Raw genomic sequence first — 144,179 nt, 5'->3', positions numbered from 1 at the left:
AAGGATCAAAGCCAGTAAGAGCAGGATGCAGAAGACTGAAATGAGACCTTTCTTCCACCCAGCCATCTTCACTGCAGAATACATAAAATACATGGATTGATATGAATTATATTATAATTTAATGTTAAAACACAGCATGTTACGTTCAAAATGTTCTCAAAGAACCACAAACTTTTCTGCTTTATGTAGTTTATCTTGCACTTCTAGGTATACATAGTACATCATATTTAATACTTCTTAAATAAAAATGTCCTCAGGTTCTATAGTTATATAAATCAGATACAAGCATCTACAAATCAAGACAATGGTCATTTTTAGCATTTTTTGTCAGTGGATCGTTTTTAATTTTTGCAAGGGAGGAATGATACAAGAAGGAACAGCCACAGTGAGCTATACACCTCCAACTCAGCAAGTGACCAACTCCTATTACTGTGCCCTGCTGGAAAATTACTCATGCTATGTACAACATGAAATGAGATTGCAGTTGCTCATGGTATTAACGGTAAAGGGCTAATTATTAACTGACTTATTTATTAAAACAACATGAGTTTGTTTGGCTGTACTGTAAACAGACACGCGATTGGCCCTTCTGTTGTATTTCTGGCAAAGTAGCTGTTTGCTGCAGTGTTACAATGCATTTGCTGTTACCACCTGTTGAAAGTTCCACTATATGTGGCTGAGACAAACTCTACTCAAGCCTACTTCAAACTATTTTATTTAATTTTAATTGGTGACAAATTAAACATAATTTAATGTCTTGCACCATTTCTGGGGTATTTACACAACCTGTGGAAAGTGTTCTGAACTAGATCTGAACCATCAAGAAACTTAGGCAACCGTGTGAGGCAAAGGAGAAGCTGTGGTCATGTAACATCAGAATGAAACTGACAGATGTCCTGCAGATAGACAATATGTCATAATACAAATAAGTCAAGCAAATAAAAGCCAAGAGAGGCTCAAAGTTCGGTTCCTTTTTCTTTTTGCAGGACCTTCTTTTTCCTTAGGGCTTAAAAAACCCTAAGGAGAGAGATCTCTTTGAGACTAAATTTGTTAAGGATAATCTTGTAGTGTTTATTGAATAACAGGAAGGTAATGGTTTAGATTTAATGGCTGAGGTCAACATGCTCCTAAACTTTTGATAGATGTATGATTTCAGAATACAATTAGGTTGAGAGATATATTATTAGGGGTTTAATTGGCTACATTGTTAAGGCAAGGGCTCTGAAGCTGCTCTATAAAACCGGGCGAGTGCTCTCGACCATCGGAGTGGGCCTCCTCCAGAGATGTCCTGTTGGTAGGCCATCTTGGAGTACTTTCAAACCTCTAACACCTATTTGCACCAATACACTTTGTTGTGACCCAGGCTGTCAGGACATACTTGACTAAATAGGCCCATTGGTAGTGGTTCAACAACAACTGGTGATTATAGAAGCCAGGCTGAATTTGGTTCCCTAAGCAAGGCTTGGATGGTCATGCGTGTAGATTTTGGGAACTACGTTCGATACCTAGGTCAGAGGTAGAGGACAGCCATCTGTCGGTGCCTTATCCACACCGGCAGGGGGTATTGGTTATCTGTAGGCAGAAACCATTTCACACCTGTAACTATAGATGTCACCAAATCAACCAGGACTAAAATCTTAAGGTTTATAACTTGGAAGACTTCAGAATGCTTCAAACAAAGCGCTTGTCACATTGTCTGAAACCGCTCCCTGAACACCTTTCTGATGTCGTCTTCACACACACACGCACATTACACATGCTATTAGTGAAGATAAAACGCACCTTCAATCACGACAGGGCGACTCCGTTTGGTTTCGTTGGCCTGGTTGGTGCTCATACAGTAGTATGTCCCTTTGTGCTCTCCTTTGACATTGTGGATGCGGTAGGTTCCTTTCAGTTTCTCGGAGTTCTGGAAAGCAAGCGCGTGCTCTGTCTCAGTGTGGTGCCAGGTGAAAGTGATGGGAGGAGTGCCTCTCTGAACAGTGCAGACAAGAGTCATGTCCTGCCCTTCAGAGATATCTCCCATGTTGGGCTGCATGGTCAAAAATGGTTCTGACACAGGCTCTGCAAAGAATAAAATGTATGTTAAACCTGCAGTCCACAATGTTTACATCAGTTTAATTGAATGCGTTGTCATCGTTCCTGCATCCAACACACCTATGATTTTGGTTGAATTTTGCAGCTGTTGTCCCTGTCCTACCATGGGAGGCCTGTTGCCATTATTTTGTGCATGGCACATAAATTCGTCAATGTCGGAGCTCTTGTAGATGGCTGAGGTGTTGAAGATGGCTTGTTGCCCTGGCTTCCTCACTATCCTGACCTCACGCTCCCTGTTTGGGCCGTGCAGGGTGTACTTGATGGGAAGGGTGCCACTATCACTGCGACAGATCAGCTGAAAGCTTTTCCCCAACACCAGCGTCCCCCCCACCACCCTCATCATGGGCTTTGAAACAGGAACTGAGAAAAAATATAATTAGCCACTTATTCAATGCAGCAGCAAAAAACAGAATACAGACATAAAAACATCATCTTTATTGTGGTAATATAATGATTTTTTTGCTTCTGTTCTTGTTGTTCTATGCACTTGATGACTTACTTTTGGCTTTAAGAACAACTGTTTGGCTTTCTTTTACAAAACTGTGTGAAACAGAAGCAGCCTGGGCTTTACAGGTGTAGTTGCCATTTTCTTTAGGCTGTGCCACAGCAGTGTATGTGTTTCCATTGATGAGTTTGGTATTATCTTTGTAGATGGATAACTGAATAGTTTCATTGCTGATCTTCTCAGGAACGTAAATGAAGACAGTGCAGGTCAGTATGAAATTGTCTCCCTCAAATAGGTCAATGGGCTTCACAGTCAGGTGTGGCTTTGAAAACAGCTCTGTTGGGGAGCAAAAACCAAGCATTATACAATCTTTATACAGTACATATTTATTTTGAAAACAAAAAATGGATTTAAACTTGAGATTGTATTCAATGTTATATTAGATAATTGATAATAAGGAGAATATTCGATACTTGCCTTTGACTGTGATGGTTTTACTGGTTTCTTTCTGCACATTGCCCCACTCTGCCTTGCACACAAGGTCTCCAGAGTCACCTTCTAGTACTTTGAATCGATGACTGAAGCTGACTTTCGCTTTCTGGAGGATCCTCCTGTCCCTAGTCAGGAATACCTCAGTGTTCATCGGTGGATTCACCACTTTACAGACCACCTCAATCACGTCACCCTCATAGACATTTAAGGAGGGCAGCACATTCATGATGGGGGAAATGTAGAGGACTGCAAGACACAACTCAGAATAGTCAATTACAAACTCCTGTTGAAGCAATGTGATCTTTTCTTGGTGACATAACTGCTGCTGATATAATCACCTTTGACTGTAACTTGAATCTCGTTGCTGCGGTTGGAGGATCCGGCATCAGGAACCAAAGCGATAACATAGTCACAGTACAGGTGGCTGTCTCCAACCTGGTGCAGGACCAGCTTGGCCTCTGATGAGTTCTGAGTGGACGCTGTCTGCTTTATCAGCCGATGCTTTCCGGTCCTAAATTTCTGGTGAAACCGGAAGGTGAGGTCTCCTTTCTCCTCTGGAGCACTGCAGGTGGCCATGAAGTCTTCATTCTCATAGAGTTCATTCTTACTCAGCAGAAGAGTGGGGGTCTGCAGGCCTGGGGAGAGACAAACCCAATATGACGGTGGAATTGTTGTTCATCCACATGTAACAGTACTCTGGGTGTGAGAAACATACCACTGTTGGGTGTGTTTTGCCAAAATGTAATCTAATCAGTAACTAAGACAGCCAGTGTTATTTGTAGCTGGGTAATTAATGTTTTAGTTCTCATGTTTTAAGACATTTCAAAAACCCAAGAGCCACTTTACATCCCTGACATTGATTTTCCAAAGTTTACTATAAGTCATAAGACTTATTCCTCATGCATTATGACATTTTAAAACAGGTTGTCTATGTTGAAAAAACTGTTAAAGTAAGTTTTTTTGGTCACTTGGTGGCAGTGGAAAGAAGTTGTGAACGCAACACTGACATTTAAAGTTTTAAGGTGATATGTTTAACATGTTAGCAAATAGTTGCTTATTTACAAGTCCAGCAGTTACTGAGAAACATTATAATTCATTTGGAGTTGTGGCTTTGTCCACTGGGTGAATGTAAGTCCAATATTCACTCTTCTTTAACTCTGTTTTTGGTCTCTAACACCTCCTGGGGGAAATATTTGGCTGTTTAGGTGCTTAATGCTCTGCTATGTTCATCAGCTAGCCATGAGCTGTGTCTGCTTAGCCGGTAGTGTACAGTGGTTTTATTTTTAGAGCTTTTTCTCTGAAAACAGCTGCCAACTGCAGCTGAAAACAATGCAAAATTGTAACACCCCTTAAATTGAAATGTCAGGAGCTATACATACAGAAAACTCACATATTCTTTTTACAGCATCATTGTTTGGTTTTTGTTTGTCCTCTGGGTTGCATTGAATGCAATGTATTTCAGCAGCTCCTTATCAAATGTCTGATGGTGGAGCTTCCTGGAGCACCGAAGACACATTTTCAAAATCATTCTAACTCATGACTGCATTACTAACTTTACAAAATAATAACACAGACAAAATGTTAACAGTGATGGATTTCCAACTCAAAAAAGTTTTTGTTGTCTGAAAATTCATCCTCACCCTGTGCTGGTATGATTTGAAACTAAGGACAGGAAATTAGTCTAAAAACTACTAATATGGCCTTATTAGTTTACATAGACTTTCCCCAACAGTGCTACAATGCTATGGGAAGCATTTTAGATTCAAGTATTTTTCTTGTTATCCTACCCTGGACTTTCAAACACAATAACAACAACAACAAAAAGAATAAATTAAAACCAAATAACCCCTATTATACAAATATAAAATATATATTGTACCAAGTTGTCCTCTTCAGCCCTACCTGTGACGGTGAGTCTTTGGCTGGAGCTTCTTCTGCTCTTGTCCTTGACTGTGACCTGACATTCATAATTTCCAGAGTCGGCTGCCCTGGCCGGGTTGAGCTCATATAGGACTGTATCTTTTGAGGTGGTATAGGAGTGGATCGGAATGTCGTCCCGTGTAAACTGGAAAGTGTTTGTCAGGTGAAGGGAGTTGTCGTGACTGACGATGACAAGGCAGCGAAGGGTCACTGGTGTTCCACTCTGAACTGTTCCGCTGGATACGATTGTCAGGTTGACGACATCTATAATATATGCTGTGGGTTCCACTGTCACACAAACATGCACACATAGTGGAGAGAAATAATGTAATTAGGACTGTATGTCTGGATTATATAAAACCAACATCTGGGACTGATACAATACAGAGTCAGAGTCTATTATTCTCTCCACAATAAAGGTGAAGTCTGGAGGAAGGCACTCCCTGGCAATCTACTGCACAGTAAGCAGGAGCTGCTAAAGGAAGGAAAAGCTTCAACAAACAGTGTCTGACCCTCTCCTTCCCCCTGGGAGAGCTGTGTTGATGTATCCCAGCTTCTGCTCCCCGTCAGTAACAACAACTCGGTGCAACCTGCCTCAACAGCTATGAAACAATCACTTTATCCTCAGAGTACTGTTTTTAGTATGGGCACTGGGCTGAGTAATGTAGAGAAAGCTGAGGCTGGGAATGACTTTGTTAACTCAGCCACTATAGAAGAAATTAATTTAGGGCTGTAACTAACGATTATTTTCATTATTGATTAATCTGCTGATTATTTCTATTGATTAATTGGTGAAAAATTATATTATATTGTCCGACCAACAGTCCAAAAACCAAGAATATTCAGTTTACTATCATGTGCTACAAGAAGCATCAAATCCTCAACTTTGAGAGGCTGGACCCAGCAAATATTTGGGATTTTTGCTTGAAAAATTACAAAAACAATTATTTGATCATCAAAATAGATGCCAATTAATTTTCTGTTGATTGACTAATCAATTAATCAAATAACTGTTGCGGCTCTAAATTCTTTCTTGACCTTGGGAATAGTACTGACACAATGATCTTTTTAAAGAAATATCTGACTTTTTTGGATATATGTTAATTCACTTTCAGATTACTCTCACCAAGAGAACACCGATACCATGCTCATACTGAGGAGTGGTATCAATCTTCTCATCTAACTCTTGGCATGAAAGCGAATGTCAAACTATTATTGTCTAATTTTGACCATTATTATTGACTACTGACTGCCTCTATAACCAGCTAGCAGAGAGCTCCACATAAATCTCAAAGCAAAAAGATAACAACAATCAAATTAACATTTTGATTCACATTCCTGTTATTTGAAAGCTACTCAAAATTTGAGAAGTTCATTCATACTCAAACTGATGTGAAAGATTACCCAGCTTCACCCGTGACAAATAAATATAACTTCAATGAATCTCACTAAAGACTTGAAAATATCAAGGAGGCCAGGAGTGCATAAAACAATGCCCAGTTCCTGCAAAAAATAACTCTTTTTGGTGTATGAGCTAAAAATAGCCTCCTTGTCTAATACAGCAAGGACTAGGTTACCACAAACTGTTTCAATGCTGGAGAAACTACAACCCTGCGGACCAATTATTAGGTCAAATATACAGTATATAAGGCAGTTATACTTACGTGACTTTCCTCTTGCACATTGCCCTGTGTTTGAAGAAAAGTAGAGAAACAGGAAGAGAAAACAGGAGACAACAAGTGAGAATCAGGTATAACTGAAGGAACATCCTTTATCCTTGAAGCAGTGCAACAGTGGGTCCTTACAGATGTGTAGGAGGCTGATGAGAAGCAGCAGCAGCAGCAGTGGGTTAGGGGGTCTGTAGTCCATCCTGAATGATGGTAGTTCACCGCTGTAAGATTAAGATACAGCTACAGAGGGCTGACGAGAAAGAGGCCAGAAGGGCAGGGGAGGGCCTTTTTTTGTTTGTGTGTTTTAGTCAATAGTGGTGGTAAGGGGGTGTTGCTCTTCTTATCATACACACTCCTTGTGCTGCTAAACGGACCAGGAAATGGCTGTTCCTTCCTCAGGAATATAGCATTTACTTGTTTTTAACAGTGTGTGAGAGGAGAGAGATTTCAACAATAAAGCAGGGGACCCATGAAGAAACTTTGAATGGATCCAGTTCAGGAGTTTCGTACATAATTTATACCAAAACAACTTAATATGAATGACAGCCATTCGCATATTATATGACTACATATGGTGTTATTAGAAACTAGAGGATTAGACAAATCAAAACAACAAACACATGAGAAATTATGCAAGAACTGAGAGGCTGTGCTCCACTTTGCTCGGCCCACCAGCTCACCTCGTAAATTGTTAATGCCATCTGCTGTTCTCTACTGAACTGCAGGGATTCCTACTGGGTCATCCAATCTCTAATGGAATCTATTAAGCATAATAAAAACATACAGTGTTTTGACATCTACTACCTTATACCCCATACTGAATCCTCTCTCCAGTGCGCTTGTCTAAAACTGTGGGATAAAACTATGATGGAGCTACTGAATCATTGATAGGATACAAACTAAGATCTTAGCAACTGCCAAGCTTTAACTGCAGAGTAGTGATGATTTATATATGATGGACATGTACAAAAAAATCATCAAGTGTCTGGGTGATTTAGGGAGACATACGCAGCATGAGGGAATGTTATATTAAATGATGATGTCTACATTTTGGGTTATCAATCATTCAGTTTATCTACTAACCAGACAATGAGAAAATTAGACTTGAGGAGGCAACAAACAAATATTTCCTCATGGATGTGTTTCACCATCAAATAAGATGTCTTGGGCTACGGGACTCCACTTGGGGGCCATCCCTCCACTCCAACACTGTAAACTTCCCACAGCATCACTGGTAATATGTTGAATGCTAATATCACAGATTGCAATTGTAATTTCATGCACATGCCTGTAAATATTTTAATAACAAGAAGTTGGTCGAATTTTTAAATTTGTTGCCACATCTTGTGCGGCATCTTGCAATACATATCTATGTCCACTGAGAGGTGCTGAAGATTAACAGAAAAAAAGGTGCTTGAAAACCCCACACCTTCTGCTCTGCAGCTTTATCTGCATAATACTCCCAGTCATTTTTATTTGTGCCATATTTTTAAAAAACCCAACTAAAATCCCTAATGTTTTCAAGCTTTACAGTGGTTCAGTTTATCTTCTACAGAGCTGATACAGATGTGCTGCAGAGGTGACCTTGCTGTGAGACTATGTCATTTCAGCACAAAATGTCCTATCTGACTTATGCTGTTAACACTGTAAACAATGAATGGTACCACTCTGCATCAGTTAAGAGTCTGCTTAGGCTGTTTCCTATCTGGTTAGTGATTTCATCTCCAGAGCCACTGTTGAAACAAGGACTGTAAAATGTCTGAATGATTGCTAATATACACCACACATCTCCAAATGCTTCTGTTGGTTATAGCAGCACAAAAAAGTGCCACAGATTTGTGAACACTGCTGTTGATCAAAACAGAATTACCTAGCCTTGCTGGCAAGATACTGAAGGTAAGGACGGGGGCATTTGGAAATAGGTTTTCTAATAAGGATTTGAAAACCAAGAGCACAAACAGGGTGATGCTCTTAAATTTGGAGCATCATACTGTTACTGCATGCAGAGCTCTTGATGGACGCTCCAAATGAAAAGGCAGTTTGTCCACCACCCCAACCATTCAGGGCTAAGTGTGACTTTTGCAATATTATAGGTAGTTTTGATTTTACCCAACACGGCACTGTCCAACAGAATTGCTTTATTTTCTATTAGCCTACTGCTTTAGCTCTATGCTGCAGGGTAGATGTTCATTTAGAGTAAGCTAACATGCTGTTTTGCTCATCAGCTTGTTATCTTTACCCAACAGGGTAAAATTATCTCCATTCAGACAGTTAGGCATCCTTGAGCGCTCTCCGTGCAGATCATCAGAGATTGCTCTAATGTGCTTGTATACTTACAGTTTATACATTTATATTACTTTGCTACACTTTGACCACAACTGCCATTTTATCTTAATTGTAAACAGAAATGTAGACTCCAGCATGTCAGTGGTCCAACAGTCAGTGTCAGATATGGCTGTGATAATTTTCTACAAATAACCCATTGCAGGAAATAACCTAACCATGGAAGCATGTTGTACAGTAATCAAGCTCACTGCTGTGGACGGCTCTGCCATAATCTGCTCGACCCCTCATTTCCACTGAATTAGCATTGGTAAAGGGTTAGAGTTTAATTGTGCAGTGAGTTACTCATAATTTTATAGAAATTTTACAAAAATACTCAAATCATACTCAAACAAATGTTTATGAGGCTGGTTGGGCTGTGTACAGGCGAGCTGGATATTGGTAATGACTTGATAACTTGACATTTTGACCTGCAATTATTTAGTCTACTTGATATTTCAGCTTTGTTTCTCCTCCTTTCAAATAAATGCCACTTGCCTGTAAAATGGACTAATCCTGCTGGATGTGCATGGCGTAGGTAGCCCTTGAATGCGTTTACTATGTTTTCATGATTGTAAGGAGTGTGTTACACTGAAAGGAGTGATTGATGGTGGCCACAGTAGTACCGTTGACACCGTCAATTCTCCAGTGGGTCCAGGGTCGGCAGTGTGATTGATGTCTTTGCCCTGGGCTCTATACTGGCAGCGCTTCTCTCAGTCTGCCAAACAGGAAGTGGCTCTGCTGCACACTGTAATATGCATCCCAGCCTGTTAGGATTCAACCACTGCAACGTCATGTATGTGGTTTTGTTTTTGAGAGATATCATGAGGGTAGATCCCACAAACATCTCCATCACACAGGCAGCACACAAGCCCTAACTTAGGACTACCCTCAACCAATTTACTGTATTTATGAGGTGTACCCTTCAAACTGAGCTGCGCTGATGTTGCTCTGAATTACACAAGGACGTCCCCCCGTAAAACATGTTAGACTGAGGAGGGAGAGAAAATGGAGAGATGAGTAAAAAACTAATTTAGACTGCTACTTTATTTAGGCCTAAGGGAAATGTTGCCGGATAATAAAACACTCCATTGAAAGACATGAAGATAGGAAATGTGTGTCTGCTCTGAGGCAAAACTCTTCAGGGCCTAATTACAAGTAATCAATTCAACCTTGGTAAGAAATCTAGCCTGTACATTCAGGCAATCATGGTTTTAGGGGACACATATTGGAGCAAATGGTTTAATACAACAAACGGAAAGCGAGGAATTCATGTGGAACAATGGCATTATAGTGTATAAAAAGACATTCATCTGTAGAGTGTTTGATGTCTCACTGACTCTGCCACCCACAGTCAAATGTTGACTTTCCATAAATGCCACTTTCCATCTCCTCCTCCCTGGCATGGTGTGTTTTGACAGAGTGCAGCCAGCTGCATCCCCAGAGAGCTCCAGCACCTCATACCAGACTGGGTGACCCAAGAATGGGGACAACATGGAGATGTTTCTGCCTCTGGTGCAACAGCCTGCAGGAGGCAGGGAGCATGTTGCTACAAGGCAAAGCACTGAGGCTACCCGCCCCAAACAACCTCACCTCCATCTTTCTTTTACCAACTGTCTGTTTGTTCCTGTATCAGGACTGTTCTATTTCACTAATTTATTTAAAAACACTCTTTTAAAAAAATAATAAAAAATTGCTAAATAGGTCTTATGTCTGACTTTCTCTCACTTTGTCTCTTTCTTTCCTCCTTGCTCCACCTGCCTTATGTCTGGTGAATCAAAAATAAATGATCAGAGAGGCTTGGCTGTGACAGCGCTCTCTCTGCACCGACTCTCCCGGGCGTTACTGGGGAGAATCAAGACATTGCTCCAGGTCCTGGTACATCAGCAGGTTTACAGTAGCACAATGAAACAAAGGGGACACAGAGAAGTCATGCTCATTGTTCCGTGCTGCAGAACATTAACAGTGAGCTTTCACGGATGTGTGCATCACAGCACAGCCTTCAAACCTCCACTTGTCGCTCCTCAACGTGGCACATATATCCATGGTGTGCAGTATGTGGACAGCTCCATCTGAAACTCTACAGGGGGCTATTGCTCTGAGATGCCTGCTGGTTAGTTGCAGATTGTGGAGAGATAAAAAGATGCAGAGAGAGAGGATCACATCTGTTTGACTATTATTATCTATTATGCAGGAATCAAAGAATGTAAAAACAAATTGCCACCTGTTTATTTTTTTGTTTTTTTTTCTCATCTGAGGTGTGATAGGGCCTTCGAGATTGATATGTCCAAAACTGTGTTTACATTATAAAGCATTAAGGCCCCATTTGCATCTGGTATTAACATGTGATCCATGGTGTGTCCCAGGTCAAAGGAATCAATGACACAGATAGACATCATTCACTTTGAAAGGGGACATATCATGCACATTTCCAGGTGTATATTTTTATTCTGGGGCTCTACTGGTATGTCTTTGCATGATTTGCAGTAAAAAAAGAAAACAAAACCTGATTTAACTTATACTAGCCCTTTATGCAGTCCCTTAGTTCAGCCTCTGTCTGAAACAGGCTGTTTTAGCTCCTTTCTCTTTAAGGCGTCCCTCTTGATGAGCCCACTCTGTCCTGATTGGTTAATTCCCGGAAGCTGCTTCCTCGGCAGAGCTCCAGAAACTATGTAAACAAACAATGGTAGTAAGATTTCAATTTTTGTCTCATTCTTTACTACAAAATGGCAACTTCTCAAGTACATCCGTACATGTTTGAGTCTGAATCTGAGCCTGAAGATAAAAACGTGTGAGTGGACAACATGAAAAACTTCAGCATCAAAGATTAAAGAACGGATGGCTGTTTATGGACAAGAGCTGACATCATCTCGTCTGGAAAGGAAAAGAACATTGCAAAGGAAGTGTTTGGTACTGGCTGAAACTTTGACTATGTTTAACATGGACATCCAACATCATAACAGTATATAAATTAAACTTTAAGTGACTTTTTGGGTTCTCAGATTGGAAGCAGTACGGTGTTGAGAAAAGTGTCTAAATGAGATGTTAGAACACTGCACAACGGTTTATAATACTACCAGAAGGAACCTGACAACTCTGTTTATAGTTGCCCTATGAAGTCATAATTTTGTCTTCCGTTTGGTTGATTGTGAGGTAAACTGTAGAACAATGCAATGCATTGTCGAATAACTCCCATTGTGTTGCAATAAGTTTGTTTTTTCCTCTGCTGATGAAGGTAGGGCTACAGTATGGGTTTCATGCAATCAAGCCAATATCCACTCACAACCACCGGCCTTTCTGTACCACAGTTGGAACCAAAAATTAGAGAGTCTAGTTTGACACAGATTTGGAAAGCAATGCAGACCAGGAGCCTCAGGTAACAGCTGTGTGAGCGTGGATGGAGTGAGGAGAAAAGCTCTAAATAGCCTCCTCAGAACAGAGGCTCTCCAGGGAGGTGAGGCTTTCTTTGGGTTCTCATACCGTACATTATGAGATGGATGCTGGTTCATCTTAATAGACCTGCATGATGGATCGTCTCCTCCTTCCCTCATCGCTGTGCAGAATCTTCTTGACTTTAGTGTGTCAGCACTTTACTCTGATCAGTGCTCCAACTTAAGAGGCCGATAAAAGAAGATGTTTTTGCATCCAGTGTTTAAATGTCTATTTGGATTGTAGCTGTTCCTGGTAAAAACTGAGTTAAAACACACACAGACACACACAGTTTGGCCTGTCACTGTAGTGTAAGCCAGTGAAGTTATCAACCCCCACAAGAGCAGAGGGCTACCTCGGTTAATTATGATAGTTCTGATTAAAGTGTGCATTTAACCTCAGTGCTTAGCTTTGTTAAAACTCTGTGGTTGGAAGGGCATCTGGGAGGACCCACTCACAATCAATATGAGCATTATGTTCATTCATCGGATAAAAACAAAAGAACAGCTCCTCTGTGCAATCACATTGCTCCTCCAGTTTTGTTCAGGACTTGTTAAGTTATAGAAACTGTAAATGTGTGTGTGTGTGTGTGTGTGTGTGTGTGTGTATGAGTGAGGGGAAAAATGAGCCTGTCTCAGCATGACAGAGGACTTTCTAAACTGTTACTGTCTGCCTGCCACTACTGGCAACAGGATAACTGAAATGTTTCAATCTGCAAATGCAAATTTTATAAAGTTCTGAGCTTTTTTGCACTGTTGAAACATGAAACTGCTTTGCAAATACAGATAGGAATACAGCTGGGGGTGCAAGGCTTGACATTTTTACTTATTTTCTCAGTAAATGTCAATAACAGCCCATTTTAAAAAGGTAAATATCAGCACACAGGAGAGTAGCAGTTGGAGAGATGTGTTTTTACGGTGAAAGGGAAGAGGGGAGTAAGTCATTTATTACAGTAAGTTAGCAAGAAACATTACATAACTCCCAGCCTTTGTTGGTGTTGGCCTTTGTAGCAGAACAATGTGTCTCATTTGGGAGGAACACTAATTAGCTGGAAAAAACTGACAAAATTAAGTTAAAATGGATGTTCAAGACTTACAGTTAACCTATGCCGCCTCTTGATGAGCAAAATGCTGAAAAAATTACAACATGCTTTTTAAGTGTCTGTAGTTTTTCAGTGGAGCAGAAATTGTCGCAGTCTTAGTGCCACTCTTTTCTTTAGAAAGCCGGTCAAACAAAAAGTCGTATTTTCTGCTGTTGTATATGTGGAAACTAATGACATTTTGTATGGTGTGCGGTTCTGAACTACTGAAAAAGGATTTAAAACTGCTGATGGACATAAAGTCTTCTTTTATGTATCAAACATTCATGAACTGTAGGACTGAAAAATGTTTGAAAAATGTGTAGCTTGCTCAGGTGGTAGCTGGGCTGATAGAGGAATGGATTCTAACGGTGACCCAGTTAATTAAAAAAACAAATTAAAACAAAAAACTTTGATATTTTCCAAATTAAATGACAAAATATGTTGTTTCTAATGGCCTGCCAGACTGACACATATAAAAATTTTCTGATCTGACCCCGCTATCAGCAGGACACTATGGTTAAAGGTACCCCATAGAGTTTTTGACCACAAATAACACTTTTCAGCAATATTTTCACGAGTGGGTCCTCATTTTGTTTGTGTCACACATGCACAAACTCACAGGTGACAAAGATTCATAAAAAAATAAATAAATAAAATTGGCTTTACAAATGTTTCATGACTTTCATGTTTAATTTTCTATACCTCAAAGATACACACAATGCATTTTGGTGAGTAACACTGAATGGTAACATGACTTATGTTTGATTTTGCAAGAAAACTCCACAGGGCATCTTTAAGGTTTCTTTAGGTTTAAGCACAAAAACAATGTTGACTGTCGCCAGGAAACAGGAAGCAAACAGCAGCTCTCCATAATTCTGATATTTTGTTGACTCACACATCCACCTCACCCCCCTCCTTCTTTTGACTTTGTGGCTCTACAACAACGCCACACTATTTCCTCCTCTGCTTCTCTGACAGACAAGAGTCATAATGATTGACGCACCTTCCTCCTGCGCCTCCATTGGTCAGAACTGCTCTGTCCTCGCTCACTCTAATGAATGATTGGCTCCCAGTCACGCAATGCTTAAAGTTACTTCCATTAAACTAGCCTCAAGAAACCATCTAAGTTAATTTTGTTCACTTTTCTAAATCTTCTCAAAAATTTGTGACTGTAAATTTGTATCAAACTTATACTCAACTGCGCTACGCTTTGTTTAAAGGAATTACAGCATCAGGTTCCCCAGTAATTAAGCCAGGACAGAGAAGTTATTCATATTTCCACTACAGTCTTACAGGAGAGACCCAGCATGAGTAAAACCGGATTTGATTTAAGAATCATCTATCTCTCAGGATACCTACAGTATGTTAAGAATATTTGTTCAATTTCACAATGTTTACTTTTTATTTCATCACCAAAAGTGCACACTATATTTGCTCAACTCAAACTTCAAGCTCAGGATGATATGCAAAGACCGCCCACCCCACACACACAACATATGTCTTAATTCAGTTATTGATGACTTTAAATAAAATCTTTGCTCTATTTTAAAATCCAATTAATGTGACTGCACAGCCCAAGGCCTTTATCAATACTGAGAGGACTCACTGGGAGGAAGGAATAAATGAAAGGGAGAGAAAAGAAAGAATAGGTGGTGGAGAGAGAACACATGAACTGCAGCACTTGACTGTCTGTTCAGCCTGAGGAGACTGATTACAGTGCTAAGTGGAGGTGAATGTCTCTCAGCCCCAACATGGAAATGAGACACAACAGAGGATGCAGACGGATTGGACAGATGGAGAAAAAAGGGATAGTGGAGGAGGACGAAGAGCAGGTAAAAAACAGCTTAACAGGGACATTTCTTTCCTTGACCTTGACCTTTTTTTTCTTTCTCTTAAATAATTAGTGAGCAGATAATAGGACAGACCTGACTACTGACACTACCGAGTAGTCTGAACATGTTGTTACGCATTAAAACATCAGACAATAGGAATTCTCCAGGCCTTGGCAGTGTTGGTATTCAGGCATAAAACATGTTATATAAACTATTGGTTTTGAAACTTTATTCCAGCCATTCAAATTTGACTTAATTGGGTGTTGCATTCCTTCTTTTCATTTCCTGTCTGCCAGGAACATTTACAGTAAAAAAAAAAAAAAAAAAGAAAAGAAAAATACAGACAAAGAGGTATGTGAAAAGGTGACCTTGGTGCTGCTTTCTAGCACATCCAAGCACAGAAACTATTCTGTGAATGACAGTGATTTTGTTTAAGAATAATTAGAGACATTTTTGACCGGAATATAATGAAATGGTAACCATAGTAACGGCTCTGCTGATAATGAGTAGCTGTCAGAGGGCCTGTCTACCTTTGTCTGCAAACGTCAAGAGGATGAAAAGATGGGGATGAATTCCTTTGATTTCAGCAGTTTAATAGGACCAACCACAGGAAAAGGATGAACTGATGTTAGATGAGGTAAAAAAGAAAGGCGACGAGGGGGGCTGGGCCCCTGGTGCATAAGAGAGCATTAGGGGGCATCACATGCTGTGTTACCTATTTGGTATCCAGCCACCTCTCCATCACACACACAGCCACAGAGGTAGTTTGTTTTCAGTCTTAGTGATGTCTTTCAGTTTGAAGTTTGCTGCCGGTCTAATGTTCTGACCATTAAAGGATGGGTTCACAATTTTTCAAGTTTGTCTTAAACAGTATTCAAGTGCCCAAATGAACATTGAAACAGATTTTGCTAATTCCTCCTGCTCATACTGATGATTAGAAGCCCCCCTCCAAATGCGCTTACAATGTAAGTGATGGAGGACAAAATTCATAGTCCTTGTTTTGAGCAAAAATGTATTTAAAAATTTATTTGAAGATAGTATGAGGCTTTAGCTGTCTGAGTTAGTCAAATAAAGTGGATATCTTCCACAGTAACAGCCTTTTTAGTAAAAAAAATTCCCTATTTGTGTCTTGAGGGGCAGTTTTCTCCTGTTCAGCTGCAGTGGAAGGATTGTAGTAGAAAGTGGGAATTCGGCACTAAAAAGACAGTAACGTTGAAAGATATCTACTTGATTTGAATAATTTGGACAGCTGAAGCTTCATATTAGTTCCAAATAAACCTTTGAACATATTTTTGTACTGAAGGAGGTCTGTGGCTTTGTCCCATCACTTACATTGAATTACATTAGGAAGGATCTCTTAATGGCCAGTATGAACAGGAGGAACGCAACAAAAATGTGTCAATGTTAATTTGGACAACTCACTATTGTTTTAAGATAGACTTGAAAATTGTGAACCTATCCTTTAATGTTAGGATATGTGAACATGGACCTGATAAAATAGATAGTATTTTGTATTTTGCATTTTGCATTTATCTTGCATGGCTCCTCTTAGGTGACCTTATGCTCACACTATAGGCATAACCTCTATCAAGGTAGTCAGCACAATTTACAGAAAAAACAGCATACCATGACCTCTGTGCACAAGTGTACAAGCATCCAGGGTGCATATGGAAGTGGAGTGATTTAAAGAAGAAACTTTTATCATGCTTGTATCAGCCATAACCAACATTTGTTGTTATGCCAATAAAGTTAACTCAACCACACTCAACTTAATCACATTGATCTTAAAAAGCAGTCTCTTTGCATCAAGATGCAGTGACTGTTGGGTAAAATGGGGAGTTTGGAGCAACCTCACCAGAAATAATTGCAAAGCTTATTGTCTCTTGTCTCTTTTTAAGTTGAAATCAACTGGACATAATTGGAAATACTTGCCTTAGGTACTATCTGTACCTGTACCTAGAACAAGATCCAGATCTGGGGAAGGTACTTTTGGCTACTTGTTTGTTCTCTGGAACAAACTGAACTGAAGATGACCTGAAATCACAACTGGGTGCACATTCAAAAGTGAACTCAAAAGTTTTCTGGTTTCTCAGGCCTGTGATTAGTTATTATGTGTGTGTGTTTTTTTGTCTGTGAGATGGGTTAGTGGTTTGTTAGTGTCTTTTGGAGGGTGGCTGGTTGCCAGTGTTGTATGTTCTTATATTTTATTTACTATAATCTTTTGTCACTTGTTGCTGTATACACTTTAAAGGACCACTTTGCATAACCACACTTGTTTTTCTCTGTGTCTCTAGGGCGCAGCTGCAAAATCTGCTGTTCTTCCAGTATCAGTGCTGTCATTTGACACGTAAAGTGATGTAGTTGGGGGCAAGGAAGAACTACAGGCTATGTCAGTAGTGGTGCCTTCAAGGACAGTCAAATGTGGGTCTCCTGAAACACAGACCTATCATGCTACGCTAGTGATAGGGAAAAGCAGACACTAAAATATCTAACTAATAAATACTTTAAAATATCAGTATATTTGAAAGAAAACTAGTTTCATGATATGAAACCGAAAATTGTGCTGTGGAATATAACTCAACACAGTGTGGAGCAAGAAGCGACCACCGGGCTGGAGCTTCGTTACAGCAGCAGCTGAGAGAGAGGCGCCTGCAGCTGGACAGGTGGCTGCATCGACTGGTGCCTGGTGCAGAGAGAATAGAGACAGAACAGAAAACTCTGCTCTGCCACAAACTTTGCAATCTTTGGAGACGGCAGACTCAGAGGCTTTTGACTATCCACCGGCAGCTCTGGCAGCATTCAGGCTTGTGTAACGTTAAAGCTCTTGGTAAGTTTGCATTGATCAACATAACTAACTCCAGTGCGCCGTTTGTTTTATAATCCTTTGTAAATTAAAATTAGCCCCTGTTAAGATATATAACTGCTCACTAACTTAGTCTTTGCTAAATGGCTGCTCTGCTGGCTGTAAACACACCATCAGAAGAGTCAGTTAGCTGATTGGATGGGAAGCATGCAATGCATTCTGGTTGTTGTAGGATTCCCCCTTAAGAGCGGTTTGGGGAATCTACAGCTTTTTTTCTCAGTTTTCTTCAGTCATAAGGCACCAATTTCAAAAAATAATTGCACATTCCTACTTCATAGGTGACCTAGTTTTAAGAAATCATCATATTCAAAACAGTGAATTTTCCCTTTAATGTAAATCACAGAGTTTTCCTGTAATGAAACATGCTGGATAAATAAGGTATCTTGTCTTGTTTTCCAAGTGTAACTATAACCAATTTGGTATCACAGTGATCCACACAATGACAACATTTCCATTATAAATAAAGTAAGGGGTATTATGAAAGTCTAATTAGTGTATTTTCAAATAACTGGCCCTGGTGGGCTCACAATGAAAGCACAAGGAGAAATGTGAAGAGAAAGTAAGAAAAATTTGGAAAAACTGACACCAGAAAGTAATCTTCAATCTCTCAGATACTCCATGTGAAAACCCATGCTGACTTCCCCCAGGGGCTCAAGGGAAAAGCCTTCACTCAGGGTCTTTCAACTCCAGCAAAGCACAGAGACCCTTGCAAGTGGCTCAGATTTAGTTTCCACAAAGAGGCCTGGTGGTGCAGGAGACCATGTGGGAGGGAGGCAGAACAAGGCAGGGACATGCTGCGTCGGCTTCCAATTAACTTGAAAAAAAATCTCATTGTTTTAAACCATTGACACTTCCCTCCATGTCGTCCTAAAGCACCCCCCACACACATTATGGTTTCATCTTACCCTTTTTAATATCTGATGTGTGTGTGCGTGTGTGTGTAGTTGTGTGTCACACACTCTACTTTCTACCACACACACCTGTTGTAACAGCCATAATGTTCTTTTTACTTTTTTTTGTTACATTTGTGTGTATGGTTTATATAAACTAACTGAAACTTTGATGAAACTGAAGGTTGGATTCAGCTGCTTGCCCTGTTTGTTAAATGAAATAAAGAAAAGATAAATCGAAAATAAATAAATAAATAGAAATAGAAGATAAATAGTTTGCACAAGTGATTTACACACTCGTACCTATGGTGTTATCTTCCATACAAAAACGGAGAAGGTTCAGGTTCTCAAATGTGTCTGTAAGGCTTTTCCAACTACTGAACATGTTGAATAATGATGATAAGAGTGTATGCCATTGTCCTATTTTTCCCGCTTGTCACTTCATGAAATCATCACAGCATGTTACTAGAAAATAAAATGTACTATGAATGTGTGTGTGTGTGTATCTGAGGAGGTAGGCAGTCATCTTAACATCCCAAGTATTTTGGGATACAGTGTTGGAACAAGAGGGAGATTTGCACCTGAGGATCTCAGGTTGCACACAGACTCGTAAAGCATTCAAAGTTCAGAAGGAAGGCAAGGAAGGCCAGGCAATGCAAGGCCAGGCAAGTATAATAAGTCACCTCTAAAACAACTGACATCCAGTGACAAAATGTGAAAATAGGAGAGCTATGGTGCCTGCTCTTAGTTTAACCTCTTTTTGATAAAAGCTGCAGGAGCTAAGGTGAAAAGAAATTAAGGATGGATCTAAATTTTTGCTTTCGGAGACAGTCAAAAAGCATGACTGAACAAGCTTTTTAGTATGCAAGCAACTATATTCCAGTGTTGCAATGCAGCAGCCCTGTCATTCATGCTAATCATCACCAGTGACTATAAGATGGAAAAAGCATTTCCATTACTCTACTCATTCCATCTCAAGCATAACTCCATCCTACCCTATTCCTGTCCTCTCTTGCCCATCCCAGCTCTGCAACAGTTAACAAGCTCTGCCCTTTGGGCTGCAAGAGCAGCTGGAGTTGTGTGAGAGAGAGAGAGAGAGAGAGAGAGAAAGTGAGCAGTGGTAGACAGCTCTGGTAATAGTTTAGTGGCTATCAGGAGTAGGCCCGCTGCACCTGCATCAAACCAACCTCCTCTGTGCAACATAAAGAATGCTCCTACTGCGGCTGGCTGAGAACATTCACTTTGGAGGAGATTACAGCGCTCACAGCTTCTAATTAATCCAGTGTGATTCCTGTTCCTCATGCATGAACATACAGTGTGCATCACCATAGGCAAAGGATATATGCAAAGAAATAATGAGTAAGGAGTTGCGGGCAAGAGAGAAGGTCGCCATCAAAGGGAGGAAGAGGGAGCATGTGGGGGGAAATGGCTGCTGTTTTCCATCACATTATGGTTCTTAATGCTTTAGACATTATGCAGAGCACGCACATGAAACTGAGAAACACACAACTCTGACGTACTTTTATTTACCTGCCCTCCACCTGACCTGCCAGGGAACAATAAACAGCTGCATGTGCACACCTGCCACAGACAGTGGCAGAATTGACAGCAGCTTTGATGACGGGAGGCTGAAAAGGCTCTTTGGGCGTCTGGGGAAAATGGCCCAAGCCTCGTGACTGATGCATGAACATAATAACCCGGATAAAAACTGCAGTGCACTCATCTGCACTCAATATTTCAGATGGACTTTACAGGCACTGCTGAGGCTGTTGCCACACCAGCCTTATTATTTGTGATACTGCAGTGCTTCATGGAGTAAAAAAAGTAGATGAAAAACAGAGAAAAACAGCTGAAAGTGAAGGCAGATTCATCCAGCTGAGAGAAGACAAGCTGACACAGATATTTCTGCGATAAAGACAAAGATGTTAAAGGAGGACAAACCTCTGGCTGTGCAGCTGGTAATTACTGTATGAGATACTATACGAGGTGTGTGTGCGGCTCAAACCCCCCACCTGGGCTGTTGCAGAGAGACGGGGGACAAAGCGAAGCGTTTACCCACAGGTCTGCCATCCCGACATTAGCGCAGCCTCACACTCAGTGTAATGAAAAGAACATGACAATCATATTCAGGGATGACGTATAGCAGCGAATAGTGATTAGAGTGCAGAACAAAAACATATAATCCCTCAGGTTTCAATTATGGGATTTAATTATAGCAACAGCTAAGCAGACTTTATTCATGTCTGCTGTGTGGTATCAAGCCAAATACATGTATATAGAATGACTCAAGGGAAAATGTATGCAAAGTAATGCAGAGATGGGAGCAATAGGCCAGTGTTTGCAGTGATACGCACAAGGAAGTGTGAGTTAGATCATGTGTACATTTTTGCATCCTGTCCTTTGATCTGTGTGTTCTCCTTTAGGTGACTGTCGTCTCATGCCATATGTTTGCATTTAATAACAGCATGTTTTATAGGCATTAAAACTATTTTTTGCACATTAATTAAAAAAATTCAGTTTGTGAAGTTTTTCCAAGATTGCTCTGTGAATGCAAAATTCATACTCTGTAGTCTGGGAAAGCAATTGCACACAGTCTGACAGACCAATGTACCGTTTGACAGTCTGGATTTCAGAGTCTTTTGATCACAATTTAATTTAGCAGAATTTATTAAAAGAATAATTCATGATGTGCAGCCAATTCCACCCTGATAGTCACATGATGAAGTCAAAACGGTGTTGAGGAGAGTAGAAATCAGGACCCACACGCAGAAACCAGAGAGCTCACAGGTATGATTTAGTACAAAATTAGGCCAAATTAAGCTGTACATCTGTGTAAAACAACAAAGTAAGATAAAAAAAAAAATCATATACATGCACAAAAAGAGACTGTCTTTAGGGAACATAGAGATTATTTGCATATTTGACTTTCATTAATTTAGGGACTCTGTCTATTGCATGTAATACTGCACTATACATGAACTTGCATAAACTCTGGGATTCAATCAAGGCTCAAAGAGACAGAAATGAAGTTTTTCTGTGACAATTTTAGACAAAACACATCAGTTGCAAATCTTAACACTTGATGGATGGACAGAAAATGTTAATAAGTTTCTTCTTACACAGGACAAAGACTACTTACACAAGATGGGGCATCAATAAACCGACTGACACCATTTACAATCTTCCTCTACTACTTCACCTTCAGAATAGCGCTCTCTGTCCCTGATTCCCTATTTGAGATACAGAACAAAGATTGAGGGTTTAAGCAGTGCTTCTCACTCACTAAGAGGACAAAGCTCTGCATCTGATAATAAAGTGGCTCCTGTGCTGAATTATTAATAATAAGTGCTTTTCTTCCAAAGAACAGGGATCAGTGCCCAACAGGGGGTACTATGTGCTGCCAGGTGCCTGTAAAATCCTAACTGCACTACTTTGTTCAGCTTTAAGTCTGATATCCCAGACTGGCTTTGTAAAGCACCATTGCAGTCTTGTCCAGTGGAAACTTGATCCAATATAATGATGCTTAAAAGCTCCTTCTATGGATCGCTATGCTGTAAAGTCAACCTTTACAGTGCCTTTTATGTGTGTGTGTGTGTGTGGGGGCGATATTGGGATACAATGGCAGTGATGGTTCTCATCCGTCTCGCTGGACTAGAGACTGAAGTGCAGATCTACTTTTGATTCAACTTATCTAAAGAGGAAGAGGTTTTGATTTTGGGTCTGTCAGTTCAACCGTTTCACCAGACAAGACTGGCGCTATTTAAAGATTCTTCAAAACCCCAGATTGTGTTCAAGGTTCAACGTTTTTTAACGTACATTGCCAACATATTTAAAGGGGACATATAAGGCTTTTTGTGATTTTCTGTTGGTTTTATACCATTATGATGTCGGATGTCTATGTTAAACATGGTCAAAGTTCCAAAACTTGATGTGAACATATGTAAAAATTAAAAGTTAAAAGCCCAGGATTCAGCCTGCTCTGAATGCTTCATTTGCACTGTTACCTCTAAATCCTCCTCGTGATGACCTCAGATCACATGTCCCCCACGAAGGCCATCTGTTCTCTAGTCATTGTTGCTAAGGTTTTTGCTAAGGTTGTTCCATGAGTTGTTTGTGTTGTCTTGCATATTTTGGGTCAAGTTTGGGCTTGAACATGTACGAATCTATTTGAGAAGTTTCCATTTCGAGTAAATGATGAGAAAAAGTGGTGGAATCCTACTACTACTGTTTGTTTATGTAGCCTCCCGAGCTGCTAACCAATCAGAGCAGAGCGGGCTCATTGGAGGGGGGCCTTGAATAGACAGGAACTAAAACTGCCTGTTTCAGACAGAGGCTGAACTGAGGGGCTGCATAAAGAAGATAAATAAGCAGCTGTGCCTTGTATTGGTTACTTTTGACAAATATGAGAAAACTCATTCGGACAATTGTTTTAATTTACGATAAGGCTTTTTGTTGGAGGCCAGAAAATCTTGCCATGAGTACAACAGAAAAAAGTTAACATCAGTTATATACAATCCCCATAGAAAGAAGAAAGTGCAACACTTGAAAGCACTACCTTTCTGTAACTTCTGTGTCAGCTTTTCTGCACTCGTTCTCTTGATGATTGATCTCATATCTAGGTATCAAATGTAATATACTGAATAATATACGAGCAAGCATGTTTTTTCTGCAGGTAGTGACAAAATCTGTGGTCTTTGGGAACTTTTCCAGAAAATTGAGTTTAGAATTATTGTTTTCCAACATAGATATGGTGCATTTGTTTCTTTTTTTAACCTATGGGGAGTTGTGGGAGTGTTATGAGGTTATGAAAATGTAATAACTCTAATATTATTGTCATCCCCTTGGAAAGTCTTCCAAACTCTGAAGCCCTTTGGTAGCTGTGCTGACATTAGCTCTCACTTTCCTCTGTACTCCTAACAGACTCAAGATTTATGTGCTGATGTGAGCTGTCAGAGTGATAATTCCCCTTTACTTTGAAGAAGAGGATTTACTTAAGTATGTGAGAGAATTCTGTAAACAGCCTTGTGTTTTTCCCCTTCTCTCATCCATCTTAAAATGCATGAAGTGATGTGAACTGAACTGAAACAAGGATGGTGGATGCCTACTTTTCCCATTCCCCCTCCACACCTGGAGAGCCACAACTCCAGCCAGGAACAGAAATGAAAAGCGTATTACCCATACGACAGTAAACAAGCCCCCGCCAGCTTCGGCTCAGGTGTGATTTGAAAAGATAACAGAGTGTTCTGGCATGTATCCGAGAAGGCTTTGAGAAAGAAGCAGGCCTCCCTTGGTCCAGTGCAGGGAGGCATGGAGCAACCTGAGGAGAAGCAGCAACCATCCGCCTCACCCTGACATGCACCTTCCTCTGGGAGATCCTGACAGGACTCCCATCAAATGAGACACATGGAGTTTCCAAACTTTGTTGTACCTTTCATGTCTTTGTTCTCTTTTTTTATTCCTAGGTTGTCTGTCCTGTGCAAGACAACACTGCTTTTAGGGAGGAAGGAGAGTTTTCCATCCTGCCCCTGTTAGATCAAAATAGACAGGTAGTGTGTGATAACTGGTTATGAAAAAAAAGCTTCACTGTAAATGCAGACAAATTATTGTCATCTGCTTCCCTGCCTTTTGTGAGCACCCTGTTGACTTTTGCTACACCCCATCCTGTACTCCTCTCCTGTCAGCTTTGGGACGAGGATGTTTTTTTTTTTGGAATATTTTGTTTTTATTTTCAGATTTATTTTCAACTATTATGTAGAACACAGAACATCAAAGAAACCCCAATTCCCCGCTCTTCCTGTATAAACCCCGTTACAAAAACAGAAAAAAAGAAAGAAAAAGGTCAGTGCATTGAATGAAACACAAAGAGACACTGCACCAACACGGTGTCGTATCCTTTAAAGAGGCCTTCTGGCTAACCAGAAATAATCACATCCCTATGGTGGTGTCAGTGATGTGCCTATATACTCTAGGTAAGGCTGCCAAATTTTCAGACAGGTAATGCATCTTTTCATAAGACTTTATGTGATCTTTTAAAGAGGAATACAATTGTTCAGGACAAGTCTGCTTTATGAATCAATCATAATCATGATGTGATGATGTGGGGTCAAGTGATAAATAACCCCTGCATCATTACATCATTATTCACATCCAACATTTTTCCATGCAGGAATTTAAAAAGTGTTTTGCTGAGGCACATAAGGACAAATCATCAGATCAACCTGATTAAATCCCACCGGTCCTGCTTTGAACTTGCCACTAAGCCTGCAGGAACAACCAGTAGAGAGAGTGAGTGGCAGATTAGAGATTCACCTCAACTCAGGTGACACCCACCTGTTGGCATAATCATATCTACAGTATTTGCTTTAGTTAATGATTTATGGTGCTTCTTCAGGCACAGATCTTCAAGCAAACTGAACCTTTCCCTCCTCTGCTTGCCATTTCAAACTTGAAAGCAGAACAGACGTCCCCATCGGTACAATCCATTATGGGATTTTAGTGCAGAGTCTCTTGAGTGCAAACCCTGAGGAAAGATCCCACCCTCTCCTCCCTTTGCTCTTCTCTCTCTAGCACTTAGGTCATATGTGAGTGAAAAAGCAGGAGAAAGATGCTTAGTAAAACTGCAGGTACATTAGTCCTATAAATACAAAAGGGATTAGGGGAGAAACTGTAGGCACTGACACTTTGCAGACACAGCAGGACAACAAACCATCATCACAGGAAAAAAATGAGGTTCTTTTAACCCTTACGTACTGTTCATATCCTGACCCCTCATATTATGAAGTGGGTCATTTTTGATGCGGCTCAAGAATCTCTTTAAAGTGAGTTCCTATACCAAATTGTGAACCACAAATGTATATTTCATCTATATATCGTATCAGTCATTAGTAAATGGGTGATTTATCCTTCATTAATGTTTCAGAGACCAGAGGAAGTGTTTTCTTTAGCACTGACACTATTCGTTTATAGAGAAAATACATTCGCAATCACACTATTATGACACATTATGATCTCATGTTATCGAAAACAGGAGAACAAAATCACCATAATTATTTCTGTGAATTTTATTGAAAGTGAAGGATGCAACAACATTTTTGAATAGTAGATTTCATTATAACAATTAAAACAACCCTCAATCAACACTCCCCACAAACCACATGTCCTCTTTTTCTGTCAATTGCACACAATCAACTCTGCACCGAGTGTATTAGTCACAAAACAAAACAACACACTTTTTGCAAATTTCAAACAAACAAAACTGCAAAAGTTTTTTTGTTGTCCCTCTCTTTTGTCCCCTTGTGACAATTGACTGTGGGACTGCAGACTGATCAGATCAAGACTAATGTGCTGCTGTGGCTGGCATGTGAGGAAGATGGTGTTGCTTTTGTATGAGAGAAGTCACAAGGGCCTTTCTTCCATTTCTCCCATGTTGTCCCCATGTTGCCACTGTCTCCTTTTTCATCTTGGATTAACAGATCTTCCAAATCACTCTTTCCACTTCACCAAACCAGTCAAATAGGGGCTCAGGTACTTTTTATAGTCCTACAAAAGCTGCCTTTCACTATAGGGAGGACTATTTTGGGCAATCACTATGTTGGTTGCCTGGTAATTGATGGGATTGATTTGTTACTTTGTATAGGCTTGTTTGCAGGTGCAGATGCCCATCTGGGTGGGAACACTGGCATGTGTAGCAAGGGACACATTGGCAAGGGAACATGGACACTTCTTGACAGTGTCAATGTCAGCTTTGAGCTCTGTCCTGACCGTCCCAATGACAAAAATACACAGACATGCCAATCTATAGTTTCACCGTTTCAAGATTATGCAAAACCAGCCTTTGAACCTTTAGCCTCTGAACTTCTATCCACCAGAGCCTGCAATTTGCCTCATTCTTCACTGACAAAATTCTGAAAATTAGACAAGCAGTCAGTGCTTCCATATCAGGTACGGGATATGTGTTGTCCCTGTCTCCACTTAAAATCAGTTCAAATACCATGACACAATTTTATCTGATCAACTATAAAAACCTGGAGGATATTATACTGCATCTGAAATCCTCCTCGTGCTGCCTTGACAGCCTGCCAACAAGCTTTTTCAAAAATGTTTCAAACTGCCTTGCCTCAGATCTTCTACAAATTGTAAACATGTCTCTTCTCTCAGGTTTCTTCCCACTGGCCCTAAAATCTGCAACCATTAAGCCACTCTTAAAATTATAAATTATAGGCCCATATCAAACCTCCCTTCTTAAAGTAAAATCATTGAAAAAGCTTTTTGGAAAAGCTGTTGAAAAAAATGTTCAACAGCTGAACAACTTCTTGGCACTAAACAACTGTTTTGATGTCTTTCAGTCAGGATTTCAACCACACCACAGCACTGAGACTGCTCTTGCTAAAGTCTTCAACAACATCCACTTAAACACAGACAGTGGCAGAATTTCAGTCTTAGTATTACTGGATCTCTGTATTACTGGAAAACTGGGTGGGATTCTGGCACAGTACTAAATTGGTTTGAATCCTACTTAATGGACAGGGACTACTTTGTGTCTTTAGGTAATTACACATCTGAGTGGACAAAAATGACGTGGTTCCCCAAGGCTTGATTCTGGGGCCTCTTCTGTTCAACATCTACATGCTTCCACTAGCTCAGACTATGGGAAACAACAAAATATGTTACCATAATTGTGCAGATGACACACAAATTTACATAACCATATCATCAGGGAACTATGGTCCAGAATAAGCACTGAGTAAGTGCATTCAACAAATCAACAATTGAATGTGCCAGAACTTTTTCAATTAAACAAAGATAAAACTGAAGTAATTGTTTTTGGAGCCAGTGAAGAAAAATGAAGTCAGTAGTCAGTACTCAGCTTCAATCAGCAATGTTAAAAACCACAAACCAAGCCAGAAATCTTGGTGTAGTCATGGACTCAGACCTGAATTTCAAGAGCCACATTAAGACAATTACAAAGTCAGCCCACTTCACCTGAAGAATATATCAAGAATTAAAGGACTTATGTCTCAGCAGGATTTAGAAAAACTTGTCCATACATTTATCCTCAGCAGACTCGACTACTGTAACGGTATCTTCACAGGTCTCCCTAAAAAAATCGATCGGACAGCTGCAGCTGATTCAGAACGCTGCTGCTCGTGTCTTCACTAAGACCACGAAAATGGATCATATCACTCCTTTTCTCAGATCTTTACACTGGCTTCAGGTCTGTCAAAGAACTGATTTCAAAATACTACTGTTGGTTTATAAAGCACTGAATGGTTTAGGGCCCCAGAGCCACATATCTGGAACAAACTCCCAGAAAACTGCAGGTCTGCTGGAACTCTCAGTTCTTTTAAATCAAGACTGAAGATCTTTATGTTTGCTGCCATTTATTAAAACAAATAATTATTCATTTCTTACACTGTACTGTAACTTTTGTTCTTGTATTTATACCAGTCTTATTCTATTTTAGCTTGTTTTTGTTTTCTATTCTTTTAAAATTGTATTTAAATGTCCTTTTATAGTGCGTTTCTTTTGCACTTTGTCTCAATGCTTCTAATATTTTATGTAAAGCACCTTGAATTGCCTTGTTGCTGAAATGCTGAAAATGATGGCCCACTTCAGGAAAAGTCATACATTTCAGGTATTTCAGTTATTTAGGGTGTCTTTACTGCTTTCAAACTCAAAACGGGTCAAATTACAACAGTATGTAAGGGTTAAATCTTCTTGGGTCTTGAAACCTGCAGAGCTACAGTACCATGTCCATGCTTGTGCTGTGCCTAAAGATAGGTGTGTGTGTACGAATAGCAAGGATATAGACAGGGCTTGTCTGATGTTACATAAGGCCTGCAGGGGTTTGGTGTGAGATGAGGACAGGTAAGACAGACAAAGAAAGACACTGAAGAGGAAAAAAAGATAAACAAAGAAACAAAGAAGCTCAAAACTGTCAGCTAAAAGAGGTGCATCTGTAACATCTAACCAGTTGGTTTGTTATTGAAGTATAGCAGTGACATTGGCTACCATCTGATGTCCATTGTTTTGCAGATGTGTTTCTCTTCTGCAGCTAGACACAATCTACAGTAACATGCCAGGATTCATAATTAAGAGCAAGTTAAGAAAATGAAACCCAAAGCTTTATCTAAACAGTTAATTATAAAACCCAACATGCTCCAGCCACTATGCACTTTACAGAGATATGCCCAGATTTTCTTTCCATTGTAATAGAATTAGATGAGAAAATTGAGAGTGGTATCAATCTTCTTCTGCGAAAAAGCAAATAAGTGTATTTCCCAAAATGTCAAACTATTGCTTTTGGATAGATGGACCCAGTTGTGTGTGGCTCGTGGTAGAGGTAAAAGTTGTTGTAGATATTGGTATAAGATGGAGATTGGTGGACCATTAGCTGCATCATAGTATCAATGTTACTGTGCTGTGCACACAAACAAAGATGTTTGCCCAACCACATTTGATTAACATAATGTGGTGACACTCTGGCTGGGAACATGATGAATAATTATCAGTAGCTGTTAATCAAAATTATCAAGTTCAATGATAAAGGTTATGGATTATCTTAAATTGATGTAACAGGTGATAAAACAAAATGAAGAAACTATAAAATGTCATCAATGGTGCATCAACAAGTGAGTCAGATGTTACATATCTCTGTTCTGCTCTAGCTGACAAGGACAGCAACATTTTTTCTCGCTCAAAGGCTGCTGGTCTGTTTGTGTTGGAGAATATTTAAACTCTCTTCAACACTCGGGGGAGGTGCATGCTCCACTGCTGTGGTTCCATGTCAGCCAACACTGCAGGCATGGTTAAGCTTTGAGTTTCAGGTGTCTGTAAATGTGGATGTAGGCAGCTTTGGGATTGCTGGAGGAATGTATTAGTTACATAACAACAAAGGTTGTGTTGCCTGCAGAGTCAGATCCATGAAGGATCAATGACACAGGACTCCCTTTCAGTTTCTCTTTCCTGTACTTGAGGCCAAAAGATGCAAATAGGCAGGCTCTCATTCTAGGCTTTCATTACAACAACACAAACAATGGACAGAGTACCTGAAAAACAACAATACAAACTCATAAAAGTAGTCTGGGCAAAAGGGATTTAGAGCATAGTACATGAGTCGGTGGGAGTGCGGTCAGGGCTTTGAACGTGAACATGTCCTTGGGATAAGAGATGACTCTGTCTTCATCATGACTCTCCACATCCAATAATGCTGTGCCAGCGGAAACCCTGCTCTCCTTCACCCTTCTATCACAACAAAACGCAGGGAATTCTCCAACGGCTCAATAAGCCCAATCAGGGATTCTCAGCTTATATCTTAGGGGCTGAATTCCATTAAAAGCAAAATAAAAACTGCATACAAGTACTGTTCATCTCTTATTTAACATGAATACATTACAGTTAAATTGTGGTTAGATGAAACAATCATGTATTTAGGATTAAACACAATGTGTATAAAAATGCAATCTGACAATAAAATGCTTTTATCCCTAATTTCCGAGTCACACTGATAAAAGAACATGCATAGAAAAATCATATTATTCTACTGGATTACTATGAATAGATGTATGAGTGTAAGGCCTAATCGTTATACCACATGCTGGGCCTACTCAAATAGGACATCTATATTAAAGGATAGGTTAAAAAATGTGTGTCCTAAATCAATAGTCAGGTACCCAAACAAACATTGACACATTTTGTTTTTTGTTTTTTTTGCTGTTATCATTTCTCCTATTCATACTGGCCATTATGAGATCCCCTTGAAATGTGCGTTCAATGTAAGTGATGGGGGACAAATCCACAGCCCTTCTCTCATGCAAAAATGCATTTAAAATTTTATCTGAAGCTAATATGGGGCTTAAGCTGTCCAAATTAGTCAAATCAAGGCAATATCTTCAAAGGTACTGTCTTTTCAACATGTCATCATACGGAAATGACAGAATGGGTCTATTTCCAATGACTCCCAAAACGAGATATATGAGTGTTTTCATTTATTGCACCAAGGTGACGTTTCGAGCACACCTACTCTTCATCAGACTCAAGTGACAATAGCATGATGCCATCTTAGATATATACAGGAATACATACAGGAATATATACAGGAAAGACACATGATGGTCAAGTGACCCTAAACTCCGATGTGACCCAAATACATAATAATAATACAATTTATGTCAGCTAACTATTGAAAAAGAACATCATCTTTTTTATTTTCTGTGTTCAAAGCAAAACTGTGGAGGGCAAAACCCACCTTTAATTTCTTAAGGTTGGACATCAGATATAAATCTGCAGCTTTGTGCTCAGAACTGGAAAGGTTTCAACTTTGGGTGCTTGGAGCACTTCTCTAGTAATTGCAAGGCGTGCTGGATGGATAAAAGTGAGGCGCCTGGAGATCAAAGCAGTGCCCAAAATTCTTCAAAACAATTATAAAAAGGCTCCTAAAACTGCTAAAAATGCACCCTGCCATCTCTATTTTGTGGGAATCAAGAGTAACATCAGTGGTATAGACAAGCCAGAGGCCAAACAAAATGTCACTGAAAGGAATCTGACGCATAGTGCATAGTCCAGTATAAATACTTTCTCTTATATATCTTTCAGTTTGTGAAAGAGAGAGTAGTGTTTTGATTACATACACTTAACATAATTAATGTACCACAAATATATTCATCTTACAAATTAAGCCTTGAAATAGACTTCCATTAGTCAGAACTTGAACGAAATATTTTAGAAATTGTAAAAAGAAAAAGTGAAATATGTATCACTACCACAAGCAGCAGTAGCAGGGACGCCTGATCTTGCAGCTGAAGCAGGGTCTGACACTACAACTATGTAAGTTCATGAGAAATGGCCTGGTAGCTTGAAAGAGTCATAAATGGTAATTGTGAACAGGGAGCTGCAGGGAGTCGTGTTGGAAACACATCTTGTAATGTTAAAGCCACAGACTTGAGTTATTGTACGATGGTTTGGTTCACAGGCTCAGTGACTGAAGGAGAAAACCCTTCAAGCAATCCCAAGCAAGGGCAACCTCCTCAACAATCTAATACAGACTGCAGTAATATTCCCCCGCATGCATAATGCAATAGCTAAATTTAATAACAGGAGAAATAGAATGACAAGTAAAGATCCAGCTTCATAACGGTAATGGTCCACTATTATAAAAGCAAGGGAAGGTGCAACTGGGAATTATGAGGTTGCTGCACTGTGGTTGACTCTGACCCCACAATCACCTTCCTCTAATCCCCACATTACCATTACGAAATCTGTGAAAAACACCTACAGTGTATGTCCACAAATCCAAAACTTGACACGCCTCTCACTCTAATAAAAATGATTGGTTGGTTGCTGTATCATATTTTTGAAATGGATTTGTTTGAAGTTTTGTAGAATCAAATCAAGTCCAGTTACAACATCAGAAAAGTGTGAAATAAATATAGTAAATATTTAGAAATGTACATTTGGAGACCATAAAGAGCATTTCAGTTCTGATATTGATTAAATATATTAAATATTAGAATTAACATTCTGAAAGCTGAAATGATCTTTTAAATGATCTTTGTTTATATTATATTTTATATCTTTATATTATTCAGTTTTATAGCTTGAGCCTCTAACAATACATTTTTTGTAATGGCTAACTGAATACAGGCCCATGTGTCCATTTCTATGTAGCCATTGCATTTAGATTGTCCTCTTTAAGCTGAGTTATTGAGACATCTGAACATTTTAGGGCCAAAACAATAGTTATAGTCTTTATGTGTCTTTTGTCAAAAATATATATGTGGAATAAAATGTTGATGTTCTCTTAACTTTCTCTATTGTTCAGTGATTGTGATGAACTCAGATGTATGCTTGTAACTTGTTGATGATGTCACTGATTATGAATTAGTACAAGGTGCTTGTATTGAAATTGCCTTGAGAAAAACAAGGTGTGGACGAAACGCTGGTTATATAATAAAATAATTGGAGCTTAGTGTGTGGTCATCTTCCTTTTATATATATTCCATTATCATGACCACCACTAAGTTTTTTGTGAGTATTCAGACAGATAATTCTTGCGAGATAGATACCACTCTCATATCTGTTTGTTAATTATAAGGCTACAGCTAGGAAATGATTAGCTTAGCTTAGCATAAACAACTGAAAATAGCTAGCCTGGCTCTATCCAACAGTAACAAAAATCTGCCTACCAACATCTCTTAAGTTCACTAATTAACACCTTATGTCTCAATTCTTTAATCTGTAAGTGTAATAATGTAACGCTGTGGTTTTACAGGAGGTTATGCTAACCTGGCAACCTCACTGTGATGACAAGATTGCCTAAAGGCACTGTGTTTATAAAACCACAACTTTTCAATTTTACAAATAGATTTTTTACGGATTAAACAAATGACATATATAGTCTTCATTAGTGAGCCTGAGAGGTGCTGGTAGGTGGATTTTGTTACCTTTTGTATAGAGCCGGGCAAACCGTTTCTAGCATTTGTGCTAAGCTAAGCTAATCTAACCCACTACTGGCTGTAGCTTCATACTGAATTCAATTATGTTAAACTTTTTCTTTAGAATTCATACTAGGCGTATATTCATGTGGAATGATGAATCTGTAGCTGAATAAGGTTGCAAAGAAAGAAAAAAAAGAAAAAGAAAAAATAGGAGATGATACTGTGGATAGGTAGTGGCTGCCTGTTAATACCACTGGAAGTGAAATCATTGTAAAATGGTGTGAAGCAGAGAGAAATATCTCTCTCTAATAGGATGTTACTGAAGGTATCAAATTCTGACAGATGGTGAGGGAAATCTGAATGTGAGAAAATACTTGGTTGGCACAATTCAGGACCAGAGAAAAACAGAAGTAAATGCAAATGAATGGATGGACTCCATTGACCTCAAAGTTGTCTTCCACAAATGACTGCCTAAATCATCTCATTTGCTGCCTGAGGCGATTACTGGATCCAATTTACACAACGGAAAAAACAGGAAAGATGAGACTTTCCGAAGCCAGAATGCCATTATGCTGTATCCTCTGGACATTATGTTTGCATCTACCATAACATTTAATGTAGGACCAAAGGAAAACAATATTGCAATATGTATCATTATATCCTTACATGAAAAATACAGATACAATATATGATAATACATGTGAAATGTGATATATTGCATGGGGATTATGTTTATGATCCCTCTCTTTGCCTCTTTCAACTCGATTGTGACTATTGTTAGAGATAGGTCAGACATGTAAATTTACAAAGCACGTAGTTGATGTTCAATCCTGTGGGTTATATTTTACTGCTCTGTTTCTTGTGTTCTCTGTACTGGGACCAGGATCAATGGATCTGAAAAAAGGGGGAAACTATTCTTAGTTAGAACAAGATAAAGTGAGTTTTCTGAAAACACATGGATTTCTTCAGAGAGAAAATAATGTTACTGATTAAAGAGAGACTAGAAATGGAAATTATGCATTACTATGCTGGTTTCATTCATTTCATTCAGTTGAGTTCATAGTTTCCTAGTCCCTGACTATGTGGTTTGTTCATTTTTTTCCTAAGCAGACAGATTGCATCACTATTCAAATGCATTTTACTATGTACATCAGTAAGCAAATGCATCAACATTCATACTGCTGCAAAATTTGGAGCTGATTGTGACGTATGGCCAGTACACATAGAAAGCATCTTTAGAAGCGACTCCAAGACACGTGTCAGATGTGTGTCATCCAAGAACCCCCTGCGTTCCCTCTCAGCTCCCCAGGAGCTGCTGCTGACAGGCAGTTGCTGTACAATCGGAGGAGAAATCTGATCTGGGACCTTGGTTGGTGCCAATGTTTGGCCCAGATTATTTGGTAATGTGAGGGGTTTACAGATCCAATCTCAAACCTCCAGAACTGCTCACAGACTCAGCAGGGCTGCCTTGATAATTTCAAACATGGTTGATATTTAGCAGTTAAAATCTGAATGATTACATCACTACTTTCTTATTGTTAGGGGAAGATCATGGTTTGGGTTAAAATGATCACTTGAAATGTGGTTTCTACTTCCTTAAAATAATGCAACCTTCGTCATCATGGCAACAGTAAACACCACAACAATCAAAAATCAATCAAAAAAATGTTCCGACTTATGGTTAAAAACATGACACTTGCGGTAACATGACACTGGTCTCCTGCTGCTAAGTCCACTTTTTGTCATCTAACTATCTTTTGTCACCTTATATTGACGTCATCTGAACTACGTCACCTCCCTGGGTCATAGTTACTATGGCCGCTAGACGGCATAAATGTAACTATAGGTCATTTTTGCCAGCTGAATTTTAGACCTATACCGTCATTTATCTTGTGAGGATGGGCTGATCTCGCATGTGTTATCTTACTCTTTCTGGTGCTTAACATTAGCTTCTGTATCGGATAATTCAATATTTTCTAATCAAATACAGACTCAGATCTTGGTGAGCTTTGCTTTTTATAATGTAGATTTCTACTAATAATATTCACACTCATTAACAGACAGTCAACAACACTGTTTTCATTGCATTTTTGATGCCTAAAGGTGGGAGTATAATTGGTAAAAAATAAAGGCAGAAGATTCCAAATCAAATATCCAATTTTACTTTCACCCCATTTTTAAACTTCACACGCAGCTTTAATTGCCCATTAACACTACAACATGTCACTGTTGCTGAACTTTCTCCTGCATCAGAGGAATAAGAAGTCAAATCCATCTGGTACTTGACCCCTGAGGCAATTAAACAAACATGACCTCAATCTCTCTCCTGCTAGCTCCTTGATATCTGCTGGCAAGCCACCTGTTAAGCTTACTGCTAATTTGACACTCTCAGGGGAGATGATGGATGTGTGTTTGAAAGCCAGTTGACAAGAGGCTCCTCTGTGTTTCACTGTGCGCTATTGCTATGCAAAACCCCCTCATGGCCTCCAGCTATATTCAGAAAAATATTCACACTGAGTTGCATGTGAAGGCACTTGAATACAGTGAGGGAACTGTTGTGTCAGTGGGGGGTTTATTCTGTATGAGTGTCTACTGGGGAAACATACTGATATTATGTGCTATACATCATTGGATGAAGTATAAAAACCCGGCATCAACCTGCATCTAACTGAATCTAACAGTCTTCTGATCAGATGCCTTTGTCTTGCTGCTCCATTTGCTTTGATCTTCACCCCATCCCAGCTTTTTCTCTTTTCCCTCTCCTCCTTTTAGCCTTGCCTTCCTCAGCCGCGATGGAAGGTCATGGATATGCCGATCTGATCACACTTTGTATGTCAGAGAGCCTGCGAATTGTTGTTATTCATGAATTCATAGCAGTGAGAATCAGGCCTCTGGGCTCCACATGCATCAGGAGGAGGACAGAGAAGATCCCTGAGTTCAAAGTCATATCAACTGCCCCGGCCAAGACCACAACAGAGATTTCTTATCTGCTTTCCAGGGAAACTACAGCACACGTGTCTGTGTGTGCATGTGCGCCATGTGTCAGTAATGTTTCATGAGGATAAAGCCATGAAAGGGGGCAAAATTGCATCATGGCCTATAACTTTAGGATTTTTGATCCTACTGTTTTAAGATGTTATTTTTCATACTGCTGTATGTCTGTGATGCACTGTCTTGCAGGGGCACACGTGAAAATGGTAAATATGAAACTACAAGCCAGTAGCTGGTTAGCTTAGCTTAGCACAAAGACTGGAAACAGAGGGAAACCACTAGCCTGGCTCCGTCCAAAGGTAACAAAGTTTACCTACCAACACCTCTTAGGCTTATCTCTTGTTTGTTTAATCTGTGTGAAAACCAAAATGAAAAAATTACATGTTGTGGTTTTTACAAGGTTATAAGGGTTGCCAGGCAACAAGCAGAGACACCAGGAACTGACTGACTTATCCAGCTGAGAAATAGCCCAGCACATAGCCCCCTAAAACCACAAGGCCCCATCCAACTCTTGACAAAACCAGTATTGACTGTCGAAATGGGAAACATTTAGTAATCTCCACACACTTTGTCACAATAACATCACACTATCACCATATTTGCTTCTGACAGACAACAGTCACAATTTTCGCAGCAACAGGAAGTCAGCTAAATGTAAACTGAGGTCGTATTAGGTGCTTTATGGTGATGATGGTCTCTACAAAACACTACCATACTACAGGTACAGTAGGTGCAGAATAACTCTAGCAGAACCTCATATGAGGCACATTCAGACCAACAACATTACTGCAGCCAAAAGACGCAAGTGGCTTTGTTGGTGTGGTTGTGTTACTGTAAGTTTCTGTTGAAAAGATAGCAAACCAGGAAGTCCTGTTTAAAGCTTACAGTACCAGACGGTCTTCTTTTGTTCCTCCTCCTCTGAATTTTGTCCTCTTGCTACCTGAGTAGTACCACACTGTGTTGACCAAAGTGTTTAAAAGAGCAATTTAAAATACAATTGAATAATTAAAATGAAAATAACAGATTAACAACTGTACCAGACAATATTAAATTGTTTTCCAATGCAGCAAGACAGACACCGGAAGATTCCTGTTCACTAATCATTTAAGTTTTGGTTCGGGCACGATCTGTCTCTATTTATCCTTCCAATACTACTTGGTACAGATAGAGAGAGAGAGCACACAAGAGAGTGAGACAGTGTGTATGAGAAAAAGAAGGTGGCTTGACATGACAGAGGGTGATGAGAAAAAAAGTGAAAGTTTAAGGTATTTACTCCAAATATAGCCTAAGAAGTTATATAAGAAGTTATATAATTATTACTCAGCTTTTTTTTGCTGAATTGTATGGTTTCCTTGTGGCCATGTAGCAAATGTTCCAAGGCCTGGTACTAGTCCACAGCCCAGGGGTTGGAAACTCCTGATTAAGACAATTTAAAAACAACTGAAGATCATGTGTGTCATGTGTGAGAGGATATATAGCTGTATGTCTTCAGTGCAGCAATGATAAGGGATGTTATAGTTTCTAAGAACAGAACCCAGCGGAAGCATAATGTAAACAAAAAAGGGCCTAAAATGGACCCGTGAGGTACACCACAAAAGAGGTTGTAGCAGAGGAGGAGGAAAAATTATTGATCAAAACTGAAACTGATTTATGCTGCAGAAAACAATCAAACCACTCCAAGGCCTTAATCTGAAAACCTACTAAAACAGAGAAACCTCTATTTTAGTGATGCACATTTTCACACATTTATTGTAAGAAAATATGAGGAAAACCACAAAGAAGTGCAAGATAGAAGAAGTGGACAGGGGCACAAAACAGAAAACGCATGTAAAGCCCCAAATAATATAAGGTTGGCCATTGAGCCTGCTTACGACACTTTGTGACTTTCAGTAAAGAAAGTGACTTAACCAAATATTTAACTTGATTTCCTTACATTGCCTGACAAATCCGCTACACACTCACATTGTAGATGCTCTCTATTCATACATCTGGAGTCCTCAGTTCAGACGCACAGCAGGTGACAGAGAGGTGGTGACAGGTCAGTGAATAGCAGGGTTTATGTACTGTCATCTCTCAGACCTTACAGTAACTGCTTCTTTAACGATCATCCACCAATTCAGATTGTGGCCTTTTGTCCAGCCTCTATGCAGGCTGTGATGTGATATATGCTATACCTCTTTAATTAGAGCCTACGCAGGAAATAATGAGCTACCTGGTTGAGAGCCCTCTCAGCACTTCTCTCTGAGGGTTTGACATTTACTGAACTCCCTCTATGTTGAGGTAAGTGTGCACTCTCTGTCTTCCTCTGTAGGCTCAGGGGGTTCACTGCATGGCCTGAGCTGAGGATGTTCTATACTCTTGGACACACAAACACACACTCAGAGGGAGGGTGCAGCTGAGTCTGAAAATATCCCACCTGTCCTAGTCTGCTTGTGTCTAGTTTAGCCAATAATGTGGGAGGTTAAAATGGGAGAGATACACAAAAAGAGACAGAAAAAGAAGGAGAAAAAGAGTGGGGCAGTAGAGGTGAAATTACAGGACAGATGGTGATGAGCAGGGAGGGGATTAGAGCTGCAGGTTGAATAGAGGCATGGGGAAAAAAGAAAAATTCAGGTTAATCCCTCTAGTAGCTCCGCCTCTACATTTTAAACCTATGGATACACCATGAATATATTCTATTCTATCTATTAAAAACACATCACTGACTTTATTTCAAAATGCTAGACATTCATTTGGGGGCAAAAATGTTACCTGATGCTGATTTCTGATGTTCAGTCACAAGATGATGACATTCTCTGAAATGTTACTATTCATAAGTAAAAGGCTCAAGACAGTTCAGCTTCAATAATATTTAACAGCGAGATTCACATTTATGCCAGCAAAAGTCAGACCATGTGATTTTTTTTAACAGCATGCATCTCATTTTAGAAAGAAAATTTTCATGTGGTTTAAACACATACTTAGATTGTACTTTGGAATTAGTGCTAACTAAATGAAGTAAACTAAGTAATTAAAAATTGTAAATATTAACATCAGCATGTTAGCATTGTCACTGTGAATGTTAGCATGCTGATGTTAGAATTTAGCTGAAAGCACTTCACCCCCAAGTTGAGTTTCAAAACAGACTTAAAGGACCAGTGTGTAGGATTTAGTGGCATCTAGCAGTAAGGTTGCAGATTGCAACAAACTGAATACCCCTAGCCATGACCCCTCCCATTCAAACATGTAGGAGAACCTACAGTGGCCGCAAAACTCTCGAAAAACAAGAGAGGCCCTCTGTAGAGCGTTGTAGAGAGTGTTTGGTTTGTCCGTTCTGGGCTACTGTAGAAACATGGTGGTGCAACATAGTGGGCTCCGTGGAAGAAGACCCGTTCCCTATGTAGATGTAAAGGGCTCATTCTAAGCTAACGAAAACACAACGATTCTTAATTTCAGGTGATTATAGACTAATAAAAAAATATGGATATTATATTCCATTTCTGCCCTAGATCCCCCTAAATCTTACACACTGTTCCTTTAAGTAGTGAGTGATGAAAAAAAGGTAATTTTTAAGGTATTTACTCCAAAAATAATTATTATTCAACTTTTTTTTGCTGAATCATATGGTTTCCTTGTGGCCATATAACAAATGTTCCGAGGTCTGGTACTAAGGGAAGCAAGCCTAAATGGAGTTGCTTTTTTCTGAAGTGGTAGGTAATTTCAAATGTAATGTTTCAAACAGAGCTCAACAAATATCACCAAACACAGAAGCTGTTTTATGTGCAACTTGGCTATCTGTCTTGCTAGCTACTGGTATGGTAGCTGATGGGGTTCCTGACTGACATCAGAAGCGGTACTGGCCAGGGAGATAGTCGGGGCACACTTATCGCTCCAACCGGCGGTGCTGGCAATGACTGTCAGGAATCGCCTACAAGTGCCCTCTTCCCCTGGTCTGTCTGTGCTCACTGTCAGTGCAGGTGAAGGGATGATTTTAGCTCCACCACACTGGTATCACTGCTAGTATGAGGAGCATAAAGTGCCCTCAAATTGGGATGAGCATTTCCCAGTTAGAAAGTACATCATTAACATTAATGTGTGATACTGATAAAAAGCTTGCATAAGTAACGTCATTCATCTTAGAATTTTTTTAAATCAGATACTGCATACATACACGATGTGTTGTTGAAGTTATCTGGCTAATTCCAAGAGAGTAGCTCCGGGTCTGAAAAGTGAAGTCAATATGGAGGTGATTTAAAAATGTGTTCTCTCTAATGGCCAGCAGTGGGCAGCTCCACTGGCTCCAAAAAGAAGTCTGTTTGTATACAAGTCTATGAGAAAATGACCCTACTTCTCTCTTGATTCATTACCTCAGTAAACACTTTCCTAATGAGTTTATGGTCTCAATCGCTGGTTTCAAGTTATCCTCGATACAGCATGATGTTCATTTTGTGACTTATGGTCCCATTTAGAGTAAAATAGATGATAAAGCGAGGTATGATTTAGGGCATGGCTGCCTTGTGATGAACACGTCACCACTATGGCGGTGCGTGAAGTGCTGTAGTTGGACCCTGGGGAGCTCCTTCCCAGCTCCATGCTCTTGTCCAAATGTGGTCAATTCTCATCACTTCTGGCTCCAAAAAACCAAGATAGCGATGGTCAAAATGCCAAACCCAAGGCTTCAAAATGGGAGTTCACCAATGGGTGAAGTCATGGTGGCTAAGTCCATTATTTTTTAGAGTCTATGGTTAATTCAAATGCAGCATAGCCCAGAGCCACAGCAAGAAATGGGTGCTTAAAGAAGGTCAGCTGATCATATAGCCTGTCTACAAAGAAAACAAGTCCACTGGAGCTCACAGTACAAATCAATTTGGGAGTCATTTTTACCCACTGCAACGCTACACTGGATCTTAGGGTCTCCCCACCTGCCAAATCCCGCTTTAACCCCTGTGTATTGTAAATAAAAATGTGGAGCTCCAGGAGACACCGTGGCCTGTTGATTTGCATTAAAAACTGTACAGAATTAACCATAACCAATAAGTTTGATGTGCACATAAGCATGGTGGTTTCTGTGGTTATTTTGCAATAATCTGGTGCTGTTTGCACAAAATTTAACCAGCATATCTGGCTAATTCTGTTTCGCTCAAACAATGGATAACATGGCAGCAAGTAGCAAACCCAAACTGGAGCCTGCAAAACTGTCTTTTCAAAAACCAGCACGTGAAATCACAGCTGCTGCACGTGCACAGTTTAAGGCTGTGAATGGCCCAACCGCTTCCTGCTTGCTTCAAAACAGCACTTCAGTGTGTGTGAAAGCTCATTTTAATCACGTGTTCAAACCAATAGATGAATGAATTATTTTCTGCAGTGAGCTCCAATCTGTGCTGCACAGTTGAAACAGCCACATTTCATGCTGATTGGTATTTACTGTATACTGTGTTGGGCTCATGGTCGTATGTTGCGGCTGATGTACTGTCCACTTGACTACACTCTGTCTTTAGTGGCAGTAATTTACACTTACCAAAGAGCCATGGGTGGGAGAAGCCAGAGTAGAAAGGATTGCTCTGTCCACATGTGTCTCCTTTCCTCCAGATGTCATGATGGAAAGTCACAGCTGCATGACACACGACTCCTCCTCCTCCACCCTGATTTGTTCTTTTTCAATCCCCATCTTTCTCTCAATGGATTACAGATCGTCTGCCTCCTGCTCACGTGTCGCTCTTACAAGGTCTTAATCCGTCTGGGTTTTATTTAGTTGCGCCTCTGCTGCAGAGAGGCTTTCAAACTGGAAAGTGGATGGGTCATTTAGTCAATAAAAATGACTAAAATATCCATCAAACTCCAAGTTAATTATGATGACAATGACAAACCCAGATAAATGATAATTATGACTAAAATTCTTTTCATATAAAATAGATAGCAATTTGACAAAATAATAGTATCATTGACTACATCATGATTTCTCCCATGATACTGCAGGCAGCTGTGAACCACTGATGGCAAATTATAGCCTTTTACTCATGGACATTTGTTTAACCATATCAAAATAAATACTTCAAAAAACTATTGTCTGGTAATGTTGGGCCTTGATTGCAGAGTTGACATATGACTGGAAATAAGAGGGGAGAAAGTGATGGGAATTACATGTAACAAAGGTCCCCACGTGAACTGGTTATATTACTGTTCATGGTCGGTGCCTTAACTCCTACCAGGGCACCCTGCAAAATACATACTTTACAAACATATTGAGATTACATGCCTGATACATGGACTGTGACTGTGTTTAGAAAGCCTCTTTTCAAGTTTTATGTTAGGAAATTTTGTTAACGTTGTATTTCACAGGTCCCTATAGTTTCATATAATGTCCTTGAAATTAACTGATATGCAACTATAAATTTATGGGAAATGAAAAAGAAAACATGAGACAAAATGATACAGTGTTCAATTGGTGCACTTTATTAAGTGATCAATCAATTAATTCCTACCATAGCCTAAAGCATCTTTTAGTCAGTGCTAATATTGATGTCGCTAGTGTTACATTTGTCAACAGTCAAGCATACAATTCAACAAATATGGACATCAAATTTTCTGATATATAAAGTTTAATGTTTTTCCTAGAAAGTTTTCTGGAAATCAACAACTGCATTTAAACTCAAACAACTGCCTCAGAAATTCTCTATAATTAGTACCAAGAGACATTGTTCTTTTCAGGAAACACCCTGCAAAATTATCAGGAAATACTGCACCCAAAAAAAAATAAAATGCTACCAAATATTTCCTTTGGCATTGCTTTCAGTCAATCAGCAATTATCAATAACATAATTACTAAAGGACATTATTGGGAGAGTATGATTGATTGTGTATACTAAGAAATACAACTATGCAGTGCTAAAGACAATGACAAAATTAAGACTACAATAAAATGACTGAATAGATGAAAATGACTAGATTTAACAGAAATTAAATCAACATGAAATGAATGTTGACAGAACTATTAGTTAAATTTGGGTAAAATACATATAAGTAAGCTTGAGTAAAATCAAACAATTCATGTTAAAATGAACTCTGCTCCCGGTGTGTCAAAGTCTTGTGTCCAGAAACAGACAACACGCAGACACCGACACAGAGTGACAGAGAGGTAGAGAGATGCGCACACAAAGACACACAAACCAGACGAGAGGAAATAAATGGCAAACCTCTCACATCACGGAGCATGGATCCTCCTCCGCCAACACTGGGATTATCATCTTGAATGATATTTGATGAGAGCCAGACCTGCTGCAGTGGTATCACATGACCTGTGTAGCACCTCTGCTCTGTGTGACAGGTGTCATGTGTGATTTATGACTTGGTTATGAGAGAGCACAGTGGTCACTTGGATAAAGGTTACAGCTCAAAATGAGATCACCGTGACTCCTATTGACATGGGAAGACAAGGAGTTAGATACTGCATCTATGGTGATATTGGGTGACATGTGAACACAACCTGGTAAAAATATAGCTATGTTGTAGAATCACTGTCATTTCACATAACTTTTTTAACGAAAGGCTTGCCACTTTTGTCATTATGGAATTTAGCAGAAAAATTGAATGTCAGTGTGTTTCCTGCCAACACAGTCTTGTAAACATACAGCCATTTTGTAAAATTATCATTTGACTATTTTTTTAAGAGAAATACTTGTGGTAATAAATGATTTACTCATAATATTCATTTTTTACTAATACAACCTTGTAAAAATATATTAATGTTGTGTGATCACTGACATTGGCCCAATTTTTAAAAGAAAGCCTTGTGTTTTTTTCCTTCACTATGAAATTTGAAAGTAAAATTAATTTCTTCTCTCCATTAATTGTTACTTACTGCACATTATATGTAAATGTATTTATTTTTTAAAGTGTAGAATTCATAGGGCTCATAATTTCACAATTTTGATTCAAAATTTGGGTACTTAGTTGTTTTTTTGTTTAAAAAAACAAAACAAAACAAAACAAATGAAAATCATATTACAAAAGTCCATATGAACTAGAAAACTAGATTATAAAATGTTTCTATCACAATATGTAGAGCATATTTTGAACTGTGTCAGGGGAGTAGCTGGAGATGGACCCTAATGCAGGACAAAGAAGTCAAGACGCAGGAAGCCAGAGATTTGGCCGGGTGTTGGTGAAGACGACTGATTGCTAATCTGGGAGATCTGGCTGGAGAAGGCCAACTGGAGGTCTGACTGTGGATCAGCTGGAGTGGCTGACTGGTGAAGATGTGGCGGGAGGTTGGCATAGACGGCTGACTGCTGATGGTCTGGCAGGGCGTTGGCAGGTGTGGCCGATGGTTAGGGGTCTGGCAGGGCATTGGCAGATGGGGCCAACAGCTGGGTTTCAGTAGTGGCACTGGGCAGCGGACTAGCCAGCTCAGGACAGGCAGGCTGCATGTACAAGCTCACAAACCCGAGCCTAATTGACTGGACTGTAGGCCAGTTGGTAGCAGTCTCCCCCCAAACTGCCATCAATGTCATAGCCAGAGAAGGGTCCTCATGGATGGACTGAAAAAAACTTGACCATGTGCTCACCATCAGAATCTTTTGGGTGAACGAATAGCTGGAAAACCGAATATTGATCAGTCTTTGCTGGGTCCATGGCTGGTTGGATGCTTCTGTCAGGAGAGTAGCTGGAGATGGACCCAAATGCAGGACAAAGTAGCCAGTATGAACTGAAGAATACTCTTTGATAAAGATTCAAGCGTGCAGGCACAGCAACACAGAACAAAGGATCCATCAGGACTGAACTGAAAACCAGTACTTAAATACAAACTAAACTGATGAGAGGATGAGGGGCAGGTGAAACAGGAGAACAGGAAAGGAGCTGATTGGCTGAGTAAGACACAGAGAACAGGGCAGAGCTAACATGGATGATGCAGGGCAGTAGTGGAGGGAAAGTGTGGAGGGAAAAGCAGGCTGGGGACACAGGAGGAAAAAACGCAGAACAGAAAACCAAAAAAACCCAGAAACACGATCCTCTCTTCTATGTCATGACAACATTTTAAACTCTTAAACATACAAATGAAACCAGCATAAAGAACAATAAAAATCTGAAAGGCTGATACTGTCAAATCATTTTAGCATGTTGGAATAAACAGAACATCGATCATCTGTCCAACTACAGATTCCCCTACAATCTATCCATGTCTATCGATAGAAAACAGATCAATGAAAACACAAAGGGCATCTATTGCAATGTTAGAGCACAATGCAGGATTAAACAGTCAGTTCATCTTAATTTTCAAAGTATCTGTCCTTTTCCCACTCAGTCCAGTTTTCACATTGCAGGGAGAAAAGTCTGAGGGCATCTGATGGACTAGTAGAAAATGACAACTGAGAGGCATAGAGCCAGACTGTGACAGGATCATTCTACTTTTGGACTGCTGTAGACACAAAGTTAAAAAAACTTTTAAAAAATCGGGGCATTTCTCAGTGCAAGTCAGTAAAACCAAAATGTGTTAAAGCAGCTATAATCATAATTTGTACATTAACAATGGATAACATGACAGGGGTTTCTTGTAATGACAAAACCCTGGAGAATTAAAACTCGAATCTGCAGTTCCCCATAGTTCAGCTGCAGAGCTTTATAGCATCTTTCAGCTCATTGTTTTGGTTTTTCCAACCAGCCACTTTACTATTTTGGTTCACTCTCAACACTCTCATAATGCTGTTTTTGTCTTCAGCATGCAGTTGTTTTCAGGAAAAAAAGCTCTAATAACCAACTGTACACTACCTGGCCAGCACTAAATGGCAGACAGAGAAAGTTAGCTGGTGAACATAATGGAGCAATTAGCAGCTTAAGAGCTGAATATTTCCCTCAAGAGTTGGAGGCCAAAACAGAGCTAAAAGGAGAGTGACTATTGGACTTAACCAGAAACATTACTCTAAATGAATAGGAAATTGTTTGCTAACAAGACAAATAGATAGATTGAGTACTTAATCCCAATGAGAAAATGCAGACTCAGCATTGTCACAGGTTTTTTATTTTTTTTATTTTTAGAAAGGGTTTACAAAGCAGTTAAATACTGCAGAACCATCCAGAGTCCAAAATCAATGTCAATTTGTTGGACTTTGGAAAAACAGCAAATGTCCAAATTTCCCTTTTAACTGATGGTAATTTATTTCTTTGTGTAAGCCAAGCATCTCCCTGAAGTAGTGCATGTGTGAGGTGGAACTGCAGCCTACAGGTTGGGGTCCACTTTACTGAGGTGGTGCCTGATGACCGGAGGTGTGGCATCATTCATAGTGACAGTACAGATCCGGCCACCATCCACTACTGCACAGTCAGCAGTGCTACATCCGAGCACTGATAACTCTGGGCGATGGGCTTGCCAATAGACAATTAATCTCGCCTTAATGAACAATATCAATAATGTAGAAGATTGCTAAGTAATTTAGACAACAATAGTTCATGCGTATTGTCCTGTTGCAGATCTTTACAATTCTACTTTAATCCTGTGTTGAGAATGTGGCAAGAACGGGGCAGTTTTTTTTTAATAGTGTCAACTACGCCACCTTGGGGAATTTCACTCCAAGGAAAATCTTTAACTTAACCACTTTAAAAAAAAAAAGAAAAGGTCACACAGGCTCAAAGAAAAACACCTGACAGAGATGTGATTCCAATAACAAATGACAATTTTATTTATCGATTTTTTTTAAATGACAGATAGTAATCGAAACTTTTGAAATACCAATTAAAATAAACACTGCAACTAATTCACACCATGCTATTTACAAATGCCCCCCAATGGTCAACTATAATTAAAACCACCACAAACACACACACGCACACACACTGCTGACCAAGGCACAAAAAAAGAAAAAAAAGGGAAAAAAACTATAATGATAATAATAATAATAATAATAATAATAATAATAATAATAATAATAATAATAATAATAATAATAATAATAATAATAATAACACATAATTAAAAAAACACAGGTCGTAAAAAAATAAATAAAACTTTCAGCTGAACTACCAACAAACCGAAAAATAACTTAAGGCAACTAAACAATAAATAGGACCATATAAATCAGTCCTCCTATTCAAATAAATGTTAAGGGAAAAGAGAAAAAAGGAAAAAGAAAAAAAACATACACACACTGCTTATATTATGGCAGTGAAACCAATAGAATTCGTAGTGTCCTACATGGGCAACTCAGTTCACTCCCGATTGATCTGAGGGTGGACAAAAAGCTGCCGAGCTGAACTAGTTGCAGTGCAAAACAAAACACACCCCAAAAAAACACAATAGAAGTAAAAACAGTCCATATGCAGTCAAGATGTTGATATGTAGAGATGTAAAAACATAGAAACAACACAGCTGTTATAGAAATGTAGATATATAGAGACAGCTGATGTGATGATATAACAACAGAACGGCAGTTGCTCAGGGAGTGAGGGGCCGTGGGTTTGGAAAGGGCCATCCACTGTAGTGCAAAACCTGGCTTCAAAAATACCTGCAAAGTACACGAATCACAAAAATACCAACTGAGAACTATAATTAGAAGTAATGCAAACTCACGTATACGTACCAAAGAGAGCAAAGGGGCAGTTTCCCAGCAGTGGGACTGGGACAGCCGCAAAGCTGCAGCTTAATCACTATCGCAGCAGATCAGAGACCAAAAAGAAGAAGCTGGAGGCCAGATACAAGCGGCCTAAAGTTAGCTACACAAACGACGCTGCGTTGAGCAAGGGCTTGAAGCCAGGCAAAATTACCCTGGTCTGTGGCCAAAAAATGAGTAGACCACATTGCAAAGCAAGAGAGCAGAAGCATATATAACGCCAATAATACATGCTATGAACGTGCAGTACAGGGAAACGGTAGAAATACACACCTTACAATTACTGGGAGACCAGTAAGCCAAATTGTGCACACGCCAGCCACATGGAAATCAGGCTCTAGAAAGAGGCAGAAATGTCCATCTGAGTCACTTGCCTAGATATAGCGCTGAATGAGCTGCCCAGTGATCAGCACACAGCTGATTCATTGAATTAAACCCAGTGACAATTTAGTGGGCCAGAAGAAAGGAAAAAATCTTAATCTGCCACATAACCTGTCAGTTATTAGTTCTGTGAAGTTTGATTTACAGCACAGTGTCAAATAAAGATGATGATGTTGCTGATAATAGTGTGCACCCATGTTGTGCATGAGCATACACTTGTGACATATTTCTGGCTAATGTCAGTCACAAATCACTGACAGTCAGCCGCAGCGTCCTAATTTCTGCTGATCCCATAATCCCCAAATTATCAACATGACTATGGGAACATGGAATCACCGCGTTTTGGCACAGGAGCTGAACAAGGCATCGTCGTCTCGATAGGGCCAAACACAGGCTCATTTAAAAAAAAAAAAAAAAAAGCACCATAATTTAAACTGCTGCTAATACACTCACTTGAGCTGGAATTAGAGCAAGATCAGAGACATAATAATTAATCAGACTGCACAAGTATCTGGGTCAGACTACCTGCATTGCCAGCCAAGAGAAAATTCTCAACTGTGAAATTTAAGATAAATGGAATTTGAGAGGCATTTTGGTGAGGGCATTATGGTATGACACTAAATCATTAAACTCAGCTCACACACTTCCTCTAACACACATCCAATTTCTGTGGGATCTCAATGCATTTTTGTACGCAGGCCTCACATGTCTCAAAGACATTATGCTTGACGATCTTGTTAGTAAAGCGTTGGGTGATGCTGTAGAATCCATGTTATCCATTTGCCCACCTCATCACTCCCCCTTCTATAGGGGGACACATATTTCATGACCAAGAGCTTTGTGATTGTTCCGGTAACTTTACCACAGTCGACAGTCTATAACTTACATCTTCTACACCCTCCACCCCACTGTCTTGTATGTGGGTGAAGCACTCATAAAACACCAGTCAGCTGAGAGGTGTGGCAGGCCATAAAAGTCTGGGGCCAGCTGATGATAATGTGCCCACCAACGCATCAGGCCCTATCAGGCTTGTTTTATGATCTGTTGTGTGCAGCACACACACATGCACACACACACACACACACACACACACATACACACATACGGATATGGGCACACTTGTGCAAAGGCATATATGCTTAACAAATGTTTACATTTTGCACATTGGAAATGGTTAAGTGGTAAATGGTACATGATGGTGAAAAACAAACTGCTACCTGCTACATATTATGCAAGCATGCACTCACACACACACACAGACTCTCACACACACTTTTACTGCAGGAAGCGTTATGGATCAATGACTGTCAACAGGCTGTGCATCATGCATTTGCGCATGTACACACATACACTCCCACATGAAATGTATCCACATCACACGCAGAACACAAACTCTTGGCCACACTGTTAATCCTTTGCGCAAATTATTTACAGAAGGTAAACATCCAATCATTTGTTTAAGCTCTGAAGAGGAGAAGGAAGCAGAATTGAAGGAAGGAAGGAAGAAAGCAGAATGGATAGCATCTATTCTCAAAACTAAACATTTGTGCGACAAGAAACAGTACAAATATCTTCTGCATCAGAGAGGGCACAGGCGGATCGACTGTACGGACCTGAAGAAATTGAACACAAGGAAAAAAAGGAAGAGAGTGAGATTCTGAGGTAAAAAAAAAATTAGAAAAGTTACAGATGGGTTCTTTGCTTCAGTGAAGGTGACAAAATCTAATGGACAGAGAAAAATCATTCTGGTACAAGTCACACACAGAAAAAAGATATAACACTTACATAGTGTACTTTTACGTAGAGAAATTGGTCATTTTCAATGTGTCTTTTTACTTTGTTTTCGCTTTCGCAAAAAGTCAGCACTAGCTAAGTAAAAAATGCATAAAAATCCAAATGCCATCCTGAATTATATTAAGATGGCTAGCATCACTGCTTGCAGTTACATTTAGCAATCACATCAAAATTTATTGACGGTTATCTCTGCTTGAGATGGGTCATTACAGTATCTTTCTACTGGATCACCTCATTATGCACCATAGAGACGTGGAACTGACATGTATGGCAGGTGATGTTCACACGCCTGGATTTGCATGTGTGATATACATGTGACTAGTTGATGAATCACCCCAACGTTGGACCCCACCCGTAATTAGGACCCAAATGGCTTTACAGTAACTAATTATTGATGCAGCCAATATGTGACAGCGGCTAATAAATACTCATGCAGGCTGGATCGTACATACAAGGACTGCATTAACGATCTACTGGAAGCTGGGGGGGGGGGGGGGGGGGGGGGGGGGGGGGGGGACAAGGGAAAGAGAAGCAGAGGAAAATTATATGTTAGCAGCCAGAGTATGTTCACTATACAGTATGACATCGTTGTAGCTTGTAGATGACAGTGATAAATTGTCTTAATAACACGGTAAAGGAGCAGGAGGAAGAAAGATATTTATTTCAGGTGTCCTTATGCTGTAAGTCCAAAAAATATCAGATGAAAGTGCAGCCATATGCGGTTTAAAATGAACTTTTACTACACTAAAAGCACTTCAGTCTCCTGTTGTCTAAGTGATCTATAGCTCAAATGAAAGTCAACAGTAAAAAATGGGACACTGTGGCAGTAAGGGGAAGTTCTGATTCAATAAATGCAGCAACAGTGAAGCTTCTTTGGGTGTAAAAAGATAAAAGAATTGTAACAAAAGAGGAAATGATTACATGCATGTGTTGTACTTTACTTTTCTTTTTAATGAGAAAACTACCGTATTATGTCTTTCAAAGTTGTTGTGCTCAGATAAGATTACACAATACATACTGTATGGTGACACTTTTTATTAGAGCCCTCACAGTATAATCTTGTTATATTAAATATAGATTTTTAACGCTTTACTGTATCTCCTTACAGGCCAGTACCTGTAGATAAAAGAATCTCATTTAACCAATCTTTGCAATACAGTATAATCTTTAAATGTAAAGAGGCATATAGTACTGATAACAGAAAGGCTGTTTTATTAATCATGCTGCACTAATGGCTGGCATTCGGTGACTGTGTGATATAGGAAGGACGACAGGGCGTCAACTAGGAATTGTACTGCAGGAAAAAAAGCTGTATGTAATGAAGCTGAATAATTAATAATCACATGTCAGAGTGGCTTTACTGTGACCAAAGCTACCCTGATGTATTAGCTAACAGCCACAGCACCACTGTTTTCTACTACATGGAGACAAAGACAGACCTTCTCCACACCAGTGGTGTGCTCTTTGCTTCACTTGCCTGTGTTTCTATCTCACTTTTTAAATCTTTTTTTTTCTCTCATTGTCCAGCTTCTCTATCATAAACAAAATGTATTATATCAGCAGCTCTTGAGAACTGGAGCCTAATCAGTGTATATTCTCTGAATTGTTATAGATTAACATAAAAAGCAATGACAGAGGCAATCAAACTGAAATTATAGATAAAAACATGCAGAAGTCGCTAATTTTGTAAATTCGCCCAGTGTCATATTCTAATGTGTATACCACAGTTTTACACAACGCATGCTGCCCCCAACAACTTTGTTATAAAGTAAAAAGCTTTGCTTCTATCACAACAATTATATATTACATTGTAACTCATAATAGGGTGATGTCTTGCGATTGGATCAGCCAATCACAAGACACCCACTAACCCCTCCGGCCGCAAGCTGTACAAATGACTGTCACAACTAAACTATGACTCCTAGAAATTACATTATTTACTTTTTTATTAATTTTTCAGGGACATATTATGCCTTTGTGAGATAGTTTATGACTCAACCCCTTAAGCCATGGGGCACCCAAGAAATTTAATTTACTGATTTACTTGCCCAGTTATGTTGTGCTGGGAAACATACAGTAATTGATGCCTGGATTACAGTATTTTCTGAGACTATGTTTTTCTATGGAGGCTGTGCTACATTTTTGTATTGCACAGAAGTCTTAGGGAGTAGGCCAGTGTGGAAGCGCAGGACTTTTACACTAGAGACTGGGGTTTGTATCCTGAGTTCCACATGTGTAGGTTTAGGCAACAATAACTTTTAGGTTAGGTTAAGAAAAGAATCATTCTGGTCAAATCAATACAGGAAACACATCATGTCTAATGCTCAAGCCCATGTAACTTCCCTAACCTAAACCAAGCGCTGCCAGTGCCTAAAAATAACCACAAAACTTTTTAATAATGCTTTAGTTGCTATGAGCGGATATTGCTTTGCAAGAGTGGACATTAAAATACAAACTAATACTAATACAAGTTAAATAGATTGTCCGTGGCCCTTAGGTGCAAAACACATTTGACAAAACAAAAAGGATAGGGACAACAATTGTTGTTTGCTGATCAGTATCAACATTTTCAAAATGCCAGATATGTTACAGTAATTAACAACATTTCCACGTTATGTTGCTAAAAAGTGCAATACAGGAAACATTGCATTTTGTAAAAAAACATGTTTTCTGTTGCAGATGAATAGCATAAAAATGTAATTTCTAGGAGACAGGATAGCACATCCTGACCTGGTTGCCACAAACACAAAAAAGAGTGATTTAGTTAGATGTGCTCATGCTCATAGAACAAGGGTCATAAAGTGTAACCTTCATGCTTCGCCTACTAACAGGCTTTACACACTTAAGGGCCAAAGGCAGGTGCTTTTATTCCCTGACCTTGACATTGAGTCATGCAAAGATGCAAGCCCAGTGAAAACCCGGATACTGTCAGAGGCAAAGTGTCCCACATTGTACACACCGACCCTCTTATCTATGTTGGAGAATACTGTAACAGTGATAACCCATGCAACCAAACATCAGTTCTCTTGGGTTCAAACTTGTCAAGCAGTTACAAGTTGGCACTGTCTCCTTGGTAGCGTCAATATTGCAACCATTGGGGACCACTGTAGCAAAATAACTTTGACATCCTGCTGTGAATAGTTCTAACCACACTCATTTCAAACACTCCAAATCCCAAAGCATGAAGGAGGTGAGGGATAATTGTCTGTCAACACTGCCGGCCTGTAAGTTAGTAGTATCACACCAGAGTGGAGAGCTAGGCATCATTATAGGGAAGTTGCATCTAGATTAGCCGAACCAGTAGGCTACATGCTAATTTGTGCAACAATCTCTTCTCTACACGAGGGCCAGCAAATTGATACTATTTGAGGGCAAAGCCTGTGTAAGATATACTATTCTCAGAAAATGACTGAAAGGGGGACACTGTGAGCATATGGTAACAAATATCAACGTGCTGTGATAAAGATCAAGTTGTGTTAATCAGAGCCGAGCTGACTGTGCACCTCATTTGTACCCTGCCCATGGCCATAAAAGTCGGAGTGTTATACTTGATGCCAAATAAGAGAGAAATACTAGACTGAGAGAGATGAAAGTTTCTTCCAAGAAGCATCAAAGGGAGACTCATCACCCACGTAAAAAACACATTTGATGCTGTTGCAGCTCATTTTATTGCTTTCACTAGGGCCCTTAAAAAAAGACAAAAGTATTAAAAAGAAGAATTTAAAGAAGAATTTAAACAGATTTAAGCAACCGGAGAAACATGCAAGCTCCTATTATTTCCATATGTCTTGATTTTCATCATATAGTACCCATTATAGAGTTCATGTGACATGAGCACTTTAGGGAAAAGGGTGGAGAGATGATATTCAGATCTGTTTGATGTTGTAGTCATGTCAACACTGTTTATGCCAGCTGCCTATGTAACAGAATTTCCCCAAAGGAGGCAGATATGACAGTAATAAGCATGAAGTTATATGAATTTATTCACCTCCAAGTTTCGGAACCTGGAGTGAATCCTGACTTTAAATGTAGATGACTGGAATAGAAAAAAAAAATTAAGAGTACAGCACTGTACGACCTCTGAGCTCTCCAGAGGTCTGCCTCAGGAATGGCGAAGTGCATTCATAACTCTGTATACTGATACATTTCTCAGTGGTATCTTCCATTTAATCATCCTCTCACAATACTCGCTAGATGAAATCCTCCAGCTTCCCAGAAAACAATATATCCCTCAATAACGCTGTCAAGACTTATTCATCACTGCGAGCCCTGGTAGGTGACTAGCGTCCAATCTTTACTTACAGATCCATTTGTTATTAAAAAAAAAACACAAACCACGTCGAAGAAATGGTCGCTCGGAGGCGTCCTGCAGTATGAGAGAGAAAGCAATTAGCTGTGCTGAATTAGTTTCTAAAGGCAAAAAAACCAAATGAGAATCTTGATAACTGCATGACTCCAGCAACTGCAAGCATGTAATATTTACGGGAGATTAACTGACATGGGCTTTGAAATCTGATACACTGGTAGATTCTTTAATTTGACTATCCCCCTCCTCCCCCCCAAAAAAATCATTACAGGCACTGAGGTTTTCCCCAGAACTGTAATTTTGTGAGGCTGGATAAAGTATGTAGACCATTATGTGACACTAAAGCTCTCCACTGACACTAATCAAAGTGTTTGAGGGTAAACAGAAAACTGTTGCATAAATTAGGACTTTAAATGAAACAATAAAATGAGTTAAAAAAGTGCTTTCTCACTCACTCGATCAGACAAATTGTAGCTGTACACCTAGAGCAAATGATATAATGGTGTGTCTCAATAACAATTACATTTTAAAAGCCTATTTCTGGAACTGTCACAAGATATTTGTGTGCTTGAGTGACATTAATGGATTGAGCTCTCATGCTGCTTTATTTAGGAGGTCAAGTGAGGGGAGAAGATGGGCTGTGGTAAAATTTAATCATGTGGAGTAAATCAGACAGGATGTCAGCTGAGAACATGTTACTGTGGGGAACAAAACCATGTTAAGTGCAATATCATCTCTCAGCTATGCACGCCGAGCACAGACAGCCCAGACCTCTCCCATGGTTCAGACCATGGGTGACACATAAATGTGTTTTATGAGACAAGGATTAATCTCTAAATAGGTTATCCTGGTTGTATGTTGGAATCCGGTTTGACAGCAGAGTTCAGCAGACAGGAGCGGATTTGAAAGCCATCAGTCTCAGACGAGAAAGTTTAATGTGCTGGATCTTCACACAGACTGGCTGGCTTTGATCTAGAGCATGTTTGGATTACCATCGTGTCTGCTGTAGAGGTGACACTCTGCTGTGTGATCTTAATGTCAAAAAGGCTCCGGAGAGGCAAATTAGCAACCCTTAAGGTGCTAAAATCAAATTTTTCTTTTTATTTTTCTTGCGCAGCAGGGTGGCATAAGTTCTCCTTGTTGCTTGGGTTAAAAGAAACATGCTAATTTGCTTTCTTGCCAAGAATTGCCAAGATGAGAAGACCACTCTTGTGTCTGAAATAGGGGAAAAACACTATTATGACTCTATCCAGAAGTAACAAAATCCACCTAAAGCTCATTAATTTTACACATTGTATCTCATTTTTGTTTAGTCTGTACAAAAACAGAGTGAAAACAACAAGTTGTAGTTTTATAGGGGGCTGCCAGGTGATGACAGGACTCCAGGATACTAAGCTAAGCTAAGCTAACAGACTGCTGGCAGTAGCTTGATATTTACCAATAAAAAAGTGGTATCATTCTTCTCAACTAACTCTCGGCAACAAAACAAATGAGCAAATTCCCCAAAAATGTCAAACTCTTCCTTTAAAGATCCTCTTCCTCTTGCTGACTTTAGCAAGACACCGAATGCCTGCCAACTTCAGGGCAGCTGCTCTGTCGCTGACCCTGCACTCAAAGCTCCATTATCATAAATTATTGTTACTCATTGTGAGAGGATAATGGATTTTTAGTGCACTGCCATTCTGGCAGGCTTTTGTATTTTCCCATATCCTATTTTAGTGTTGGCCTTAATAGTTCTGTGATCATAATGCAATGATGCAAAAGCCCTATGGTTGAACTTTACTCTGCGGCACAGTACTTACTGTATGAAGATCAATATCTTATTTTTCTGGTCATATATACATAGTTATTGTCCTGGCAAATTCAACAGAGATTTGTGTGGAATAGACCTAAAATAACTAGTTGATTAATCTGTCAGCTAATCAAAAGGAAATAAATTAACTATTTTGATAATCCATTAATTTTTTGAGTCATTTATCAAGAAAAATGCCAAACATTTGCCTTTTCTAGCTAGATTTGTTTTTCTGTGCTTTTCTGTGTTTTATGTTTTTGTAAATTGAATATATTTATTAAGTGCTGCTGGACTACTACTGGAAAATTAACATGAGGCTTTTGTTAACACCAAAAATTATATCAAAATACAGTCTATTCAGCAGTGCCGAGTGCTAGAGGGAATGTGTGAAATAGGGAACTAACCATGTGTCATGGACTCAAGGTTTGGACTCTTTGTGTTTTTTGTTCTTTTAGTTTTCTGTGTTACACTTCTGTTGTCCAGTCTTTTTGTTCATTTGGGTTTGCTCATTCTTGTTATTTGAGTTGTATCTTATATCTCTGAAAGATTAGATTATTGGTTAGTTGGTAGTGCTGTGTACCTAGGTTTATTTATTCGGAGACAGTTTGATTTATACCGTGTTGTTATTGAGTGGTGTTGTGTTTTCTGGGTTTTGGTTTGCTCTGTTTCCCTTGTGTTTTCCTTCATCCCTCCTCCTCCTCTCACCTGCCCTGCATTACCCTTATTAGCCCTGCCCTGCTCCTAATGTCCACCCAAGCCTATCTGCTCCCAGCCCGCCCTTGTGTTATGCCACCTGTTCCTTGTTGTCTGATTAGTTCAGTTTGTTTTTAAGTTCAGTTTCCAGTTCAGTCTTTATCGTGTTGTCTGTGCAGTTAAATCAAGTCTGTTCTGCCAAGTTGTGTTTGCTCAGTTTCCATGCATCCTGCTCAGTTGTTTTTTTTGGTGTTCATTTCTCTCAGCTCAGCCAGCTTTTGTTTTTTGCCTGTAAGTCCTGAAATAAAAAAAATTTTCTTCAGCCCTGCTTTGCGGTCTTGCTGTCCACCTGCTCCTTAATTCGTGACACCATACACACATTTTTTAGTTCTGCGCAGTGTTGAACACGTTTTGGGGGGCAGTTCAGGAGAAAGTCACAACCGTTTTTCATTTAAAGAAGCTATTATGACCGTCCAATATTGTATTAGGTACCATCCCATTAGAAATAGAAAGAAAAGGAAACAAATATTTTTATATAATAATACATGTAACCACATTAGAACAAATCACACAGAACTGGCTGGAGGTTAAATCACTGTCTATTAACACATGGAAGCTAACAGTCAAAGAGATGAAAGAAATGGAAAGAATCATTTATAAGTTGAGAAACAGATGAGTGGAATTTAAAAGAAATCAGAGTAAATGGGTCACGGAAATGGATGGAGTGGAACAGTAAAACTAAGAGTACTGCAGGACCCCCCTAACTGACTATGTTAAGAAAGACGTTTCACACAAACTGATGTTTTGCCAGTTTTTTACAGTAATTGATTAGAGAATCCACAGAAAAAGAAATGGTAACAATACTGACGATTGATTATTGAAGTATTTAATCAAGCAAAAATACCAAACACTCTCTGGTTTCAGCTTCTTCAATTCTTCTTAGTTTCCTAAGTTTTGGATAGTTTTTCAGACAAGACATTTGCAGTCGTCACCTTGAACACTAGCAAACCTATGCTGGGCATTTTTCACAATGATTAATCAAACAAGGAAGAGTCAACATAATCCTTAGTTGCAGCCCTAATGAGCAATTTTCAAACTACTGAAATTACTGTCTTGTATGTCTCTTCTAGCATAATGACTTATTTGCTCTGGGCAAAGCCGCTCATTTGTAGGCTTTAATCATATTGTTTCAAATTATTTTTTCCCCCTTTGAACACTGAACAACTATACTTTGCCTACAGGCAAGAGCTCATTGTTCACAATGAGGAGAATCTCTCCTTGATGTTTTAGTCACATGTGGTTTCAAATATTTTCATTCATTTTCTTTTTTAATGTAGGGGATTAGTTTCTAAATAGATAATGTAATCTCTGTTACTGTACAACCGCGGGTCAGAGAGGAATCAGCGTGTTTGCAGTACACAGTGACCTTGAATACTACCATCAAATAAACCACAGCTATGCTGCGTATGACTAAAGAGTTTACTGCTTATTTTTAACTCATATGCGACTGTTGATGCAACCTAAATAAAAATATTATTTTTCTCAGGCAGCATCCTTATGGCCCGAACAACCAGGATTGCATTTCTAATTAAACTGGTGGTCTTTTAACTTTCTTTGATTACAACCACAACATGCAGTAGCTGCCTCTGCTTTTCACTGTTCTGTCATGTTGAAGTCTTCCTTGAGGAAAACTAATTACTCTTTGATGAAGAGTGTTCACATGATTTATAACAGAGGGATCTCTGCTTTAGAGTCATTTACTATCTTTGATTTACATGATTTAACAGAACAGATAAAACAAGAAAGAAAAAGGGAAAGAAATATGTAATCAGTTCAGCAATATCTTTGATATTAGTTAAATCTTAGGAGATGAATTACTCCACTGGTGTGACAATTTAGTACAAGAAAAAAATACTTAAAAGAAGTACTGAAAATCCTTTACTTTAGTTTAAGTCTGTGTGAGATTTGTTTTTAAAAACATTATACATGTTAGAAAATAACCGCTGAAAAGACTGAACTATGTAGTACTAAATTATGGAGTTAGACCATAAACTGTTTTTCACCATTTCTGTGGTCAGGATCACAACAGCATACCTGCCAACATTTAGGTTTCAAAATACGGGAGGGTTTTTTTCGGTGGGTGGGTGGGGTTTAACATAACAATGACTGGTGATGGATTGCTTGTTAACTAGTCATTTAAGTTATATTTTTACTGAAATAAGTCCACAATTACCTACAAAATATGTGTTGAATTAAATAGTGGCTCCTAACATTACTTTATTTTTGAAATATCATTCATGTTGCTTTTCTTACACCTACAAACAAGGCCTATTTTAAATTGTATATTTTTTAAGGTAGTTCAGCATGAGTGTTGTTAAGTTCAGAGGCTCAGAGGCTGTTCAGTTGGGGTGTGGTTTCAGCTCCTTCAGCGGACACGGCCTTTCAGAGCTTACTGCTTTTTTTCCCATGATTTTGAAACTTTAATTTTATATAATATATAATTTTTTAATCATTCAAATTTGGCTGCGTAGTTACTAACACATTTTGTTTTCTGTGGTGTGAAAATCTTAAAACACATATTTATTATTGCTTTACACTGACTTCAAAGTATCAAACCAAAATGGAAGATTTCACATGACAGTATTTGTATTTAAATGTACTCATTAATGGTACTCACTGTGAAGAAGAGTTTACAGTTTAATATTTCCTGTCAGGTGAAAAACCTTAGATCAGTTGAAAGGTTACATGCTCCTCTACAAACTGAGGAAATTCTCCCAAACTGTTTAGATAATGTCTTTTTATTATGTCATGCAGATGAAAGAAGCCTGTTTTGGAGATACAAGAAGCAATATTTGATGAGCCAATCTTATTCTGAATGTAAAATCCAAATCTGAAGAATAATTGGTGACTACAGCTATCAGATAAATGTATAAAAAAGTCTAATATTTCTCTTTAAAATATAGTGGAGTAAAGTGGAAAGTCTCAAAAATAAAAAAAAATCCTAATAAAAGAACAAAACAAAACTTAACAGTACTGCAAAAGTGTTGAATAAATATACTCTTGGCCTCTGGTAAGATTAAAACATTAAAACATAGGATACACTCCACAGGCTTTTGTGTGCTCAGGAGAGAGGTGGCCTAAGGCAAAGGTGAACTTAGGAGCCCTCTACAGTCCCTCTAGGGAGGAAATGACAACTTGATGGTTTTGAGAGGGTTTTATGTGCCTGGGGTTGAAAATGATCTCAACACCCAGAGGAGCATGAAACCCTTACAAAATTTGAAAGCATGTGAAAGCATCACACTATGTATACACTTTTTACTTTTCTTTTGCTTATTTTTCCCACTTTTAAGACTTTTTAGAATCCCAGCACTTGCCACACTTGAACCTCTGATTAAACCAACACAAACTCCTTGAGATCACAATATTGATTATAATTCATATCTTACAGACTGCCTTCATTTTTAGAGAACATTACAGAATCAGTTATAAAACATTGATTGGTCTGTGGCAATGTAACTGCACTACAGTACATCACATTTACAGAAACCTGTGCTCTCTGTAATGCACAGCGTCTTGCATGTCAACCTCAGACTTTTCTCACATGCAGAGGGCCGAAGCATGAAAACACAAGGCTTTCATGGCAGCCCCCCTGCTGTTTACAGGACTGAGCAACACGCTTGCAGCTTGCACAGAGCAAGGGTCTTTAATGCACTGATACACATTACAACAAAGAATAAAAGGTGTGCATTGTGACTAACCTCACAGCATAGATGGGTCCTCTAACTAACTCTATAAGCTTGTAGGTATGTGGGCACCATGGGAAAGACTGGGCCTCTCCTGATTGGCTGAGCAAGTACATGCAAATTTCATTGTGCTGCTCTGCAGAGGAGAGTGGAGTGTGGGCAATGCTTATTAGAGCACAAAGCGTGTGTGAAATAGAACAGGTGTTTCATGTTGGCATCACACACTATGGATACCATGTGTGTTTGAATGTGTGTGTGTGTGCGTGTGAAGGCTGAATTAGAGAAAGTTGAACCTTTTTTTTAGTTCCTTATGAACATAATTATACACTGTTCTGTGTTGAATGCAATCCTCTCCCAGTGTACTTGACATACACGCAATATTCAGAGTATCCCTCAGGCAGGGAGGATGACAAGGATGTAGGAATGAAGGCAGAGACAGTGGTTGACTTAAGAGAGGAAACAACATCCATGACCTTAGCAGCTACCAGCAGCATTAAGAGGGACTAGAGGAGCAGAACTGGGCTGGAGGTGAAGAGATAAAACATGGTAACAATAGTAAATAACAGGATAAATAACAAAGTTCACTTGAGGTGCAAGCAGATGCGCAGCACAGGAGATGGTGGGTGTTAGAACCCCAGAGGTTGCAGTTTATTTTTATTTCTATGTTTATGCCTATTTCCATTTCTCCATCCCTCTCCTCTCCTCTTCTCTCCTCTCTAGGATATAAAACCTGAGGCTCTCATCTGCAACATCAGCAGCAGTGTGAACAGAGGTGCTTTTTGTCACTCTGACAGGAGGCAGAGTTACTATACAGTGGGAATATAGGAGGGCTATTATCCCAACACACACAAACCTACAGTAGAAGCAATTTCATACATGAAGATATACTGTAACCCAGGCCCATTTATTTTCATACGTGGAAACGATGAGGGAGTATCACTCACGCTCATTTGAGGGGCTGCAAAAGAAATAAGAGGAGGCTCAATCTTCCCGCCTCTTTTAACGAAACATGCCGTGAGCTGAGAAACACATTGATATGCACCTCCTTCCTTATGGCTGTTAATGCTCTGACTGGTCACAGCAGGGGGCTGTTTGGCTGAAGAGCGCCTTCTGTGATCCAGCTTGTTGCACTAACACTTATGCATTCTAGGTCTCCTTATCTTCACAGACAGTACACGTAAAAGATTCACGTACAGGACGTACAGCACAGTTGATATGTGTAAGTGAGCACACGCACTTTTGAAAGGTAGAAATCTTGCTCACGATATCGTCTCTGGCTGGTAAATCATATCATGTATATGGTTTACTTTAGTTTATAGTGGCTGAAACTGCTATATCTGATATAAGATCACTATTGTGCAGTATTTTTTAGTAGCTTGTAGTGAGGTACACAAAGAATACCACAACAAACAACTCTCATGGCAGGTTTAATGTGTTTCTACTGATTCAGTGTACAAATGACATGCTTAATAAACTTAATGGACCGTTTTTGCCTGGTACAAATCCATCTGTGCCACATCTGTGTGTTTGCTATGATCCCAGAGGGGCTCTTGTTCACTTTTGCACTCTTAAAGTTATTCAAAGTGGTAGATTAATTTGTTGAAATGCCACTAGTGCAGGAGGAAACGTGCTGACCACAGTACTACAGCTACAGATAATTAATTACTCAGTCAGCCTTGAAGTTAACACCACATGTTTTCTGAGCCATTTTGAATGGTGCGTTGTCACAGCTTAAAATCTCAATAGAGATGTCAATCTTCAGATTCTTAAAGTCCAACCGAAATCACATATAATCATCCCTCTTTGTAGTCAAAAAATAGTGCCAACATGCTTTTTAAAAGTATTGTTAATAGTTTTGTATTATTAGAATGAAGAAAAAGGTCTGAAGGAAAATATCACAACCCGATTAGTGGCCATGGCTCCTTCTCCATAGCAACGGTGGTCGAGGCTCATGGGTAGGCTATTGTAGTATTCTTGGGCGTCCGCCATGCCAAAATCACAGACAAGACATGACTTTGAGAGAAACAAGGTGAAATATTTGATAGTTGTGATCGTAATATAATCCTACAGGCTTGTGATGGTATCCAGGAAAGTCCTGAGTTTCTATGTTCAGTAACATTTAGGAGATTGTTTAAAGAAAATTTTGAAATGGGAATACAGAAGCAGCAGCTCCAATTTCGCAACTCTATAAGGTCGACAGCTATGTAAGTGGATGATGGTACTTAGTCGAAATAATGTTAAACTAGGGGGCACAGTCATGAAATTAAGAATTTTAAATATATGTTTCTCCCTTTTGTGTGTGTAATTTACAATTTAATTTCAGCTGGAATTTAAACAACTATATTGTTACTAATAAACACATTTTACTGTATATTTTGAACATGTCTAAATTGCATTAAACTTCACTTGACACAATACAGCTTCTACTTTTACGAGTGAAGAAATAAAGTAATTTATATCCATCTGGGGAACTTTTGGGGCCTCTTGATACCGTTGAAGGTCCGATGCTTAATACTGCAAAAGTGGGCATAGTGGATTTTGTGTAGCAGGATGACAGAAACTAACAGCGAGGCCAATAGTAACTGTTGCTCAGCAAAGTCACGCTTTACACTCAACAAACAAGAACAAAAAATGTTCTTGGTTGTGTGGGGATTGTAGGTGGATTCTCACCTCTCAGAGATTACCCCTGATCTTTAAGAGTGCTGTAACAAAGTCACGTCCTTGCCCACACCGATGTATTCATCTTGTATAATAGCGAGCTCAACGTGTTTAGCACCATGATGTGTGCAGAATTTTGAATCACTGCAGCTGGGAGACAAGAAGATTAAAAAAAATCTTTCTGGTAATACAGACTCTGCTCACAGCATTTTGGAGAGCTTTCACAGAAATATCCCAACAGGTTTCATGAGGAAGACTTAAGCCAAATATGTATTTTCTAATGCAAAGGATAACAGAATGGTGGGTTGGTTAAATTAGGTTAATTCAGATGACGGTTCACAGAGGCAAATACTAAGTTGTTATTTTCTCTCACATCGACAGTGGAAATTAAACCCTAATCAACCAAAACAAAGCATACATAAATGTTTTAAATAGCATCTCACTAAATCTGATAGGAGCCACGATGTCCCTGTCATGGTCTCTTTTCTTCCTCTTCTTCTCTTTCTATATAACAACAGCCTTGTTCCTGAATGCTTTGATTTCATTTTCCCTGTAAAAATAATTAATTTTGCTTTACAGGCAGTGTATGCTCACACTGTGACTGTATTTTTGTTTTTACAGTGACTGACACTGGTGTGTTGAGAGGGTTATTAAGAAAGAAAACAGGGAAAACTTTAATTATTTTTCTGGCCTCTCTCAGACTGAATGTTCGCAAGATAATCTTCTGCGCTTTAAAACTTTCATGTGAATTATTGAAGCAGTCTGTAGCAATGAAGGCGATTTCCAAAAATACACACAAGGGGGAAAAAGCATCCAAAAAATACACACATAGGGGAAAAAAAGCATCCAGAAAATACAAACAACGAGGAAAAAGCATCCAAAAGAAAAGAGGTGGTGTGAGGGAGCAGAAAGCAAACCAAACCTTATGTTATTATTAATTCATCAGATTCTTACTGGCCAAAGATTTAAAAGGAGCATGGAATGAAAACCACTCCAGCCGTTTTTTTTCTCTCCAACCCAGTACACTTATTTATTCATCCCCCTCTCTCGCCCTCTCTCCCACTTAATGTATTCAAGGCACGTATCGACAGCAAGAAAATACAGCAACTCATGGATCTTTGCACAGTTCAACATAGCACAGAGCAAGCTTTGATGTTTTAATACATGTGGGCTTTCCATTTGTGAATAGGCAGGCCAGCCTTGTGAATGTCCTCACAGAATAACAAAGAATCTAACTGGTCTTTGAAAACACCTCTTAGCTTAACCTCAGTTTTTCAAGGACAGCAAATGTGTGTTTCTTTTTCAGTATTTCAGTTCTTGCAAATACAATTCCTGCCTCATGCATGCGCACACACACACACACACACACACACACACACACACACACACACACACACACACACACACACACACACACACACACACACACAGAGTCATATATAAAAACACTATTCAGCTTATGAAAAAAACATTATTTACGTATGTCTCCTTGATGGTACAAGGGTGTAAGTTTGGTTTTAACTTTGGTAGGGACATTTTTTGTCATGTGCTGCTGTAAGGTTTTCATACCTCACTTGAGATTCTGTCCTTATTTCAGTTTGTGGATTTGGGTGACACAATTCAAGACTTTCATGACAGAGCCACAGTGATGCTCAAACCTTCTCAAAAACTTCTATTTGTATTATTTTTCATTCAGCTCCTGAACTTATCGCTCGATCTTTCACTATTACATCAGAGCACACCTGAGAGGCTGCAGCTCACTTGTCTGTGTGTCTTTGTGCTGCTCAGGCTGCTGTTGACAGGATTTTCATAATGAAATGATGCCTGACAGTCACAATCAAATCAGTTGGACAAACTATGGCTAATTTAGCTTTTAAATAATGTTCGTAACTTAATGACACATATGCAATAATAACTCTGCTCTTGATCTACTCATGGAAAAGGGGAGAGATGGCATTAAATAGCAAATATTTCTCTAATTTAACCCATCAGTGTTTGGACTGATGATAAGGCATTCTTATTAACTGAGCTCAACTGTTACTGGCAGACCAGATGTCTTAATTTGCTTTTGGGAAGGATTTTCACCAACAGTAATTGTTGTTTGCTGTTTGTTGTAAGTTGTTTAATTAAAAAGCATGACTGAGCCACCATCGCAATCTTAACAACACCTAACGCCTGAAATTAAATATAATATCAGATGATCTTAGTTTTGTCCAGTGAAGTTGTTTTCAATTCTGTGATGTTTGGAATGTTTAAACTATAAATACTAACTGCTTCAGATTCTCCACCTCATTAACTCCACAACTACTGTCACTGCTGCCAGCTGCTGCTAGTCAACAATGCGTACAGCTTGAAGTTGAGGGTTGCCAGTTCTTCAGATTGAGTGTCCCGCATATCCTGCTCTTTCACTCTTTATCATAATGGTGCATTTTTCTGCAGAAAACACACAAACCTGGCAACTCTGCAGATATCTTACTGTTAACATTATGTGAGATAAAGTGGCTAGACTGTTTGAGATCAGTAAAAATATTGGTAGGGACAATCCAGCAACATGTTGATATTGATAGACATGTCCCTACCTTCCATACACAAATCTACACCCATGATCAAGGAAATGAAAAAAAAATTGCAGAGAAATTTGAGTTTGTGACAAGAAAAGACAATCATTACTAAATTTTGAGTCACTAAAATAACCATCATATTTCAATGATACCAACAAAACAAAACATAACTCTAAATTTCCCCTTTTTGTTTTCATTTTAGGCTGTGTGCACTACTGAAATATTCTAAAATTGATCATATAAGCATATAACGATATATTGTATGGGTTTTCCTTATATTGCATCACAGTCCACTGTACAGTATCTTTCTGCTGCTCTGTGTGTGCTGTGACCACCAGCTATTAATTACATTTAATCACATTTTAAGACATCATAAGACATTCATCATAATGAATTAAAGCTGCATTAAATGAACTGATAAATAACAGACAGTCACTGTCTATGGATGGGACACCAGTGCAGAGGGTGATAGGTATCAGGTCAGGTGTATTGTCCGATGACTTGAATCTGCTCAGGGTAACAAGACTGCTGACTGCTGTAGAATCAGATAACAATACAATATGACATTTATTTTCTGAAGTTTTTACCTTTTTATACAGCACGTTTAGTACATAGGATAGGTTTTTCAAAACCCAAATGAAGGAAAAACCCTTGGAAAAAAAGCAATAAATTACATATGACTAATTTTCTTTCTTTGGACTAATACATTCTATAATATGTTAGGAGAAATTGTAATAGTTACACTGCTCATTACATTACTTTTCAATTTAAACACAAAAACCCTGAATTAAAGAAACTTCCTTTTGGTTAGAGCATACAGGGTGTACTTAAAGGCACCTTTATAATTCTATATTGTGATATTGTACTTTTCTGGAAAATTAACTAAGAAACAGTTCAAGGTATTTCATCACACTGATGCCAAAAAACCCCCAAAACAAAGAATTAACAAAAATCCAGAACATAACATGCTTTTTGTTGTTTTTGTATTTCTGTACTGTTAATGTCGGATGTCTATGTTAAACATGGTCAAAGTTCCAAAACATGAGGTAAATGTATGTAACATTGTTGACACCAGAGAAAGCAACCTTGTTCAAAGCTCTTGTTGTTAGACTCAACATGTAAATAAGAAGTTTATGCATTTGTGTAGGAGATAATCTGCAAAGAAATCATTGTTGTAAGTATTAATTTGTTGAGTCACAGTTTTGCATCTGGCCCCTCACACCAATTTACTGCCATGAGCTCAATGTCTACATTCTCACCAGTTAACTCCAGCAATGTGGAGAAAGTAATTCAGTGCCTAAAGTCTTGCACCTGTTCTCTTGATTCCATTCCTACCAAGCTGTTCAAAAATTTCTATCATTGCTTTATGAATGACATGGTAAATGTTATTAATAGGTCCTTGCAGATTGGCATTTTCCCTGCTTCTCTCAATTGTGCTGTAATCTCACCTCTGTTGAGGAAAGACAACCTAGATCCATCTGTAATTGATGATTACAGAGCGACCTTCAATCTCCCTTTTCTAAGGAAAATACTTGAAAAAGTTGTATACAAACAACTGCATGAATATATTTCAATTCACAATATAAATACACTACATACCAGTTGGGTTTCATACCACTGAAACAGCTCTCCCAGAGTAATAAATTACCTTAAGATCAACAGTGACTCACAGAGAATTTCTGTTTTAGTATTGCTTGATCTCGCCGCTGCCTTTGACACTGTTGATCATGACATTTGAATTCAATGGCTTCATGATTCAGTTGGTTTAGTGGGTCCTGTTCTTAACTGGTTTTCATCCTACTTAAAGAACAGGAGCTTTTATGTTTTAGTTGGAAGCTTTAAATCCACAGAAACAAAAAATTTCTCTGGGGTTCCACAAGGGTCATTCCTTGGGCCACTGCTCTTTAATTTATATAAGCTCCCACTTGGTACCATCATAAAGAAACATAATATATTTTACCATTAATATGCCAATAACACACAGTTGTACATTTCACTTACCTCTGGTGATGTCAGTCCTGTTAACAAACTAGTAAACTGTATTGATGATATTGATTATTGGATGCCCAGAAACCTTTTAAAGTTGACTGAGACTGAGATACTCATGATTGGTTCTAAAATTCAGAGACAGGAAATGTATTCACACTTGGCATCACTTTCTCTGAAATACAGTGAGCAAGTCAGAAACCTTGGCATTCTTTTAGATATTGATCTCAATTTTGAAAATCACATTACCAATACCACCAGAACAGAGTTTTATCACTTTAAAAATATATCAAAACTCAGAGCTTTCATATCTCAGACTGACTCTGAGAAACTGGTTCATACATTCATCTCAAGCAGGTTAGACTATTGTAATGCTCTATTTGCAGGATTACACAAACAGTCAGTAGGATGGCTCCAGCTCATTCAAAATGCAGCAGCCAGAGACCTTACACGTACATGAAAATTTGAACATATGACTCCAGTACTGAAATCACTTCATTGGCTCCCGGTACAATACAGAATCACCTTCAAAATCCTGCTAATCGTCTATAAAGCACTTAATGGTTTGGCTTCTCAGTGCATTTCTGACTTGCTCACTGATTATAATCCTATCAGACCTCTCAGGTGAACAGGCAGGGGTCTTCTAACTGTACCCAGAATTAGATCCAGATCTGGTGTGTGTATGATAGCACTTGTTTCTTGTACAGTTGGTTACATGTGTGGCTATGTGATAGGGCAGGGGTTTTCCATTTGATTGTGTTGTGTTAGTTTTTTTGGTGTTGTGCTGATGTTTTGGGGGTTTCAATTGCTGTGTGATATGTTTAATGTACATCATTTTATTCTTATATTTACATTGCTTATGTTAACTATGTTCTCATGTTCATGCCTACATTTTTATATTTTATTTTTCAATGTAAAGCACATTGAGCTTACTTGTAATGAAATGTGATATATAAATAAAATTGCCAACACATATTTTAGGTGAGATTGAATTTTTTAGACTCCTGTAAGAAGTGAAGAAATAAACTACAAGCGTCCTGCGACACGGCTCTGATGAGGCTCCACACACCCTGTATGAGCTCTGCCATTATCGTAAAACATACTGAGCACAGGGTATATTAAAACGTTTACTCTCTCTTGCATGCCTTCAAGTGAATGGCCGGTGGATCAATACAATCTCAGTAGAGCACACGCTAGCTGTCAGGGTTTTATGAGTGTCATCACTTGACTGATAATTTGCTTGAGAAGAAGGAATCCCTAGAGGAAGAGAAAAAGATAGAGGACCTTCAAGATAAAATTTGTACGGTAAAGAATATTAATCCAATCCTCGTTGTCCTGGAGATATTTTGCATTGGGGCGACATCGTCAGTGGTCTGACTAAAATAAAACATGAGAATTATCATTAAGTAAGTTCAACATAGTACCACAAGACTGGTGAAGAACCATGTTAGACCAACTAACTATAACAAAATATGATCTATTTACTAAAATATCATTCATGAATTTCAAATTTCTCTCCGTCAACGCACAGTAGCTGCCATACTGACATTAATACAAGGAAGGCAGGGACAAAAAGTGACCTTTGACGGGGAAATCTGCCATGGTGGCTTGGTTAAGTAGTGATAATGGATGATTAAAATTCAACTTGTTAGCTGTGACTATGAAGGGATTGTCTGAAATCAGGACAAAGGGAGCAGACTGAAAGTGCATGTGGTGGATTACGGGCACAGGTGGGAACGTGCAGAGCGAGCACATGGAACGTGGAGAGAAGGGGAGCAGAAAGAGGTCAAACATGACATGGTGCAACTACAAAAACCAGGAACAGGTGATGAAGAGAGACATAGCTCTGAAGTAAAAACAAGATGAAAAAGATACATAAATCAATGTAAAATGTAAAGGTATGGACAATAAGTCACTGGTGATGTAGAGTATTAAATAGTGTGGTACTAATAAAGTTATTTAAAGTTGTCAAAGCCTGGCCAATCATGAGAATGCCTTGTTCAGCAGATGCCATGAGTCTGCAATGGAGCCAAGGTTTTCCAGTTGGCCTGGGACATCCATATGGTCCAGTCTAATAACTGACTCCTACATGGTCCAGTCAACACCCTGTTCATGCCTGAGCTTCTCTGATTGACAAAGGGCCAAAGGCTCCCCATTGTTCCAGATGGTCAACCTGAGAGTCCTGAGAGAGCTTGGTTGATTATTCCAAGTGGCTAACAAACTGAGCACACAACAACGTGGCCAAGCAAAGCATCGCCAGGCATGAGTGTGCACAGGATTGTGTTTACGTTAGCTCTGCTGTTGTGTGTTTAATGGCTGGTAACCATGACAATGCCTCTGCGTGTTGGAAATAGTTTGGATTCAGGAGTGTATGTGATGAACATGCCTAGTGGTATTTTTCACAAATGTAATTACTCAAAACTAAAAACTAATCTGAAGCTCACTTGGCTGACAAATAGTCTGGCATATAACTCTCCGAAAGCTTGTTGTTTTTGCACTTTTTCTGTTTTTGTATGGATATAATGGGCCTCATGCAAGAACCACTCGTATGAAAAGATTCTTTCTTAAGAGGCACATACAAGTGATTTAAGAAAATTTGCAGCATTCATCAATTTTCTTGTACTTTTCCAAAATTTACGAGTGGTACAGATCTGTTGCATGAGTCCTGAGCAGAAACATTAGTTTGACTTATAAGAATTATAAAGTCTTAGAATCAGAATGAGTTTGGTGTTTAAATATGATACCGAAATCCTACTACACCTACTCATGAACAAGTGACATATCCATTACATACTGTTCACATTCTGACCCTTCACAGTATCCCCTCATAATTAGTCTCTCTACCAAACTTCTGAACCAGAAATAATAATAAATAATAAAAGGGTGATTAATCCTTTCAGAGAGCAGAGACAGTGTATTCTTTAGGTTTTACACTATTTGTTTACAGAGAAAAAACCCTCACAATCAAATTCAACCTGAATCACCCTCTACAGTATGTACAAAAATGTGAATCAGCTGCACAAAAATAAAAAAATAATTTTTGTGTATTCTGCATCATGTTAGGAAAAGTTTATATCATTTCAGTCTAAAAGAATGGTGTTTAGGGTGTTTTTACTGCTCTCAAATGTAAAAATGGGTCAAATTTGACCTGAACAGAATGTAGGGATTAAGAGAGTTTCCGACTTAGAGAATTTGTAAGAGCAAACCTCACAGAAAAAAGTAAGAGAGTTTTAGGATAAGAATACAGAAACCTTCTTGCATGAGGCCCATTGTGTTAATCAGTGAGCTTTATAGGTGCTGGTAGTTAGATTTTATTACCTTTAGACAAAGCCAGGCTAGCTGTTTCCCTGTGTTTCCAGTCTTAATGCCAAACTTACCGACTGCTGGCTTTTTTTTTTTTAACTGAACAAATACAAGACTGGTATCAATTGTCCAGGTATCTATACCCTTAAGAAAGATTAATTCTGTTTGTTGTTTGAGCGGTTCAAGTTTTAGATGCTGTACTTCCACCACTCTTTGTTGGAACATCTGCCTGTCATATTGTGATTTAACAAAAACTCTTACCACACAATAGTTTCCAAACATCATGAAGGGCTTTACTCTTGTCCTGAATGATTGCATATATGAAAACTATATAAAAAGCGCCGAACAGCTGAGAGGCAAAGAGTGCTGCGTGGGTGATGTGATGGCAGAGCCGAGGTTGAGTGCCGCTCAGGAATTCCCTTTGACTTGAGTGGAGAGCTGGAGGAGGAGGAGACGCTGGATCACGTAGCCCTGTATTGAAAAAGGAAAAAAAAAAGGCTTTGTGACTGCTTACTAACAAGAGACAGTCAAGACGACAGAAACATGGAAAGGAAAAGTGTCTCAAAAATACATAACGTCTGGTGGTATAGAGCATAAATAATATATTTATGTCAAATTTATATTACCACATCTACATATTAAAAATTCATGCGCAAAGTTTTCACAGTTTGGCAAGAGCACTAAAACATGATCTGAAGTCTAAATTGCAACCAAATCTTATCCCACATCATCATGACTCATTTAGTTTTTCCCATATTTTCTTCCTCCACTTTTCTCTTCCACCCTGCCTCACGAGCTCTCGCTTCACTTTCTTCCTTCTTTACTCTAATGTCACTCTTGTAGAGAGTTTTGTAATAGCATGCAATCCAGCTAAAGAGGAATCTGTATCACACCCTCTTGGAGAGCCACTTAACTCTTTGAATGATGCCAGGGTCAGACACTGCCAGGTTAAGGTCGACTCATCCTCATTCAACAGGTCACATTCTGCAAATACATTATGTAACCTGCACAATGGAAAACCTATGGCCATGATAGCCACAAACCAGTGGCTACATGTAGTGTCTTTAAGCAGCTGCAGCATGTGCTGAATAGTAATGGGAGGATTGGGAGTGCTGTTGTTTTACTGTTCAATCTGTAGGGGGAGTTCCCTCTGCATATCCAGTAGAGCTTGAAGATGGCACTGCTGTAAGGAATCAACGCATTCAGGCAGCAAAGAGGAGAGCGGAACTAGTTGATTAAATTTGTATGCACACCCTGCTGTACATTGAGGCCTCAACCTTAAATTTAGTTCGGCTTGTGTTCTCTTCTGAGACAGCTGAATAACTTTTCTTCTAAGGGCATGTTTTTTTATATAATCACCCTGATAGGTAAATCAATTTGTGTGGTAGAAATTCAAAACTGCAGAAATATATAAAAAACAAAAAAACTAAACAGGTACGTAGAGCAAGACACTGACTCCAGAACACACACCAAGCTGCTCTTCTTGGTCAGCATTTTTCTGTGTTATATAACTGTCTGTCCCCTACATCAGAGACATTTTGGTGCTGTTTTAATCCAATGGCTTATCTCTGCTGAATCTTAGCCAGCACTCACTGTGTGTGTGTGTGTGTGTGTGTGTGTGCCTGTGTGTGTGTGCATGTATTTATGCATGTGTGTTACAGTCATTATGCGTGCATTTGTAGACCCCCTACAGCTGCTAACAGATTCTCTATGTTTAACAAGCTTATAGCAAAGATACACATGTAAGTGAGCATGCTAACACACCCAAACAGGCTGAAAATATAATAATCAATGATATGTCTGTATGCTAATGGTGGTTAATATTGTCAGCTCAGGTGAATAAAAAAATATAACAATTTCTAGGCACTGTAGTTCACTTTTATTTATAATTTGAAACTAGAAATTAGAAAGAGCCAAATCCCATGTCACTATTACATTTGTAATTATTATATAGTGATTACATATCTGCATATTCAAAAAATAATTATGAAATCCTAGCACTATCTTTAATCAAATACTGCAAATGTTCCTCCTGTAATAGAACTACAAATGAAAATTTACCTTTTAAATTATTAGTAAGTAAGTATTAGTAATTATAGCAAAATTCTGTAGAAATGATTTTCATATACATATGGTAAAAAATAAAATGCATCACCAGAGTTGAAACGCCACATTCAAATAAATGAAAGTCAAACGTTTTACAATTGACACTACTGACATAATTTGTTTTATACTGAAGGTAATATAAACTACAGTGTTGCCAGTCACCTAAAGTAAATTGAAAATTTTGGCCTGATGTTGGTGGTGGAGATAAGGTCTCTAGAAATTAAGAATTTAACCTCTGGAGACAATGAACATCCACAATAATCTGGAAATGTGGCCATTAGTTTTCTAGATAGTGTTGGCCAAAGGTGAAGTTTAGGTGGATAGTATTGGGGTAAAGTTCACAGGTTGAGAGAGTCAGCCAGCTGCCGTTAAACCTTTGCTGACTGTGTGAGAACAGCCACCGTCTGCACTCAAGCTGAAGAAAGAGCCGGACAGAACTGGACAGAAAGACGGACTTCACACACACCCTGATCGCTTTCTGAAGCGACCAAGTAAGAGGCTTAAGTCTGGCCAGAGGCAGTGTTAGTTGTGTGTTAGTTTCAGCATCAGTTGCTGTTGTTTAGCATTTAGCTTTTTAGCGTTATTGCTATTGTTTGTTGTGTGAGTTGACGGACTGCTGAGTCCATTTTCTCTGCTTTACTCTAAGGAGTATTTTAAGTTTGCTGCCTGTTTAGTTGTGTTCACCACGCTAGACTGTTTTGTGTTTGTCCCACTCGGGACTACCGCTGTGTTTGTGCCACTGTGAGTGAGGAAGTAAGTTGCTTTGTCGATCAGAAACCAGACAACGTGCGTCACAGACTGCCGTCCATATGCATGCTGTCTGTGGACAAAGGAACTGCTTCTCTTCCCCTCATGATCGCTTTCCCTCCCTCTTCTCCCTCTCTTGCAACTAACACACACACGTGCACGCACGCACACAAATACACGCTCCGACATCTTTTTACACATCTGATGGTCAGATAACATCAGACAAAGCGTTGCTTTGTCTTTCCTTATCCACCATCAGACACATGTGTAACACGAAATTTGGTGAGTGCAAGACGCCGACCACTAGGCGATGCCATCTTGCTATTGTGTAACCCAGACACCGCCGTACTTCCGCCATTCGGTTCTCGTGTGACGTGACTTCCTCCCATAGTCACGTCCGCGTCGCAGACTGATGACGTCGTCACATTAGGCCCCGTCGCCATCTTGTCGCACGCACGCACACACACACACACACACAGAAGTTCTTTTGTCATTATTGTGTTTAACATATTGTGAAAAGTGGCTGATTGAAGGAGTCAGAGCTCGAATTCAACCCTTCTTTGTTCACCTGTGAATATTAATATCCCTCAGATATTGATATTCTAGGTGAACTCCTTTTATGAGACTGCCTTGTTTGGTTATTGGTCCCGGTTTCCGGGTGGTGCCCCATATTTGTTAATTCATATTAATAATTCTATTAATTGTTATAATTATCTTTGATAATTGATAATTATTGCAAATAATCAACTGTGCTCCTCACAGATCCAACAGTTGGTGCCCGAATTATTGATTAATATTAACAATATCTTGATTTCATAATTCGTAATTATCTATGATAATTACGAATTATTGTTAATAACCAAAAGCACTCCTGCCTGTCCCAACACTAGTCATTTTAAAACAGTTTGTTATGTTACAGGAAATGAGCTTTGGTTGTTGTACTCATGATGACCTTCAACTTTAATCTGCCACAGGTCATGTCTTCCTCTCTGTCTTATTCTGAATGGGCTCTTCCCCTCTTGTCTCACTGAGAGGGCCTAAGCTCCCCAATCACCTCATCTCTCCCCGATGATGACAGAGCCCTTAGAGACTCAGACCATCAAAGGCTCTGGAGTGGAAGGCAAGGGAAGAGAGAAAACACAATTCGGCAGCCTAATTTGGTTTGCCTAGGCTTCTTTTAAATGTGTGTGTGTGTGTCTTTGTTTAGGGCAAATGCTAACAGCTCATCACAATCCCTTCATTCGCATTCCCCACCATGCCTGACTGCACCAGCCTCCAACAATCCTTGGGAGTCCCCCAGCAAAACCTGCACCCAGTATGGGAAGACATGGATTACTTAAGGGGGTCCCTGCTCCTGGAGCAAGATCATTTTGGAAGTGATTAGTTACAGTAGTGTTTGTTGGGTGGACCGTACAGAGCAGATGAGAGCAGGAAGCAGCAGCACAGTAAATATGATGCTCTAATGGGATCCATGTGGTTAGTGAATGTTGTTGCATTAGTTGCAGTAATAAACCAAAGCAGCTCAATGAATTCAGAATGTTGTGCGCTTTATTGTGTGGCATACAGCTTAGACAATACACACTCACCAGGCACTTCAGTAGGTACACCTGTGCAATCTAATACAAAACAATACAACAGCTCAGCCATAAATTCTACATTTACGAAGCTTATACATTTTCTGTTTTTGTTGACATTAACATTAACACCACTCCATTAACATACATGAATATACATCATACATCAATATAATGCACTCCAGTGCACCTCCACCACCCACTACAACCTCAATAATAAACATAAAATAGAATTATCACCTTTATGACAATGTCAACAAAAACAGAAAATGCATAAGCTTTGTAAATGTAGAATTATGGCAGAGCTGTTCTATTAGATTGCACAGGTGTACCTAATGAAGTGGCCAGTGAGTGTACAATATGGCCTGACAATGGATGGACATATTCTATATCTACTCAACTAAGATTGTGTTCAAAGGTTGTGTAATTTGGTAGCCAAAGAAGACCAAAAATAGGAAAAAAATGCTTTTGGATTCTAGTCCATTTAGAGTTCAGACTGACATATTATAAACAAACCATGAGCTAAATATAAGTCACATCGAATGACAAGTATGTCATTCACTGGATAATTGTTGTTATCAATCATGCATTATTAGAGTTACCTGGACCTATGGAACAAAATTCTGGTGACTGACTCTTAACTGCACTTCAAAGCCTTACTTATTTTCTCTGTTGGTCATGATGAGCTCATATGGAAAAACCTGGTTATTAGCATTAGTCAAAGCTGCACCTTTTCTGCTATCAACAACAGCCAGATAGAATCAGATGTAAGAGATACATCCAGCAGCAGATCATAGCATGTTTAGTTTTGCTTTGCTAATCCTGTAGCTGGTCTGCTTTGAGTTTATGTCAGAAAATAACTGCCCCAGAGTTCAGATGCAAGAGGATCTTTTAAGGCTGAGTCAGTACAGTTGTTTGGTCTGCACCAGAGTTCAAATGACAGTATTCTCACCAGCCTTAATAAACCAGGCTAATCTGCCAAACACTGCTTTAACACCTCCAAACAGGTTATGGACCCAACTTAAGTTGTTGCAGTGAACTGTGATCCACACACATCTACAGGTTTAGGATCCAGTCTGCAGGGACCTGCTCTCCTGTGGCTTCCTAAAGAGGTTAGCGTAGATGCTGCTATAGCATCAGTTATATCAGGACTGGAGAGTATTTCTTCATTGAAAGAAGAGCAAAGAATAGCACTGTAGGCTTTTCTTGATGAAAAAGATGTTTTCACTCTTCTCCCGACTGGCTTTGGCAAGAACTAACCAAACTAGCCTGTGATAGACAGTGATACACGGATGGTTCATCAAGTGCCTTCCCTTTTCCAAAGACTTTCTAAGGATGACTTCTCAGATGGTAACAAACCATCTGAGAAGTCGTCCTTGCCCTTGAAGTTGTCCTTGCCATTGTAATATGGTCTTCCTATCGAGTTAGGAAAACCTTGCTACAACGGCAAACCTCTTGGACCCAACTAACCGTACTAGTTGGACCTGGATGTGATTGATGTGAAGAAAGGTGTTGGCACACCATAGTGAACCATAATGGAAGGTGGTCAAATTCCCACAAAATGAGGTGCCACCTTGCAAGACTTGACCCTGAGAGGCAGATCATGAGTGGACAGCCAAAACTGTTGTTCTGGGAAGTAACAGGGTGTTGGGGTGTGGCAACCTTTAGCATATGTCTGGCAGCAAGTAGAGGTACAGAATAGATCATCCATATACCTTACCATGTCTGAATGTAGGCCTGGACAGATGGGACACTGGCTTGCTCCTACTCAGGGAACAAAAAAGGCTGATAACCCCTCTACTATTTAATAAAGACTGGAGGAGAAACTGGGAAACTTCTTGTGGGCGTTCTCTCCTCAAAGTAACTAGTGGGTGTCTTGAGGGCAGGTGCAGAAAGGCAGGTCTGGATTAAAAGGAGAGGTTAGTATGCACAATACAGTAATTAATCAGATGAACTGGAGCAAAAATGCTAAGAGAGGAGGACGGAGCAGCTATCTCCATGACAACCGTGATTATACTGTAACTGTTCTTGCTTTCTGCTCAGTGCACATCAATGGAGTTTGCCTGTGATTGCTGGCAGGAGCATTTTCACATTCATAGTTTTGAAAGAAATAATAAAAGCTGATGAATATGATGGGCAACATGCTGACTCAGTTGTTAGATTTGTTGGCTCACAGCAAAAAGTTCTTGGGTTTAAGTTTCTGTGGGGAGTTTGCATCTTTTCTTTGCTTTCATGGAGTTCCGTCTCACAGTCTGAAGATATGTAGGTCAAGTAACTGGGAAACTACAATCCTGAATTTGACAGTGATCTGTCCAGTGGGTTTTGTTGCCTTTAAACCGAATCATTCTAGGATCAGCTCCAGACCCCCAGTGACCCAGAGGGAACAAACAAATATAAATAAAATAGATGGATCCATGTATTCTATTTTTCCTTTCTATCTTTTGTTTCTTTGCTTTAAGGACTCTGAGGACTCTGAGGTGCTCATGTCTCCTTCATTATTCTGCTTTCTCTTGTTCTCCCTTTTGTTCGTATTTGACAGCAGTTTCCTATTGTAGTAGATGATCTCTTTATCACCCATCATCATCATCTCTCGCTGTCTTTCTCTTCTTTCTTTTCATACACAGTCCAGGTTCAGGCCGTGTGCTGTCCCAGCAGGAGTCGGTCAGTCAGGTTGCTGTGGCAGGTGTCGTGGTCACAGCATGGTTCGGTAGCTGAGGCACCAAAGATTACGTAAACCTCTAGCTGGCTGCCACAAAACTGCAAACAAGGGAGTAATGCTGACAAAGGCTTGCTTCATTATGAACAGATTACACCTACATACTGCATATGTCTGTGTGTGAAAGGGAGAGAGAAAGAAATGAGATGTTTTCTTTCTGAAAATGTCATTATAAAGCACTTTAATCTAGCTCAGTCAGTGACGGTGCTTTATCAAAAGCCTTGAATCCCCGCCTTTCATATATGAGCTTTAGTCAAATAAGTTTGTACACAGTGAAAAAAAGACATCACACAGACCGATGCAGTGACATGATATAGCAGTATTTCCCATTGTGGGCATGTTTTCATTTAGTTTCTGAATAGATTGTTTGAGTGTTGGCTACAGGATGTACAGATGGCTGTACAGGATGAACAGATTGCAAAACAAAAATAAAAGTGCGAACTATTTAATCACCCAATTTGAATCACACCTTTCCTGAGTCACTGTGGATTTCTTCCAAACAACAAAAAAACAAACAAAGCCCTGTCAGATCAACTTCAGCCTTTGATGACAAATGCAGCATCAAAAGATTTCATATACAGTATGTGATCATTAGAAACAATGACTGATCCCTCTATTAGTACAGTCAGATATGCAAGGGTGTGAAGTTGCAAAAAAGTTGCAAAAGTTTAAGGCCACAAAACAATGGAATATAAACAAAATGCAGATATATGGGATAAACATGGCAAGTAAACTATTACAGGCACATTACTGCCATCTCTGTCTGTGTGACCACTAAAGGATACTGACACTGCCCATGTACTATCATAGCTTATAGTTCAAAGTTTTATCTAGAATAGGAAACAACCTGTTAATGCTCTGAATATGCCAGCCTGGCTTTGGATGTCTACATTTGACGGTAAAATACCAGAATCACCAGAATCAGTATCACACTGAAACAAAAAAATCAAACCAGAGGTAAGACAGCATTTAAGTTGGAAAGCAGAGGCCACTTAGGTCCACAGTCAACATGGAGGGGAGGATACAATGTTAACAATGTTGGAAGAGAGTTGAGTTTTGGTTGAATGATAAAACAATTATTGTGTTTTTAGGAAATCAAATTTGCTATTAGTAATTTTTTTAAAAACTAAAACTTTGGGTGCAAAGTTTGACAGGGAAGATTTTGACTGCCACCAACTCACTCTTTATATAATGAACAGTTGGTTGCTCTGTGTTTTGTAAAATTTGGCAACATCTCTGCTGAGTGGACAATGGCTCAGACATGAGCTGACCAGAACTGAGCGCAGCAAACCTGGTTCAGTTAAAAACTGAGATACCTTTAATTACTGCCAGACTGACTTTGTCTTGCTATGATAAATAAGATACTCAGGGCTTCAAGGCTGCTGCTTTAAGGATGACTGTATCCATTCTATAATTGCAGGCAAGTTGACTCCACTGCTGAGTATTTGCATAACAAACTTGATGTGGCCTGATTCTGATGCTTTATTCTAGAGAAAAGAGAGGTGACACATTGTTTTAGCCCCCGCATTGTTTTAGTGAATTAGGGCAAAGATGAGCTCTTTAGGCCTAATGATTTATACACAGAAACAAAACAAAAAAAACTTTCATGTAGGCTTAAAATTGTCAGTGAAATGATGATTTTAACTTCTGAAATGGGCCTGAAAATGAGAGGGAGATGGTGGTCGAGCGACCTAGAGATTGAATGAAGAGAGGTAGCAGCACAAGCAAGAACAAAGCAGTAAATCAGATAAATAAAATGTTATTTTCTGATTGTTTCATGGTGGTTACATTCTAAAGCACAAATAAACACACACACCTCCACACAGCCTTGTGGGTAGGTGCTGCATTGCCAGATTTTGTGTGAATGTAGTTGAAGTGCACGCTTCATCCTGTATGCTGTGGCCTCTCTGCTCCGTATGTTTGTAGCTCAGTGTCGCTCTCAGTTCAACACACGCACAGACCTGCAGCTCTTTATATATCCATGATACAGATAGAGAGCAGAGGAGAGAGATGGAGACAGCGATGTAACCTGGTTGCTATGTTTTTGTACAGCCCCAAACCCTGTGCTCTGTTATTGGCTAGGGGCTACACACCCACTGCCCAAAGGTTGACGCCCAGAAATGTCCCGAACACAGCAAAATAATAAGAAAACACAGGCAGAGGGCAGGGTCTCTGATAAATACACCACCAAATACTTCTAGTGGGTTATAAGTGATGATTTTTGTATGAGTCTGTACATTGTTTTTTAGGAAAATCCTGCATAGTATGCATTGAAGTTATTCAGTTTGTTTAGTTCTTATAGTGTATTGACTGTTTTGAAATACAGATGTGTAGTAATTAATACAAGATGTAAAAGTATGAAGAAGTATACAATTAAAAGACTTCAAATTAAATCCCCACCTTGCAAGCATGCACACAAACATACACCAACAAAACATATGGACTGTACAAAACAAGTCACTTGGTAATTGATTTCATACTGTATAGAGTGACAGATGTGGGTCCATTATTTGTGTGTGTATGTGTGATGGTGGTTCATTATGTTTCTGTTGATGGTAGCGGCCATTATAGTGACAGATAGTTGTCTGTCAAGTAAATATATAGGAACTGTGAGCATCTGGGATTTAGAGAGTCAACAGTACATTTTTTTCCCACTCCATACACGCACTGGACAGTATGGAAACAGTTTTCTCCTGTGTTTGATTTACACTGAATTCACAGAAAGATGACCAGGTTAAGGGTGGCCAAACATTTTTTCCTGGCTCATTTTCCGACAGGGACATGTCATGACCACACCTGCTCAGTATTCCAATGGAAAACAACAGGGTACTGATACTGGAAATTTCTATACGAAGCCAAAATCAACATCATCACAGTCAGTGTCTTGGTCAGCCCTGTTAATATATGCCATATATTTTATCATAGACAGAAATTATGCCTGTTTTTGGTGGAATTTTACACTGTTTCTGTACTAATTAGCACTGGAATTAAGTGCTTTGCTGCTTAGTGCCACCTGCAAAAAAGTATTTTCTCTCAAATGTCACAAAGAAGAATGTGGGTGTTTTGTAATTTCTTATGTGAAAGACAGTGATTTTGAGTTTAACCAGTGCATCTGTCTTGGATTAATTCAGATAGAAGTGAGGCAACGGAAAAATCTTACATTAAACTTAAACATAAAATCTGAAAATATATGCAATAACCTCAATCAAACCATAACTTTCCTGGACTCTTGGCTTAAATGTAACCACTGAGTTTTAGTTATAGAAGTGTTTTTGGGCACAAAATGTATAAAATGTCAGCAGGTTATTTGTTTTATATATTATAAAGCATATTGTGCCTGTATCCAATCCTGTTGTCCTGTTGACCTTGATGACATCCACTGCCCCCAACACGGTCTGATAAATCCCCTTCACTCACTCTAATTATTCTCTCCTTTATATTGCAAATGGAGTTTTCTTCAAAATCATGTTTGCATTATAAGACCAGCAGTGGTGGAAAGTAACAAATTAGATTTACTGAAGAACTGTACTCAAGTACAATTTGAGGTACTTGTACTTCACTTGAGTATTTCCATTTGATGCTACTTTATACTTCCACTCCACCACATTTCAGAGTGAAGTATTGTACTTTTTACTCCGCTACATTTATTTTACAGCTTTAGTAACTTTTTAGATAAAGATTTGACAAACTGGATAATATAACAAGTTTTTAAAATACAACATATTGTTAAAGATGAAACCAGTGGTTTCTAACTTTTTTGGCTTTTGACGTCTTACAAAAAGCAGTGTGTAGTCGGGGTCACATTTCAGATGTCTATGAGTTGTTAACAGCTCCACCAAATAGTGATTTTTCCCTCTGAACTTCTCACATGGTTTTATTTCAATAAATGATCCAAAATTTCACTGAAAATCAAAGATTAGAGAAAAAGTCCAAAAACTGAAAACAGATTTGTGAATCAGAACTTTGTTTTTTCTTCCCATTAATCCCATTAATCATCTCACAATTAATCATTGGGAACCACTGGACTAAACTAGCTAACTATATATAAAGTAATTGAAACTAGCTCCACCTCCAGCAGCTACAACAGTAACATGCTGCTCTAACACTGATGTTTCAATATTAACAATCTAATGATGTCATATATAATTATATACCAGTCAGAAATCAATACTTTTACTTCAATACTTTAAGTTTTACTTCCAATACTTCTATACTTTTACTTAAATAGGATTTTTCATGCAGGACTTTTCCTGTAATGGAGTTTTAATTTTTTACATTGGTGTATTGGTACATTTATATAAGGGATCTGAATACTTCTTCCACCACTGAAGACCAATGAATCACTCTCACCTGTCACCATGATCCAAGCCTCTCAAAACTCCCTTCACCCATATGGTAATTTGCTTCAATGAGTATAACCCTCTCTTTCATAGCAACTGCCACTAAGACATGATGAAAGTGCAGTCAGGGGATTATGTTATGAATTGTCTTTCCCCTGAACATAGAAGGAAAGTGGGTGTGTGAGGTTAAGCAAAGGACAGATGTCTGATAACAGGCTGAGGGTCTCCACGCTCAGGAATGAGCTGCAAACACACAACCTCTCTGGAGAGAGAGAGAGAGCACTTCCTAGATAGGGCAGATGAGGAAGGATAAAAGGATAAGTAATAATGGAAGAGATTACTGTAATTGTGATTTATATAATGCAGTAGCACATTGTTTTAAGATTAATGCAATATCCAGAAATCCTTACAAACTGTTTCATATTTGCCAAAAGCAACATTTCTCCGCTGCTTTTTTAGGGAGGTGTTATCATCAAAGGTTATGATAAAAGCTCCAAAACCAGTTTAAGAAGAAACAACAACAACATTGCTGCTGGATGGAGTGTCCTTCCAAATCACCTGCTAGGTGATCCTGAGGCGGGCCGTCACTGCTGATTATAGCCTTGCCGCTGATCGCCTCATTTCCTCTTCTCCCACTGTGGATACTCTGGACAGACTTCAGCAATACACAGCCTGTTAATCCTGGCTGCAAGGAGATGCGCTCATTTACATTGACACACACACTAAGAATGCAAGCAGTCATGCATAATGTACTTTGACGGCTGGGGGATTAAAACACCAGAGGAAGATCCCAGTTTTAGTCGCATACAAACGAGAGAGACAGGAAATTACGGTGGCCCCGTCGATTAATTGCTAACTCTACATTCAGCTGAAAGTTGAGAAGTGAGCTGCAAAAAAATGACTTTTCCTTTTGAGGAGATGATTGGTAGCCCATAACTTTGGCTCTGGCATTTACAACTTATAATGAAATATACTAATTCAAGGATAACATCATTTATAGTGGATTCTGCCCTGTTAAAGTCAGCTTAAGAGTTGAATAATATAACTGTATTTTATCTCTTAATGGGCACACAGCAGGTGACCAGATCCTTTCTGTGCAGCTAACCTTTAATGTTGGAGAGGATAAGAAATTCATCACCACTATTAGACCTTCTCACCCCCGCTTGATTGTGCCTCTTCTTCCCTCATATTTGTCTGCTCTAATACACTCACTCTCTCACACCCGTGCACTCAAACATGCAGCAGCATCTTGAATGGAATTAGAGGAATTGAGCTTGACGCTCTCTGAGGAGCCATCGGCAGCACTTTTACCATTGAACCTGGGATCACATTGTCAGTTCTCTGCAGTGTGTGTAGGCGTGAGTGAGAGGGCTTGAGTACATGTGTGTATTGATGAACCGGTGTAAGCATACGCAAACACAAAAAGAAATATATCTGCTGTGCTTATAGGCAGGGGCATCAAGCAGTCAATTTTTTTGAAGTGTCAAAGTTTCATGATTCACATTAATGTTCACAACAAACCAAGTTGTTACCAGTAATTATCTGCTTTAGCTTCTTTGTCTATGATCAAACCCTCTATAAGTAACTATCTGGAACTGTAATCGAATGACACTTATTAACACTATTGCATTTAATAGCAATATTGAACGAGAAATGTTAGCAAAAGGCTTTAAACTCAGGGGTAACGTTAGCTTGTTAGCTAGGCAGCACTGTTAATTATTTAAAATGTATTTTAAAAAGCTCACAAACATGTAGCTACTGTTTTTACACTATTTAGCTCTTGACTCTTTGTAAAAAAAAATCTCCTTTTGTCCATCCTGCTGTAGTGCTGCAAATTTATTTTGACAGAAAAAAATAATTACTGTCATTGGCCTGAATATAAGACAGGACGAATCCTCCCCTCCGTATCCTATAGTATGTTCTGCCCTCACTGTCCTCATCCCACTTTCTCTGCCAAAGTTCCAATCATTGCTTTTTAATTAGTGCTTTACCCTCTCCTTTTCGAAACAGAATGTCCATTATGTCTCATATTTAGTGCTCATTATCCTTTGATCCAGTATGTACAGGTACCCAACAAAATTCTGCCACTATTCCCATTCTCTGAATTCTAAATAAACATTGCAAAATTTCAAACAATAAATCATCCCTGATTGATTTCAAGCTTTGTAAGGTCAGAAGAAGTGCAGCAGAGTCAATACACAGGACTACCCTGTCAGGTCTTACCTCTTCTACCCACTACAGACCAATAATCACCACCATCATCTCAGCTGTATAAACCGATAACTTGTCTGTAATTCTATTTAACGATTCTCCATGACTTCCACTGCTACTATTAATGCTTTCTAGCTCAAAGGAACCAAGTAGCCTCAATGGAGAGGCATTGCTTTGTGTAGCAGGCAGAGTTAAATAAGAATAAAAACATACAGAAAAATGACTTTTGTTAATATACTATATTATTAAGGCTGATTAGGGAGGCTGACTTTTACTGCAACAAGGAATAGAGAGAAAAAGGAAAGATTCAAGCAAAAGATAAAGAAAAAGGGGAGCTGAGAGGTGCTAACAGCAGTCTGAACTTTGTGTCTGACCCTGCTGTCTTTGTCCTTATGATGTAAACCTTTCAAAAAACTAATAATCACTTATACACACAGGTTTTCCCCTCATTTGTGGTACAAAAAAAGTTGCAGATGCAGCAGCAATATACAAAGACATACATACAAAATATGTGACAGCTGGATGCACAAACAGCAGAATAGTAGCCTGCATGTGCAGTCAGTGGGGGGATGGACAGTTATCTTCAAAGTGTGTATTGCCCTAAAACATTATTATCTACCTCGGGGTGTTGTCAGTATTTTGTCAAAAGGGAGGACAGTCATACAATATATGTGACTCCTGACTGAGAGCAACAGAGGATCAGCCTAGTTAAACACACCTAGCTTTCATCCACTATTGGCTAATAAACTAAACACAGCCATGAGACTGCGAGAAATTGCAGTAATATGCAGCAAACACACACGCCCGCTCTCTGCGTGACACACACACATCAATACAAACACATAAACACGCTCACACACACACACACACACACACACACACACACACACAGGTGACAATGTTTCCCATGAGGCACATACAGTTATAAAATTAGAGATAAAAGAAAAAGCCCTGCTGTCGACTCATGTCCCACTGCTCTTTTGATCATTCTCTAAAGCAGCGCCAAACACACACACGCACACACACACACACACACCATTAAATAAAACACATAACTGAAATCTATTTTGCCAAACAGACTGTATTTTAACTATAATGTGACATATTTTATTTTCAGTATTCTAAAAGGCCTGTATCAACTGGAACTTATGCAAAGTGGCTGATTGCATTACACACATCATTGCCCTCATTTTCTCCCCTCATGTCTGCCACATGTACAGTACAGTACATTACAGTACGGTATGGTGCAGTACAGTACAATACATTACAGTACGGTATGGTGCAGTACAGTACAGTACATTACAATTTCCCCCAATTATCGTACATAAAGATGCTGTGAAATTGCTTGTGGCTCAGTCCATTAGTGTGTAAAGTATGGGTGGGGAAGGGGAGACTGCATCATTATGCTTTCAAAGAGCAGAGCATGTGTGCACTCCGCACTAATCAAGGAGCTGTAATTGATGAAGATCCTGAGCTCAGACTGAATCAAAGGCTACACTCTCTCTCGACTGTACAGGCAGGATGAAACCAGCGTATATACTGCATCAACTACTCCTTCTTTATCTGTGGAGAGGGAGCAACACCTTTAAAAATGAGGGATAAAAGACACTGCTCTGCGTTTTACTGACAGTCTGATTGCGTAATTGGAAAATAATAATGTGCATATGTGCTTTATGTCTCTGTACTGGAGGGATGGTTAAGAAATCAGCCAAAATATCCTCTTACGAGTACTTCCTGCCTTAGATATTCTGACAGTGACAGACACCTCTAAGTGTTTTTAACAGGTAGTGAAAAACAGCAGCTGACTGCAGAGATGACAAGCAACTAGAAGAAGCCTTCAAGAAGGCGTTTAAGTATTTAGGAATGATGTGAAGGCACATAAAACCATATGCTGAACCATTTGTTGAAGTAAGACAACCTGCTCTGAATATGTTCTGATGAAATAATCAATGGAAAGGAAATCCAGGCTCCCAAAACATCATTACTGTACTTACAGGGGCCAAATGTACTGTGTAAACGATGTGTACAGGCAAAGAAAACATGCATACTTCCCCACACATAAACTTAATAAAAGCAGAATGTATGGTGAACACTTCATGCATGCTTAGACCAGACCAGGGACGCAGCCAGTAATGGGCCTGGGCGGCACTGGCCCACCCACATTTCTCACTGGCCCACCCAGCCAAGTTTGATCAAAATACATTTTGTTACAAATTTTTTTTTTTGTGATTTAAAAAATGCAAGAGTTGAGGAAGAAGACACGCCACTGCCTCCAATTACTGAGTCCACCCAACCCAGTTCTTCAGACTCATTAGCCCACAAGAATGTTAGTCTGGCCTCTTGCTCCCCGGTGCCAGTGCTCTATCCCAGTGAACCTGATGCGGGTTTACCCGCCGATTTATCTGCAATTGATGAACCACCTTCACAGCAAAATTTGAAGGTATTTCCCTGGACTGTCAAGAATGGAAAATCAAGGTGCTTTTCATCAAAGTGGTATGGACAGTTTTCTTGGTGGGAATACAGTGTAAATAAGGACACATTTTTCTGTAAAATGTGCAGACATTTCCCCAGTGGAGCTGATGGCCCATTTGTGAGAGCAAGGTTTGTGGACTGGAAGCACTTACATCAGGAATATGAAAAACACCAGATGAGCAAGCCCCACTCTGTTTCACTGGACAAGTTTCAAAGTTACAAAGCCAACCAAACTGCAGGTCAGGGAAATGTGTTAAATCAAATGAACTGTGATGCCATGGACTAATCATTTATCGAGAGGAATTGGGATCATCTTAAAAGTCGTTTTGGATATTATACTGTTTTGTGCCAAGCAGGACATCCCCCTACGTGGACACAGGAAAAATGCAGATGCTCTCAATATAGGAAACTTTGAAGAACTGTTCAAGTTCATGTGCAAATATGATCCACATATCCAAAATCTTTTTGAGCAGCTGCCCAGAAACGGAACTTTGATGAGCCCAGATGTTCAAAATGAGCTGCTGGAGTCAGCAGCCTCCTTGCTCTTGCGCAAAATCAAAACAGAATTCTGTGAAATACCAGGTGCCTATTATGCCTTTAACGCTGACAAATATAAGGATGACTCAAAGCGTGAACTCACTTGCTGTTTGTGTGGGATATGTTCACGCAGGGAAAATAAAAGAATGGGCAATTGGGATCATGGACACAAGTGACATGTGACAAATACAAGTGGTTTTTCAGAGAAGATATTACAGGTGATTGAACTGCAACTGCAACTTGACCCATCTCTGTGCGTTGGCTTCAGTTTCGATGGGGCCGCCATTATGTCAGGTAACAAGGGAGGTGTGCGTGTAATTTTAAAACAAACTTTTCCTCAAGCCATGTTTGTCCACTGTAATTTTCACAGACTGAATTTGGTCATTTGTGCAGCATCAAAGGTGTCTGGGCTAGCACATTCTTTGATACACTGAACAATATACACAGTCAACATACACAGTCTCATGACAGGCAGCAGCAAGGTTTGTGGAAGTGCAAAAAGAGCTCCATCCAGGACGCCCATGCCTGGAACTTGAGTGATCCATAGACATGAGCTGGAGCTCCGAATCTGGAGCAGTGACCAAAATACTGATGTTACTCAACATAATATTAGAAGTTGTACTTGCTGAGTGTGCTGAAAGCAGTGGTCAACAAATACAAACAAAAAGTTCATATTTTTACTTATCACATTTGGGAAATTATTTTAGATGAGCGATTTTGCCACACAGGGTGTTTGAAGACCAACATTGTCAGTCTCTGAATGCATCGACCTAATTGAGGGACTAAAAGGGAGCTTTGCTTGGTTTAGAGACAATTCAGATTGTGATTTTGTTGGCTCTACACTTTAAGTCGGATTAAAACAGACCTCAGAGCATACATGAGTACTACCCATTTCAAACAACCTGTGACTCTTTGAGCTATGATGAGATCATCTTTGTATTCAATGCTAAACCTGGCATTTGCGCCTTGTTTAGTAGGCCATAAAAACAACAAAGCTAGGCCTGTTGTTTTGCTCATTTTTCACTGCTTCATATTTGCCTGTGAAGCATTTCATGTTAAGTAATGGTGTGTTGTGTATAGGCCTACTATTAATAGGCTACATTGTTTATTTTCAAAAGTTGCTCATTTTTTTGCACAGAAGCTAGATTTCAACCAGATTTCATTGTATGTGTTTGATTTAATAGAAATTAAGGAGTGTGTTGTTCTTTAATTCAAGCAATGCTTGACTGGATGTTCACATTCTTTGATTTCCTTTTACTGCTGATTTGTGTAAACAGCTGCTTGCACATTTGCTATTATATGTGAGCTGACCATGGTACTGAAGCAACAATGGCTGTAATGAATGCATGAGGGATATGTTATATGTGCGATTTCTGTCTGATGTATATTATGTCATGCAGTATGTTAACACCTTCCCTGCTGTTTGGGTTTATGTTTAGTTGCCACTTTGGCAATAAAATGATTAATTAACAGTGCCGTGCACTGTAGAGCAGGTGCACTGCAGTGTAAATATATTTTAGCCTGAATATGATAAAATAGACAGGTTTTTGTCTATATTGTTGTGTACAGCCTTTTATAGACTGAGCTCTGTTGGTTGAGCATGTTGTATAGGCAGTGTTTTGTTGTGATTGCCATTGTAGTGCAGAATGTTGCAGCAATGTTGTTGCTGTTTTTTCAGTTTTTCTGTTTGTTCTTTTTTCTACGTTTTTATAGCCTCCTTTTTTAAATCCTTTTTTTCTGGGAAAAGATGGCCCACCCACTTTTGTACTGGCCAACCCAAAATACAATTGCCACCTACGCCTCTGGACCAGACTTACACATTTTCTAGAGCGAGCTGAGTGTGACATATAAGCGGGAGAGGGAAATCGCGAGGACTGGGTTGCACATAATGACAGCTTCTTGGAGAACCTCACCGATGGGTCACAGTCGGTGAAACTGTACTTCTCTGCCGTTGTTTTCATTGATAGGTCTAAAGATGGGTGGAACAGAGTGATTAAGGCTGTGTCTCTACATTTTCTTATCGACCACTTATGGCTAACTGTGGGAATGGAAATGAGGTTTTTGCACATGTGGCAAGTTTTACAATGATTGAAGTTTATAAAACAGAACTACGCAAAAGAGTGTATATCCATATTTCTGTCTTTCGTGATTCCACACAGAGTTGTATGCATCTGGCTCTAGGTTGGACTTTGAACTGACACTACAAATAACATCACTTCTCTCCCTGGATTTCTTTGGACAGACTGTCTGGAGTAATAATCTCTCCATTTGATGACCTCTGTAGCTCATCCACTAACACTATTTGTGTCTAAGACCTCACACACACACACACACACATAGACATGCACACTAGGCCAGACAGCCACAGTCTGAGCCCAGCGGAGATTGACCCCAGGAAGTGCTGGGTGTTCCCATTCAGCTCTTAATTCTTGTGTTGTTAAATGCATCTGTGGTCTCAAAAGATGTAAACGCACTGAGCGCTATAAGATAATGAAAACTCAGTGGATACTCATGACTGATGGCTGCAATCACCTTGGTGCAATGAAAAATGGATCGCACTGTGAAACGGAGCAGTGTGATAAAAATATCATGCTGCGAAATGGACGGAAATGTGTCATCCTGTCATCGAAAAGTGGCGCATGGATGCTGTCTCTGTGGAGAGCCGAGTCAATCACCTCCTGTTAGAAATGACAAGCAGAGAGACAAAACAAATTATGTAGATGGAGACATGTGGCTGACAGGATGCAGAGAGTGGACCAGACTGACAGATACATGGGAGCAGGAGAAAAAAAACAACACAGTGGCAGTTTGGTGAGATCACCAAAGATGAGAAACTGATTTACGGCGTGAGCAGCAGACAGGTGAGTAGATGGACATATAACCAGACCAGACATCATGACAGACACACACTGAGACAATGGCACCGCTGACAGACAACCAATAAAAGGCAGTTCAGTTAATGCATCACAATTGCATCAGAAAGAGAGGGGCAGGAACTTTCGGGTTGACCATAGAGCGAGCAGCTGCCTGTGAGTGCAGCTCCTGATTTCTACTCATAGTCTACTTGTTCATCTTTGCTGTACGCTTGAGGTAACTCATTATTCAACTCTATGTACAAATGAGACATTTGGACATGGACACCGAAATGGCAAGTAAAATGCACCTCTGAAATAAAACTGGGGAACCAGATGGCGAGGCCTTGAACATGGCTTAAGCACCACTGCCTGGTGCTGGGCTAATGCTACCAGACAACCTCCAGAGGCTTCGCTTAGTACTTCTTGTCGATATGACACAAGCTGTGCATTCTGCCCTAAAAAGAGAACTTGAAGACGCTTTGTCACCAGTGAACACTACTTTGGAGCAAGTTAAGTCCTACTACAAGTCATACAATGAATGCATTCACAGGGTTGAAGATGGCCTAAATGACCACAGAGACCAACTAGTGTGCGCTGCGCACATTACAGAGTGAAAACACATATGTAAAAGGGAACTTAGACGATCTCTATAACCATTCGTGGAGATCCAATGTGAAAGTGGTTGGCATTCCCGAAAATTTGGAGGGTCTGGACCAGGTCAAGTTTATGACTGTTTATGACCCATGTATGGTGTGCATTGGTGTAAGATGTGTGTGTGAGTGTTGTATGGTGCAAGAAAGTAAAACATAACAAAACTAAGGTAACATGACTAAACCAAACCAAAACAGGTAACTGGAGGGGAGAGCAGAGAGCTGTCCACAGCAGCAGCCACAAGCAGTCAAAGTAGAGTGACATAGCCTGTTAGCTGCAGCCAGGCTTTATCCCCTGCGATCACCAGTGCCAGGTGCTCCCAGTTGGTGCAACAAGCCATCTATAGACCAGAACAAACAGGTAAATAAGCAGCAAATCTCCAAGATGACAGGGGTCATCACAAGAGGAAGAAGGAGAAGCGCAATGACTTAAAAAAAAGAGAGAAGAAAAAAAAAGTTAATTTGTTGGACTGAATTGTCATGCTGCTGAATCTGATTAACGAGAACTTTTAATCAGCAAAATGTAAATGTCTAGAATCTGCATCCCTGTGGTATAGTTTCTTTTTTAATGCTTTCCTTGACCTGTGTTATCTTTAGCCTACATACCCTAAAGTTAGAACAAACGAACAAACAAATTTCAAAGAAGGGAGTTGTTTGTTTTAGTTGTTTGGTGAACGCTTTAGAAGTTTTTTGTTTTGTAATGCCTGCGATCATCCTCAGTTGGATAAGAAGATCTAGGTTTCGGGTTTTAAGTGTTTTTTCTTATTTCCATAAGGGGAGAGGGGGAATGTTTTTGGGGAATTACCATGGCATCTTATTACTTTGAGTGTTACGAATGGCCTAGAATTATTTTTCATTGTGTTTTCTCACATGCAGCCGGTGCCCTAACACTGTTTCGGATTACAAGCCCTGTATGTCTTTTAATATGGCTAACATAAATGACGCTGATGGAATCCACTCTGAGGATTATATCTTGGAATGTAAAGGGGCTTAATGGTCCTTTTAAAAAGAGCTAAAGTTTTCTCTCATATAAAACAATTTAAACAGATATAGTGATTCTACAAGAAAAACCGGAAGAACATAACAGACTCTGTAAAGTATGGGTTAATTATTTTTCACTCCAAATTTAATAGTAGGTCCAGGTGTGCAGCAATACTAATTGCCAAAAGAATGCAGTTGTTCTAATATAGTTTCTGGATCTCTTTTTCAGAAACCTGTCATCTTAGTAAATGTTTATGCCACTTACTGGGATGATGTCCACTTTGCAAATAAGGTTTTGTCATCTGAACACACACCAACTGTGCTATTGATCCACTGCTTGATAGGTCTAGCAAAGGCCTTCTCACTATTTATGCAACATAATGGTTATGTGGACTCTTGGAGATTTTTGAACCCTTCGGCTATGCAATTCTCTTTTATTTCTCATGTCCATCACTCTCTTTCGGACTAGATTATTTCTTTATAGATGGCTCATTTATTCCAATGGCTAGACAAACTGAATATACAGCTATAGTTATATCAGACCACTCAACAGTGACACTAGACCTTTCCTTTAAGCATTAGAGAACGACCTCTGTAGAGACTTAACCCCCTTCTGCTTTCCAAATTCTGCAGTTTTGTATTAACTAACATAGACGTGTTCTTAGAGACTAATAAAACCAAGTCGTTATCATACTGTTTACTTTGGCAGACTTTAAAAGCTTGCCTGAGAGGTCATATCTACAAACCAATCAGAACAATTAATACTTAGGACATGCGGCCTCTATTATGAATATGGTGACAAGGTGAGCCGGCTTATGGCCCACCAGTTGAAGCGCCAAGCCACATCACGACTTATTCCATAGATATAAGACACACACCAAAATATAACAAGCAATCTAAAAGAAATTAATAGTACTTTTACAGCCTTTGATCCCTCTCTTTACCCCTCAGAATTCCCCTCAGATATAACGAATATGGATGGATCTGATTTTTTGACAATTTGGAAATACCAACTCTCCAACCAGAGGAGGTCGAAGATTTAGATCTGGCTCTTGGGCAGGAAGACATTAATAATGCTATTATGGCAATGCAGAGTGGTACAACCCCAGGCCTTGATGGCTATCCGATAGAATTTTATAAGAAATTTATGGATAAGCTCACACTAGTTCTTCTAGAAATGTCTCAAGAATCTTTTGAAAATTAATCCTTACCTTACCCCTTTCACAGGCATCTATTTCGCTTCTTAAAAAAGACAAGGACCCAACTCAATGTGGATCATACCGCCCCATCTCACTTTTGAATGTGGATGTCAAAATTTTGTCTAAAGTACCGCTGTACTGTTTAGAGCTCCCCTCCCTAAGATAATCTCAGATAATCAAACAGGTTTTATTAAAAATTGTCACTCTTTCTCTTATATTCATCGGCTGGCTGGTGTGCTTTTTTCACCCAGTGACTCTCCCAGTCCAGAGGTTGTTATCTCTTTAGGTACAGAGAGGGCGTTTGATTGAGTCAAATGGGTGCACTTGTTTAGTGTCTTGGAAAAACTTGGATTTGGCCGAACATTTACAGCCTTGATTAATATTCACCTTTAGCATGCATATAGACAAATTACTCTAAATCTGATTACTTCCCATCAACACGTGGCGCTTGCCAAGACTACCCATTGTCCCTGCTTCTCTTTGCAATCGCAGTTGAGCCTCTTTCTATTGCATGTAAGTTAACCATGTTATTCCAAGGCATTAGGAGAGGAACCATGGAACACTGTGTGTCTCTACATGCTGAGGACCTCTTGCTTTATGTTAACGACTCAACAGCTAGTGGCCCTGCAATTGTGTCATTATTAGGCCATTTTAGAGCCTTCTCCGCCTAAAAACTAAACCTCCAAAAAAGTGAATGCTTTCCTATCAATAACTTAGCCCTACAGATCCAGCAGGAATCTTTGCCTTTATATTAAACTCAAGATGGTTTAAAATATCTAGGAATATACATGAGCCGCTCTTTCACATTTCTGTTTGAAGCTAACTATATGCCTGAATTTAGCCAAATGAAGGCTGATTTTGAGAGATGAGAATACAATCATTGAAGATGACTACACTTACCAGTTTTCCTTCCTCCTTCAGTGCTTGCCAGTCTTCTTATCTAAGTATTTTTTTTAATTCAGTCAACCAATCTATAACTTCCTTTATTTGGGAAAACGAGATCCCAGGGGTTAATAAGTATATTCTCCAAAGAGGTTGTGAAGTAAGTGGACTGGGCCTTCCTAGCCTTATTAATTATTCCTGGGCATCCGATATCAAAAAGGCACTATTTTGGCTCCACCTGCCTGATACACACTGGTGTCTGCTTGAGACAAAGGGCCCTATTTTAACGATCTAAGCTCACGGTCTGAACCACATGGCACAAGTGCGTTTAGGGCGTGTCCGAATCCACTTTTGCTAGTTTAATGGCGGAAAAAATGGTCACAGAGCCGGGCACATGATTCAAAAGGATTGTACTTAGTCTCTTAATTGATCATGGGTCTGTTTTAGGCATAACATGCAATAAACCAAACAGAGTGTCATCTCTCATTCCCTTTAAAAGCCCAGTGCACTTGCACCTTGGTGGATTGCTATCATAATGGCGATTTGCCAAGTAGTAAGAAGGAATGCTTTTCTGCAGAGGAAACGGATCTCCTCATGCACAAAGTGAAAGCACGCAAGCAGACCATCTACAGCAACAGCAGGGTTCCACCAAAGTTCCCTGAGGTGAAGCAGGCATGGGAGGATGTAGCAGTGAGCGTGTCCTCATCTTCTGGCATCACCAAAACAGCCGCAACATGTTGAAAGCAGTGCAATGATGTCAGAAGACAGGGAAAACAAAAGCTTGCTGATCACTGAAAAAAGCTACTGGAAACGGGAGGAGGACCACCTCTGACCACTGAGGATCTGACATCAGGAGAGGACATCGCTGCCTCTACCCTCAGTGCTGAAAACATTGAGGGTTTTGGGGGGCTAAAGGTGGGTGTCCAAGGTAATTCAATGATAATGCAATGATAATGCAATGATAACAATAAATCAATGTGTACAAACCATGCAGGCTTCTTACTAAAATCGTTTATTTTACATTAACACCTACAACAAAGCCATTCAGTAAATGAACCGTAAATGTCATGCAGCTCTGCTTACTGAAAATCCTGAGGCCAGACCCAGTAGGCAAGAGCAGGGGGTAGTTGTGGAGGGAGAAGAGAGGTGGAAGTATGGAAACTTGATCACTGTAATCTCAAAAATGTTAAAGAATATTTGTTAAATATAGTTCAAAATTAGTTTTAATCATGTAAAAAATCAACATACACAGTTGTCAGTGCTCTCCAAGGTGCTGATCATGCTGTTGGCAGCAGCTAGGAGCTGTCTGAGCTCTTTTTTTCTCCCCCACTCACAGTAGTGGAAGGCTCCTGCCAGCGGGAGATTTCAGCTAATACTTTATTTAGTTTAATCATTGTTTTCACCTGTTTCCTAGAGCATATACATCCTCTGTTAGTGTGTTCTGGTTGCTGAATCTTGAAATCTGCTTTCATGTGTGAGTCACTGCCTGTCAAAGAAGTTAGCCCGTATTAGTTCTGTTTGTTATTTTCTGTGCCATAGTTTGACGGTCACCAGTACTTAGATATCATTGATGGCTGTAGTGTTTTTTTGTTTTGCCAAGTGAATAAATCTCCTTAACTGGTGTTCTGCCTCTCATTTGCACTTGGATCCTCTCTAGACTCTGATAACAGTGAATCCCCAGAGTGGCATTTGAAAAACATTTGTAAAATGCAATGTAATTAAAAATGTCCAAATAAATGCAATATTTGGACTTTTTTATCAGTTTGCTTACCAGGCTACAGATGACGCAGCTCTTCTGCCAGCTGATCCCTACTTGCCTGTGCTGCTGCTGGTGTATTTGGGTTCATTGGCATATATAGTTCAGCATGACGCCTTCTAAAGTCCTGTACTGTGTCCTCATCAACTTCCAAGGGACATCCATGATGTATGGCAATGTTATGCAGCACACAACATGCCACAAAGAATGCTCAGATGAAGGCTGTATTGTAATGTTCCACCTGACTTATCCAAACATCTGAAGCTTCGTGTTTTCGATTGATTGACAACTCACACAGTATTGTAGGCATGATTAACAGTGTAATCAGCCATGTCTTTAATGGATAGCCATAGTCCCCTAACAGCCACCCCTTCAAGGGGGGATCCGTCTGGAAGACTGCAGTAATGACAGAGTTGCCCGGTATAAATGAGTCATGGCTTGATCCAGGATAATTTGCGAATACATGTGTAACTTTACATTGCAAATCACCTGGATGCTGATGGAATGGGTTCCCTTACAGTTCACCTATATCAGAGCGTTCTCTGACGGGGCATGTAGTTGCTCGTGCATGCAACTGACTGCACCCAAGACCCCAGGGAACCCAGAGTTCATCCAGAACTCCTATTTAACCCATTCTTGGCTGGAAAGTGTCATGGGGAATTTAATAAATTCATTGGCATGTCGGACTAGGCCTGATATAACCGCATGAATGGCTGAACTTACGGCAGATTGGCATATGCCTCCAACTGAACTCAGGGGATGCTGGAATGACCCACTAGCAAAGAAATGGAGCACAGCCATGACTTTCACAGCATAAGGACAGCAGGCATTAGTCTCCAGCTCATCTGCGATTGCAGATGTCTGTTACAGCCCTGCATGATGGGCATAGTTTATGGCCACAGGACAGATATGTGGCCCTTGGCTGGTGGACCCTCTGCCTCCACTGTCTCCTAATCCTCTGTCCTGAGCAAATGCACCGATATTTAACTGAGGAGTTCAATGAATGATGTTTTGTTCAACTTACATGCTCTTGTATTGATGTAGCAGAACCTTTAGACAATGGGGTTTGAATGGTCTCATGTGCATTAAGGATTTATACACCAACAACATATTTGATAGTTTTGAAAAATATGGCCTCTCACATAGTAGTTTCTTTAAATACCTGCAGATTGACCACTTTGCCATGGAAAAATGTCCCTCTTTTCCTGATCTCCCACCTGCCACAGTGTTGGAAAAACTCACTCTTAGCTTTGATGATAAAGGACTGATCTCTGTATTATACTTTCAACTGATGTCTTTAGTAGATCAAAACCTAAACAAAATGAACTTGGTTGGGATCTGAATGAAGAATACAGAATGAAAGCACTGAAGAGAGTCCATTCCTCATCATCATGTGCTAGACTGGGGCTCATACAATTTAAAGTTTTGCGGGGTTCATTTAAGCAAAGCCAGGCTTGGTGACATATATCCTTGGACAGCGGTTGGCTGTGACAGGAGCTCCTTCTCTCCAGCCAATCTAGCGCATGCATTTTGGTCTTGCCTGCAGCATGAAAACTACTGGGCAATGGTTTTTAAAACCATCAGTGAGGTTCTTGGGGTGACATTAAGGCCTTGCCCGCTTATAGCTATATTTGGTACAGCAGATGAAACTTTGGATTTAAATGCAAAACAGTCTGATATCATTGCATTCACATCACTTTTGGCCCGTAGGAGAATTTTGCTGGTCTGGAAATCTACCTCCATCTGCTGCTGCCTGGCTGGAGGACATATTTTTTCTAAAACTAGAAAAGATTAAATTTACACTGAGGGGGTTTGTGAAAAAGTTTTACTCAAAATGGGAACCTTTCTTGTTATATTTTGAAAATCTTAGGGAACTATCCACTGGATGAGGGCATTTGATTATAGTTGGGGCTTTGCTTTTTTCTTTTTTCTCTCTCTCTCTTTTGTTCTCTCCTTTTAAAAAAAACCAAAACATGTATGTGTATATGCATATATATATATATATACATACATGAACATTGATTACCTCAAAGGATGGTTGATGCATTGTAAATGAGTGTATTCTGAATAATAACATTTGGATATGTGTTGGCCTATGTCTTGGAAGAGTGTAGAGGCATGGCTGTGAAAATGCGCACTTATATTTGTTAAATGTTGTATTGTGAACACATCAGCTGCCAAGTTGTGTTTGCGGAGGGTGGATGAGGGGAATCTTGTTTTTAAAAAAAAACAAGAATGGAGGGACATGTAATGCATTACGCAACCTGTATTGTATCATTCCTTCAATAAAAACAAAAGAAAGACAGGGGTGATATGCCACTGTGACATCTGGAGAGAAAGTTGGCTGTTGTTGGGTCACATGTCCAGCCCTCGGTTAACTACTATCAGTAATAAGCGGCTTGGGCAGAGAAGACAGGCTTAATGAAGGCTAAGCCATGCTTACAGCTTCTCCCAGTGGTCAGCGGTCAGAGGTTAGCTGCTTAACAGCGGGAACTAAAGCAAAACACATTTCAAACAAAGTGGAGGACATACATAGGAGAGTATATTAAAATCATCAGTTATTAGCATATTTATTGCACTACAGGGGTTATACTTATGCAAAAAAAGTGATTTTTTAAAACAGTTGTGTCCTGCAAGAAAATGAATGCTGCAAGAGGGAGTCATGCAAAGTCACTTTCAAGGCCTGCATTTCCCTTGTATCCTATTTTCATTCAAAAACAAAAGAAAAAACAGAGACAGGTAGAAAAAAGAAAAGGAATGGAGAGATGCAAAGGAGGATAAGAGAAAGAAAAAAACAGAATCAAGTGAAGTGAGGGAGAGAGAGATTTCCTGTCCCATCCAAGGGCATGGCAGTGCTCATGTTCTCAGTCGGCACCATCTGCTCCAGGAGCCTGTCAGCCTGCCAGCGAGGAGAGCAGTACAAGCCTCCGCCAAAACAAGCCGTAACACCATCACCACCATAACAAATAAACAAACAAACATCACACACAGACAAGCACACACATGCATACACACACACACACACCACAGAGCAACACATTAATTCTGCTCCGACGAGTGTCTGCAGTAGAGTTCCAGCTATTAAAAATCTGCAATCTCTCTGGGTTGGCAGATATCTGTGAGACAGCAAAATGAATTTTCCAGGGGAGAGTAACACGATGATGCAAAATAATTACATTTCTACAGGAGATATGAATGATGGTACGGTCCTATGAGTTGCATCCAGGTGAGAGCGCTGGGCCGGCGGCTGGCTGAGTCAGGCCCGGGGTGACAGCGCATGAGAGCACCCACGAGGGACCGGCAATGTGTGGCAATGTGCTGCAGTCAGCTCAACTGATGTCTTGTTTCAGGGTGTATTTCTGTGTGTGTGCTGAGTGTGCATGTATGTGTGTGTTTTTGTGGCTGGGTCGGTGTGTATACAGTACAGGGAGTACTGAGAGTTTGTGTGTTCCCAACTGCTGAGTCTGTCTGTAGCTGGGAGGAAGGAGGAAGGGAGGGTAATGAAGTGAGGTGCACCAACCAAACAATATCACATTTAGCACCTATACACACACACACACACACACGTGCTCCCAAACAAATACTTTAACACCAACCTCAGGTAAGCTGGTGTGATGGATAATGCAGGAGTAAGTGACATGAATACATATCAGTCTTGTAAACAGTCATTCATTCAGAGACACACAATATGTCATATAGATGTAAACACACACACATTACTTTGACCCACTTATACCACCGCATGCTACAGTAGAAACTACAGTCGACCCAGATATCAGCTGACATTCATCTCTTTGTAGAGGACTGGAGGCATCTGTCTATTATGCACAACTGTCTAGAAGGCAGAGAAATGAATCGCTTGTCAACACGTTCGATAGATTTGAGCAGATGGACACTCCATCACTCTCTGGCCCTTGTCGCTGAGCCTCGCAAAAAACACCTGACCTACACTGTACCCTCTCAGATCTCACAGATTGTTACAAGCTTCCCAACAAGCAAAGACGAAGGGCAAAAGTGAAGGTATTATGGAGAACAAGCACTTACACAATATGACATAGTTAAAGAGTTAAGAGCTAGAAATAATGACATTGCTTGCTGTGTTTTGCCTATAGGACTGACTCACCAAAATTACAAAAAAAAAGAAAAAAAAAATTCTCACTAGCTGTTGAATTTCTTAATGTAATTTTTCCAAAGCTGTGAGCATCTGAAACAAGATCCCATTAACCTTTATTGTATTGGAGTGGAGGCGGAAATCTCAGAGATAGATATCTCAAAACCTAGACAAATAAAACTAAACTATCCATACAGTTTGATACAACTACAGCTAGATTTTAATATAATATTTTTTGCGTGAAGTCTTTGATATTTAGACAAAAAGATGGTGACTAAGATAACTGATTAGTAAATGTATAAATATTCATATCAAATAATCCATTAACAACAACAAAAACATGGGAATAGTAGATGTTTCTGTTACATACAGCTCTTGTTACGTTTCCATTAATTGAATTATTGTATAAACTTGATTAACTGAAGTCCTTGAACTTTTGAAGATCTAGATTTCTTGATATCTACTGCAGCAATAAGGCCATACAATAAAGCGTTCCTGCCAAAAATCCCTTTTTGTACTTGTTTGAAATGATCAAAAATTAGTCATTAAAACACCCCTTAAAACCCCTTACCCCTTAAAACAAAGCTATCTATTAACAGGCTCTCATTACTGGTTGCTACAAAGTGTGATCCAAATAATCATTTTTGTTTGATTCATTTCTTTTCTTCTTTGGGGTAAAATTATCCAGTAACTCACAAGAAAAAAACAAAGGTTTGCATAATCTTATTTTTGTGCTGCAAAATCTGTTTTGTCTTCTTCCTTATCCTGTTTACCATCTTGCAACCTTTACCTTGGTCTCGACCCCCAGGCTGGGAAACAACACAATCAGCTAACCAGCTCTCATGGGGGCTGCTCTCCTTTGACTATCCCCCTCTCCCTCTTCTCCTCTCCAGCTCAGGTCTCAGCCCTCCGCAAGTGACACCCACACTTCACCCCTCTGTTAGGAGAGAAGAGGTGCATAGACAATTTGTCTGTGAAGATTTATTACAGAAGAAGGCACGATGTTCACAAGTGGCCAACAGCATGCATGATTCATGGCACAAACGAACTGCTGTGGTGTGGTTGCAGCACTGTGGCTTACAACGTGTGTTTCTCTGGTGCCTCTATGCAGTGTTTGCAAGTCTCTGTTGCTGAGTGCTGTACATACCAACAATGCCACAAATTTTACTGTGTCATACACATTTTCTTTATTCTTTATGATTTTTTTTCCCCAACCTGACACCGCCTTATGCAGTATTCCAGACACTGTGATCAAAGTGCTGTTGAAGAGCTGCTGTCCTTATCGTTGTGGACGTGTGCGATGCCCAGATGCTCAAATCTAACTGCATTACCAGAAGTAACAGACAATGTGAGATATTCACAAATACTTTTTATTATTCATTATTATGAAATCAATTGTTTTGCCTTTAAAAGTTTTGCATGCATGAAATGAGATGGTAGATGTGACTGTGCGCTGCAGTTTTGCATACTCCTTTATTCCTGCATAATATTAAGGCACTCACACTGATGCTTTCTCAAATTACATGGAATATAGTTATACTTATTGAGTTTAGCTACTGTGCACATCATTTATATGTGAAATCATTTAATCAAGGAGTTAATTCCAACTGTGAGGAAATGTAAAATATATGTAAAGATATGCATAACTACTGAAATATATCACCATGTAGCCACAAACCAACCCCAAACTTATATCCAAGACTGTCATAGCAGAACTATTTCTCTCATTTCCATACCATTCACGATGATACGTTGAGAGTGTGTGAGCGTGTGATGGCCGACTATCAAAAAAGTCTCGCACTCCTCCTCCTCACGGTCAGCCAACGGCTCTGACCCTAGCCCTTGCTCCCATAAGCACTCTCTTTATGGATCTACTATTGAAACCCAGAGAAAAGTCCATAGCAATATATTTCCCCTCTCATATCTATCCACTACAATCACTAACGATCTTCTTCTCCCCTTGGGCTGCAAATTATCGGGAAACGCCAACGACTAGCTGAGCAGTAATTTGTGGAGCAGCGGAGCCTCATCCCCTTGACCTTCTCTCCCTCTCTCCATCTGAGACAGCCAGCCTCTCTCCCATCAATTCCTCTATTCAATTTTTTTTTTTTCCCCCACTGGTGAATGTCACCTCCTTTCTTTCCCCCTTTTTTTTCTCTCACTTTTTCCTCAACCTTTCTTTTTCTCTCCAACCTCAATCTCCTGTAATGATTTACACACTGCCTCCACTATAAGGACAGAGGGAAAAAAAAAAGCCGATCTTAAATAACGAAATTAATTTTTTATCAGCGGCAAACTGATTGATAATTCAGGGGGAAAGGCTGACAGCTGTGGGGCCGCAGAAAAAAAAAAAAAAAAAAGAAATACACAAGGTTTGTGTGTATCAAGTCTCTGTCAGGCCATGCAGCTGTCAAACTCACGCTGAATTATCAACCTGCAGGCCAGCTCTCCTGCAAAATCAGTTTGAAAGAATGCACTGCAGAACACAACAACAACAAAAAAAAAACCCAAAACAGTAGCGCTGGGTGCCATCACATGACTCAGGAGAGTGTATTCCAGCAAGAGAACTGTTAAATCTGATCATTGATATGCTGAACACACGCCTGCCTCTCTAAGAACAGATAAGGAGTGTGGACATGTGTGCAGATGATGATTCAAATTATGTTTTAGCAGAACAAACTCATCTTTTGAGTTAGATGCAATCCGAGAAGCTTTTCTCAGCAATTTGGCTGAAATACATACAGGAGGAGGAGAGTGGTATGATAAGAATGAGTCAAGTTGATACACATAATAGTGGGTGAGAGTGAGCATTTCACTGTGACACCCACATCCTCAACATGAAGACCTGCAGTGGGCTGCCTGCTCGCTATGGCAGACAGCATCGATTGATCTTTTGAAACCCAGAATAGGCTGCAGAATGAGAATATTTTATATACCAACACATATACACATCATAACTAAACTACAGACCTGCCACACTGCACCCTGACAGGTTTAGTCGTTCCAGTTTGTGTCTTATATAAGATTGTGTCATGCTGGTGTACACGGACAAGATCAAGATTACCTTACTGTCACCCCCCCGTCCCACACACACACACACACACACACACACACACACACACACACACACACAAATGACACAGCTAGTTAAAACCTAGTTTGCAGCTGACTTGGTGTGATTTTTTTTTTTTTTTTTTTTTTGGCTCTGCCTGTGCCTGAGCCTCAGAAATACAGTCATTAGCCCAAATTGATACTATTCTCTGCGCAGCTATAATGACATCTTCCATCAGCTAATGTGAAGTCAGACGGGAGCTTTCATTATCTACATTAGCCCATGAACAGTAATCAAATTGTATCATTTTACTGTCAGAATTTCAATTTCTAAACACCCACAAATGTCATGGCAAACATCATCCCGGTAGATACGCTGAATAGAGCGATCTCTGGTCTCTCCTACATTTGCAGGTTAATTGCTAGACCTGTTAAGCCTCCCCATCTGACCAGCTGCTATGTAGGCCATTGATCCCTCCAGCTGGCCGCTGCCACGTGACGCCAGCATCTGGTTTCTAGGCTGTGGCAAAGGTCATGGGCCTTCTGTCCTCTCTACCTTACGCCTGTTTCACTTACACCCAACATACAGACACCTGGTGCTGTGAAGAGTACACAGCCAGGTACACTGAGAAAGACAGATAAATCAAGGAAGATAGCACAGAGTGGCACAAATAGATGTATGGAAAAGGCAATAATGCCAAGCTTTGAATGTTTTTCTTCATAGCAAAAAGTCTAAAGACACGTGGCTGGATTTGTTTTGTTAGGGCTCTGGATAGAGGATAAAGTGAAAGCAAGAAAATGTAGTCACATAATGAAATAACCTTGTCCCTTTTGTACCACAACTCTCTGTTTGTGTACTAAACCCAACACCGAATGAGAGAAGTTGCTAGAATACTGTCAAGCAAGCAGCAGTTACGCACGTATGTGTGTGTGTGTCCAGCGTTTCTTTTTGCCATTCTTATTTGATTTTCTGAATAAGACCATTGTTACAGGGAACAAATGCTTGTTATTCCCTTCCACCACTGCAATGCAGGGCCAGCACAGAGCTTTGAATAAGACTTGCAAACAAAAATAACAGTGATGCTAAAAAGAGAAAATACTATTCTTGAGTTTTCATGCTGATTTAAAATAAGTTTTGAATAATCAAGTCAGTGAGAGAATATCATTTGATGAGAAGAAATACAGATACATTTTCAGAAATGACAATTATTGCTAAATCATTTCATTCCAGAGATCGGGCAACCAGAGAGAGAGAGAGAGAGAGACAGAGAGAGAGGAGAGTGGTATGTTAATGCATGCAATAAAATTTTTAAAAAAAGAAATAATTAAAAACAAAAACAAAACATGACCTGTTCATCAGTGTCAGTCTTGCATCGTGACTGTGGGTAGACACCATCACACTCTGAATATCGTATGGATGGATTTACTTGTGGGTGGATTAAATCGTGCTGTAGAATTTGTCATCTGATGTGCTAACAAAAACTGCACTACCAATATATGGCAAGTCAAATGCCACACTGATTCACTGGCGCTTTTCTGAAGTTTTCCAATAATGATATCACTGGGTAGAAGTTTTGCGGCTGTTTGTTCTGCCTCGGGCTGTATGTGATGCGCAGATAAAAGGTGATGGAGAGGCGTTCACTCAACCGCATCTCCGAAGATCAACAGTGCACAACCCACACACAGCTGTGCTGATGAGGAGAGCCCTTTACTAATAATACAACACTGTCCTCCCAATTTGAATGGACACAGCCCGGGGATAACAGAGAGAATAAGAGAGACGGGGAGAATCTATTAGTTCTCAGAGCATGAATGCTGTAAACTTGCATTAGAGTTTCTTTTTTTTCTGCAACTCTTCCCACTTCTCTTGGGGAAACTTTTTTTTTTTCTCTGGATGGAAACATAAACTCATGAATAAACAGAAGGATGGTGCATGTGAATGTGAAAACACATGGCTTGAGCTAGTATAAATGGAGCTGCCTCTGCCACACAATGCTTTAACTGGATTTTGAACAGTCGTATCTGAACAGAAACAGTCTAACACCTCAGGAACTGGAGGTTCACTGTGAGAGATTTTTGGTTTTGTTCTTGTTGCAAGGACTGCAATGGTTCTCTACAGGTTTATTGATGACATTTAGTCAATTTTTAATGGATTCACTTGTATCAAATTTTGCTCACCGTGCACCATGGCATCATGTTGGATCAGCTCTCTCTGTGGTTTGTATCGATGTGTTCTGCCCACAAGGCCATTCCTTTATGCCTCTGCGTGGTAAGACTTGCACATTATTGGAAGCTTTCTAAAGCTGCTGGTGATTCAGAAAAATAAGGTTTTTTAAATTGTTAAATTTATGAACACAATTGTTGAGATGGTGTAAAGCAGCTGATAGAAACTGCTTGAAAAACTGCTACAATGGGGAGTCAACAGAGATTGTAGATAGATGATAGATTGAGAGGTTTTAGTACAGACACATGCATGTACAAGTAAAGTAGGGATGACTTTTGGCGCTTTCACAAAATATTTACACAGATGAGATTTTTGATAAATCATCACCACTAATGTGGATATAATGACCAAGTGGGTAAAGGCAAATAGTAGAACAGCTTCAGAAAATCACATCACTTTACTGTAATGCAGCTTTTAAAACCAGGAAAAGACAAAACTTATGCTATATCATGATATTAAGATATCCAAAATCTAAGACAATATCTAGTCTCATATAATGATATCGATATATTGCTCAGCCCTGATGAAAAAGCTAACTCACCTACCGTACACCACTGCTTTTCTTTCAAAAAATGATTAACATTGAGTTGAAGGGCTGCCCAATAACAAAGGCTGATTCAGGCTTTGTGTTATTTGGTGCAAGTAAAGTGTAATTCCAGCACCGACAACAACAACAACAGTGTCAAGCCTATGTAGTCTGTCAGTGTGGAAGAGGAGACCTGTGAAGTCCAACCCTTAGTATTGATTTATGTGAAGATCTGGGTCAACAACATGCATCTAAGGGTGCCTTTCTTTGTGCCAGCGTTACTCACTGTTTCATTCAGAGACTCCACGTTTTCTTTTGAGTGCAACTCCAAGAAAAGTTTCCACAGATGCTCTTGAAGACAATCACATGAAAACACTGGGGTGCAGCACAAAGCTCAAAATGCAAGGTATAAAAACTTGTGTCATTTAAGACTAAGCTCTAGCCCAACAGTTCCAAACCTCAGGAATCACAAAAGGGGTCATAAGACATACACAGAAGAAAAAAAAGCACATTTTTTTCCTGAATATTCTCTAATGTTTGCTTTCTTCCTGTGAATTAGTAGACAAATTATTCAAATAAAACAAGAACAGATAATCTGTTCATGACTGAACTGGTCAGAGCTGGTAGACTCATGCAACAAGAGATGAAGGATTGCAAGTAGACTTACCGTAGCTTTGTTTTAAGGGGTCACAAGATAAAAAGTTTTGAGACCACTGCTCTGGCCCAAAGAACAGACAGCTAAATTAGGGTAAGGATTATAGGCAAGGCAAGTTTATTTTTAAAGAGCCTTGCAAGAACAAGGCAAAGTGCTTTATATTAAATATATAAGGTTTTAAGAAAAGAAATTCAATGCAATATAAAAAGTAACATAAAAATAGGATTTAAAAAGAATAAAATAAAATAGAATGTAAATTAAGGTAAAATAGAATAAAACAGATTAAACAGGAGTATAAAAATTATAGTGCAGCTATATTGCAGTGTGAGATATGAATAAATAGTCCCAAATTAAATTTAATAAAAGAACTGAGAGTCGGGGCAGACCTTAAGTTGTCTGGGAGTTTGTTCCAGATGATACATAGTGCATAAAAAGTGAACTCTGCTTCCCCACGTTAAGTTTTGACTCTGGGGACAGAAAGCAGAGATGTCCCAGATGACCTGAGAGGTCTGGACGGTTCGTGACGTAGCAGCTGATCAGAAATGTATTTTGGCCTTAACCTGTAGATTATAACCAAAGGAGACAATAAAGACTGGATTTATTCTCTGTACAGAGCTATCTGATTATTTAACCTCATTTTGAATCATTTACTGAACTTATAACATCACCTTTTTTCGGGGATGCACCTCCCACAGTCAGCCTGAAAAATATTAACTTTATCCTACAATATTTAATCCTAATTTCATACTGGGGTATATGGATGGCACATTATAGCATGGTAGACTTCGACAGTGGCTATCACAGTATATGACTGATATGTCTTGACCTGCATAATAAGGGCAGCATTGACAATCACTCACATGAACATGAGCGCTGTTTTCTCTAATTAAGGGTATATACTTTGGGCCACTTTATGCCTTTCTTGAGCCTCCCTCTAATTAGAGATCGAGCATATGTTTCAAGGACACTTTGCTCAGTGCTGCCACGGCACAAGGTGTGTGGGAACATGCAGGATTTGACAGTCTGAAATCCACTTTGCAAAGTGAGGAAGGTGTTCTGTCTAATCTGAGAACGACCTTTACAGACAGAGGAAAGATAAAGGTCACAATTAAAAACCTAATAGACTCCATTATGCCACCTTAGCCTCTCTCCGTATCTCCATCACCCCACATGAGAGTGGGTGTAAATAGAACTGTGAGCAATAACTGGCAATGAAACTCTGATTTTGCGACATCACTGATAATAACAGAACACTGAGAACAAATTGAGATGATAGTGAAGGGAGGCTCAAGGGAGGCTTTTTCACTTTGTCAGGGAAAGTGAAAAAATCCTGCAGGTGTCTTTTACAGTATGCCACAAATAAGCAATTTACTGTTGATCTAAAAGGAAACCCTACTTCCCCGTCTATTTGAAACAAGAGCAGAGAGCTCAGTGAAGCCCTCCTGATAGCCTCAAGTCAGCCAGGGTCAGATAAAGCAGCAGGAACAGAACACAAATCGATAGGTGGAGATAGGTCAGGAGTTACTGGGAACAAATAAAGTCAGGTTAGGTCAGAGCTGAGAGAAGTTCATCTAACAGTGCACACAGGGTGTCCCTTAAGCTACCAATTTACTTTTTGCAGCTGTTAAAGATGGAATATTTTGATCTGCAAGCTTCACTTCACTTGAAAACTCTCTTGCTCTTCTAAAAAAAAATCTATTTTTGCCTCTTTAATCTTCCAAAATGATTGAGAGGCCATAAAGGAGAGATTTTGGTGTGTATTACCACTGTGCTGCTATTCAAATAATGTCACCATCAAACAAGACAGAAACATACAATGACGCCAGATCACTTTCGGGGTGTGAGATGAAAGCGATCACCAGCAGGTGTTTCTATCACAGATGCATCAGCTGCTGATATTAAAGAGTGGGCATTGTGCTCAGCGCCATTCAGTCTGCATTTCCTTCCATCGCACCGCTCTCTAATGTGGGAGGGTCACGACCACTCAGCCGGAGCTACGTCTCCCACCAGAGATCAGACAGACACAGCGGGCCGTGAACTGTGACCACACTGCCTTAAATAGCACACACAGATGCCTGCTCACACGGACGCGCAGTGAGTCACTAGGAAAGAGCTGATAATGCTGCTCACGGTAGTGGGGAGAAAAATGACTGTGTTGGTGATACTTTTTCAAAGTTAAACTTTTCTGGACCTCACGCATTCGTCTTACTCCTGCCAGCTTGTTTTATATCTGCGGCAAACATGATTCATCAAAAATTAAACCTTTATGGGCGGACAACCCACAATAGGCAATGCTGATATAATATTGTTCATTCTTACTCTTAAAATAATAAACTTTCCAGAAGTTGTGCTTCTAATATTTATCATTTTAAAAGTTATCTCTGCTCTTTCTATATTAATCTCAGACTCTTATACTTAACCCTGATGAAAACATGGTCCCTGTCTATTTCCTGAGATTACATAAGTATACTGTGTGTGACAGCACTATGAGACAGGTTTGTCTTATAAAGGTTTGAGTGCTCCCTCTGTGTTTTCCGATTCAGAAGGATTTAGCTGTTTTAGGAGCTTTGCCTGTCAAATAATATGATTTCTGAGGATGGAATAATTTGTATTTTTGAGAGAGAGAGAGTTCAAGTAAATATTTTAATAAAAAGTGTAACTTTGGAGTGTTCAAATTAATCCTGCATACATAAACACATATCACCAATTGGTAAAGTGTGGTGTGTTTTATATCATTAGTTGCACAGTTCAGCAAACCAGCAATCAGTGGGAAAGTCCATGACACAGCTCCATCACTTAGAAACAACAGATGTTTACTACACATGGATCCACTGGGCTATGACAAAACACAGAGATTAAGGCTATGCATGCTACTGACGGTACACTAAGTGGTGTTGTGTTCATTTTGCTGCAACACTGCCCCTTGACCATCTCACGCCAGCGATCACACGCTTCAGTTACTCCCACGTGCCGACATACATGGTCACACTCGACTATGCTGTTCACTGTACAAGCTCACATGCGCTCACACTGCTGGGTGGCCGGTGCCAGCTCACCCCTCTGACAATATTGAAGCTTCAGTGAGGTGAGACACTGGTCAGTTTGACTTTGCAGATATTGTGCAGTATTGCATTTTGAATCCCTGGCAGGCGGTTTGCTTTGATCGATGCACAAAGGCTTGTAAGAAGCAGAGTAGAACTGGCACCTGTGAGGCACATTGAGTTTGAATTGACAGCTGCTGAGCTCTGAGGTGTGTCTCTAGTGTAGGCAGGCGGCTGAGCCTCAGAGACCTTTTATATTCCTGCACAATGTTGAAATACTGGAGTTCGATAGACGGCCTGCCTTTAATAAAGCTAAGGTGACATCAGTAGACTATAGTGGAGTAGAGAAAGATATATTAAATTAGCCTTACTGAGGGTAAGGCAATAAAACCAGTTTTTACAATAGCTAACATATTGGATAAGTAGAAAAGAAGCCTACTGTATTCTCCCATTTCACACTTAAAGCCTGAATTATGTAAACTCTCTGTACTGAGTGCCAGAGTATGTCAGAAATCATTACTGTCCTAGTTATCAAATGCCTTGTAACAGGAAGACATTTGACAACAAGATCCTTTGGGTATGCTGATATTCCAAAATGGCGAAGTACATTTTTAAAAACATAAAGGAGTAAGGAGGATCCACTTTACAGGGGATGCTGTGATGCCTGGTCTTCAACTATTCCAAAAGCATCCTGAATGCAGAACGAACAGGGCTTTTAAAGAGTAAATATAGAGGCACTGTTTTATGTGCATGTAGAGTACCCACAGGCCGTTTGTGAAGATGTACTACTGCAGAATATGGCAATGCCCTGTCTTCTGGGAGAATACAGCTTTTAGCATTCGCCTAAGCACAAACATCCAAGAACTTTCAATGATGAAACTCCACTTGTGTAGCTACAAACTGACAGCAAGCGTCTCTCTGAACTCCTGATGTAATTGAAGTTCCTGTTGAGCAAATGTACAAAGCAATCCTAAAATAACATAGGCTAAGAAGGCAGCATACTGATGGAATCTAATTCCTGTGTTTACATGGTCTCATTGCTGCAGCAAATTATGCTTACAGTGGAAAAGTGAATGAACGTCTACAAGCAGAAACATCAAGCCGCTGAACAATGCTTGACCCAAGTTGATTGAACAGGGGGTGGAAAAGAGAAACTGAGAGGTGGAAGCTGGCAGAGGCACACAGACATAAATTGACTGAGTGAAGGAAGTAAGGCAGGAGGGAGTGAAGGTAAGGGAAAGAGAGGAGTGGTAAATAATTGAGAGTGTACAGCATTGAGAGAGCTCTGACTGACCTAGTGCAATATTTTGCTCATTTCCTACTGACCACAAGGGTCCAAGAAATCACTGAAACATTACCTTTAACTTGGACATACGCTGGTTCCCCCGGCAGCCAGAATCGATAGCCACTGATCGTCCTCCTTGCTTAGCTGTTAAGGCCATTACCACTGTTGTCTCCATCGATCACTAGAATACTGTGTATGTCCTGGTCCCAGCTGACGATAGATGTCCTTCACCTTCTCTCTGTCCCTCACCCATCTCTGGAAGAACTAGGACACACAGCAGACAACAGAGGTCAATAACAATTAAGTCAAGGAGGAGTCATTCGGAAACAACGTCACATCAACCTTATCTCCTGAAAATAAACTTTATATAGTACTAAATTGTTTTGACAAATACAAACATAATTGCTACCTTATTCCAGGTATTAATACATTCTTGGAGCACAAAGGAGTCAGATTTGGGTAGATGATGGTTTAAGTGCAGGACTTTGACGCTGAAGACGAAGGTTTATGTCCTGTGTGTGGTGAAGTTTAGGCGACTAAATTATTTTTTGGTTAAGGTTAGGGAAAGAAAATACTTTCTCATGATTTAACCAATTTGCTTGAACCAATCTTATCCCTGATATATGACCTATTAGGTTCTTGTTTCATTCCAATCTACATGAATTGCATGATGACAAGTGACTTTTTGGATTACCAAAAAAATTCTAAAACATTGCTGACCTTTGGTTACCAAAAATGTAAAATTCTTGTTCCAGGAAGCAAAGACTTTGTCAGCAGCCATGATGGCAGCTCTGCACTACTCTGTAAGCACAGCAGTGCTTTGAGCTTAATACTAACATCCTCAACTTAGTTCAGCATGCTAATAACATGAAGACAAAGTACAGCTGAAGCTGATGGGCATGTAATTAGTTTTGAAGGTTTTTGTTCAGCAAAAGTGATGAGCAAATAAACATTTTGACCTAATGACGGAGCTATATGGAAAGTGACTTATTACAATTCATATTGATAATTCATCCAACTATTCATCCAATAGTTGTTAAGACATTAAATTGAAAACCGGAGTCAATTTTCATGGCAGTGCTTGAGGAAAAGTCAGGGGATCACCAGTGTACGTGGGATTCAACCTCTGGGGATCATGAAGGTTTGTATAAAATTTCATGGTAATCCATATAATACTTGTTGAGATATTTCAGTTTGGACCAAAGCTGCTGGCTAAAAATGTTTCCTCATTATGTTCATAAAAAATATCACAGTCCTTGTATTGTGTGTATGCTACTGCTTATATGTAAATTATTTTGTATTATCCTAATCAGTTTGTTTGAATTCTCTATTTACATAAGAGGTATAAGAGAATATAAAAGTTAAAGAAACATGACAATCAATTCAAAGGCTCTATTCACTGAAAAGTGTAAACTGCATATTAATTCAGCTTGTTCTACTTGAACATTTTTCGCTTCAGAGCTCAGGAGCATCTAAACGAATTCACTGTACATTAATCAGTTATTTACAATTGACTGCTGAAATAAAACATTTAAAGACATCGCTGATGTGATAGGATAAGAAAGCTGAAGAAAAAGCCTGACTGCGCCTACTCTCATGCTTATGACACAGTACACAGAAGAGCGTGGCAACACAGTCCTTTCTCCACAAGTGAGTACATCTATCCATTAACCAACTGTTGTCAGAAAGTTTCAAGCTTCAAGAGCTGCAGTCAGAATCTGATCGGAGTACTTTACCAGACAACATATCCTCCTACAGATTTAGATTTTTAAAACTGCGTTCAAACTTTTCACTTGCTCATAGACAGATCTCGCTGAGGTTAGTGAGAAAAGAAAGCTTGTGTGAAAAGTTCAGGCTTGTGAGAACAGTGGGCTTTATGCTGGGATTGATTTTAAAGTAGGTAGAAGGTTCTGGATCCAGTGCTTCTGAAAAGTCTCCACTGGTGTCACGAATCTGTAGTTACCTCACTGTTATTTATATTTCAGAAGTGAACACCTTCTAACGTTTTGCTTGAAAAAAGCTTACATTTCTTAAACTATTAGTTATGATAAACCATTTAATAACACAAACATGTACATTTCGGGTTGTAAGTTGACTGTAATAATAAAGATTTAGGTTGTTCTGCATTACAGAATGCATGACAGGTTGTGCTTCAATTCCAGTAATGAAGAATTACACTGCAATATGATCCATTTTTGTTACAGTAATGGAATTACATAACCACTGAATTTCACTATGTACTTTCTGCCAAAGCCTAATTGAGGATTCAGTAAAGCACGTCATTGTAGACATGATCCAAACAATATTTGCTAATAAAACAAACACCATCATCATCATATTAAATACAGTATGTTGTTCAGGTAAACCCTGCATTGATATAGAGGCCTTGTACAAATACTACCATAATCCTTCCTGCCAAAACCAATACCCAGACACACAGCATTACACCGTGTGAAAACCTGTTTGCAAATTTCTTAAGACAATGATTTATGAGGCTAAAACAATGAGAATTAATCCATTGTTTACTATTGTTTGAAGTTAACATATTGGTGCATAAAGCTAAAAAGACATGAATAATGAGCAAAGAGAGAGCAAAATTGTAATGTTAATAAACTAGTCAACACATAGAGGATGAAGGCTTTCACTGCCATCCGTCATAGAAAATAGAATTAAAATTTAAAAAAAGAGAAAAGAAAATCAAATGTGTCACTGAAATTATATCTATGATTTCCGTCTGGAAGTGTTTTATTTTCCAGCAGTTCTTGTTATTTTTCAAGTGCTGTTATTAGTGCAAAAGCTGTTTGAGAGTCTAACATACTGTAGGAGCTTCACTTGCAGAGATGAAGTAAATTACAAATTCGAGCCATGATGGTTATGCATGGCAGAATCCGGCATCAGCACTATCAGCAGGTATGTGCCCCGTTAGGACACATTATATAACAAACACTAAGTCAACTCCCCGCAGAGCATTCCTCTCCTCCTTCCTCTGAGGGTCAGGAGATGTTAGCAGCCTGCAACATCAGCCACAGACATAAAACTAAAAACCACCCAGGGAAACACATACACACACACAGCAGAGCGGTGGGTAAGGTGTACTCAACCACCTCTGAAATCACTTCCCACGTGAAAGGTATTTGCTCAGAAGGAAGAGGATTGTTTGTGAGAAATGGGGAAGCTGTGAGAATGTGTGACGCACGATTGATTGTGGTTTGAATAGATGCTCTCGTCTCAGTAAGCAGCATTTCCCCCACTGCTTGAATCTGCCTGGCTGATGATGCATCAAAGCTAGCGCACATTGATTATATTAAATGCTGGCATGTCGTCTTGTTGTGGAAAGTACTGTGTGATAATAGAGAACTCAGGGACAACTTTATGTGCAGATGAAATAAAATGAGGCCTCAGCAATCTTGAAAAGTTGCAGTCTTTAGTATGAAATTCCCTCTTAGCTGCACAGTGTCTGCATGCTGATCAGCGAAGGAGTTCTGGTAATACAAACAGGAAATTTCAAACTAAAAATACTGCAATGTTGGAAGATATCCACTTAATTTGTCTAACACAGACTGCTGAAGTCTCATGCTGACTTCAGAAAAACTTTTTCAATAGAATGAGGTCTGTGTATTTTTTCCCCAAACACTTACATCAGAGGTCCAATAGGAAGGGATCTCTAAATGGCCAAAATGAATAGAAGAAATGATGACAGCAAGCAAAGCTTGTTCCAATATTCATTTAGGCACCTGACTATTGTTTCAGGACAGACTCTTCTAGTTTTTGATCTCATATGGTAACGAGACTAAGAGAGTCTACAGTTATACTAGCAAATAAGTGAGCCTGTATTCAGGCACAGCATTCCTTTAAGTTAAATGCTAACATCAGCATGCTAACATGCTGTTAACATGTAATAGGTTTAATGTTTACCATGTTAACATTTTAGTTTGGCATTTGCGACAGTATTTAGTAGTAAACACAAAGTACAGCCATGGCTGATGGGAATGTCATTAGTTTTGCAGTTTTTGATCATAAACCAAAGAATTGGACACAACCCAATGTTGGCACTAGATGAAAAGTTAATGGATCACCAAAAATATTATGAATATTATTTGGTGTGTACCAAATTTTAGGACAATCTATTTAATAATTGCCAAGAAATTTATTCAAAACCACAAATGTCAATTAACCTCATGGTGCTAGAGGAAATGTCAGTGGTTGACCAAAGTCATTAGGATTAATTATCTGGGGACTGTGAATGTCAAAGTCTTGTGCCAATCCATCCAATACTTAAAATATTTCAATCTGGACTAAATCAGTGGACTGACTGACTCACCAATGTTGACATCCTGAGAACCACCTTAATACAATAAAAATAATAAAATACACAACAGAGTGGCACTAGTGGTTCAGACTTCAGACTTGATGAAGTTCAACCGGTTTAATGTTGTGAATCATTAACTAAGATGCTTTAATATTTAGTCCAGGCCCACATTCATTCACAAAGCACAAAGATAAACTGAGACATTTTGTAAGGCCTGAGGAGACTTGAAACTAGTACATGGACAGCGTTTTGAAGAAATGGACTTTGTGGGTTTCGGAAAAACAGAATATTTGATGGGAAGTAAGTGGAAAGGTGGAAGCATAGACTCATCTGTTGACATCTTTCCTCATCACCTATTTAAAGACAATGAATAGAGAAAAAGAAAGAGAGGGAGAGGGGGGGGGGGGAGAGGGATAGAGACAGAGAGAGAGACAGAGAGAGAGAGAGAGAAAGGGCAAATTAAATATTAAACAAAAAAGGAGGTCTATTTTTAGAAGCAAGTGGTGGTGGTTGGGGGGGGGGGATGTGCTTCAGTTGTATTATTGATGTTGCTGTGCAAGTGGGGGCTCTCCGGTTCTCGCCTGAGAGAAACCTGGCAGAAGTGTGTGTGTGTGTGTGTGTGGTGACGGTGGTTTTCTGTGGGGAGTGGTCGTTGCTTTAACAAGACTAAATGGAGCAATAAAAGAGAATTAAATACTTTTAAGTAGGAAAATAGTACAATATCGCATTTAAATCTGTGCAGAGAGACCACAAAACAGTGAGAGCATAAAGGAGAGAGGTTGCGAAGTAGAAAAAAAAAAAAAGGATATTGCTGCAGTTGTCTGAGCTCTGTTTCCAACAGAGAGCGCCGGTGCAGAGAAATATTTGCCTGCACTTTTTGACACAATTTTATTATTCCACACAGATGCGAGGCTGTCTCTTCTCTGGCAGAGGTTTGGAGAGGGAGCCTTCATGTGGAGGCACAGATCCTGCTGTCTTTTCAACACACACACACATACACATCTGCGCAAGCCTGCTGGGTTACAGGGTTCACAGAGCAAAGATGTGGGAGAGGCTGCGGAGCACTGATTTATGCATCGTCTTGGGACATGCAGCATTTATTAACAGGTTGGTGATCAACCTCGTCCATGAGCATTAAGGCATGATTCATTTAATTCCTGACCTTTACAGGTTTTAAAGTTTGTCTCAACAACAACATCACTTTCTCTCCCACAGCTGTTACAGGGACAGCAGCCTGTATTCTGCCATGTCTTCTGAATTGTGTGTCTCCCTGTTGCTTTATGGAGCATCAGAAGTGTCAGTGTGAGTGAAACTTTTAGTTGTGATATCTTCAGCTTAACTATTCTAGAGTCAAGAAAGACAGTTCATATCTGTACCGCACATCTGTATCAGTTCCCCCCTCCGGAAAGAGTGAAAGACATGGAGAGAGGAAGCGACCTTGATGTACTGGAAAATCAATACATCTTTACTTGCATGGCTTCCTCGCCCATATTACATCACAGTTACATCTTTGCGCTTATACCGTAATTCTGTTCAAGGCCAGACAGTATCATCCATGGCGTGCCTGCTGGACACCGCATGCAGCTGGAAGCCTTTAATGCTCACAATACTTATGAATATGGATTGATGAGGAATAATCAAATGCAGCCCGGTGTCAGCTGACCCGATCTGACCTGAACAAGGACACAAAGAGGATCTGATGGCTTTGGATAATCTGAATCTTTGATGATTAAAGCATCTACATGAAGTTGTCCGCCTGGCTGAGCAGATCCAACTTTGATCACAGACCAATAATAGATGAGCTGCAAGGAAAAAGGAAATACTGTTACCACTGATCTATACAGTCTGACAATAAAACATTTTAAAAATAGAGGTTTCTCCTGGATGTTTCAGTACGTGACTGTGTGCATGTGGCTGTTCCTTCATAGCGTGCAGGCATCTTCAAGCCAGCCTTTTTTCCACCACACTGAAAAATATGCGGGCTATTTTTGTACCAACTCAACCTGTTATCCATAGATAATACATGGAAGGTTCAGCATAGAACATTTAAATCCTTCAGACAATGTTCTGCCATCAGCAGAAAACATTTGTCTTCATCTGGTATTTAACGGTGCCCTGTGGAGTTTTCATTCAGTGTTTCTCACCGAGAGACACCTGTAAAGCACTTATACAAACAGATTCATTTGTAAGAGGCACATCTGAATGATTTAAGACAATTTGTGACATTCATCAATTTTATCTACTTGGAATTTTCTTAAGCACAAACGAAATTTACAAGTGGTCCAGACCTGTGATATGAGTCATAAGCAGTCTTTCTTCACAAGGGGAGACACACTTGTTTGACTTTAAATTATTATGTCTGTCGATGTTCAACTGGTTTAAATATGATAAATGGTAAATGGTAAATGGACTGCACTTATATAGCGTCTCTCTAGTCTTCCGATCACTCAAAGTGCTTTTACACTACAAGCCTTATTCATCCATTCACACACACATTCATGCAAGGCATAGACTATTTCAGCGCTGATTTCTCTGACAGCAGCAATTGAAGCTGCACAGTGTGAAATTCTTGTTTTTACTCTTTGGGAACATTTTTTGTGAATGAAACTTGCCCACAAACGGAGTGGAACAAGCAGCCTTGGATAGCAATTCAAAGGATGATGATTATGCAGATGATCAGATCTTACACCTCCTAATGAACAGGTGGCGCTCATCAGGGTAAAATAAGCGATTTATTACAAGTTCAGGCAGTAAAGAGAGTTTGTTAAATCTGAATTGGAACACTCGTACGAGTAAACCTCACAAAAAAGAGAAAAACAGTAAGAGTTTTAGGATAAGAATGTAAAAATGTTCTTGTAAGCACATTGTAAGTATCCATGAGGTCTAACAAACATGTTGCATGAATTTCATTCTTCATAAACATTTTTAAAACTGATTTAAAAAAGAAATTAAATCCTGAATTGTTCAGATGTGAATCGCACCACCCATGTGCTTGTGAATGTAAGTTCTCGTGCGCTTGCACGATACAAACCTAATGGAGACAACTCAGAAAAACATTGCTGCATCGTGCTACTAGTAGTCAAAAACTCCACAGGGTACCTTTAAAGGTGTCCTGTCCTGTGTTTTCTTTTAGACAAACAGACATGTTAACAAACAGTGTTTGTCACCAAAACAGATAAAAACAAGTGTTATCTGTTACACTGTGCACAATTATTAGGCAAGTTGTATTTTTGAGGATTAATTTTATTATTGAACAATTACAGCGCTCTCAGTCAATCCAAAATGTTAATAAACCCTCAAACCTGAATATTTAAGAAAATAAAAGTGAGGTTTTGGCTTTCTTAGGAGAATATCTATGTGTGCACAATTATTGGGCAACTATTAGTGTGCAGAATTATTATGCAACTAAATGAAAAACAAAAATTGCCCCATCTCACTTGTTTATTTTCATCTGTTAAAGTGAGAATAATAAACAAAAAACTCAAAATTTACAAGTAAACATTTCTGACATTTCAACAAAAAAAAAAAATCAGTGACTAATATAGCCACCTTGCCCAAAATCTTAGCAATTTCACAAGTGCTGCATCCCTCTGAAAGACTTTTTACAATTTTTGACTTTTCAGAGTCAGTTAAATCTCTTTTTTGGCCCATTTTGCCTGAGGAAAAGAAGCTGCCTAATAATTATGCACACCTTGTTATAGGGTGTTGATCTCCTCAGGCCACACCCTCCCTCATTACACAAATACACATCACCTGATTTGCTTAAATCCAATAAGCATTCAAGTTTATACAGCTTGGAGTTGGAAAATATGCATAAAAATGATGATATGGACAAAATACTCACTTGCCTAATAATTCAGGTAATAATTAAAGGTTCCCCCTTAAAGGTGTCCTTCCTCATAAATCATTTTCAATGGAAGAATTTAAAACCTACATTGTTTACATACATGTTTGCTTGTGTGCAGTTTTCTTTACTGCCTTTGTAGCCACATTGCTGTACTTTTTTTTGCACATTACTATTACCAACTGTTGATTAAAATGTGCCTGCATGCTTGTACATTGCTCTATAGCACAACATTTAAAAAATCCACAGGGTACCTTTTAATTGAGACTGTTCTGGATAGATTACACAACAGTGTCACAAAGAACTGCAAAAGGACAAATTAGCAGATTTTAAAAATGTACTTGAAACAACTCTAGCTATCTTAAAGGCAGAAAATTGTCAGAAACAGACAGCAGCAGCATTTCACTGCATCTTTAAGTCTTCTTTGTAAGTCTGTAATTTCTGTTGATCAGTGAAACAGGCAGGGATCTTCTATCTTCTAACACAGTGTGGGTGGTTTGAATCTTAATAAGTTACTAAGGCATAACTTTTTCTTCAGCAACCTTAACTTTTTTTCTCTCTCTCTCGCCAGGCGTGATCCAGCATGATGTCTTCAGTCTCTCCTGCAGAGAGAAGGTGCCAGACAGAGGCCTTGAGCAAGTCAGTCACTTTCCTTTTGTGTTGTTCAGCAAGAGTACATTCCTTCATTAGACTGCAACTCTTGACAGCACTTCATGCTTCCACAGCTTCCCTGAAAGCTGAGCGGTGCACAAGCACCACCTACACGCTGCTCATGCCTCACTGGCAGCTCAGTGCCATGGACACATACTTCAAACATTTAGAATAAACATATTTCCTTATACCACATAGTAACACCAAGGCCTGGCAAATAATTCTGCATTTACAAAACAAAGAAATTAAATTTAAAAAAAGTGACCCGTGAATCAGACAATGGAGGCTTGAATTGTGTGGCATGAATTCACATTTACATTACAATATGCACATTATGTTGAACCTTCACATACATCTGTCACTTTGTATGCAAGACAGAAAACCAACTGGATTATCAGGATATAAAAGGAAACATTATAAATCATGTACATACAGTATGGTGGAAAGGCTGTATTCACTTGGATTTAGGGTGTGTTTGATATTAACAAAGAGTTTTGCTGGTCTATTTTGTGAAATTGTTCAACATAAAAATCATTGCACAGTCTGTAATTGGAAGAATGTTTTCCTGTATGAAAGCAGCAAGAAATATTTGATTTAAAGAAACGAATGTACGGTAAACAACACAGTGTAGAATCTGCAGCCAGCCTTCAACAGTGCTGAAGGAATCTGAGCCGAGATTGAAATCCAATCCACAAGGCCGTTTGTGATGTGAACCTGGGAATCTTTGATGCCTGATTCATAATGTAACATTCCCTCAGGTACTGAAAGACTACTGCGCTGCATTCATCCCAAAACAACAGTCAGATACAATAGCAATGGCAATGAGAAGACAAAGAGAAATCAATGTGATGTAGAAACCGGGTTCTTGTACTTACTGATGGATGATAAAAATGTTGACTGTTTCTCTCTTTCTAGGGGCTTATAAAAATGATATCTACGGCAGGAAGTGAAAACAATGAAAACATCCTTATGGAAAAGGATTTAGGGCTGAAGTAATCTCATAACTGAAATGCTGTGACATTAGATTAGAAATCCAACTAGCAGCATTGGTCAGTTTTGAATGTGGTCCAACAATCAGCACTTTTATCTGTGGGGTTGAGACTAACCAATAGAGGGCTGTGACTTATGTGTTTAGAATTTAGGCAAAAATGGTACACAAATGATCTACTATACTCAAAGCCCCAAAATTATGACAACATATGCCTTGGCAAAGAGGAACGCCGTTGTCTCTAGCAGAGGCTGTTCATCTGCAAAATCATTAACATACACAGAAAGCCATTTAACCCACTTTTTGAGGCAGTGTTTTTTCAATGTTTCTATTATGTGTTTAATTTAATATTGCAGTTCAAAGTTGGAGAAATTGCGAGAGAAAAAAATGGTCAAAATCGAGGCAGTAGTATGGGTCAAGCTCCAAAAAACACTGGATGATACATTTCCCACAATATAACTCACTAGTATCTTTCCATTAGACCTCCCCTGCCTGGTAAAGCGCCCACGTTTCAATCCTTACGCCTTCAGTTTATGACACAGGCCACAAGCCCAAGCTGACATAACCCTAGTGACATCACTATGACAACATCAAGGTTATATTTCACACTTTAGAAAGCTCGCCAGAGCCACAGAGGATAATAAACAACTGTTCCCACAGACAATGTGGTAGTCTCCATAAAGATTAAATTGATCTTCATGTATAAAAATTGTTGAAGTGCCCTTTAATTTGATTAGTGTTATGGTTAGTTTGGACACACTTTATGTGTTGTTATGGTTAGTTTGGACACAAGTTTGGACACACTTTCTCATTCAAAGGAATAGGAAAGTGTACTCTATGTCCTCTGTATTTCTCTGCACTCTGGATTCAAAAGAAGAAAAGAATTATTAATAAGATGTGACGAAAGCCAACACACAATATCTGCTACTATTACAGGTTGAAAGGAACATTTTTTTCTTCTTTTTTATGATACTGAAATTAATCTTAAAAAAAAAAAAATCCAATTCAGACATTCTCATAAAAGATTAACTATGGTTGAGGTAGCAGAGTAAAGACCACTGAAGGGAAGTTACATTTACAAAGAAGCAAACACACAGTCAGCGTAAACAGAGTGAGAAAAGTATTAAAGTCATAAAAACTGATAAAATCCAGACATGCACAAGAGAGCCAAGGAAAGTATGAGTGCACAGCAAGACGCAGGTTTGCTTAGTCACACAAAAATAGTGCCGTAGACCATAAAACTTTCCATGAATATGTGAGTGTTTGGCAGTTTGCATACATGTGACAGCAGATTAGATCAAAGGAATTAAATGATGAATGGGTGAGTAGTAAAAGAATCTCACTGCCCATGCACAACAGTAAATTTAGAGAGTCTGTATCCAATCATCACATACTCTGGGCAATGGTATATGCACATGGTTATATATTTCCTCATCTTCAGCGGTGGAAGGAGAACACTGTCACATCAGCACAGAAAATGATCCCAGTGTCAGATGATGCATTGTATCAATTTCAGATGGTCGCTCAGCTCATGCAGAAGGAAAAATAATTAAATCACAACCTTTAATAAAACATAAGGAAAGCAATCATACAGTATGTGAAACTCCATCTGCAGACCATCAGGGAAATAACTCACAAAAAAAGGAGAAGTGATGAGAAATTATAAGTAAAAATGTATTTGTCTTAATTAGCCTCTCTGGGCTATTTTGTTTTACACTATGCTGGTAACTGATTGACATTTTCTTCGCTCTAACTGGCCACTGCATACAGTACAGTGACCCCAAGATGGCAGCTGTTTTCCTCCTCTGGAATGGCAAGGATGACTTGTTAGACAAAAAGGCAGCTTAATTAGGCTTTCTGTTCATAGAAATGATGAAATACCTTCCAGTATTTATCAGAGACTGTTCCACAGTGGTCACATTGAAATTAAAAACACCAGTTGTTGGTGACCTTTAGCTTCACAGGCATACTGCAAATATTTTTACACCATAGGTGTTTGGCTTATTCTCTAATGGGTGCAATTTATTCAGCTGAGTTTCAGTGTTTAATGCCACTTGGACACGTCAAAGTGACTGCTGCAAAGCGAAAACATCCTAAAACTGCATCTTTAACCGCACAACTATCCTTGTTTTCAACTTGAACATAAATCATTTGTTTTCTGTAGTTTTTATGTAAAGTTATGTGAAAAAACTGACACCGGCTACATATGAAATCGGTCTAAAGAGCAGAAGATATTGCACTGGGAAATAGTTGCAGCTGCTGGATACTTTTCATTTATTTTCTATCACGATGGGTTTCTTATAAAAATGTCAACCTCAACTAGAACTGGTTGTTAATTTTTTTGACTGTGGTGCCAACATGATACCTTAGTTTCAGTACCAAAACAATACTTTTTTCAATAGCTCACATTTCATTCCGTACCCAAAAAGTACTAAAGCTTGATGTACTAAAGTTTAACGTCAACAGAAAAATGTCCATAACGCTTTAAAATAAACTAAAAACTAAAAAGCAGTGGATGTGTTTTTTCCTTGATGGCTTTCACCACATTACAGCAGAAGGTGGGAAAGAAATCAGGGAGAAAAAGCAAGTCAGGGCAAGATGCCAACATGTGAAATTACAACTATTGATCCCTGGTGCTGGAGAATGCATTCCCACTGTGTTTGAATGCATTATTAAAGAGATACTGTTCACCACAACAGGTGGACACTGGCCCAGCAGCACGGCTCTGCAGAACCTCAGTGGTACTCTGTGCAGGACTGTGATAAGAGCTACTGGCAGCTGTTTGTGTGAGATTAGTATCTCGAGTGTCGAAGATTGTTGTGCTGTCATGTCTAGCACAATGACTTGCACAACAAATAACCATTTCATCCAAACCCTATTATTATTTCATACGCACCATGGCTAACAACATTATAAATTCAACAGCTGTTACAGCATTTTTTTTTTTTTTTTTTTTTAAATCACAGCATAACTCAATATGCTTACAGGCTGAACTTGTGGCATGCAGAGGAAAATGTTAATTTGAGAGAATAGAAAGGCTACAAAACAACAGTGTTCTGCTTGAGCAGGGGTTTCTATGCCCGTAGGAGGAGAGTTGAGGAGTGAGGAATACAGGGACTAGTAGAGGTGATGGATAGAAGTGAGGTATGTTTCAGAGGAACGCAGACAAGTGAAGGTTTTTCTACTTCAAGCATATGGCTTTGAGACTTGTTTGTGTGGGAAGCACTGAATAATGAATTCATAATGAGAGCCAGACTTTGGACATTTTGCATTGCTCCTTTGCTCCCACAGGGTAGAAGATGTCTAGGCTTTTCTGCTTAAGTATACAGTACATACAGTGGGATTAACTCAATCCAAACAAAAATATAAAAATATTGAAACTACAATTCAGTTGTTTGTCTATTCTGCTCATTAATAATTACAACATCTGAGCAAGTGCTACAGTTTTGGCAAATTACTTTTTCTGGGAAGTAATATAGATATAATTAATGCCCTTTGGAAAGAATTGGAAGGCGCAGCGATCTATTATATGTAATTACATAACCAGCATATATTTACCAGCATATATTTGATACAGTATGGTGATGAGAAAAAAAGGTTGTTCACTCACATTTCTTGCTTTGCAAGTTAGGGGACTCTGACAGGACCAGAGTGCATGGCTTCATGTTGCATAACATCTAATAAAGTTTCAGAGTTTTTTTTTAATCTGTTTGTATTTTACCCATGGGAAACACAGCTGACTATGCTGGTGTTACTGCTGTCCAAATGAGCTGGGGATGAGAGAAGGAATTACTGCTGAATATCAACAAAAATATTAGGTTATGAGTACAGTATATTAAGCATGTTATTTATATGCCTACAAAGTCAAACTTCTTGGTGTGTTTCACTGCAATTATTGCATTACTTAAAGGCCCCATGAAATGAAAAATAGATTTTCCTAGTTTTAATCCTGTGTCCCTGTGTTTATTGTTATATGTCAAATATATGTCCAAAAAATATCAGTATTAGAGTATTTTTTACATCAAAATCCTTGTCTTTTCTCTTCCTGTAAAATGGTGCGTTTACAAACATTGATCCAATCAAATGTGACTTTGAGCGAGAAGCTAACCACAGGCTAGTAGTCATATAAAACCGCACTTCATTATTTGATTGATTTGATTTGATTTATTGATGATTGGGACAGTGTGCGGTTTTAAACATTAAAGATGCACTGCACCGCAGTTAGCTGGAAGCTAATTTGCATCCGTAGTCCCCCACAATTAACACATACAACAGCACAACAACAAACAGTACAAAGCAAAAAAACCACACAGAATACAAAATACAAAGCTACACACAGCAGCACATCACATACACCCACAATGTCAATTAGAAATTAATAATGTAAACTTGTCAAATTAAAAGCAGCTACCTGCGCTAATGAGAAGACAATACATGGAGTTTAGACTCAGTTGTCACACAGCTGATTGGTCTTTAGTAGATTTTTTAATTTGGCCTTGAATGTATTGATTGAACTACAGTTCTTCATATCATCAGGTAGGGCATTCCACTGAGTTGTGGCTTTCACAGAGCTGTCTGCAGTGCGACGAAATGGTATGGTACAATCTTGTATGGAGGATATTCTGGAGTATCTAATAGAACTTACTCAGTGAGTGTACACAAAATCACATAGTGGAGGAAGGGCCAAACCATTTAAAATTTTATAAACTAGGCACAAATTTGAGAATAATCTAAAATTCTCAAAGCTCAAAAATTTCTCCAGTACTCTGCAGTGATGGAAATGTATTGGCTTTTTGTGGGTCATGGTAGCTAACAGAGCAACATAGGAGATAGGAAGAGATGTGTGTTTGGAAAACTTTGTTTTCATTTCCAAAATAATGTGGCTGAGGCCTAAGTCATTCATATCTCCCTCGTTCTCCTCCTGATCTAACAACAGTTGAGGGAGGTGTGTGTGGAACCAAAAGTCCTCTGCAGCTCTGTATTGCGCAGAACTCTAAGCCCTGCCCACCTTTTTTTAGCGGTCCAATCAAATGCAAAGGATTTGACTTAAACCCCTCTTATAACTGTACACCGCTCAAATGTTCCGTTTCACTAGGAAAGACGTCATAGTACAGAAGCTAAAGACGCTCTAACTGCCATTTCATGGGGCATTTAATCCATCACTTTTCCTAAAAATCTTTGAATTTGTTACAGAAATCTCAGAAAGTTACATCACTTTAAAATCCACTTTTCCTCATGACTTTCATGCCACAATAAAAAGGCTTGAAAGAAATTACTTAATCCTGCACCTGTAAGCTTCATATTTGTTTTTCATAACATCAAATACAGCCCATCAACTTTGGATTACGAACAGAGAGTAAAGTAACTAAACCCCTCTCCCTTTTCATTCCTTTTAGATGTTGTTGCATCACTTAAAAACGCAGCATAATCCACAGAAAAGGTTCAGGGAACAATAAACAAACAATATGTAAATTCTGATAAAACAGTTATGTCACATGTTATGACACTGTTTACTGTTCCTGGTACACTTTAAGATTATTACATCACTTTCACTGACTTCCTAAAATCAAATGGCTGTTATATAGTGACAAAACATACAGGAGACAACTGCAAACTGCAAAAATGATATACTGTAAAGGAAATGGTTTCATCTCAAGCTCTCACATGTACCATTTAGTTGCTTGATCATTCCCACCCACTAATGAAATGTGTACAGTAATACAGTGTATTGCACCAGCTCTTAAATGATCCTCTTGATAGGTTTTGCTGCTGTGAAATTAAGTCTTTCATCCTGGAAATTGAATTGGTCAGTCAGTGTTAATGGCACCTGCAGCTATAAAGCATTTAGCTTTAGGGACCTGGTGCAGATGACAGTAATTACGCCATGACCCACCTAACCTCCTCTACCTAATATCCTCTTGTCACATGCAGACTTTTGTCTCTCATGCTGTGCACCTCTACTCGTGTTCATCTTTCCAAATCAATTTCAACCTGAGAGCTGATACGTTTTCATTACTTATTCAATGTTTTCATTTTATTTTCAACATTAACTGAATAAATAAGAGCTGAACGGCCAAAGGAGAAAAAATGAAACTGTCCGTCCTGAATAATAGATGCCGTAAATTGCTTGGGGACAGATTATCATTTTAGAAACTGAATTATTGAGATGATTATAACAGTGATGTAGAGCAGATCGCCACTGCATGAAGGCTTCTTTAGGAATAAGGTGTGTGTGTGTGTGTGTGTGTGTGTGTGTGTGTGTGTGTGTGTGTGTGTGTGTGTTAGGTTGATGGAGAAGGGCCATATGAAGTAGCTAGTTTATGAATTGAAAAATAATCTATGTTCTTTGAACTGGATTTACAGTGCATCATTACATAAACATGTCCGTTAAAAAAAAGAAAGAGAAAAGAAAGAATAAAAGAAAAACGACATGCGTATTTGTGCTCAACTAAACTGAATCCACGCACTAGTCACGGTTGAACTGAACAGAGGGCAAAATGCACAAATAATTGCAAACCGAACCGCGTTTACAGTCGTTGTTCTCTGTGATAATGTGATGTGGTCGGAGCTGTCCTTGGTGCTGAATCTGCGGCGACTCTGCCGACCGCAAATTGCTGCAACTTCTGATCTGCATCCACCTACAGCGTGCGTGTGTGCGTGTGTGTGTATGTGAGTGTGTGTGTGTGTGTGTGTGTGTTTTCTCTGTGTTCCTGTGCGCAAAAACAAAACAAACACAGCTGGCTCTTTTGGCGCCTCGCCACGCAAGCAACCCTCTTCACTGCCCACAAATCCGCGTTTTCCAGATGAATAATACACGGCAAGAAATGACAAATAGTCGAAGTGATGAAAGATTTAAACATGCGGGAGCCTGAAAGCAAAATGGGTTTCATCTCTTGAATGTGACGCGGCTTCTGGGGCCGATTAAACAGGGACAGTGCGATTCCCTCCCCTCCGGTCGTGATGCAGTGAACCTGCTCTGCGCAGAACCAGGCTGGCTGTATAAAAACGGCTGCACTTGCACAGACGGATTACAACAAGAGACACAAGCGAGAAGTCACTGCGGCTCATAAACCAAATAGAAAAAAAAAAGAAATCACAGCCCAGCACAGGCGCCAACATGGAGGCCACAAAGAACGGAATCTATTGGAGACTTTTTCTATTTTCATGCCTCTTTTTGCAGAGTTCATCTCAAGACTTTGGCGGGCAGACCCAATTCATTTGCACGTCTGTACCCAAGGATATGGACATATGCTCGGCCACCTTGCAGAACAGTGTGCCTGGAGAGGACTTGAAGAGCACTGTTATGCAGCTGCGGGAGACGGTCTTGCAGCAGAAAGAGACGATCATGAACCAAAAAGAGACCATCAGAGAACTGACCTCAAAGTTGGCTCGGTGTGAAAGCCAGAGTGGCGCCGAGCCCGGGGACGCGCGGCCAGGGGGCAGGAGGAAAGAGACAGGGACCAAAAACACAATGGGGGATGTATCGAGGGGCCCCACTGACACTTTGACGCAACTATCACAGACTTTACAGTCGCTGAAGCAGAGATTAGAAAATCTTGAGGTAGGCTGCTGCTTCTGATGAATTTTCTACACTTTGGGCGCAAAGCTTCTTCAACCAAATTAAAACCACTCTTGTTGAACATCAATCTAACTAACTAAATAATAATAATAACAATAATAATAATAATAATAATAACAATAATAATCTAAAGTAATTCGTGTCTCTGATTGTCAAATTTTCATGTCATTTCATTTTGTGAGCGCCCTGTGGCATGAGGAAAACAGAACTTGCTAGGGGAAAAATGAAGTTGCTTGTCCCATTGCACTACGCTTAGATAAAGAATAACATTATGAAAAAAAATATATTCTCTACATTGAGCTAAAGGCTTATCTTTTTCCCCTCCTAACAGCAATTCAGCAGAAGTAACAACTCTGTGCAGGCGAACAGCCTCAAAGACCTGCTCCAAAGTAAAATCGACGACTTGGAGAAGCAGGTGTTGTCCCGAGTGAACAGCATCGAAGAAGGGAAGCCCGGACTCCGGAATGAGACGGAGCAGCGTGGGAGAGTGGAGTCCACCCTCACGTCTCTACACCAGAGGATCACAGACCTGGAGAAAGGTAGGCGGACTGAGGTGGCAGGCTTCCACACAAAAAAAAGTGAAAGGAGATCTGGGAGGGTTTGGTGAGTGGAATGACTGATTCATCAGCATGAAGAGGAGATATCAGATCGCCAAAGTCTAGCAAACGATTACATTGGAGAGCTGAAAATAAAAAAAAAAATCTCCTCTTTGCGAAGGCTATCCAATTTCGCATCATAAGCTGTTATGACCTCAGCAGTCAATTTAATGTTTTACTCATCCGCATAAAGCTGCAGCAGCCAGCATATTCTGCTCTAATTCATGCAGATTAAAACATTGCAAACACGCAGTGAACGAACTGTCCCTCCATTTGCTTTGTGAGCCATTTGCGCAAACTTGAACCATGACGCGCTCTCGGTTTGGGACAGCTCTGCTCTCCTGCAGCAAAACAACTTGTGAGGTGTGGAGGGAGACGGGGAACAAGAGATGAAGGTTAATAATGTCACTGACTCATGTGATGTGCTTATCGAAGCGAGATTAAAATCGACTCTGGAGCGTCACGATTGTGGATTTGTTGTGTAACGTATAATTCCCATGTAAATCCTCAAGATGTGTGCGTTAGGAATGATATATCTGTGTTTAACAAAATGAAAAAAAAACAGCACTAGTGTACAACAGCATGAAACTTGCATTCTATCCATAGTGCCAACACGTTTTTTTTATTACTTCCTCACAGGTCAGAGAGAAAACAGGCCTTTGGATAAATTCCAGCTCACGTTCCCGCTGAGAACCAACTACATGTACGCAAAAGTGAAGAAGAGTTTGCCTGAGATGTACGCCCTCACCGTGTGCATGTGGCTCAAGTCCAACGCATCCCCGGGAGTGGGCACACCTTTCTCATACGCAGTTCCTGGTCAAGCCAACGAGCTGGTCCTCATAGAGTGGGGAAACAACCCAATGGAGATACTCATAAATGACAAAGTATGTCTGCATCTTTGCTCTTATATAACACTTATTGGTTCACTGTAGCAAACATTCACACCACGTCTGTGCTTTAACATCTTCTATGTTTGAAAACCCCTTAAAGGTTGCAAAACTGCCTTTCCTGATCAATGATGGGAAGTGGCATCATATCTGTGTGACCTGGACCACTCGTGATGGTGTTTGGGAAGCTTTCCAAGATGGTGTCAAGAGGGGGAGTGGAGAGAATCTGGCACCATATCATCCTATCAAACCTCAAGGCCTGTTGATCCTTGGTCAAGAGCAGGTAAACACCAACACAACTTTTTTTACTTCCTCTTCTAAAGATATGTCATGTCAGCACCATGTTTAATCCACAAATCAACTACATTAGAAGGGCATCTTTATCATTTTATTCCCTAAGGACACTGGATGTTTTGGGGAAGATGTAATGCAGGGAGGGACAATTGACAAGTGTAGAGCAATCACTTTTTAAATACCACAGATTTATATCATGATACTGGAAATGAGTTAACAAGGTGGAAAAGTAATTTTTAAATTCAATTTTCAAATCCAACCCCCTGCTGTAATCCACATAATAAGATGTAATAAGGTGATTAGATCTTTAATTGGGACTCATCAAGAATCCCAGTGGATGGATGATGCATATTCCTCATTCAATTTATTCAGTCAAAAAAAAAAGAAAAAATCCAGATAATCCGAGTGGCAAATTTGTTCTTTGCATGAAGGACTTGATTAAATCCATTTGTCTTCACCACAGGACACACTCGGAGGAGGATTTGATGCCACACAAGCTTTTGTCGGAGATCTGGCAAATTTTCACATCTGGGATCGGAAACTATCGATGGGAGAGATTTATAATCTAGCAACTTGCAGCAGCAAAGCGCAAGTTGGCAACGTTTTTGCGTGGATGGAGACGAGCCTTGATATTTACGGAGGTGCCTCGAAGTGGACATTTGAAGCTTGTCGCCAGCTCAACTGAACCGCAGGGATGAGAGGATCAATGAACCATTTGTTACAGCCACTGTTGTCACAGCATCAGTAAACTAATTTGAGAGATCAAGAGGTGGTTATTTCAATGAATAGCATCTGGATTTGTTATAGATATTTGAAAACATCATTCGTGGACACATTGATAGATTTTTTACCAGATTCCCTTTGTGGGACAGGTCACCGGAAATGGACACTTTGGCATCCTGTGGTGCTTGAATGCACATCAGGCCGATCTGCAGCGGATGCCACTCCAGAGGGCACAGGACGCTCTCGGAGACCAAAATGACAGGCCAGCATCAAAAGTACAGTAGGAGGTTCATGTAGTTCTTTAGTGGACAGATGTCACGCAATTCAACAAAACGACTGACTTTGTGTTTTCTTTCTTGACTGCCAGGGATTTTCACTGTGAAAATGGACAAGGTGGACTTCTTTAAAAGGACTGTGCTTTCAAGAGGTTATGAAATAGACAACATTGTTTTTCTGTCACTATTCTTTCTCTACCACCACCTGCTTGATGTGATTTTTGTGTAAAGAATGACATATTTATTGCCAACATTCGAGCCTGAGTGCCTTGGGCTGTTGAAAAGAATCTCAGCACATTCATTATGATTTGCAGAGTGTTTGTAAGTTAGTGTTTATTTTCCTGTAAATTAATTTGAAAAGACGTAAAAAAAAACCCAACAAAAAACACTTTGAACAAGGTTGGATCAGAGCGTTTGTTGTAAAATGCAATTCATTGATGACAATGGCACATTTTGCAGATGTTTGTACTTCAATGGGAATGTTCTCTGTACAGTAACAGCATGTCTTAACTTCTGTAAATGCTGCGTCAGCATCTATGATCTTTGCTTTTACTATCCTACTTTTGGGTTGAGATTTTATACTGTATTGTTATATGCTTAAAGCATGGCAGCACCGACAGATGAAAAAAGTTCTAGTTTTTGTAATAAATTGTGATACTTGAATCATATACAAGTGTAAACATATATTTATTTATTCTAACAAGACAGTAAATTGAAGATTTGAAACTTTGCACACTCAGTATGATATACAAATCTTATGAAATATAGTCTTAATTGGACACACGGGGGCGCTACAATTAAAGTTCTAAACTTACTTAAATGGATGGATAGATGGATTTGCATGAACATTTGTACACACGTTCTCCTGAGTGTGCAATACGCTGTGAGTTTGAAAAGTGGACCACCAAGTTTTGGCAAAATTTTTGGTTTATTTTTTTAATCATTTGCATCAAACTAGGTGAATAGCCAGAGGGCCTTAAGATAGCCATAGCCACAATAAACAAATGCATTCATATTAGTGGACATGGTTTAACACGTAACCATAACCATAGCTGTCTAATCAACACAACAATTCTTTTTTTTTTTTTGCTGGTGAGACCATGTCTGTTTGCTAATAGTATAGCAGCATTTTCACACCAACTAACAACAGACAACAGAAAGAACAAGATAATGTCATAATTCCTTTAAAAATTAGGCCAAACAGACAGTAAAAAAAATGTGAAAAAAACTGATTGTTCCCCACATGATTTATTGTTTTGTTGACCAATTTGTACCTCTCTTTGTAGCGTCAGTGTACCTAACAGTACTTGGTAACTATGGAAGAGCTATACACAACAGTAACTCTAAGGTTTGAGCCACTGAATTTAAAACTGGACGTGGCCTGTCACTTTAACCATTGATCTTTCATTAAATTCTCATAAAACCTGACTCAAAGGTATGAAGGGGCACAAATCACATCTTCAGTTAATTCTACTAAATTCAAACATGATCCTCTTCAGTGACTCAAGGCCCATATGGGAGTCTAGATTTGACCTTTTAGGGGAAAACATACAGCTAGATAGCAGAATATGCAAGGTGGTTTATTCTTAGAAGCTCCTCACCATATACTTCTTAAACAGGTGGTGACAGAATTATGAGATATCGTCTTTAATACCACTTAAATAATGACAAACAAAAAATGGCAACTATAGTATTTTTTCAGTTGATACAGGTGCTCACTATGAATGAGATATATCTAAATATATTTATCATATAGCCATATGCCAGTGAATTTTAACTCGATGAGCATCCATCACTTTCGAAACCTCTGTGTTTATCATAAGTACAGACGCCCTGTGCAGTGTCAGTGTAACAGAAATATATCTGCATGTGGGATTTGAACTTTTCATCCGGTGTCCAGAGCAACAGAGACAATAAAGAAGATGAAATAAATCTCCATGGTGTTGAAGTTAAAAGGACCCTCTGCAGGTGTAGACTCTAAACACCAGCATTTAAACCAAACGGAAACTTCTGCAAATGGTTACGGAGACACTAATCCATGTACACAGACTGTAAGTACACACACTATATTGTAAACAAATGGCTATTTCTGTCAACAAAAGGCTGACGTTGAGGTCATACATCTAAGTATATACAGTTTCTCTGCAAATGAATCATAGCTGACACCGCTCGCATTAGAGGATGCAGGGTCTGAAGGTCCTCCTTTTGTTGTTAGTGAGGTCGTTTGGTCCCACCACAGTTGGGTCATATGTCGCACTAAATTGGTTTCTATTCTCCACCCTCAGAGGTAGAGGGACGTCTTCACATCAATAGGTTTTTCCCCAGACACCACACCAACTTCAGCTCATACCTATCGCACAGCCATTACAGACAGCTAGTGTGACACATTTGGGCTTGGATTTCAGTGCAAATCCTTTTCGCGGAGAAGTAAATGTCACTCGCAGACACATCTCCATATCCACATACACACAGAAGCACACACAAACAGTATGATCTCTTCCTGAGTGGCCGCTGGAGGCTTCGTTAGAAATCGACTTCCACTCCCTTATCCACATCCACCTGGCCTTGTTGACCTACACACCAGGTTTGTCCGAATCAGGTCTTTTTTCCTTGACCTAAATCTTGACCCAGATCTTGTCAGGTATATTTTTGGCACAGCCAGATAATAGCCAGCCTGTTGACCTCTTCCTAGCTTTCCTGAGCCCTAATTGGTTTGTGTCTGCATGCACTCCGGTCCAAATTAGCTTTGAGGAAAGGTCAGATAAGAGGGAAGTTTTTTTCTCCACCAAATCTAGTTCCTCTTATTTCATTCTCCGTCTGCAAAGCACAAAACTGATTTTTTTATCTTCTTCCATGGAGAACTTCCTATGTTGTTGTCTTCGAAATGACATGGAGGAAATTCAGTGGATAACAAGCCTGCTGCGTGTCGCCAAACCTTGACAGCAACCAATTTCATGGTTTGGAGCTGGATTCACCAGTTGTGGGTAATTGCTGCTCCAAACACAGGTAACCATATTCATGTTGAGGTGGAAGATGCATTTGTTTCCACTCACACACATCAACAAGCATTCCTGTTCACAGTGAAAAGAGATCCTAATCCTTTTCAAAGTAACGATGACATAAAAGTCTTGAACTAATGACCTTGGTGCATAGCAAAAACTAACTGATAAATATAGATACAATGAGAATTAATGTCAAATGTGTCTGACAGTGCCCAGTCTGCGCCGACTGTGGGGGAACACTGTTGGATGCTGACACTTGCTGTCATATCATTAACTAAAACTGCAGGCTGCCACTTAGTAAGCAACCTTGTGGTTAATTTCCTCACACCATTGAGTAAGCATTATGTATGAGTACAAGGTTACTTTTTTCATGCAAACATCATAATGTTGTCCACAAAGGTAAGACTCATACCCAGGATACGGATAGTATGTGTCCTCAAATTGAGTCAGTAGGTTTAATAAAATATAGCCAAATGATAAACAATGATCCATGGCCGGATATTAAAATCCATAAATTGAAATCCAGGCATTTTGATGAGTAGGTGTCTGCTATAAATCCAGATGTTTGCTCCTGGAATGACAGGTGTCAAAAGTGCCCCACCGTGCGCTGTTAAAACACTGACGGCACGGCGCTGTGAGTGACTGAACCAAAAATATATAATAACAGTCAGTTTCAGTTTGCAAGATATGGCTAGTGGTTTTCTATATTTTTCTTGTTGTCAACAAACCTCATGTGCAGAGTCAAACTAACAATGATTTGACCTTAGTTTCAACTATTGTGAGTGTATCCTAAGCCTAATATATCTTATTCCTCTGTATCGTAGACCTCTGTTGTTGTCCAAAAAATATTAAAAACACATTGGTGAGCCACACTGTTGCACTGGGTGACATGTTCACAAAGAGTTTTGGGCACATTAGTGTTTAGAAACCACCCCAAAGACTAATAACAGTGATTGCACGGCAACACAGTTCCATTTATAGTGTTTTGCTAGCTTGTTGTACCAATATCACAACCTCTTGACTTTGTACTAAAGTTATGTACAATGTACAATGTAGTATGAAGTCAAAAAGATATAATTATGTAGGAACTACAGAACTACTTTCCAGACACTGAAAATGTGATGCTGTTGACAGTAAGAAAAATATAGAAAATCTCCAGCCTTATCCTATAATGATATGACAGCAAGCAGCATTGAACATTCTGTAGGTGAACCACACCTTTAATTGCTGCTGTTGGTTGAAAACTTCTGTACTTCGTTAACGCTGAGGTCAACAAGCGTCTGTCTAAACTCTGTCTAGACCTGCACAGATTCACATCCTATAGATATTATAGAAAATACTAAAAGGGCACTTCAAACTATTGTAGGAAATAAGCACAATTTCTGTACACTGTATTCTCTAAATGCAGAGCAATTATAGATTGTAAAACTTCTATATTGTTTTACTAATTTGCAGGCCTAAACTATGCATAGTAATTTGGGATATAATCAGGGAAAATCTGAATTCAAGGTAACCAGTAACCTGGATAATGTTACAATCATGCAGAGGTGTTAATATCCAGGATATGTCCCATATTATATCCTGGGCATGATTAAAACCAGATGAAACAGGGACTAGTGTGCATACAAAGGTAATAATATACAGGTGACGATGATATGAGACATAGCGAAGGATGAGTGAATAAATTTAGATTTAAAGTAATAAAGCATTATAAAATGATTATTAATTATTTCAACCAAAAGATCAGTCCCCTCAGGGGTGCCAGTGGATGTCTCACCTAGGGCACAAAAATGTCCAGAAGAGATACAGGTTTTTTCTCGGTATTCAGGGGTGAACAGACCATAAGTTACAAAGAGGACCTTCAAAAGCCACTGTACTGTAGCAGCGGGGCAGTAGAAAATATCCGCTACCCACAGACTGCTCACTGTGCTTTATAAGGCGAACACATGAAACGTGTCATCAAGTGGCTGATGAAAAATTCATGATGAGAGAAAGAGAAAACATACAGAAACTCTATGTGGGTGTGAGAGAAATGGAACTGTCCCACTGATGCTAAATAAGAGCAGTTTTTGCTGAATAATATAATATTGGTGACACAGGCAATCTGTTGATTAACTTTGTTTAGAGAAATGCATTTTTAATGATAAAAAGATTATCTGCACAAAGTAGGAAATCTGTGATACTTATACACTGTGGGATCAGTATCTTTTTATTGGGTGTTCACTGCAAAAATGCTGAAATGTGTTTTTCAAGATTTTTGCATTTGATGGTTCAGAGTGGAGAGTGGAAGGAATGTGATTTATAAAGTGTTGGCTATGCGATGTCCTTTCTACCCAAGTCTGAACCAATTCTAAACTTACATGTGCTACCGTACAGCTCATGAACTCTTTTAATTAACTGTAGTCATTTGAACCACTATAAATGTCACAACACAACAGAATGATGGTCTGTTTTGAATGTGTTTTAAAAAGCTACTGATGGAGGTTAGGCCATTGGTTGTTTGGCAAAAAGACGAGAGGAGTTTGGCTTGCATGGTGAAACAAAATATACATGAGGCACACATCCATACTTGTCCTTAATCTCAGAGCTACTTCAGCGGCTGTCAGGGAGGTGCTCAACCCTCCGTGCCACTGAATGAATAATTGATTTCCTCCTGACACGGGAAATTCCCTTCCAGAGTATCACCCATTGAGCCTCAGTCTACATATATGTGAAAAATGTCCTTCCTCAAGGGAAATGCAAAAAATAAATAAATAAAAAAATCTAGGAGAGATTATGTTGGACTATAAGTGTAAAAACTATAGCTGCTTTTGTATGTATTTTGAACACGTATTATGAACTCTACAGTGTATACTTGGGATACATACTTGAGACACAAGTGAGGCAGTGTTGTGTCTGCTGGAAATTCAATATGATTATCATTCCCACAAGTGCTAAACCAGCTCTTATATCTCATGACAAGCCAACACAACCACAAAGAAAGTGTTATTACAGTTTGAAGCTTTAATGTTTAACATTATTTATCAATGTGGACACTTACTCTAGTTGCTCATTATCTCAGTTAATTCAACAGACTCTACACACTATAGTGCTGCTTGACATAATGTCATTCTCCAACTGGATTTTGGCTCTTCCCATTTGCCAACTCACTACCTGTGTGACAAAATCTCATCTAAAAGGTCCACTTACTAGCTTTTTTTGAGCTCTCAGTTACATCTAACAATCGTTGTCAGTGAATGGAACTGGTTTAGGTGCCATTACGCCATCATTAAGGAATAAATGTCATACAAAGGTGAAAATAAATCTCATACAAAAGTGAAAAATGAATTTCCACATTGAAACTCAATGAAAACTCGATGCAAGGGTGTTTTATATTCCTGTTTTGTGGTGGAGTTTACAGTTCAAAGCAGAAACTCTTTGACTGAAAAGGGACATGTAAAAGAAAACTGAATAATAGGTTATCATTTGATGTATTTCTTGAATATATCATACATGTTTCAGATAGTGTTTAAGTTCAGTTTAGTGTTAGTTTGTGTTTCACACATGTTTTAAATTCCTCTGTGCTATGTCTATTCTAAACTTAGTTCTTTGCTGTGTAAGATGAGGCAGTTGTGTGTTTAACAGTTAAGTTTATTCTGTTATACCCTTACCTGAGCCAGTGATAAGATAAACTATAGTTATGTAGATGTTTATGTGTAAAACTGATAAGCTTTTAGAGGATAGTGTGGTTTGTCCTTGATTTAATATAGTAGTAATGTTATTTTATGATGCTACTTGGTGCATGCTTATGTACTGTCATATATGGTCGTGAAGAAAGACTGTTCCTAGGTTAGCTGAACTTTTGACTTATGTTTCTATCTGAGGGTTGGTTGCTGACCTGTAAGGTTAGTAAACAGATGTCTTAAATTCTGTACGAGTAGTATTTAAGGGACTGGTTAAGTGCCAACCTTTCAGACAAAGAAAAGATAGCTAGGTGGTATGTATCTTTGTCTCCAGAACTATGATGCATTATACTTCTGATTGTATTATTTGATTACATTATTTCATAACCTGACAATGCTCTCTTAGCACGGAATCTGCAGCCAGTACCCTGACATAAGCTTTGCCACTGAGCAGTGTGATACCCTCATAATCAGCAATCCATCCAGTTCCCTTAAAAAAAAAAAAAAAAAACTGTTCTCAACCTCATGGCAACAAAAACCAGAACACCCAAACAGTATTCCAACAACAACATCCCATTATTATTATCACAAAGTAAAACTTTGAAAGTGTAAACTTATGTGGTCAGTACATCTCCTTGGAGCACAGTTTCTCTTGTCTAAGGGATGGCAGAGCAGATTAATGGTGTATCCAAACACTTCCTGGCAGCCTTCCTTCCTTTGGCTCAGCGCCACCCTCTGCAGCTTGTTGCCTTTGCTCGCTGATCTAAGGGTACGGTTTGCATTTTCCTATCCAATGATAAGAAATTAGGATAACAGTATTGTATTTCAGTGTATTGGTTACAAGTAATAATGTATTGTGCAATATATACATTTTTGACCATTTAGACTTATACTTACATATACATAAATACAGCACAGTGACATTAATCTGGAAAAGCAAAAGAATGTGTTTAATATCTTATGTTTAATATGATAAATCACACACCACACACAATAATTTTGTTAATCAGTTTAAAATCAATCATGGCCAAAGTGCAACTGATTGCACTGTCAAACTGCTGCTCTTTCATAATATGAATATATTGTATTATATTGGTGTGAAAAGTACTCACTTTTAAATTTCCACCATCCTTCAAAAGAGTGTCATGCAAAGTGGGAAATATTGGAGCCGCAAAAATCCCTCCACTTACCCTGACTGCAATTACCACTAGGATGCTAATGTCAATAATATTTACCATAAATCTGACATGACATTAATACTGCATAATTCTATCTCCTCCTCATCATCAATCTACCTCCCTCCCTCTTTTATCGCCTTCAAAATGTCTCTCTCTCCCCCTCTCTCTAACACTCCCCCTCCTGGCAGTCTGCCATGGCTCAGCTTTATCCACAGGCATCTTGTGACAGAAGCTGGCACAACAGGAATATTTTTTCATGAAGATACCACAATCCCGCACCCTCTGGGACGAATGCCAGGGGCTGTTTTCCATAATCAGGTCAATCACAAACAGCTACCGCAGAGCCCTCCATCCCACATGCCCCAGGTAGAGCAGTGCATGGAGGTCTGCTCTGTGTGTGTGAGTAATTACTGAGAAGGTGGCAGCAGTGCTAAGGTAAGCAGTGACGAAGGCCACGCAGGTGTCCTAACCTAACCTGACTGAGCAGGTGCACCATGAGGCAGCAAATTCAAACGCAACTTTATTTTTAAAAAAAGCTGGAAGTCATTGTCATTGTTGGACGGTAGTAATAAAGTGTTGTCAAATCACATTTCAGCAGAACAAGAAGGATATTTCTGTGCAGGAGTGCAACTTTAAATTGATACACGTGTTAGAGGATACAGTTTACTTTTTTCTGGCTGTGAAGTTCGATATAACGGGAATCAAGGACAACGCTCTTAGATTGTAAAATATTGAGCTGCTACAGAGGAATTCAAACATTGCAGAGGTTGTACTGAACTATTTGTGGTTGTGTTTCTGTGTGACGTTTAAGTGTTTACGTAGGTGCAAACAAATAAATGAAAGGGTAACAGCAATAGTGAATGGATGGAATTTCTGTCAAGGTAAACTGCTTTCTGTCAACACTTAATAGCTTCAGTATTTGCATCCGACTTTTCAGCCTTTTGAATAGGTGTTATCATCACACATCTGTTCCAAATAAAGAATATATGTTACGAAGATTTTTTTTATCCAGCAAAGAGTTGCGTCTTGACTCCAAACTCTTCACTGCAAAGCAGTTTCGAAAGACTTTGTTCTAGCTCAAAAAGGCAAGGACAATACTTAAAAGTGATATATTTTTTAGAGATTTTAAGCACTTTTCAAGGGATTGTGTCATATTTCTGGTCAAGTTTCTGGCCCACCAGGAAAACTCTCATTATTTCAGACATCTGTTTGCCTATTGTCCCTAACCAGTGCCCAGTCTACTAATCCATGACAATGGATAAATCTGGAATACAACATGCTGAAGATTGCTTTTTCAGTGGTCATCTGTATTACTGTGAGGCACAATAACAGCAATAACATTCTTGGACAAGAATAATAATCTGGAGAATTTATGAGATTCAATGTTCAAGGTGACTGACTGAAAGCAATTACAAATGGCACAAATAAAGCAGATAAGCAGAAAATGAAATCAGGTGTAAGAAATAAACAAAAACATAATGGAGGTTGTGATGAAGTGGCAGGACAAAAAGTTAGCTGAGCCAGGAGGAGGAAAAGAGGCAGCTAGTTAATGAAAGCAAGAATTTACACACAATATTGGACAGAGAATTGTTCATGTCCAAACCAGAGTTAACAGATTGGAGAAGGCCTTTGAGAAAAAATAATCCCACTAGGTACAACTAGCAATAAGGCGGCTACAAAAATGTACAACAAAATCACCACCTGTTCTGATGTTCAGAAAATGGTTGGCTAAAAGCTGCTTTGATAGATGGTTACAGAGAGTAAAAGACAACAGAGAACTAGATGAGAAAGATCTCCTCTACTTAGAAAAAAGATAATGACTGCATCAGAGTTGCTGGGAATGAAGACAATGACAGGTTGAGAGTTGGCTTTGAAAAAGACCTGTGGGGATAAGAAACTGAGCCAGGGGAAAGAAAAGAGGAACATCAGCACGGGGAAGCACAAAGGTCACCCCTGTAGACCTCGATCCTGCACTATAAAGGAGGAAGAGCTGAAATCAAACAAAGGTACTGGGTATTAGGAAACCAAAAGTGATTCTGTGGAGGAGGGCTTCAGCAAAGAGGTGACTAATGAGAGTGCATAAAAGGACATGGAAAAAGTTCGAGCAGGAAGATGAATGACCAACCAAACAACCAACCAGTGGTTTGGCAATGAAGAGGGCTGACTTCTCAGCAGCACTGCCTCTGCAAGTCTCCAGTGCATCCTGTCACATTGTGAGACTGTACTTTCTCAAGGGTATTACAGAGGGTGACATTATAAGCTTTCAAAGATGTGTAGGAATAACTTTACACTTGGAAATTAATATTAAGCACTCATAAAGTTAATAGGGGCACTCCATTGATTAATTAATGATTAATTAATAATCAAATAATTTAAATAATTTAAAAATTAAAAAAGTCTTATATCTGAAAGGCACAAATTCTGAATACAGGGACCGCCATCTGCTGATATAAAGGAATACACCGATACAATGGCTATAAATCAAGATATTTATACTACCAAGTGATATTGTTGAATGGGAAACACTAAGCATATATACATATATACAACTAAAATGAAGGAATGAATGAATTGGTAAATTAAATTAACAAGTTCTATTTCACACAGGCAGAGCCCTCTACTGGACTTTATGGGTAATACTCTCCTCCAATCACACAAACACAATCGCCCACTGAAATTTGCATGTACGTAGCCAGCCAATTAGAATGTGCCTACCAATTATGTGTGTCTTGCATACTGAATCTCACTGCTACTCACTATCCTCTTTCTTCAGACGGCAAAATCAGCTGACTAATCTTACTTCTCCATGGACGGAGTCGCCACTACAAGCTCGTTCCTGCCTGTCGTTGTTTCAAGTGCCTCGGACAGGACAATGTAGAGAGTGGCATGATACAGCCATGCGTGCAATGCCAGGCACTCCCTCCTGTGCAATGCCAGAAACGGTGGGAACATTTTTGGCAATGTGACATCTAACTCCTCTGTGACTGGAGCTCAAGATCTCAGCGAAGATGAACTCACCGCATCATCTGGCCCTCCGCCACCGCTGCTGGGCACCTTGGCTGAGACTCTCTGAGACCTTCGCTGATGGACGATGACAACCTCTTGTCTGTCTCTGCAACTTTACTGACCTTCAGACATCCGCCGCCAACTTCAGTTTGCCACGATTTCCCATAGGTTATGGCCATGGTGGCGGAGCATCAAAGCACCTTTTGCCCCCCACCCCATTCCGCCAAAACTGGTCAGCCGGCTCCGTGAAGGATTTTACAGCCTGGCTCATCTGACTCAACCTGCCTTTGTTTTGCCTCCTCTCCTGGACATCTGACAGTACATCGAAGCGTCCTGGAAGGAGCCTCTGAAAATGAAGTCACCAGTGGCGGGACTGGTTTCTTATTCCCGCTCCTGCCCGTTCCTGCTGGATTACCGCCTGCTCTCGCAATGTGTGTTATACTCCTGCCTGCTCCCGCAAACATTCTGACCATTCACGTCTGCACAATAGAGTTGCACTGATTTTGTGAAACATTATTTTACTGTGTAGTATTGATAAAGAGATGCATACCTGTTGGTAATAACGTAGCGAAATTACATTCTAGTGCATATACATTCATACTAGTGCAATAATTACAGTTATTCTAGTGCAATAAGTAAGTCCAGCCAGCACAGCGCGTCTCCCCAGGAATCGGTAAGGCAGCATGTCTGCTTAGTGTGAGCACAGTCTCCTGCTGTTCATGCTTCCCTGCTCATGACCTGTCTTCGCCCACCCCCTTGTGAAGCATTTCTTACAGGGGGTTAGGAGACAACGCCCGGTGATGCATGTCTCCGCCCCCCAGTGGGAACTGCCATCGGTGCTTGATGCACTAGTGGATGATCCTTACTATCCTATGGAGAGCTCTTCTCTGAAGGCGTTGTCATTCACCCCAGCTGTTTGCTGCTTCACAGTGACCACGGCAGTGCTACTCTCAAACGGAACTCCTCCTTTGATCCTAAGAACATAAGGACTTCATTTTGTTCGAGAACTATTCAGTTAGAGGCATCTTGTCCTCCACATCATGGGGATGCCAGGGAGGCAAAACTGCAGCTCTTGTGCCCAGTACGTGCGTTGGCATGTTATATTGAATGCACGGCCCCCTTTCTGCACACTGAACAGCTGTTCGGTGCATCTTTCTGGGGTTTTCAGACCTCAGAAGGAAAATGCAAAAAAACAAAACAATGCCCGAAATGCCAGGCCATCCTGGCTGCATGGCCGAGAGGAACACAGAAGAAGCAGTGGTGGTCAGCAAGCCAAAAAGCAGAAAAATAAGTTTTTATAGTCTCTAGTCTAAGAGTGGTCTAGGAGGAGGCGTGTTTTGAAAGAAAAAGGATCCATGGTGCTCTTTTGAAAGACCAAATTTATTACTAATTAATTCCTTTGTGTGGAGAGAAAAACTGACCTTCAAATAAGAGGGAGACAATTTTATTCCTGTTTAATATCTGAAAATTCCACACTTACAAATTGAACATTCACTCATTTCTGTCACCAATGTCAATTTCATCAACACATCATGAACTAGTGAGGAAACACTTAGAAGTTGAAATATTAATTAACCACATAAAATACAGAATAAAATCAATAAACCTTAATTTCATAATTTGTAATTAAACATATTAAGAAAGCATTATCATAGCAATTGAACCATAGCTAAATTATACACTTACACTGGTTATATCAAATATCAAATAGCCTAAATTGAATGCAATACTATAGAAAGTTGTTACTGAAACGGTCACAGATTTTGACCTTCCTATAACTTCAAGATAAATGGTTTCTGAACACAACAGAGATTAACATTGGTTAGACAAGTCAAGAGTTTACACATTTAATAGCATTTTATGACTAGTTAAGACACTTATTGTGCCTTAAAAAAAAGAGAGAGGAGGAGAGGGAGCGACTTAAAGAAATGTGGCTTCTCCCAAAATGTATGGCTTAAGAGATAGTGAGCTAGCTGAATAAGGGAAGCTGGTCCATCCAGGTT

General features: G+C 39.4%; 3 protein-coding genes across 8 annotated transcripts in view; 1 reads left to right on the top strand and 2 right to left on the bottom strand.

Annotated features, from left to right (window-relative positions):
- Positions 1-6,883, bottom strand: part of pecam1a (platelet and endothelial cell adhesion molecule 1a) — a 10,616-nt gene extending 3,733 nt beyond the window's left edge. For both annotated transcript variants that reach the window (XM_042391651.1, XM_042391650.1), the window contains exons 1-9: positions 6,760-6,883; positions 6,619-6,642; positions 4,937-5,242; positions 3,373-3,669; positions 3,020-3,280; positions 2,597-2,878; positions 2,158-2,457; positions 1,783-2,064; positions 1-71 (exon numbers count right to left, since the gene is read on the bottom strand). The exon at positions 1-71 is cut by the window's left edge and continues 62 nt beyond it. In XM_042391651.1, coding sequence (XP_042247585.1) covers positions 1-71; positions 1,783-2,064; positions 2,158-2,457; positions 2,597-2,878; positions 3,020-3,280; positions 3,373-3,669; positions 4,937-5,242; positions 6,619-6,642; positions 6,760-6,823 — 1,887 coding nt within the window. In that variant the 5' untranslated portion in view covers positions 6,824-6,883. The remainder of the gene's footprint in view (positions 72-1,782; positions 2,065-2,157; positions 2,458-2,596; positions 2,879-3,019; positions 3,281-3,372; positions 3,670-4,936; positions 5,243-6,618; positions 6,643-6,759) is intronic.
- A 40,546-nt stretch (positions 6,884-47,429) lies between these two features.
- Positions 47,430-129,958, bottom strand: LOC121884119. 5 transcript variants are annotated; one of them, XM_042392736.1, is made up of 5 exons: positions 129,898-129,958; positions 111,256-111,446; positions 83,305-83,431; positions 71,525-71,734; positions 47,430-47,941 (listed from the first exon to the last, which is right to left on the bottom strand). In XM_042392736.1, exons 2-5 carry the CDS (start codon positions 111,355-111,357, stop codon positions 47,760-47,762), a joined length of 621 nt encoding a protein of 206 aa, XP_042248670.1. In that variant the 5' UTR covers positions 111,358-111,446; positions 129,898-129,958; the 3' UTR covers positions 47,430-47,759. The 5 variants fall into 5 exon arrangements, 1 of the variants encoding a protein (XP_042248670.1); XR_006092304.1 differs by lacking the exons at positions 47,430-47,941; positions 83,305-83,431; positions 129,898-129,958 and adding an exon at positions 90,499-90,644 and having other exon boundaries at positions 71,535-71,734; positions 111,256-111,440; XR_006092305.1 differs by lacking the exons at positions 47,430-47,941; positions 71,525-71,734; positions 83,305-83,431; positions 129,898-129,958 and adding exons at positions 86,021-86,520; positions 90,499-90,644 and having other exon boundaries at positions 111,256-111,440.
- On the top strand, positions 128,092-131,932 carry nptx1l (neuronal pentraxin 1 like). Its single transcript, XM_042392735.1, has 5 exons — positions 128,092-128,535; positions 128,885-129,092; positions 129,789-130,033; positions 130,140-130,319; positions 130,794-131,932. The coding sequence occupies exons 1-5, from the start codon at positions 128,092-128,094 to the stop codon at positions 131,013-131,015; spliced, it is 1,299 nt and encodes a 432-aa protein (XP_042248669.1). The 3' UTR covers positions 131,016-131,932.
- Positions 131,933-144,179: the final 12,247 nt, after the last annotated feature.

The sequence above is a fragment of the Thunnus maccoyii genome, chromosome 18, assembly GCF_910596095.1.
Source record: "Thunnus maccoyii chromosome 18, fThuMac1.1, whole genome shotgun sequence".
Taxonomy (NCBI): domain Eukaryota; kingdom Metazoa; phylum Chordata; class Actinopteri; order Scombriformes; family Scombridae; genus Thunnus; species Thunnus maccoyii.
Note: the sequence above shows the minus strand (reverse complement) of the source record. Positions and strands in the feature narration are given on the sequence as shown.

Bases quoted from the DNA above. Each gene is read 5' to 3' on its own strand.
- nptx1l (XM_042392735.1), top strand. From the start codon at position 128,092: ATGGAGGCCACAAAGAACGGAATCTATTGGAGACTTTTTCTATTTTCA. The intron at 129,093-129,788 runs GTAGGCGGACTG...ACTTCCTCACAG, and splicing joins GATCACAGACCTGGAGAAAG to GTCAGAGAGAAAACAGGCCT. The intron at 130,320-130,793 runs GTAAACACCAAC...TCTTCACCACAG, and splicing joins TGATCCTTGGTCAAGAGCAG to GACACACTCGGAGGAGGATT.
- LOC121884119 (XM_042392736.1), bottom strand. From the start codon at position 111,357: ATGGAGACAACAGTGGTAATGGCCTTAACAGCTAAGCAAGGAGGACGA. The intron at 83,432-111,255 runs GTAATGTTTCAG...ATCTCCTTGCAG, and splicing joins AGCGTATGTCCAAGTTAAAG to CCAGGATTAACAGGCTGTGT. The intron at 47,942-71,524 runs GTAAGAGTTTTT...TGTACTTTGCAG, and splicing joins TGTTTGGAAACTATTGTGTG to GTATTTTTGAAGCCAGGTTT.